Source organism: Gigantopelta aegis, chromosome 4, assembly GCF_016097555.1.
Source record: "Gigantopelta aegis isolate Gae_Host chromosome 4, Gae_host_genome, whole genome shotgun sequence".
In the NCBI taxonomy this organism is placed as follows: domain Eukaryota; kingdom Metazoa; phylum Mollusca; class Gastropoda; order Neomphalida; family Peltospiridae; genus Gigantopelta; species Gigantopelta aegis.
This window is the reverse complement of record NC_054702.1, coordinates 115,870,080-116,014,258: the sequence shown is the minus strand read 5'-3', so window position 1 is coordinate 116,014,258 and position 144,179 is coordinate 115,870,080. Positions and strand designations below refer to the sequence as shown.

At 37.0% G+C, this 144,179-nt stretch overlaps 5 protein-coding genes across 6 annotated transcripts; 3 read left to right on the top strand and 2 right to left on the bottom strand.

The window, feature by feature from the left end:
• The first annotated feature begins 8,127 nt into the window (after positions 1–8,127).
• Positions 8,128–9,219, top strand: LOC121370208 (G-protein coupled receptor 15-like). Its single transcript, XM_041495322.1, has one exon. It carries the CDS (start codon positions 8,128–8,130, stop codon positions 9,217–9,219), a length of 1,092 nt encoding a protein of 363 aa, XP_041351256.1.
• A 30,920-nt stretch (positions 9,220–40,139) lies between these two features.
• On the top strand, positions 40,140–46,339 carry LOC121371865 (placenta-specific gene 8 protein-like). The gene is made up of 3 exons (XM_041498075.1): positions 40,140–40,268; positions 44,777–44,916; positions 45,776–46,339. The coding sequence occupies exons 1-3, from the start codon at positions 40,163–40,165 to the stop codon at positions 45,866–45,868; spliced, it is 339 nt and encodes a 112-aa protein (XP_041354009.1). The 5' UTR covers positions 40,140–40,162; the 3' UTR covers positions 45,869–46,339.
• Positions 46,340–46,475: 136 nt separating this feature from the next.
• On the bottom strand, positions 46,476–70,650 carry LOC121371864 (trafficking protein particle complex subunit 6b-like). The gene is made up of 6 exons (XM_041498074.1): positions 70,549–70,650; positions 61,405–61,466; positions 59,736–59,853; positions 56,427–56,510; positions 54,351–54,444; positions 46,476–47,951 (listed from the first exon to the last, which is right to left on the bottom strand). The coding sequence occupies exons 1-6, from the start codon at positions 70,633–70,635 to the stop codon at positions 47,920–47,922; spliced, it is 477 nt and encodes a 158-aa protein (XP_041354008.1). The 5' UTR covers positions 70,636–70,650; the 3' UTR covers positions 46,476–47,919.
• Positions 70,651–71,018: 368 nt separating this feature from the next.
• LOC121371863 (pinin-like) lies at positions 71,019–105,127 on the top strand. Of its 2 annotated transcripts, XR_005957838.1 has the most exons (10): positions 71,019–71,152; positions 79,361–79,435; positions 92,230–92,292; positions 93,485–93,560; positions 94,405–94,499; positions 94,834–94,909; positions 95,843–95,998; positions 96,556–96,694; positions 100,902–103,040; positions 103,071–105,127. XR_005957838.1 is itself a non-coding variant. In XM_041498073.1 (9 exons), the coding sequence occupies exons 1-9, from the start codon at positions 71,034–71,036 to the stop codon at positions 102,827–102,829; spliced, it is 2,727 nt and encodes a 908-aa protein (XP_041354007.1). In that variant the 5' UTR covers positions 71,019–71,033; the 3' UTR covers positions 102,830–105,127. The 2 variants fall into 2 exon arrangements, 1 of the variants encoding a protein (XP_041354007.1); XM_041498073.1 differs by having other exon boundaries at positions 100,902–105,127.
• Positions 105,128–125,440: 20,313 nt separating this feature from the next.
• Positions 125,441–130,406, bottom strand: LOC121371862 (gamma-glutamylcyclotransferase-like). Its single transcript, XM_041498071.1, has 3 exons — positions 130,096–130,406; positions 128,357–128,508; positions 125,441–126,418 (listed from the first exon to the last, which is right to left on the bottom strand). Exons 1-3 carry the CDS (start codon positions 130,249–130,251, stop codon positions 126,163–126,165), a joined length of 564 nt encoding a protein of 187 aa, XP_041354005.1. The 5' UTR covers positions 130,252–130,406; the 3' UTR covers positions 125,441–126,162.
• Positions 130,407–144,179: the final 13,773 nt, after the last annotated feature.

Below are 144,179 nucleotides of genomic sequence, written 5' to 3'. Positions count from 1 at the left end.
TTGACTGATGCATAAAATGCTTTTAAAATCTAAAGCTGATCTCATTTTAATCATCTAAATGGAATACCCGCTGTTTGGAACATTAGTATGTATGTAAAGTGTGTTGAACATGTATTTATTGAACAGGCGAAAATTACCATCGGTTAAAGGGAGAGTAAACTCAAACAAGAGCCGTATGTGGTGGAAAGATGCATACCCGGACCGCCAACACATACTGACACTTTAACAAATGAAAAACGCGTAATTTTAAAGTTAATAAAAAAAACAAAAACATGATTATTCCTTTTAACTCAGGGCAGCGATTTTGTGACGTCCAGTGGTATAGCTTGGGGCGAAGTGACGTCAGCTCTGTCAAACTCCTCTATGCACAGTGTAAACAAACGCTCTAATTTACGACAAGGCGCTTCGCTTTCATCAACCTGACTTGTAAAACAACATAAATGACTTGATAGTATAATAAACTATTTAACTAAATATATTTCAATTTGCATTAATAGAACGAAATGGAGTTATAGTAGTTTTCTCTTTTAAAAAATCCAAAGAAAAAAATGCATATTATTAGGCCTATTGGTAGAGTACGTTCAAGCAAAAACGACCACTCACGATATCCAAGTGATAATTTTCTTTTCTTTGGGACTACGTATTTGGTCAGTTTTGTGATTTTAGATGGGAAAGTCTACTTAATCAAGGGTTTTACAGAATTACTTACAGAGTCCATTACGATTTGAGGGGTGTCCGCGCGGTATCACACACTACCCTGTGATCTTAATAAAAGAGACATATCTTTTTAGTGTGTCTAGACACAGTGTCTGGGGACGGTCTAAATATACACCTGCCAATCAGGAAGCACAGGCACAGGCCACGGAAAGAAAAAACAAATTAATGCCCAAAAAACACTCCGATTATTATTTCAGTACGTGGGTTAATTTATGTACAAAACATAATACAGTTATTTCAACACTTTGACATGGTGGTTTATTCTGTTTTGAAAAATAATATATACTTGATGCTGACTTACTTGGATGGATATTATTACAGAACATTGCGATGCATCCGCAAAAATCAGGTATGTTTTGTTTATTCAGTTCGAAGACTAATTCCTGATGTGACACGTTAAGTATTACGTAACCACCAGCTCGCCAGAGGGCGTACTCACTGGGATGGTATTAAATGGCTGCGCCCGTTATATATAATAGCCGTCACATTTAACCGTTTTATTAATTAACTATACGATTATACGTGTTGATATTAAGCAACAATGTGCATTATATATCGCTGAATATGCATACCAGGCCAAACTGCCTTAATTGTCCCTTCCTTTAACAATTTGTACCATAAATTTTGGTATTTAATTCCTATTATCACAGAATTTTACATTTCGTGCGATAGTCTCAGCTATATCACATCCATGCAGATTAAAAAGTAATGTAAAAATACAATAACAATAACTTAACATGATTTGTTGTCGGCTTCCAACTGTATTTCACTAGTGTAACTTGTCCTCGTGGACAAGTTAGGATATGATGAAACTACTTCCATGAGTATAACATGCATATCATGTTGGGGCAATGTGTAGATGAAAAACACCACTTTTCTTCATTTCACAATTTATGATGAAACTGGTCTAATAACTACTTTTATTTATCTTTTGTTTATAATGCTGCAGTCATGTGCATTTTAGCAATTTTGGTACATCAGATACCTTGTTAAATGACTCTCACTTCCGATATGCATATTTAAAGTACATGTATAGTTATTAAATGAAACAAATTACGAACACTTTATCATGTTTATAATTATAGCGTCTAGCGCCCAAAACCGCTCAAAATTATTATACTGCGATTTCCATAAATAAATGGAAATTCTGATGCCTAAATCATGGGCCATAACTCTGGTGATACCGTATCCGGATAATAATCAAACTTGAACGAACTATTGTGGTCTACAATCAGACATGAAAACACTGTGCCCGCTCAGTCGTATTCTGCTTCTGAGCGATTGTGTGAGAAATTCGTTTATACCAAAAAGTGAAAAAAAAATCGGGTGGCATTATCGGTTTGTGATGTTTTCTGCCGAATTCGGCCGAAATGTGTGAGGAATTCGCACGAATTCTTCACACGTGTGAGGAATTTGTTTCTGTGACATATAGGGTTCAACAAGTGTATTCACACAGCTGAGAGAGTACGGCAGGCTGAGAACGGTAATACCACACTCACCTGATCCTCAATGATTTCCGCCAGCTACCAGTGAAGCATTCATTATTCAGAAGAAATCTTCTTTTCTACACATCAGTATAAACCTTAATGATCCGATTTATGTGGAAAGGTGACAGTGTTATTGATACGAGTGACCAAGAGCAGAGAAAGTGTGTGTGTGTTTATGTATGTGTGTGTGTGTGTGTTTGTGTGTGCGCGTGTGCGTGTGTGTATATATGTGTGTGTGTGTGTGTGTGTGTATGTGTATATATGTGTGTGTGTGTGTATGTATGTGTGTGTGTGCGTGTGTGTGTATGTGTGCGTGCGTATGTATGTGTGTGTGTGTGCGCGTGTATGTGTGTGTTTGTGTACTTCCCATCTGTGCGTTGAACGGCTAAACGGCCATTTTGTCATCATCGCCACAAATGTATGTTTGCTTTAGTTGACTAGTGTGTAGCGTATGAGATAGTAGCACTGTATACAATCTAGCAAGACTATTAACAACAGCAGTCAAACTATTTCATACGAGTTGAGTGTATTTTTCTACTAGTTATGGTAGTTAAAGTTACCATATTATAACATCATGTACAAATGTGAAATACAAGCTCAAATGCACTTTTACAAACGTCGTGTGTGTTCGCTATGAACGGATATCGTCAAACGTATACTCTTGATTCGTCACCTGTGCCGCCATAGTCGGCAAAGCACAAACGACAGCCTGTTGTCAGAGTTTCAGTTAACACGTGCGTTTGCCGATTTCAAATTGTAGGGTTCGTCTCAAAAAATAAAAAGAGAAATCTTGCGCTGTACGAAGAACGTTCGGTTGAGGATACGGTACTAGAGTCTTTCGTTAAAATCGGTTTGATCTTGACAACGTATTATCGACAGTCGTACCTTCCTATTTCAGAATTGATATTTTATAAAGTGTTAGTAGAACTTTCAAAGTTTAGTTTGTATACTAGTAACACATTAATCATGTATATATTTTAAAAATAAAATATACTAAAGTAGACAATGAACGTTTTAACTTCTTAATTTTACGTGTTAAAATCGACAAATTCAAATAAATATTATTTCGTTTGGAAAGGGTAAAGTTCGGAGGGGGGGGGGGGTTGTTTAACGACATCAAAGATAAAGCATATTGATTTAATAATCATCCGACCCCATACAACCGTAAATAAAATGTGTTGAGTGCGTCGTTAAATAAAACATATCCTATCGTTCCTTCCATCTGCTGTTGGATGTCTAACATTTGGTAATTTTGACATATAATCTTAAAGAGGAATCAGGTGCATGTGCAGGAGGAGGGTATTGGAGGTCGAAACCCTTACTTGCCCAAGCTTAAAAAAAATTTTAATGTATTTTTTAGGGGGAGCATGGCCCTATATAAACTTCGCTCAACACAGTCTATAACCCCAACCCGCTGAAATCCCTGCACACGCGCCTTGGAACCCCCCCCCCCTTTTTTTTTAGCAAGGGATCGTTTATATGTACCATCCCACAGACAGGATATCACATACCATGGCATTTTTGTATACCCGCCGATAGGAATCGATCCTAGACTGACCGCGCATTTTCAAAAAACACCTTTTTAGGTCTAAGTAATGAATAAAAATAACATATAGTCTTGAAAAATGTTACGTAAATCGAACACAGTACCCTCTTCCTCTACCCCTAGAGCGTTACGTAATTAGTAACACCCCCTTACATGTAACGCGTATGCCAACAGCTGGCCACTGTCAAAATGTCAAGGCAATCCCCCACTCACCGACCCCTGGAGGGCGTTGTACCATACCTCTATGGATATAAATATGTTTTGGAGTTATGAGAGTTAAATTTGTTCAAAAATTGCGAAATCTCACGCGATCTCTTGTTGGGGAATTCTATACTTGTGATAAGCCAATGAAAACCGAGATCGGTAGGAGCCCGTCAAAAGTGTCCCACTTTCAAAATACTGGCTTTGTTTTTGACCAGCGTAGTGAAATCCATGCGGAGAGCGGCGTCATATATGCACCAAACGTAATTGGATTTTCTGTTCTATATGCTTAAATAATAAAAATATTCCAGGGAATGTAGTTTTAAAATAAAAACTAGTCTACTAACCTCGACCCCTGTCAAATTCCTATAACAAGCAATAATGCAGATATTATTTATAAAATACACCATTGGTAATGTCGCACATTATACTAAATCCTTACAATACATGTACAAGCATAATAAATATAACATGTTGCCTTTTATAGTGGACTAGTTTTAATTTGCACACCATGTAACAGACTGTAACACTGATATGGTATCATCACACCTGACAGCTCATGTTACATCTGATAAGTGTAGGAATACATTAAAACAATGCTAGTTACAATCAATTTCAAGAAAATCGATCATTTGGCTTTAACAGACGGATTCATCCAGTAATGCGACTTATAATTTCCACATAACGTTGTGTTTTTAGCCATGGATTCTTTAATTAAACCTTAGTTTTTCCTCAGTGGCAATACATAAACATTTTGGTTTTATTCCTCAATCAAATACAGCGGTTTGGGACCGGTCAGCTGACTAATTCCCAATCTGTTTAAAATTAGCTCTGCTGGTCTACCAGTTGATCTAACAGCATTGCGTGGAGTCCCATGTCCAGGTGATATTTCATCTATAAATAACAATTTAAATATCGACCAATTTATAGCGTTATTTGGGAGCATATAAATTCTAAACATATCGGGCGAGACTATGCAATAGGCGAACTTGTTGGTCTATTTCAACATTAAAAAACAGGGGGAAAAGTGTAGTAATAAACTTTGGATTTTATAATAGTATAAACAAATTTTATGGCTATTCCATCACGTTTTTTTTTTCGTCTTGAAACGAGTTTTATATAAATTTTTATATTGAAATTAGTTTCCGGCATACTTCGTAATTCTCCCGAATAATTTTTATACCCTCGGCATAATCCCGAATGTTTTCAAATTCTTTTCAAATCACTGGCATGATTTTGCAAGTAAGGTTTTGATTAGTCGAAGTGCGAGTGCGAATAATATTTACATGCTCATATACCACTAGAGTTTCGAGCATGTCCGTCCCGGGGCCTGTCTCTGGATAGCCAGTGACTTGCTCCGGGACAGAAAAAATTAAGGGGACAATTTTGAAATTTACATCCAAAAATTAATTAGTGGGCCTTTAAAATTTTGATGCGCATCTCTAATTAATATATTTAATAAAAAACAAAATCTACTCATTAAATTTGGTCGCTAGATTAGATTGGGCGGTCAAAAAGAAATTAGATAGATAACTAGTTTAACGGGGGGGGGGGGGGGGGGGGGGGGGGGGGGAATGGACAGAATTTTGAAAATAGCAATTAGTAAAAGAAATTAGTAGGATTATAAAAAATAATAATAATAAAATTTACAAACCAAAAATAAAATGAATTGACTGCTCGGCCGAATATTTATATAATTTGGAGCATTTTGAAGGACAGTCCAAAAATAAATAAGAGAAAGAAGAGAGGATCGGACTATTTAATAATATTTTTTTAAAAAGAAGTAATTTCGACATAAAATTTTGAACGAAGGTCTAAAAGTCTAAAAGTTTAAAGTCCGATCTATATGGTCCGGGCTGGGGGGGGGGGGGGGTGCAAGTTTGAGGTGGGCGGAATTTGGAATACGAATTTAGTAGTTGGTCAAAGACCGAAAGGAATATGAGCTACACAAATTTAAGTCCAAACAATAAAATTAGAGTGCTCGACCGAAAAGGTTTTAAGGTGATTTGAGCAATTTAGACGGGCTGCCAAAATAAACTGTGTCGGACTGTTTACAAAAAAATAAACATAAAATTTTGAACTGCGGCCGAAATGTCCAACTAAGCCCAAAACAGGAGGTGCCTGTCCTAAAAGAGGTTGGCGCCTACGGAGAGTTGAGGACCGGTCCAGCAGTCAGTGACGGGATCAGGTGCTTCCTGCCGAGCAAGGCCTGGATGACGATGTTGTAACCGGCGCCGCAGATCGTCTTGACGATTAGGTGGATAGTTGGGCTGTCCGTCTGTTGTAGAAGAATCGCTTGTCTGAAGATCTGCTGGCGCCGGTGTGTCACGACAAGTCCCGTCGCGTCGTTGAACCGTAGGGTGTGCAGCTCGTAGTGAGTCCCATCCGGCAGTGACTTCCATTTCTGGTTGCTGTACCGGCCTCTCAACTTCTTCGTGTCTGTTGTATCCCCTTGGAAGTAGTCCCGCAATTGTCTCTTGAGTTTCCTCAAGGCCAACTCCCACGGGTCTACGTCCTCCTCTGCAGGCGGGGAGATTTTTGGAACAGGCGGCTTCGACTTAGCAAGGTGGTCATCTGGTGGTGTGACGGCTTTCCACTTAGCAGCCGTAGCAACAACTGTATCCATTGCCGACTCAACGGGAGCGGTAGGTAAAGTTAACCGCTTCACCGGAGTCAGTTTGGGAGTAGAAGTGGGCCGTCGCGGTGGTGACTGGTACATGGCAGTGTTCAGTGTCCCGCTGGTCGCGTCCGTTGACTTGTCCGCCTGTGGCGAGCTGGTCTCCTTCCGCTGAGTAGATGGAGGGGGCGACGACGCAGATGGAACCGCCGCTTGCGGTTGAGCCGCCAGGTTTGGTTCCCCCTGTGTCGCCCCTGGCGCACGTCTCCTCTTTCCACGTCCTCTTTTCTTCCTCTTCGGGGTGTCGAGATCGCAGTACACTAAGGTCACAGTCGCCCGTGACTCGATACTCACGCAGCACACCGTAACTAGCTAAGAGTCCCCCCGGGTGTGGCAGGGGGGGGGGGGGGGGGGTGAGGGTGGGGGGCTAGGATAGCTCGATAGCACAAACAGCAACGTCTTGCTTCATAGCGAGTTGAAATCGGAGTGTTGGTTAGTCGAATGAAAGGTCAACTGGACATGAGCTCCAACGGGGTGCTGTTAGATCCACAGGTAATAGTAATTAACCAGTGGAGCTAATTTTAATTAGATTGGCTAATTCCTATACATTAATGCTATAAATAGTATGAGTCGGTGCGAATAACTGATAGTTAAATCCATTTAAACAAAACGAAATGTGGAACATGTAGCTATGACAAAGGACGTTTACTTTATTTGTATAAGCGTACGAGACGGGGCACGGGTGAAGCAAATCTTCAAATTCGGGCACAAAAGAGCGATATTCGGTCAAAATGCATTTCCATCATTCTACCCACAATGTTAGTTGTAATCCTTGTAAAAATGCGTAGTGATTCGTTCACAATTCTATATAGCAGTAATGGTAATATGAATAAATGTTGTTATCCAGATTAGGGCACTTGAGTTTAATTCGGGCCAAAATTACCCTCCCTGTCCCTGTTTGTGTACAGGTGAGTATGTGCCTGCCCCCCCCCCCCCCTCTCTCTCTCTCTCTCTCTCTCTCTCTCTCTCTCTCTCTCTCTCTCTCTCTCTCTCTCTCTCTCTCTCTCTCTCTCTGTATTATAGAGTAAGCGAATCACCGATAGTTTCATTACCAGGTAGATGTGTATTGGTCATCTGGAAATCAATATACCACCGCTTGACGATCTACTACTTACGACTAAAAATCATAAACAGAGTTTTACTGGCAGTTACAACTCGTATCCAGTATTGTCCAACAACTTGTATATTCACACCGACTGGAATCGAAGCGGACTATCAAGATGTTACTTTAAGTTTCAGACGAATTATATTTATTTAACAACACATAAAAGAAAGGAAAATCTGGATAACAACATTTATTCATATTACCATTTTATTTTATTGTCTGCATTTGCAAACTATTCTTAGACCTGTGTGTTGGGTTTTTGTTTTATTAAGAATGTTTGTTTGAAACGTATTTTAAAATGAACATCACAACGGAAAGTTCGACATACAACAGTGCAAAGTATACTTCGACAATGAAAAGTTCGAGATACAGCAGTGAAAGATATATTTCGACAATGGAAAGTTCGACATACAGTGGAGGCAATTATACTTGGACACCGGAACTGACCACCAGCGTGGACGTGATAACGTCGTCCATTGTCAACGACAACGACACGACGGGCGAGGTCTGGCTTCCCAACTACTGGTTCGGCTTCATCGAGAAGCCGACGTCGCAGCAGGTGACGCTGTTCGGGTCGTGGCTGCGGCTCATTGGTCTCCCGCCAATCCTTCTCCTCGGCGTCTTCGGCAACGTGCTCGCCATCGCCGTCATGCTGCGGCCCGCCATGCGCAGACATTCGTACAGCTACTACCTGGTGATGTGCGCCATCTGCGACACCGTCTCTCTCGTGGTGAGGCTTCTCTTCTGGATCAACCTGCTGCGAGAGTTCCGGGACCTGCCCGTCTTGGTCCGCTTCCAGGACGTGGTCGCGTGCGTCGTCAGCGAGTACCTCATCACCGCCAACACCGTCATCAGCTCGTGGGCCATCGTCTGCATCACCGTGGAGCGGGTGATCGTGGTGCTGTTCCCCCTCACTGGAACTAACGTCTGCAAGCCCGCGGTGGCGCGAAAAGTCGTCACGTGCGTGGCGCTGGGCACGTTCATCCTGCTGTGCTACATTCCTCCCTTCACCCAGTACCTGCCGGCGGTCGGTTGTGCCATGCGGTTGTCCAACATCATGGTCCACTTTATCATCGCCACTATCTTCGTGTCCATGCTGCCACTCATCCTCATCTTGGTGGGCAATGTGTGCATCATCATCCAGCTGCAGCGACAGAAGACCAGCATCAGCGCCATCGGCAACAGGACTCGCACGTCGAACCGCGTCACGACGATGATGCTGACGGTGTCGCTGACGTTCTTTGTGCTCGTCATGCCCAACGCCCTGCTGGTTCTGGTGAGCGTCCTACAGCCAACGTGGGCCACCCTGGACGTCCTCAAGGATCCCGCAGCCTTCCTGTGGGACATTAACTTCGCCATCAACTTCTACCTCTACATCGTCACGGCCGGTAACGTGAGGAGCGAGCTGGTGATGATGTTCAGTAGGGGGAGAAGGACTGCAGCCCAGTCACGGACTCTCACAACAATCAGCTCCACTGTAGGTTAGCCACGTCCGGCTTGAATCACTACAACGATAAGACTGGAACAAAATAAAAAGTACGATTTTGTATTACCATGGACCTGACAACGACTGGTTTTAATTGGATTTAATTTACCTGTTGAACAGCAAGTCAGAATGTAAGCCATAATATGTTTTATAGAATATTGTATCATTTCGCCAACGAAACCTCAGATCATCTTACACAACGCATTATTGTGTATTCATGTATTTTAAAATGGAGAGCTACAAATGCGTCCTGGATCGACAACAGAATAAAACCACACACACACACACACACACACACACACACACACACACACACACCACAAAGCCTAAAACAATTATATGGTATTTTGCTTACACGTTTCATCGCCATTTTTAGCGCAAATCAGCTAACAATGATTATTTGTGATCGCTGAATACTTTAGACACACTCATTTTAATCGTTGTTAGAAATAGCTTATGTACTATCTAGAAATAAACGGAAAATGTTTTGAATAAAGCACAAAATGTAGTAATACCTCACCAGTCACTTCATTAGCATCATTCGTTTTGTATCACGGAAACAATACACTATTTTCATAGATATGGATAAATAATCACCGTCTATTATGCTACTGGACAGAGACATATATTCTATATATACCAACAAAAGATCAAAATGAAGATTTTTTCCGTGTTCAAATTTGAAATAACGTTTTAATGAATTCTCATCATATTTGAAAACAAAACATAACCTCAAACGTTTTAGGAATAAGTTACCACAGCATCGACAGTCAACGATTCCTTTTACTCATTTTATGATTTTAATGAACTAAACACGGATAAAGTCGATCTGTACGAAAATACATCAGCTATTGCTAATGATTAAACTGTAGTTCACGAATAAAATATAAATCATGGATATTATGTAAAACAGAAGTTAAAATTAACATTAGTAATTATGTTTAGCATGATTGATAACGAACAGTGTAGTGTTGTCAATTGGATTAGTGTTAATGTAGTTATGGCAGTAAAGAAAGAAAGCTATATAAGGCCTAAAAATACTGGCATAAATTACACACACATTTTGAAATAGACAAAAACATTTTTGTATTATTTTTTAAATGCATTTGTGAAAAATTCATTAAATAAGCTGAAATAGCTTAATATATATATTTCTGTAATTGTATTTAACAAACAGTATTTGGAAAATTGTATTTAGTCAATATTTCAAATTGAAGAATCGTTAAGCTTCAATGGTACATTGGTGTATGGTTTGTTTGTACGAACTATTGTATCCACAATGTCCCAATCACTTGATGTATGTATAATATACAAATGTTCTATTGCACCATGAGTAGGAATCGCATTACATTTGTTTATAGTTGCAATGTTTCTTTGTTTGTTGTTTTAATTCTGTCATTTCAGCAACTCTTCTTTTTTTACATGGTGGTACTTTCTTAACAATAGTGGAACATAACAGTGTTAACCCATCACTGTTTTGCTGTTGTTACGGTATGGTGATATTTGTATGACCTTTCTGGTGTTATATACTTTCATTTCTAAAGCATACTTGATTTCGATTCCATTGTCATGCATCGCTGAGCAGTATAGTGCTATATTTTGGTTAACATTCCGAATCTGACGAACTTCAGTGTTTTAAGTCCACTGCAGCAAGTTTGTATAAAAATGTCTAATTCTGCATTTAAAATGCTTTGCGGTATTGTATTTTTGTACGGCATTCATTTAACAGTTTTTAGACTGTTACTAAAGGTCGAACCAGTTTCCTTGACATGACGAACCAGTTTCCTTGATATGATGAACCAGTTTCCTTGACATGATTCTTATACAGTACCTGAACGTTCTTAGTTTGTTCAAGCTCAATTATTCAAATATTCAGATTTGAAGCGACTGCATTTCAGTTTTATTTTAGTAAAGCAAGGTACATCCTGGTTATTATTCATAGTAAGAGGCGAGACGTAGCCCAGTGGTAAAGTGCTCGCTTGATGCGCGGTCGGTTTAGGATCGATCCCCGCCGGTGGGCCCATTGGGCTATTTCTTGTTCTAGCCAGTGGTGGATGGTGCATATAAAAGATCCCTTGCTATGAATGGGAAAATATAGCGGGTTTCCTCTCTAAGACTACATACCAAAATGACCAAATGTTTGACATCCAATAGCCGATGATTAATAAATCAATGTGTTCTAGTGGTGTCGTTAACAAAACAGACTTTTTATTCATAGTAAAGATAGTCTTTATGGACTTGCGTATTTAGTAAATTCATATTGTTAATTATCATATTTAGGGTGTTAACCAAATAAATTAAAGAAACATACTATAATACTATATACAGAATTTACAACAAGTCCATGCAGAGATTTTGAATGTTATTCACAGTTCATTATACCACACGTATTTTCGATCATTTTACAGCGTGCTACAAGTGCGATGAAACAAAACCACTGCCCGAGCAGAACAGAACTAAACTTTATTTACACTCAGATCACCCTATGGCGATACGTAGAGGTGATTTATAAAAAAGAAAGAAAGAGAAAGACATGTTTAATTTAACGACGCACTCAGCACATTTTATTTACGGTTATATGGCGTCAGACATATGCTTATGGACCACAGATATTGAAAGAGAAAACCCGCTGTCGCCACTTCATGGGCTACTCTTTCCGATTAGTAGCAAGGGATCTTTTATATGCACCATCCCACAGACAGGTTAGTACATACCACGGCCTTTGATATACCGGTCGTGGTGCACTGGCTGGAACGAGAAATAGCCCAATGGGCCCACTGACGGGGATCAATCCCACACCGACCGCGCATCGAGCGAATGATTTATAAACAGTAATGCAGTAAAACAACACGACGAATGCAAAATATAGTAGGCTATAATACAAGAAACTGATAACTATAGCACAGTATAACATAGTATATAGCGTGGTACAGATACATGTACAATATGTCGAAATATCTACGTTTCAAAAATATCTTTAAATACAGACTTAATAGTATCTCTAAAAATGCAGGTTTTTTGTTTTAAATAACGACATTTTTGGAGACAAAAATAATTGTTTCCAAATGAGGGTGTTTGGCCTAGTTGTGAAGTATTTACCTATGATGAGTTTCCTGTCGTTACCAAAATATGGACACTTAACTGAAAAATACGAACATCATCACCTATTATTACACAGGAATAGTCGTTTCGTTCTACATTTTACCATCTCCCTTTTTCGATTGGCAGAAAATGACTGCTAGTATTTATTTGAAAGCGACTGAAAATAACACACATTTTATGAGGTAAATGGAGAAGGTACTCTGTAAGAAATACATTTTGTTTGACGTATCAAGTTACCGCGCCAGACTTGCAAGTATTTGGCTTTTAACCTTTGAGATACTATATTTACATGCTATATTTTTCATTACTTTTGTTATGACTTAAGCAATAATTACCAAATCCAAGTTTGTTTACAGTTTTGTTAATGCAAGTTAACCATTTTAATTGACCCGTATTTTTCCCTTGACTTTGTCAGCATGTATTTGTATCATACAGCTGGTATTTTACTTAGCTTACCTGTTATCAATGGAGCCCACAAACTGAACATTCTAGTTTGGATCTTAATTTTGAAAGAGCAAATACCGAATTCGCAATAACTTATGGGTAATGGAGTATTTGTCCTAAGTCTTAAGATATCTATAAAACAATTAACTGTATCTGCTCAATAATTGTGTTGTTACCGAAACTCCAGATACGTGATCCATACAGAACTATAGGAACAATAATTGTGCTTTCAAATAGTTTAAGCTGACAGTACATGGTATATTTAAGTTTATGATTTTAATTTTTAGGAGAGTTAACCCTTTCTTAGCTTGTGCTTCTAATGTTTTGTTGTTGTTGGGGTTTTTTAAATCGATACAACGACCCATTTTTTAAAAATACCTATGGCTGTTAGCTATATCTATTTTTATATTATTTAAATAAAAAATATTTTATCGGTATATCTATTCATTATATTGGAAAACCAACTTGCAAATAACACCTATGTTGGCTGGGTCCTGATTTTTCATAATATTTTTCACTGCGTTAATATCTATGTATGTAACAGTCAACATCGACATACATACACTATATAGATATTCATACATCAATATATACTAGCCAGTGTCAGGTCTTTTCACCGTTTCATGCATGTAAGCGGGATCGACCGAGTAGATTGTAGGTCCCATGCATGTGGTTGAGTTTATGGATACCTCAATAGCTCAGAGCACATCGTGGTTAGTCTTGCAATTTGCGGGCGATTCGGTGCTACAGTTTCGAGTCCCAGCAACGGCATGAGACAATTTGTGAGGCCACAAAGGATTAATTATCCACTGCGCCAGTCTATGTATGTAACAGGTTTACCCACAAACTCATGTATGAGGTGGCCGTGTGGTTTATAGGCCCCACGTATGTGATCGGTTAACTGAACTTTGCTAAGTAGTTATCATGGTAGTCTGGAAAATGTGAGCGATTCGGTGTCATAGGTTCGACTCTCGACAACGGTATGGGAGACAATTTGTGAGACCTAAACGGATGTTTGATCCCTTATGCTTGTCTGTTAATATTAATGTATGTATTAATCTGAACGACAAAACCGTATTTCAATATCAAAACCGTATCTCTTTTAATTGAAATATATTTTAGTGCATATAAGGTACAAATGGATTGGGCTCAAGTTATCCAACTTACGAGGCCCTCTCCTAATAACATAAAATAATGACAATATGACAAAATAACAATAATGGCGACTACAACTATTACAAGAATATAATTTTGTTTTAAATATTCAAAGAGAAGTATATACATGACAGAAAAACAAAACACAGAAAAAATACAAAATAATAAATAAATAAATAAGAAATGAATGAAAAAAAAAGAAGAAGGAAAGCAAACGAATGTGATTCATTTTCCAATCAGACAACCCAATCTATAAAATATTCTTAGCAGACAGGTTCCTGCGCAACTGATTTATAATGGACATTATTATTATTATTATTATTATTATTTAAAAAAAACTGTGTTTGTTTAATATATTTATATACAATATAGAATATTTGTTTGTTAATAGTACCATTTACAACAGTACTGCCATACAATACTAATTGTAGATTAACCGATGCAAACGTGTTCAAAGAATCTAAAAGAAGTTGTCTCTGTTTGGTAAAAAGATTACATTCAAAGAAATAATGATAGCAGTTTTCACAGTGGTGGTATAAGTCCACAACGATATAAGTCGGCATTTAAAGTACTGCAGCCATGTTTTAATCTAGTGTGGGAGATATTTAAAGTACTGCAGCCATGTTTTAATCTAGTGTGGGAGATATTTAAAGTACTGCAGCCATGTTTTAATCTAGTGTGGGAGATATTTAAAGTACTGCAGCCATGTTTTAATCTAGTGTGAGAGATATTTAAAGTACTGCAGCCATGTTTTAATCTAGTGTGAGAGATATTTTCCTTTCGATTTCCATATGAATATAATGAAATTACCCTGCAGCTCTGGGATGCTACTGTTTTTTTGAAAGTAGACATTCCTTCACTGTTTCGAATTTCTAATGGCAAGGCATTCCACGGGTCTACTGTTGAATGTAAAAATGACATTTTAAGTAAATTAGAGAAAGGAATAATTATGTCATTTTGATTCCTTAATCTATAATGCACGCACTCTTCAACCCTGCGTGGTACACAATTTACTAAGAAGTCAGGAGTCATGCCATTAAATATTTTATACATAGTACATAATGGTTTGCCTTTCGGTGTTCTAAAAGCGTGGCTAGTCCTGTTTCTGGGTATAGCGCGTATCTTGATGCGAACAGTGGTTCACTTTTTTAGAACCTGCACACGTATAGACCGGTGCTGGAATCGAATTAAATAGGTTCTCAAAATGCCTTGCCGGGTTCGGCAATGTAGGTGATAAAGGTTCACCTTGCTTAACTCCTAGTGATACGTCAATCAAGTCTGAAACATTAGAAAAGAGTCTGACACAATTTCGTACTTTGACGTTAGAATCAAAAGATATTCTAAGATCAATGAATGCACAAAATAATTTTAGTTTTTCACTTACAATCTTTGTAATTAATGCATATAGCATAAATATACAAGCAATAGTACTACATCCATCCCTGAAACTAAACTGAAACTCGCTGAATTTATTTTGGTCTTAACACTAATTATTTAATATGTTTCTTAATACTAAAGAAAACACATTTGCAAAGGAACTCATAATAGTTATGCCTCTGTAGTTATTAATGTAACAAATCTGTATATTTCCGATATATTTTCATGAATAATCTGATTCGTTGTCTGTCCTTTTTCTACTTATGTTTGGTTTCTTAATTTTATTCTCGGTCTCTGCATTTCTTATACTAACATCTTCTAGCACACCGTTAGCACTTTAATCAGCCATTCTATGAATCAGATTATTGATTTGTAAAGTTACAAGAAAGATCATTCAGATTCTTTTATTTTTAAAAGTGTGGCATGAGACCATACAATATTGTAATGTTTAGACTTGGATTTTACAATTAATATCAAGTTTTGTCATTTTTGGGAGTTAATAATAATTTGTTATATTGTATTAAGGGAGTTGTAAAAAAACAAAAAAACAAAAAACTTGTTATACTGTATTATTATTCCAAATTGTTTTAAGACTTATTATGTGAGTACCGGCAATGGTAAGATATTTATTCATTGTGTAATTCATTAACTAAATGGTAGTGTATTTCCGTTAGTTGAAGAAATGAAGCATTGTATTACTGTAAACATTAGAGTTATTGTTAGGCATATTTGTATTGACTTTTCAGAGAATTCTGAAATATTATCCAAATTTGAATTTCAGAGAGGGGAATTGAGTGACGGAAATATTATTTCTATCTCATATATTTCCCAGTATTCTATGTTTGTGGATCTTGTGGTTTCACGAGTGGGGATGAATGTTTGGGTATGTTTTCGGTGTTTGCGATTCATCTTTGTTCCCGTATGGTAATCCATATTGGGATTATTATTGTTTCGTGGCCGAGCTGGAGGAAGTTTTAATAACTAGCATGTACTATGGACCTCTCAATGTCAATCATGAAACATATTAAAATCCTGGTTACTTTGATGTTTAACTGTAATTAATTTTGATGATTTACCGAAACCCTTAAATAAACACTGTGAAAAAGAACGTCTTATGTGATTATTTCATTAGTTTATGAGGAAGGTTGATTGTGAGTTTTCCATACTGAAGTTTGAATTTTTAAGTCTATGACCGAAAGGGGTAGCCGAACCGGGCAAGGCATTTTGAGAACCTATTTAATTCGATTCCAGCACCGGTCTATACGTGTGCAGGTTCTAAAAAAGTGAACCACTGTTCGCATCAAGATACGCGCTATACCCAGAAACAGGACTAGCCACGCTTTTAGAACACCGAAAGGCAAACCAATTATGTACTATGTATAAAATATTTAATGGCATGACTCCTGACTTCTTAGTAAATTGTGTACCACGCAGGGTTGAAGAGTGCGTGCATTATAGATTAAGGAATCAAAATGACATATCAATTCCTTTCTCTAATTTACTTAAAATGTCATTTTTACATTCAACAGTAGACCTGTGGAATGCCTTGCCATTAGAGATTAAAAATAGTGAAGGAATTTCCACTTTCATAAAAACAGTAGCATCCCAGAGCTGCAGAGTAATTTCATTATATTCATATGGAAATCGAAAGGAAAATCTCTCAGAGGCTGCAGTAGTTTAAATTTCATTATAAACATGGCTGCAGTACTTTAAATCTCCCACACTAGAAAAACAGGGCTGCAAAAAATATCTCTCACACTAGATTAAAACATGGCTGCAGTACTTTAAATATCTCTCACACTAGATTAAAACATGGCTGCAGTACTTTAAATATCTCCCACACTAGATTAAAACATGGCTGCAGTACTTTAAATATCTCCCACACTAGATTAAAACATGGCTGCAGTACTTTAAATGCCGACTTATATCGTTGTGGACTTATACCACCACTGTGAAAACTGCTATCATTATTTCTTTGAATGTAATCTTTTTACCATACAGAGACAACTTCTTTTAGATTCTTTGAAAACGTTTGCATCGGTTAATCTACAATTAGTATTGTATGGCAGTACTGTTGTAAATAGTACTATTAACAAACAAATATTCTATATTGTACATAAATATATTAAACAAACACAGCATTTTGAATAATAATAATAATAATAATAATAATAATAATGTCTAATTAATTATAAATCAGTTGCGCAGGAACCTGTCTGCTAAGAATATTTTATAGATTGGGTTGTCTGATTGGAAAATGAATCGCATTCGTTTGCTTCTCTTCTCTTTTTTTTCATTCATTTCTTATTTATTTATTTCTTATTTTGTATTTTTTCTGTGTTTTGTTTTTCTGTCATGTATATACTTCTCTTTGAATATTAAAAAAAATAAAAAAATCTTGTAATAGTTGTAGTCGCCGATATTATTATTTTGTCATATTGTCATTATTTTATGTTATTAGGAGAGGGCCTCGTAAGTTGGATAACTTGAGCCCAATCCATTTGTACCTTATATGCAATAAATATATATTTCAATTAAAAAAGATACGGTTTTGATATTGAAATACGGTTTTGTCGTTCAGACTAGTACATACATTAATATTAACACACATGCACAAGGGATCAAACATCCGTTTAGGTCTCACAAATTGTCTCCCATACCGTTGTCAAGAGTCGAACCTAAGACACCGAATCGCTCACATTTCCAGTCTACCATGATAACTACTCAGACAAAAATGATTCCTAATAAAACTCGCCATTTTATTAACACTGGTAATCAAACATGTGTTATTCTTAGTAATACACTGTAGGCGAAACGCAAATGGTCAACAGTCAAATTCACAAAATTATATTTCATCGTTAATAATGTAAACATTTTGTAATAAAACATTTATCTGATAAAAACAATGTATCGATTTACTCAGGCAACACATATAACGTGTGGTACCTTGCATTTTATTTTACCAGCAAAACGTAGAGTGTCTCGTGGCATTTGAGATAAAATAAATGTGTTAATTAGAAATTCCCAATTTTGTAGAAACTAAAGTTTGTATTTTTAAATTTTGTCTTAAACAAATTTCAACCTCAGGTGAACTGTAGATGCATTGCAATTGTACATTAAATGGAATTAATTTGCTGGGATAGTTTTAACATGGTATGTGCACAAATATTTCACAAATTGCGTGCAAATTATTAGAATGATTATAAAAGTGTTTTGGTCATGTTGGATTCTGGTTTTATGTTCTACTTGTATTATCAGCACCAGTGTACAGTACACACAGGAGAAGGGCTGGTAGGTGTTTTACTATGGCTAGTGAATTGTTAAAATCACCTATTCCATGTTCAGTGCATTGGGTTTTTTTTTTAAATCATCAAACTCTAGGCGTTTGGTGCTTGTGGATAGTTGTGTATCAAGTTTTACTGTTATTTTTGTTCCCCTAAGAATTCAGTATGGCGGAGGTGGGAAGGTGTGTGTGTCCCGTGATCGTGACTATGTGGATCTACAAAACAAAGCTGGCTATGACACAGCACAACTCGAAACGAATCCTGCAAGTGATGTCTTGAAATCTGAGCTGGATTATTATCACATCTTAAACCAGTGTCTTTCCGCAACGTTAATTTTCAATCCAGACCCCAGCAACCTGATCTGAAAGTTGTTTAAACCATAGTTATCATATGTCCTCTCTGTGAGGTATTTCGACACTTGGTCTGTGTGACGGAACATGCTCTTAATTTTGTTTTCGCCTGTGGCGATATTAATTGTTTTAGAAGGCCGTGTGCAGTTCCAATATGCACTTAAGCCCAGGTGGGCACTTTGTTACGTGATACCTTTGCGCGACGGTCGTCGAGCTTTTCTAATACACACCCAGCCCAGATGCGGAGGCCATGTGGCCAGTAGTTACGTAATACCTCCGCGATTGGCGACAACGAGTCTGGCCATCTAAGAAAAAAAATACCGCTTGGTCACTGTGGAAATATACACATCATAAGATTCGGTTCCGCGTGCTGTCTCCGGACCAGTCTGGGGTTTTATAATAAATAGCTAGGGTTTTAGAGATATCAGGGAGAAACAAAAAGGAAGGCTCCAGGGGATACGTGTCCATCCGGACTGGTAAATATTTTATTTCTGCTCTGTGTATAACCTTGATGTGATTGATGTGACTTTAAATATTTTAATACTGTATTATACCAATATTATTTAGACGGTGCTGCCGGTAATCTGACGCAGTAAACTGTAGGCTCACTGTCTAATATATATAAAGTTTAACCAGTCATCCTAGAGGACCTAGGTAAACTGTAGGTTATTGTCTTTATTGTGATAGGTACCAGTATTAATTCTGTGTTACAAGGTTACTGAATGAGTAGTTAAGGGTTAATTAAAAATTAACCAGTTAGGAATAGAGTTATAATTCCTTTATTAATTAAGTTCCCCTGGCAGCGTTTCTCAATTATCACACGTTACTGAATGAGTAGTAAGGGTTAATTAAAAATTAACCAGTTAGGAATAGAGATGTAATTCCTTTACTAATTAAGTTCCCCTGGAAGCGTTTCTCAATTATCACACGTGTGGGTGTTGTGTCACGGTGAAGTGATTAGCATATTGTGTAAACTAGACACCTAGAGATTAACTAATTAAGTGATCAGTTCTGGGTTGTTATTATTTGTTGTTGTTAATTAACTACTGCGGCAGTACATTTGTCAGCGTAGGTTAATACAGATTCCAAAATGTATTGTGTTTTTGTTGTGTTTTCTAGTGAACTAAACGTGCTACATTACATATACTTTATATAAGATCTTATCTCTGATCATACCTAGACGAGCCACACGCGGGTATAACTGCCCGTTACAGAGAGATCTAATAGATATACAGTTAGGAGAGATATTTGGATAATCGTGTTTCATTCAGTTACGGGTATTATAGGATCACCGTGACAGGAGTGAAAATTGGGGCGCTCGTCCGGGATCTGAAACGGGACATGCATATTTTATAAAGTATTGTTTGTAAATGGGGGCTTTATAAATTATTTTTACAAATAACTAGAAGTAGCAACGTCGTTCACTAGAAAATTAATTAATAATAAGTGCGTCATATCTAAACATGGCTAAGAATTTGCTGGATAGGCCTACGCTCAGTGTAGTGGAGATTAAGCGAGCACGTAAGGCCGAGTTAGTTGAAATCGCAAGTGAGCGGGAAATTGATTTAACATCAGCTAAAACCTTAGGTGATATAAAGACAATTATTATCCAGGAAGTTTTTGGTGATAGGCCTGTTATGGAAGAAAGTGAGATTGTTCCAGAGATAGAGATAAGTGACTTGAGTATGGAACAACAGTTAGCTTTTAAAAAGCTTGAGTACGAAAGAGAAGAACGTGTATTAGATAGAGAGAGAGAGAGAGAGAGAGAGAGAGAGAGAGAGAGAGAGAGAGAGAGAGAGAGAGAGAGAGAGAGAGAGAGAGAGAGAGAGAGAGAGAGAGAGAGAGGGAGAGAGGGATAGAGAAGAGAGAAAGAAGAAGAGGGATAGAGAGAGAGAGAGAGAGAGAGAGAGAGAGAGAGAGAGAGAGAGAGAGAGATAGAGAGAAGAGAGGGATAGAGAGAAAGAGAAGAGAGGGATAGAGAAGAGAGAGAGAGAGAGAGAGAGAGAGAGAGAGAGAGAGAGATAGAGAGAGAGAGAAGAGAGGGATAGAGAGAGAGAAAAAAAAGAAGAGAGGGATAGAGAATTCCAGTTAGAAAAATTAAAAGTGGAACATGAGTTAAAGTTGAATACTGAAGAAGTTAGACGGGAGGCAGGAAATGGTTTTAACATGTCGGAAGCTTATAGATCAGTGCCTGTATTTGATGACCAGGAGGTAGATATGTTCTTCCAACTTTTTGAACGGGCCGCTAAGCAGCTACATTGGCCACAGTCTAAGTGGACATTGTTAGCCGTGTCTAAGTTTAAGGGGAAGGCTAGCATAGCTTATAATTCAATGAGTGATGAGCGAGCAAGTCAGTACGACCTAGTTAAGTCTGCAGTGTTGAGGGCGTATGAATTACGACCTGAGGATTGTCGTTTACGGTATAGCGAGTTGAGAAAAACGCAGGGTCAGTCTTATAGTGAGTCTGTGGCTAAGAAGGCAGGGATGTTTGATAAATGGGTGGTTTCTCATCAGGTAGAGTCATATACCGAGTTACGGGAGTTGTTGATCTTACAGGACATTAAAAATGGATTACCAGTTAGCTTACGTATTCATTTAGAGGATTGTGATGTCAAAAAGATAGAGGAGGCAGGCATAGTGGCCGATGACTACGTGTTAATACACAAATCTCAGGCAGTACAGGGTAGCTCTATACAACGGGGTGATAAGACGAAATTTCAGCCAGGTTTTTCCCGGGAAAGTAACTATCGGGGAGAGTCATCTAGTTGGTCAGCTAGTCAGGCAAGGAATACACCTGGTGGGCAAAGTAAGGATAGGCCTGCATTATCAGCCAATGCACGAACTTTTCGTCCACATTGCAGTTACTGTAAAAAGGATAACCATCTTGTCGGGGACTGTTTTAAGAGGAAACGCGATAATGGGCAAGTGGTCGGTTTAGTGAGGTCAGCTCCGTTAGCGAGAGAGTTAATGGTTAGTCCCATGGCAGAGGAAGTAAACCCGTATGTGTCCACTGGTATGGTTTGTGATGTGAAACAAGAATTGAGTCCTAAGGCAATATCAATCTATCGAGATACTGGGTGTAACCTGTCGCTTATAACGTCAAAGTGTTTAGCTGGTATTGAAAATTCACATACAGGACGTAGTTTGGCTTTAACCTCAGTTACTGGAGAAAATATGGTTGTCCGGTTACATAACGTTTTCTTGTGTTCGAAGTTTGTGACGGGACCAGTCGTTATGGGTGTTGTGAAGGACTTGCCTGTTGAAAACATAGGAGTTTTGTTGGGTAACGATTTGACTAGTCAGTGTTGCTAGCCGCAAGGTGACAAATTGTTAATTGAAGACAGCCCTTTACCAATAGAAGAGAGTGAGGTTGATGACATTAGATATCCTGCGTGTGTAATGATTAGGGCTATGGCCAGAAGGGTAGCACGAGACCCAGAGGAAAATTGTGATTTGTCTGACATGTGTGTGAGCCATGAAATTGGAGTGGATGAAGTTATCAGTAAAATGGTAGATAAGTCAACTGACGAACTAAATGTGGTGGAACCTGTTGACCTCCCGCAGAGGGTAAATGAACCAGTTGTGTTTGATAGAGGGGCCTTACCTTGAGTTAATACTAGAGCAGGGGGCTGATCCAAATTTGTTGGCAGCTTGCACTACATTGTTAACTGAGGACAAGGGAGTATTAATGAATAAGAGAGTTAGAGATAGGAAGGCTAGGAAGCAACTGAGCTATGCTCAGAGCAAAATAAATCAGTGTTTGATAGGAAGGCTAAGAGTCGGGAATTTAAACCAGGGGATAAAGTGCTGCTGTACCTTCCCATTAAACGGGGTTCATTGCAGAACAGGTATTTCGGGCCCTATGTTGTGCACAAACGGGTTAATGAGACAGGGTATGTGATAAACACTCCTGATAGGGTTAGGAAAAGTAGGTATTGTCACATCAATTTGCTAAAAGGTTATTTTGACAGACTGCCGATAGTTCCAGAGTTACCGGTCCAAATTAAGAGTCACTCAATTTCCTGTGATGACGTCAAGACTGCAGAGAGAAAATTAACCAACAGCCAGATTCTAGCAGACTTGAGCCCCCAGCGAGAAAAGTTGACTACGTTGAAACAAGACAATGTTTCCATTTGTCAGGACCTTCCAACTGTTACCAATACCTTAAGCCAGGATGTGCGCTTGGAACCCAACACTACACTGATTCGACAGCATGCCTATCGGAGAAAACCTGGAAAACGTGCGACACTGAAAAAGAAGGAAACGAAGTTCCAGTGGTCAGATGAATGCGAAAAGTCATTCAACCGTCTCAAGCAGATGCGCTCCTCGTCTCCCGTGATGGCAGCGCCAGACTACCGAATGCCTTTCAAGCTGGCTGTGGATGCCAGTGACGTGGGAGCTGGAGCTGTGCTGTTCCAGGAAGACGAAAATGGACTGGACCATCCTGTAAGTTTATTCTCCAAAAAGTTTGACAAACACCATGGGGAATTATTCCACTATAGATAAGGAAGCTTTGGCCATGGTACAAGCTCTGAAGCATTTTCAGATCTTCGTGAAATCGGCAGTGCATCAAGTGGTGGTCTTTACTGATCATAATCCGCTTACCTTCATGCACAGAATGAAAGCCACCAACCAGAGAGTTTTGAGATGGAGTCTGCTTCTGCAGGAATTCCCAATTACCATTGAACATATCAAGGGCACATCCAATGTAATCGCTGATGCTCTGTCCCGAAGTTGAACGTTATGATAATGTGTTGACATTCTTGATTTCTGTTTTGTTTTTATATATTTTATTTGTATACCAGGGACTCAGAGACTCAGTGTGATTACTGGTAGTCACCTTATTACATGTGTTATAAATGCCCGGATGCGTCGGTTAACGCACTTTTTGTTTTAATGTAGTATATTTCCCTATTCCTAGAGTAGAGGAAATATCCTTTTTGAGGTGGGGGTGTGTGACGGAACATGCTCTTAATTTTGTTTTCGCCTGTGGCAATATTAATTGTTTTAGAAGGCCGTGTGCAGTTCCAATATGCACTTAAGCCCAAGTGGGCACTTTGTTACGTGATACCTCTGCGCGACGGTCGTCGAGCTTTTCTAATACACACCCAGCCCAGATGCGGAGGCCATGTGGCCAGTAGTTACGTAATACCTCCGCGATTGGCGACAGTGAGTCTGGCCATCTAAGAAAAAAATACCACTTGGTCACTGTGGAAATATACACATCATAAGATTTGGTTCCGCGTGCTGTCTCCGGACCAGTCTGGGATTTTATCATAAATAGCTAGGGTTTTAGAGATATCAGGGAGAAACAAAAAGGAAGGCTCCAGGGGATACGTGTCCGTCCGGACTGGTAAATATTTTATTTCTGCTCTGTGTATAACCTTGATGTGATTGATGTGACTTTAAATATTTTAATACTGTATTATACCAATATTATTTAGACGGTGCTGCCGGTAATCTGACGCAGTAAACTGTAGGCTCACTGTCTAATATATATAAAGTTTAACCAGTCATCCTAGAGGACCTAGGTAAACTGTAGGTACCAGTATTAATTCTGTGTTACAAGGTTACTGAATGAGTAGTTAAGGGTTAATTAAAAATTAACCAGTTAGGAATAGAGTTATAATTCCTTTATTAATTAAGTTCCCCTGGCAGCGTTTCTCAATTATCACACGTTACTGAATGAGTAGTAAGGGTTAATTAAAAATTAACCAGTTAGGAATAGAGTTGTAATTCCTTTACTAATTAAGTTCCCCTGGAAGCGTTTCTCAATTATCACACGTGTGGGTGTTGTGTCACGGTGAAGTGATTAGCATATTGTGTAAACTAGACACCTAGAGATTAACTAATTAAGTGATCAGTTCTGGGTTGTTATTATTTGTTGTTGTTAATTAACTACTGCGGCAGTACATTTGTCAGCGTAGGTTAATACAGATTCCAAAGTTTATTGTGTTTTTGTTGTGTTTTCTAGTGAACTAAACGTGCTATATTAAATATACTTTATATAAGATCTTATCTCTGATCATACCTAGACGAGCCACACGCGGGTATAACTGCCCGTTACAGAGAGATCTAATAGATATACAGTTAGGAGAGATATTTGGATAATCGTGTTTCATTCAGTTACGGGTATTATAGGATCCCCGTGACAGTCTGTAAAATGCAAAAGGAAAATTGTTACCGTCATGGTGGCTGCTCCAACAAAACAGCGACAAGGTATCATTTATATGCACTTCCCCATTGATACCGGCCTCGGTGGCGTCGTGGCAGGCCATCGGTCTACAGGCTGGTAGGTACTGGGTTCGGATCCCAGTCGAGGCATGGGATTTTTAATCCAGATACCGACTCCAAACCCTGAGTGAGTGCTCCGCAAGGCTCAATGGGTAGGTGTAAACCACTTGCACCGACCAGTGATCCATAACTGGTTCAACAAAGGCCATGGTTTGTGCTATCCTGCCTGTGGGAAGCGCAAATAAAAGATCCCTTGCTGCCAATCGGAAGAGTAGCCCATGTAGTGGCGACAGCGGGTTTCCTCTCAAAATCTGTGTGGTCCTTAACCATATGTCTGACGCCATATAACCGTAAATAAAATGTGTTGAGTGCGTCGTTAAATAAAACACTTCTTTCTTTCCCCATTGACAAAAAAGTACATACGACAATCTTTAATGTACCAGTCCTGGGCACTGGTTGAAGTAAGATAAAAGGCGATGGGTCCACTAAGGTCAATCAATCATATATCCCATCGCATCTATCTGTGCCACTGAACTATGCTGACATGGGTGATATACTGCATGCGTGTACAGGAATGAACTTCTCTACTAGTCTTATCGTATATAATTGCAAATGCATTGCGGTAACTGTAGATTAAAAATAAGACATTTTCAGGTATAATTTCATGTTTTGATTGTCAATGTTTTGAAAACATTTTAATTTGTTAATTGAATAAAGATTGTTGATTAAAATATTTAATAAATTGATGTTATAATAATGATAACAGTGAATGCCATTAAGTACAATAAGACCAGGTGTAAAAAAATATCTAAATACAGTTTAATGCATTCGTCATCAGCATTGATCTGGTGCGTGATTAAATATAATGTTTGTCTAATGCGCTCGTAGAATGATATACATGTACACACACATATATTTTATTTAAACACAATATAGCAGTAACCACTTTGTTATAATGACCCGAGATCCCTCATCATTGGAACATCTGAAATGTTACAATTATTCCAGTTAATGTAGTAATATCTAAATATTTCAGCCCAGAAAATATGAATGTGCATACATTTCAACTACTACAATGAACAATATTTATTATTAGTATGCATATTTATTTTATGACATTTATATAAAGGGGTCGCTTCTTCTAACCAATTAGTTATAATATGAACTACCATGAACGGACTCCGATTTAAAGAAAAATACTTGACCTTTATCTACTAATTCATGTTCAACTATATGTCAAATATTATATAATGTCTATAAAATATACAATGACTACAAAAGTTACAATCCTGTGATGATGCCTTTGAAATAATATAAACTAATTTCCCTCTATGCTAAGTAAATTAAAATATTTTATTGCGTATGGTCATAAAATATTTATCATCTTTGGGCCGGCATCCTTTTTACAATAAACAATTCCCAGGCATTTTCATTTTAAATTGCAACTTAAATTTACTTTTTTTGTTTTAATTCTAAGAATCTCTGTTACAGAAAAAAACCCTGTTCCAGTTAGTATTAATTAAAAAAAAGATAGTCAACATAACCTTCAAGGTTTACAAATATTAACAAACTTGTTAATTAACAAAGTTCTAAAGTGAATACTTAAAAGAACAATTTAAAATACGTTGAGGGATACCACTAAGTTAGCAGTAAATTATGTATATTATAGAACACATGCTTTTATTTTGAACATTTTAAAAATATTACTGTATTATCCGACACTGGCAAAATTAGTTCTCACGTGATTTTTGTCTCGGGACTGGAGCAGGGTCACTAGCGAACCAATGTATGTGACATAACTACTACTACTACTAGGGCCTACCCGAGTACTAGATGATAATAAGACTAAGGGATAAAGTAAAAGAACATGGTGCTGAACATGGATGCCAAATCATGTCATGGTATTACATTCCACACATTCGACTTTTGTTTTCCCTCCATGTCTCATAGCCGTATAATGTAATTAGAGGCAAACATATGGCACAATGACGTAAGGAATATAATTAAATGAGAGTGCTCTTCCTTGTACGGATACTCAAGTCCTATATAATTACTTTATTCGCCAATATACTGACTATATCCCTTCGTCAAATGAAACGGCTCGAGTCGTGTAGTTTCGTGAACGAATACGGCTCAGTTTTCCATTATGACAGACCATCTGTCTTCACAAGTTGTGATTTTAATTTATATGCCACAGAGAAATCGAATTGCTCTTTTTAATCAACTGTACACGGGTTTCTGTCAGAAGGAAATCCAAACAATACAAGGTTATACAAAAACGTAAGAAACAGGGGGAGGAGAAAGTAACTGCCCCCTACTAGTGAATTCTCAAATTCGGGCAAAAACGACAGAGATATTTGGCCAAAATGTGCTAACCTACGCATTTTTATAATGTATTTCCATCATTTTACCCACAAACTTACTTGTTATCCATGGAAATATATGTAGTGATTCGTTTGCAGCACTATATAGTTTGGACAGAATACATGTTGTTATCCAGATTCGGACATTTTCATTTAATTCGGGCAAACATCGACCTGCACCCCCACCCCTTACAAAAATAGGAGCCCGTGCGCCTACGAGGTTATTAGTAGGCCATTGGACGCGGCACGTTCGTGCGGTCCGACTGTTGCGTCTGCGGATTTCCTTTTGGGCATATAAACCATATACGATTATTTCATAGCGGTTAGTCACACGCGTTTTCAGATGCACGCATCGCACGCATCCAGTCTGCTGTATCCTAACCGGACGCGCGATACGGGCGACGACAGCGATGCGATAATATTTATATCCTAACCAGACGCGACCAATTTCTCCAATCAGGATACAGCTTAAACACTCCCAGTGAAATTAATGTCATTTCGATTTGTTTAGCCGAACCTCACGCATGCGCCGCATCCACTCTATATGAGCCTTAACTCTGCAAACAAACACATTTAATAAAAACCGCTACATGAGCCAACGAACATACTTTGACTGAGGTGAAACCCCTACTGAAACAACAGCTAAAACATCACATGACAGGGCCGTGCCTAAAATAATGCCTTTTTTTTTTTCGAAGGGGGGGGGGGGGGGGGGGGGGGGGGGAAGTGGGAAGGGTCGTCAAAGAAAGGATCAAGACACAATAATATGGTCTTCTCCACTGGACAAAAATAACTTTTATAAAAACTAATGCCCCGGGTTGGGTCACTGGCCTCCAGAAGCCGAACCCGGGGTGGTCATGCTCGAAACCTTAGTGGAAAAGGAGCATGTTAAAAACATTATGTCCTATAAAAACTAAAAGGGCCACATTTGCGAGTTTTCACCCCCACCTCCTCCCCGCTAAATAGGGTCCTACAAACGTACGTCTTAGTAGACTCTTACGGTAAACCGATCATTAAAATAATTAACCCAAACCGTTTCATGTGTAGGGGCGAGATGTAGCCCAGTGGTAAAGCGTTGGTCTGATGCGCGGTCGGTTGTGGGTCGATTCCCGTCGGTAGGTAATTTGGGCTATTTCTCGTTCCAGCCAATGCACCTCGAAGGCCATGGTATGTGCTATTCTGTCTATGAGATGGTGCATATAAAAGATCCCTTTTTAATAATAATATTTTTTAGCGGGTTTCCTTTCTACCGATAAGACTATATGTCAAAATTACCAAATGTTTGACATCCAATAGCCGATGATTAATAAATCAATGTACTCCAGTGGTGTCGTTAAACAAAACAAACTTTAACACTCAACACATTTCAATTATGGTCGGACGTATGGTTAAGAACCACACAGATACTGAAAGAAGAAACCCGCTACCGCCACACAATGGGCCGCTATTTACAATTAGCAGTAAGGGATATTGTTACACCAGTTGTAGAGTGAAGCTCTAGCTGGAACGCTATAAAACGTATGGGGTGGGCCACAGAAAACGACAAAATAATGAATAGTTGTGCGTTGTCTTTCGAAGGCCACTGTTACTGGTATATTTTACACACAGCAGTGTCAGGGCGGCCCAGCTATCGTGTTACTTACACTGTCTCTATCTCTCTATCTATCTCTCTGCCTCTCTTTCACCACATGGTTAATAGTTAAAGTGACTCACGTCTCCGCTTATACATGCTTTTACAATTATATTTTGGTCGCGACTATGACAATCATCCAACGCGTGTACAGAATGGCGTGAGGGTTGAACACCCCCACCCCCATCACCCGTTCCAAAAGAATCTTCTTTTAAACATGTATTTTTCAGCGAATCACGACCTGACCCCCGTGAAAACGTCCCCGTCAGTCTATACACCCCCACACACCTGCTCGCACGCACGCACATACGTAGCCTACATCATGCCTACAACCATTCACTAGTGAAAAGCGACTTAAATACAATATATAGATATTCATGCATCAATACATACATACGGGGGCGGGATTTAACTCAGTCGGTTGAGTGCTTGCCTGAGGTGCTTGCGTCGCAGGATCGAACCATCTCGGTGGATCCATTCAATTTATTGGGGTTTTCTCGTTCCAACCAGTGCATCACAACTGGACAAAGGCCGTGGTATGTGTTTTCGTGTTTGTGCCCCTGCGTGTGCTGTAACCTCACCGTGGTGCAGGGGTGTAACATTCTCTTTGAGAATGGCCAATACAGCACAAAATTGAAGTTTTGAGTAAAATTCAGTATCCGTAAAATTCTGTGATATTTGTGTTTTTGCACAGTTCTTTACACTGTTTTTGTTTGTCTTGAATTTTTATATTGATGTTGATCATCACTTTATTTATTTGCATTACCATAGTTTGACACCCAATAGCCGATGTATTTTTCGTGCTGGGGTGTCGTTAAACATTCATTCATTCATTCATTCATTCGTGTTTGTGGGAAATTACCGGCCTCGGTGGCATAGTGGTTAGGCCATCGGTCTACAGGCTGGTAGGTGCTGGGTTCGTATCCCAGTCGAGGCATGGGATTTTTAATCCAGATACTGACTCCAAACCCTGAGTGAGTGTTCCGCAAGGCTCAATGGGTAGGTGTAAACCACTTGCACCGACCAGTGATCCATAACTGGTTCAACAAAGGCCATGGTTTGTGCTATCCTGCCTGTGGGAAGCGCAAATAAAAGATCCCTTGCTGCTAATCGGAAAGAGTAGCCCATGTAGTGGCGACAGCTGGTTTCCTCTCTATATATCTGTGTGGTCCTTAACCATATGTCTGACGCCATATAACCGTAAATAAAATGTGTTGAGTGCGTCGTTAAATAAAACATTTCTTTCTTTCTTTCTTTGTGGGAAATTGCATATAAAAATTGACATCCAATAGCCAATAATTATTTAATCAGTGTGCTTTAGTGATGTCGTTTAACATAAAAAACTTTAACCACTCATATACACACACTCTATCTCTCTCTCTCAATACTACTATTTCAATACTTTTAATAGCTGCAATGTTGAACTCGGCCACCTAATTACGGTCGTGGTGTTATTGTATTAATGCGCGATTAGCAACAGTTTTTGTATTTATTTTTTACTACATACATAACTGATAAAAAAAAAATAAAAAAATTATTAATATCTGTTTCAGACAATTTCGTATTACAAACATTTGAAGTTAAAAACTCGTTTATCGATGGAACTATTTTTCGTCACTGGCAAGTGGTTTCGTTCGCGTCCGCGTGGTACGGCTCCGTTAATAAATTGTTAACAATTATAGATGGGTTTATTGGCCAGTGACGTCAAAGTACTGTGCGCGGCCATGTTTAGAATCACGTGATCGGTCCACCATTAAGGGAGTTAAACTCTCACAATAATAACATGTGAAGGCATTGCATCTGGGCGCATTTTCATTATTTATTACCTTTTTAGTACATTTTGTTAAAGCAAAATCAGTATGTCGAATAATACAACCTCATTTAAAGATTGCAGATTCATATCAAAGTTGGTGGAAGTGTATTAATCATAAACAACCGAATAATTTAAACTTATGCAAACAAATATAATTTTCCTGGACACTTGTATAGCCTAGTATCAGATGACCCCCCCCCCCCCCCCCCCCCCCCCCCCAAGCTCCTGTTTTGTTTTGTCAAAGTGGTTCGTTTTGTAATTAACTAGCATATAAAAAATATTATGACTAATAAGAGGCGCATTTTCGGGGTAATTTAGTGTTGTATATTGTGGATGATTAATTTTTTTTTTTTAAATCTAAAAAACAAAAGATAATAATTTTAAAAATATATATTATAATTATAAAATAAGAACAAATAAATAAATAAATAAATACAATTATTTTACGTATTCGGTGGGGGTGCGATTTTTGGTGTGGCATGCATGCGTGTTACGTCAGTAAATTATTTATTTATCATTTTATCGCACATTTAACATCAAAATAAAAATATAAATATTTGGCAGTGTTAACTGCGCCCCACTTCAACACCATGTAACCATATCTGGAATATCCCAGAGCTAATCATAGTAACAGCTAAACGTTGACATCTACTCTAGATCTAAGGTGTCTTTCTTTTTTTTAAATGGTACACCACGTTTTCTACAAATGTACATAATTGAAATACTTTTCTATATTTTAGGATGCATTCAGTAAAGTTTCACTTAATAACCATTATAATTATTTACACTTGCGTGTGTTTAATTTATTCGCTATGCTTTTCTATTGGCGTATATAGGTGCTTTATTATTTATGTTTTTAATCATTCACAGATTTCCACCGATATTGATATGAATATACAATCTTTAAATAAGGTTGAATTATCCGAGAGACTGGTTTTGCTGCTTTTGCAAAACGTTCCAAAAAAAGTCATACAGACTGAAATTACACCTAGCTGCAATGCCGTCACATGTTATTGTTGCGTGAATTTCACTCCCTTAATGGCGGCAGTACGGTTACGCCATCTATCGGCAACGTCATAAACTGCTGGGTATATCTCCGGGTATATGGCTTTTTATGTACCCTCTGTGTGCTCTTTTACCCCCTCGCCTTCGGCTCGGGGTAAAAGAACACATAGAGGATACATAAAAAGCCATATACCCCTCGTGATGCTTCTACAACTTATAATATAACTAAAAAGGAAGATGACAATCACGGGCGTAGGAAGATGCCAAAAAGTGTGTGTGTGTGTGTGTGTGTGTCTCTGTGTGCGTGTGTGTGTGTGTGTGTGTGTGTGTGTGTGTGTGTATGTGTGTTGTGTGTGTCTGTGTGTGTGTATATGTATGTGTGTGTGTTGTGTCTGTGTGTGTGTGTGTCTGTGTGTGTGTATGTATGTGTGTGTGTGTGTGTGTGTGTCTGTGTGTGTGTGTGTGTGTTGTGTCTGTGTGTGTGTGTGTGTGTGTGTGTATATGTATGTGTGTGTGTGTCTGTGTGTGTGTCTGTGTGTCTGTGTGCGTGTGTGTATATGTATGTGTGTGTGTTGTGTCTCTGTGTGTGTGTCTGTGTGTGTGTGTGTGTGTGTGTGTGTGTACGGACAACACTTATTTAGTTTAATGCCACCACATGAGCATATTGATTAATTAATCATCGAGTATTGAATGTCAAACATTTGGTATCTCTGACATAGAGTCTTAGAAAGGAAACCCGCTACATTTTTCCATTAGTAGCAAGGATCTTTTATATGCACTTTCCCACAGACAGGAAAGCACATACCACGGCCTTCGGCTAGTTGTGGTGCACTGATAGAAACGAGAAAACACCCAAATCAGCAGAATGGATCCACCGAGGTGGTTGAAAAGAGCACGAGGTCCATGAAATGAGTTTCTACAATATTTACAAATAACAAGTATATTGTGTATATTTGAATTGGAATATAATTCAGCAACCGGGAAGTGTTAACACGAACCTAAGTATAAAATGAGAAATGCTTTACAAATGGAGGAAACAGTATACGTATTCATTACAGCCCATGTCATTGCGGTCTATGCATTGGGATATTCGTTTTGTACACGCGTGAAGTGATCGTGATCCATGTCAAATGTAACCGGATGTCATAACAAAAGTAGAAATATGTTTTCCTTTTGATAGAATCTGATTGGTCTGAAACACATATAAATAACTGAAGTATTAGTGCATACATGGTATTCAATAGATTTTATTGTGTAACTTGATCATGTTGTCTTTGTTCACATAACAACGTCCGCAGTTGGGACACATTTCTATTTTGTTTTCGTCATGCTTCCTCATATGCCATAATAGTGCACTCTTGACAAGTAGCCTGTTGCACTGAATGCATCTGTAAGGACCTTTCTTTTCGTGAAAAAAAATTTGTGTGCTGCCTCAGTCCATCGTTAGATTGGAATCATTTTACCACACACAAATAAGTCACTCCATGTTTTCTTATGCCCTTCTTATTAAACACTGTTGCATAAATATGACATTTGAATTTGAGCGAACCATCGCGCGTTCTGAGATGGCGATTGCGATTACAGGTATACTTTGATATACAGTCACAAAATATGCCTTGTTTTAGCGATCCAGAATTGACATCTCCACTTCACTGCCAATGCTAATGAAGCTTAATCCCAGCTTATCAACTTCCATCTTTAGAAAATGTCTACAATATGTCTGAGCTTGAATTAAAATGATCATATAATTGTATGTAAATATTACAGAATCGCGATTACTTCAGCATAGAAATCATATTCACTTCATATGAGTACAGTATTTAAACTGCGATGACTGAAGGAAATTTCATATAAGTCCGACATTTCTGTTCATGTTCAAAGGAACTCATTCATTCATATTACAGTATATATTATATTGAGTTTACTATTCTAATACCATAAACCGGTATTGTCTGAATGCACAATACAATTTTATTAATTGTCTGCTTATCACAGCACCTGTCATCCTGTTAATCTACTATATGGTGCATGATTTTAACGGTAATGCAAAGAATGTTTACCAAACATGTTTTAAATCCAAATATCGTAATGTTGTGTAATATTTCTACACCGATTCGTATTAGAAACGAAAATTTGAATCGTGGTGAACGCACTGTTTGCAGAACAGAATCGCGCTGACTTGTCTCTAGCCTAAAAGGGTTCTTGGAGTTTCTTGTTACAAAGGCAAAACATTGTTTTCGTCCGTTTTGCTTTGCTTTGAGTAGCATTGGCAAAGTTCTTTATGTGTCATGCATTGTTGTTTACTTATTTTGTTAGACTTGCTGAATAGCAATTTTAACGTAGTATCTGTCGTTCGATATCTAGACGGACGTTTAGACAGAGTACTCATAGTATCTGTCATTCGATACCATAAACGGACGTTTGAACAGAGTACTCATAGTATCTGTCATTCGATATCTAGACGGACGTTTAGACAGAGTACTCATAGTATCTGTCATTCGATACCATAAACGGACGTTTGGACAGAGTACTCATAGTATCTGTCATTCGATATCTAGACGGACGTTTAGACAGAGTACTCATAGTATCTGTCATTCGATACCATAAACGGACGTTTGGACAGAGTACTTATAGTATCTGTCATTCGATACCATAAACGGACGTTTGGACAGAGTACTCATAGTATCTGTCATTCGATACCATAAATGGACGTTTGGACAGTTACATTTTTGCTCTCTGTCAGATACAACTCTCTAACGAAAACAGGGGACGGGATTTAGCTCAGTCGGTTGAGTTTTCGCTTGAGGTGCTTGAGTCGCAGGATCGAACCACCTCGGTGGATCCATCCAGCTGACTGTTTTTTTCTCGTTCCATCAAATGCACCACAACTGGTCAAAAGCCGTGGTATGTGCTTTCCTGTCTGGGAAAGTGCATATTAAAGATCCCTTGGCCTTGCTGCATTAGACAAAAATGTAGCGAGTTCCTCGATGACTACGTGTCAGAATTATCAAACGTTTCACATCTAATAGCCCATTTTGCTTTAGTGGTGTCGTTAAACAAAACAAACTAACGAAAACACGGAATTTCTGCCTACAAGCGAGTTGTCTCAGAAGATTTCAGCTCTAATACAACAATAATCCTATGTTTGACGTTAAATACCATTACAGTAATCAGTTTCCAATTCGCACAAATCAAATATTTCACACATTAACCACTAATACACAAACTACAGAAAGAAACCCCGACAGCACCCCATGTCAACAATGTTTCGGTTAAATTACGTAGGCTAGGTGCTGTCGGGTTCCTTCCTGTAGTGTGTGTATTACTGATTAATATGCGAAATATTTATTATCAGCGAACTGGAAAATAATCGTAAACATAAACATGGAATTAGTGTTGTATTAGAGGAAATATCTGCCTACCCGGTGGTAGGCAGAAATTACGCGTTTCCGTTATATCTGGCTGAGAGTGCGATCATAACCGTCCAAATGATCAGCTGCTCGGAGGCCATGATCTCTCACAATCCATACCCACAGTGTGGGCGAGGGACAATATATTGAGGGTACCTCCGCCACCATGGTGTAACAAATAAACATAACAACAGTTGATGCCAATACAGATGAAACGGCGACTGACACTTCTTCTTTGAGAGCTGGAGTTGGAAGGTTGTCCACCAAATTACACCCACGTGTCTTACTCCATTTGTTTTAGATGTTAAATGTGTAATATTTTGAAAGTGTTATCGAGAGATTGCCATTATCGTGCTCCATATAGAACGCTGCGTTGATCTATCAGACATTGTGAAAGGCCCATTCTCTGACAACGACGTACTCGTTATTATATACTTGGGCAGGGTAAAAACAGGAATTTCAAAACGTGCATGTCGTGTTCGTGATGAAGGTATGTGTGAAATATCATTAAGTGTCAGAGAGCCATATTCACTGTACAGAGCAGAGCGCATGACGTCAACGATTCTTTGGGCCAAATGCAGCAAAAGATGTATACAAGGAGTCAAAACGGGGATTGAGGCTAACCCCCTCTCTGTGGATATTGACTTAGCCTGAATTCAATCTTATTTTAAAGTATTTATTTGATCAAGTTGTTAGCTTGATACTGTTAACATTTCACCGTTGGCTTGTCACTGTTGTCAGTATGGTTATTATCATCACCCGCCAGGACGAACTAAACACAGGCGATGGTTGCTTAGCATCGTGATATACACATCAAACAGGGAACCAAAATCTATCACAGAATTCTTCAGTATTGTAACACGGATAAGCATGGGCGTATGGGGACTCTTTGATTTAGGGGGGCTGGAGGGGTTGATTTGCCCGAAATTTTACCCAGATAAAATTTGCCCGCATTTTCCCCACTGTTTTCCCACTGTTTTGACCGAATTTGTGGGGGCAATTGCCCCCCCCCTTACCACCCCCCCCCCCGGGTCGTACTCCCATGCCCCCCCCCCCCCCCAGGATGTAATTTATTGTTGGTAATTCAACTCATCATTTTAATGGGTCGTACTCCTAATAACATGCGGATACGAAGGTAATAATAATAATAATAATCACACACACACACACACACACACACACACACACACTATATATTAAAAAAAACCCAAAACAAAACCCAACAACAAACCCCCCAAAAAACCCAAGAACAGCCGTACGTTTGAAATGATTGTAACAAAATTCTAAGAGTTCTTTGTTTGAAATAGTATTCTAAGCACACCTGTGTGTGCAATCCGACGTCACTTTGATATAGTACGACAAATAATGTTTGGCCAGTATTATATCGATCTCCAGGATGTAATTTATTGTTGGTAATTCAAATATCTCATCATTTTAATGAAAAAACGGAGTATGTATACAAGATTTCAATTTAAAAAAAACTAAAGACGGAGTACTCGTGAATCTAATAACACATGTAAATATATGGCAGGACGGAGTTATCGAGGTCAATATCACCTCCTCACTGTAGATAAAGGATTGTTTGGCACATGTACTGATGTATAATAGTGGCAGTCCTACTAAAGACGGAGTTGGAACCATATATCGAGGTCAATATCACCTCCTCGCTGTAGATAAAGGATGTTTGGCAAATGTACTAATGTATAATAGTGGCAGTCCTACTACACCACGAGGTCAATATCACCTCACACACACATAATAGTGGCAGTCCTACTAAAGACGGAGTTGGACACACAATATCACCTCCTCGCTGTAGATAAAGGATTTTTTGGCACATGTACTGATGTATAATAGTGGCAGTACTATATATATATATATATATATATATGTATAATAGTGGCAGTCCTACTAAAGACGGAGTTGGAACCCAAATATCAAAACCCAACAACAAACCCCCCAAAGATAAAGGATTGTTTGGCCCAAGAACAGACCGTACGTTTGGAACATGTACTGATGTATAATAGTAGTCCTACTAAAACGGAGTTCTAATCGAGGTTCTTTGTTTGAAATAGTATAAAGGATAAGCACACCTGTGTGTGCACATCCTGATAATAGTGGCAGTCCTACTAAAGACGGAGTTGGAACCATATATCGAGGTCAAGTTCACCTCCTCGCTGTAGATAAGGATTTTTGGCACATGTACTGATGTATAATAGTGGCAGTCCTACTAAAGACGGAGTTGGAACCATATATCGAGGTCAATATCACCTCCTCGCTGTAGATAAAGGATTGTTTGGCACATGTACTGATGTATAATAGTGGCAGTCCTACTAAAGACGGAGTTGGAACCATATATCGAGGTCAATATCACCTCCTCACTGTAGATAAAGGATTGTTTGGCACATGTACTGATGTATAATAGTGGCAGTCCTACTAAAGACGGAGTTGGAACCATATATCGAGGTCAATATCACCTCCTCACTGTAGATAAAGGATTGTTTGGCACATGTACTGATGTATAATAGTGGCAGTCCTACTAAAGACGGAGTTGGAACCATATATCGAGGTCAATATCACCTCCTCACTGTAGATAAAGGATTGTTTGGCACATGTACTGATGTATAATAGTGGCAGTCCTACTAAAGACGGAGTTGGAACCATATATCGAGGTCAATATCACCTCCTCACTGTAGATAAAGGATTGTTTGGCACATGTACTGATGTATAATAGTGGCAGTCCTACTAAAGACGGAGTTGGAACCATATATCGAGGTCAATATCACCTCCTCACTGTAGATAAAGGATTGTTTGGCACATGTACTGATGTATAATAGTGGCAGTCCTACTAAAGACGGAGTTGGAACCATATATCGAGGTCAATATCACCTCCTCTCTGTAGATAAAGGATTGTTTGGCACATGTACTGATGTATAATAGTGGCAGTCCTACTAAAGACGGAGTTGGAACCATATATCGAGGTCAATATCACCTCCTCGCTGTAGATAAAGGATTGTTTGGCACATGTACTGATGTATAATAGTGGCAGTCCTACTAAAGACGGAGTTGGAACCATATATCGAGGTCAATATCACCTCCTCGCTGTAGATAAAGGATTGTTTGGCACATGTACTGATGTATAATAGTGGCAGTCCTACTAAAGACGGAGTTGGAACCATATATCGAGGTCAATATCACCTCCTCGCTGTAGATAAAGGATTGTTTGGCACATGTACTGATGTATAATAGTGGCAGTCCTACTAAAGACGGAGTTGGAACCATATATCGAGGTCAATATCACCTCCTCGCTGTAGATAAAGGATTTTTTGGCACATGTACTGATGTATAATAGTGGCAGTCCTACTAAAGACGGAGTTGGAACCATATATCGAGGTCAATATCACCTCCTCGCTGTAGATAAAGGATTTTTTGGCACATGTACTGATGTATAATAGTGGCAGTCCTACTAAAGACGGAGTTGGAACCATATATCGAGGTCAATATCACCTCCTCGCTGTAGATAAAGGATTTTTTGGCACATGTACTGATGTATAATAGTGGCAGTCCTACTAAAGACGGAGTTGGAACCATATATCGAGGTCAATATCACCTCCTCACTGTAGATAAAGGATTTTTTGGCACATGTACTGATGTATAATAGTGGCAGTCCTACTAAAGACGGAGTTGGAACCATATATCGAGGTCAATATCACCTCCTCACTGTAGATAAAGGATTGTTTGGCACATGTACTGATGTATAATAGTGGCAGTCCTACTAAAGACGGAGTTGGAACCATATATCGAGGTCAATATCACCTCCTCACTGTAGATAAAGGATTGTTTGGCACATGTACTGATGTATAATAGTGGCAGTCCTACTAAAGACGGAGTTGGAACCATATATCGAGGTCAATATCACCTCCTCACTGTAGATAAAGGATTGTTTGGCACATGTACTGATGTATAATAGTGGCAGTCCTACTAAAGACGGAGTTGGAACCATATATCGAGGACAATATCACCTCCTCACTGTAGATAAAGGATTGTTTGGCACATGTACTGATGTATAATAGTGGCAGTCCTACTAAAGACGGAGTTGGAACCATATATCGAGGACAATATCACCTCCTCACTGTAGATAAAGGATTTTTTGGCACATGTACTGATGTATAATAGTGGCAGTCCTACTAAAGACGGAGTTGGAACCATATATCGAGGTCAATATCACCTCCTCACTGTAGATAAAGGATTTTTTGGCACATGTACTGATGTATAATAGTGGCAGTCCTACTAAAGACGGAGTTGGAACCATATATCGAGGTCAATATCACCTCCTCGCTGTAGATAAAGGATTTTTTGGCACATGTACTGATGTATAATAGTGGCAGTCCTACTAAAGACGGAGTTGGAACCATATATCGAGGTCAATATCACCTCCTCACTGTAGATAAAGCACCTGGCATCGTATCAATACTGTGTCTCAAAATTATTTTAAATCAATCTTGTGCCGAGATACGGTATTGAGTAAGATACTGACAGATTCCCAATCGTCGTTTATATTGTGTTGGTTTATTACGGGCCACTATATTAACACAGATTATAGACGATATTTAAAAATAATAATAATAAATGGGGGGGGGGGGGGGGGGGGGGGGGGGGGGGGGGGAGCATATGTGTGTCCTTTTGAGGGTTAAGTATCGCGTTAATAAATCCACCACAGAAATTATATTTATTTGTGAACTGTTTTAAGAAACCCTCAGACGCGAACAAACTTCCAAGATGGCAACCATCACAGTACAGCCTGGCGCCCAGTTACTAGTGCCACCTGGCGGTACCCGGGACTGGAACGCGGGTCTGTGCGGCTGTATGTCCGACTGCAAGTCACGTGAGTAACTTTCGCTTTAACAGCTACATGTAGCTAGTGGCGGTCGATTATATAGTCCAGGCAGTAATATAAATTTGTATTTTTGTTGCTCAAGTCAGTAAAATGTATTTCATTTTATTCTTAAGACTATCCAGAATTAGAAATCCATTGGTAGCGGTTTTTTTCAGTCATTTGATCATGGCGGCCATCTTGAAATTCAAAATGGCCATAATTTTAGAATATTTTACATATATTTTGACTCCCAGTTAACACAGAAACACAATGAGGGCAATGAACTTGCTGATAACATTTTATTTAGTCATTTGGGCATGACAGCCATCTTGAAATTCAAAATGGCCGTCAATTAAATATTCTTATATATATATTTACTCACAGTTGACCCACAACAACAATTTAGGTATCTGTTTACATTTATGAGCTTAGTGAATGAAGTTGTGAAAACAAAAATTGTTGTCTGACCTAAGCATCCATCCTGAAATTCAAAATGGCCACCATTTTAATATATTTTTCCTTATTTTTCAACTCTCGGTTAACATAGAGACACAGTATTTTTTGTCTATATGTACATTTATATAACCACGAATTTATTGATGACATTTTTATAGTCATCCAGTCGTGGCAGCCATCTTGAAATTCAAAATGGTCACCATTTTAATGTATTTTTCATATATCATAACTTCCGGTTAAGGCAGAAGCACAATTATTTTTGTCTGTACATTTTTAGGATCAATGAATTAAAGGGTGACATTTTTATAACCATCCTCCAGTCATGGAACCACGTTAAAATTCAAAAATGGCAGCCACATGGAGATTTAAAAATGGCCACCAATTTTATCATTTGGCAAATACTTTTCCTCCTTGTCCACATACATTTTATGTGAAATAATTAAAATATTGCATTACTAATGACTTTCATGTTCTAAATTTTAAACTAATGAAATAGAGGAACAGACCAATTGTAAACTGTAATTCACAATGACACATTAGCAGGGCTCACCCATTTAGTATCTGGCTAATTGAATGTTGTTTAAATTAGCCACTTTTTAATAATTTCTAAAGAAATATCCTACATACATGTATCTGAAAATTTAATAAAATTTATTATTTTCCATTGTGACCCCTGATTAGGCATCTACTTCGTCTGTAATGACATGTGTATTGCATCAAACATCACCACTTGTAGAGTTCTGTACATTGCAGGTTGTATTCCTTAGAGGTTCATCTACCTGAACACTTACTGATACCACAGTTGCATCTGATCAGTTCTTGCACCTTCCACCACATTTACACATATATCCTCCTTGATCCAACCATGGGTCTAGATCACTGGATGTAGCATGGAATTCTAAACTATGATATTTGCTTGGAGATATGCTCTCTGGGTATGCTGTTATTAGATATTTGGCAGTGTTTCCACACTTTGGATTGGTGATGGTGTCTTAACTTCTATCCTCTTAGAATAGCTGCATCAATTATACACATGACCCTTGAGCTTAATACAATGGGGTACTGACCTTTGTATGATTCATCAGTAATTCCAAGTTGGCTAAGATTTTAAGATATAGCCAGTGGAGCTTTCCCGAATACATTCAGTAACATTTGTTTGCATATACCATCAATTAGTCCTGTTGTGTCACATCCAGTTACTACATGCAACCCTGGTAAGGTTGATTTTCTTTCTGAACCCAGTTCATGATCAGTTAGTTGCATGTTGATTTGGTTGCGACTTACGTCTGTACCGATACTTAGTGGGATCAGTGTGTGTGATCTTCTCAGGATAAGAACTAAGTCTGTGTCTGGTGCAGAAATTCACTTCTAATCTGCCATATATCTTGTCAATGAACAGAAGCATTTCCTGCATGCTTTGATTCACTATTAGATGGTTACATGGGTGTAAGATTTATTTTTTAACACAATACTATTGATGAAAGATGACATCAGATATTTCCACTAGCCAGGCTACAGATTTTCGAAGCTATCTGAGCGCTACGATGTCAAAAACTATTGCAGGCCATGGTGTGACAATGACACATGCTTCCTCATACTCGTGAAGTAATCGGGCCAGGCAATGAGGTGGATTTCTACATCAAAGACACAGACGGTTTTTATCACCATTAGGATACACAAATAATTATACGTAAATCACAACCAGATCAACCTTCATACATTGTATAATGAACTGTTTCCAGAGATAGACTCGGATTACCAGATGTTCATGCTTTAACTGAATATGACACAACAGGACAATTGGCGATGGTGGACAATAAAGAGAAATCAATGTATTCATGAAAGCTCCATATATTAGTAACACCAAAGTCAGGTTGGAATCGGTGATTAACCATACAAAGAGGTCAGTGAAAAATGTGAAGATTTTACTGCATGGAACACAAGGGTCATTTCTACAACTCATGCAGTTACTCTAAGATGAAAAAAGTTCAAGAAACCATCACCAAACCAAAGTGTGAAAACACTGCTACCTACCTCTGGGGCATGAAAACAGCATACCCAAAGAGCACATCTCCAAGCACATTTCTGAGCTCAAGATGCCATGCTACATCTGGATATTCTTGATCCATACAAACTTGGTTGGGTCAAGGGGGTTGGTATATTTGTGACTGCTGTTGGAGGTGCAAGTTACACCAGAATCTGTGGTAGAACTGATCAGATGCAATTGTGGTGTTAGTAAGTGTTCAGATAAATGTACTGTAATTTAGTGTAAGCGACACAACCTTCAATGTACAGAGCGTTGCAAACGTGAAACTGATGAGGACTGCTGCAATGTGCATACTATTACAGATGCCTAATATGCCATTATACATTACAATTTACAGTTGGTATGTTCCTTTATTTCATTAGTTTGTCATTAGTATTGCAATATTATAATAATTTGACCTAAAAATGTACTAATGAACACAAAAGTTGCATTTGTATGTAGACTAGGAGAAAACCTATTTGCCAAATGATTACCTTGATGACCATTTTGAATTTCCATATGGCTGCCATTTTGAAGTTTAAGATGTTTGCCATAATTGGATGACTATAAATCTAAAGAATTAGATTCATTGACCACTGAAATATACATCTAGACAACAAAATTGTGCTTCTCCGTTAACCATGAGTTGAGATATAAGACAAATGTATTAAAATGGTGGCCATATTGAATTTCAAGATTGTTTCATGATTCAACGACTATATACATGAAAACCATCCAATGCATAGAATACAGAAATGTACATAGACAAAAAATTATGCTTCCAAGTTAACCGGGAGTTGAGATATTTGATTTTTTTTTTATTAAAGTGGTAGCCATTTTGAATTTCAAGATGGCTGTCAAGATGAAACGACGATTTTCCTTTTGTCAAAATAATCATCTGAGCTCATAGATGTAAACTGACACCAAAATAATTTTTCTGTGTTTAATGGGAGTAAAGATAGAGCAAAAAATATAATGGAATGACATCCATTTTGAATTTCAAGATGGTTGCCATGTGAGATGAATAATAAAAAATATTTTTTAATTCACTAACATAATATGTTTAAATAGACCCCAAAAATATGTTTCTATGTTAAATGGGAGTGGAGATATATACAGAAATTATATGAAAATGACGGCCATTTTGAATTTCAAGATGGCTGTCATGATAGTGGTCAGAAAAAATGCTACCAATGGATTTCTAGTTCAGGTAGGTCATGGGAACATATGACCAAAATTGTATTAACTTGAGCAACAAAAAAATGCAACCTTCAAAAAATGAACATAACTCCCTGGACTAATAATCGGATCTAGTGATGTGATCATCGATATTGAATTACATAATGTAGATAATGTTAACTAATATTTCATGTCTCAATGTCGAAATACTTTGTTCATCAAATCCAATATTCACGAGCTATTATTGTACAAAGGTTAATTCTGCATTTAATTTTATTCTATTTAGGAAATTGTCAAACGTTATAGAACTTCCATCTTCGGGTACTTTACATTTACAGATGTGTGTTCGGAGGCGGGAGGGAGGGTTCGGGGTTTAGCCCCGGTCAAATTATTTTCGCTTATATTTTTCTGGGAAGCATGACTTGACCCCCTCCTAAGAAACTTCGCTCGCCATAGACTGGACCCCCACCACCTGATATTGGACATAAGTATTCATTCGTTAACATTTCTAAGATTTGAAAATTTAAGGTTGAAAAAAAAAAGATAGATGAATCTGTAGTCACTAAACATTCAGAAATAAATTCACTTGGCCAGATTACCATATAATGTAATGAAACTATGTGGCAGTAATGCTGCTACATTTGATGCTTTCTGTCTACTTGCACTGTGCTCATATTTCGTTTTTGTATCGTGTTGTACTTGCATTGTGGTGTTGATTCTTATTTGTATATATTATGCTATTTTGTACATGCATAGGGTTGGTGATGCTTATTTTGTACTTGCGTCGTGTTAATCGTACTATATTTTGTGGATGCATTGATATAGTAACGACTCACGAGATGGACTTTACTTGCAGTGTTATGCACGTACTTCGGTCTCCCGTGCATGCTGTGTGACCTGTCTAGACGGACGGAGGAGTGCGTGTGCATGACGTGCTGCGTACCCGGCGGCCTCATCGCCCTACGAGCAAGAATCCGAACCATGGGCGGAATCCAGGTGGGTGCGCGAGTGTCCACCCCCTTGTATAGGCCACTAGTGTACACTGTGTCCGGTCTTGGGACCGGAGTAGGGTCTGTTATATATATAATCAAATACAAAATTATGTTATTGATCTTTCTTGAATGCGTTTTAACAACCGACTCTTCTATTAACCAGTACCATGCATTATTAGGTGGGTAAATGTTTTGAAACAGTGTACAGGTAACGTGGTCTATGCCCTGTGATACGTTACTGGGTTAGCCGTTAACTTGAAATTGCAAAATTTAATATCAATATTCATTAATACCCGATAGGCCTTGGTAGCAATGATCTAAGTAGTAGTGTTGGTATAAAGTGCTCCTACTGGCAGTAGCTAGACGAAATGTTACTATTAGCTCAATTCGTAGAGCGCTGGATTTTCAAGTCCTTGGTTCGAATCCCGTCAATAAAGGTTGATTTTTCTGTTACATCTGTAGCCCACGTAGGGACATCTATAACATCCTCTAATCCAGTCATCTGCGTCCTGACTCACAAGCGACCAGTAAAAACGGCCGTGTAGAAGTGATAAGATCCTCGGCTTTCCTGGATGTCCAATATTAGTATGAAGACCTTTCAACGTATCACCCACGTTGGCAGCTGGAAGCACCAGTTGACACCTCACTTGAGCTCACCATAATTTAAAATTAACCTCCACTGAGGGGATTCGAACCACGGATGCTCAGTATGAAAGTCCAGGGATTTTCCCTATTAGCTCAATTGGCAGAACACTGGACTCTCATACTAAGGGTCATTGGTTCGAATACCCTCAGTGGAGGTTGATTTTTGGTTTACATTAGCACTATTCACGTGTTTATACAAACATCCCTTCGTGTTGCAGGGTTCAGTCTGCAAGGACTGTATGGTGGTATCGTGCTGTGGACCGTGCTCTGTGTGTCAGATGTCTCGAGAGCTCGACAACATGGGGCTGTAGATGGTGTGCACCCACAGAGGAGAAACCAGAGTGTGTCAGCTATTGCTACCAATCACACTTTCAACACACCAAGCTCTTCAAACTAACTATTGATTACTATGATCTGTTACGCATCTTAATCCACACAACCCTTCAACGAATGACAACATCATGCATCATCCAACATCCAATGACAGATTATTTCATTACACAAGCCTGTTGTGGCCATCTCTCTCAAATGTTTTTTCAATTCAATTCTTTACTAACTTTGAGCTTTACAGCTAATCAGTATACATGTACACACAGAAATATAAATAAATATGAACATGCATTTCACTCCGGTTACTCGTAGTAAAGTCCTACATTACCAAATGACATTTGCATTCCAGATGACCACTGACCTGGAAACACAGGCTGTTGTCAGATCTGAGAACGTAGAAAGTGAAATTCAACATCCAGCTCAGTGCTTATTAAATGTATAAAGTCTAGACTTGTGGCTTCACTAAAGCCTGGACAGTTAACATCAGGGCAAACTGCATGCTGCAATTGTCACTCTACTCAGGTCTGCACTTTAAAACGTTTTATAAGCAAGAACCCAGATCTGCCATGTCAAAATAAAAACAAAACATTAGTCTGGTAATATTTAATTCTCTGATTCAGGTCTGGTTAGAGGAAAAATGAATAAACAATGTCTACTGTCTAAAAATGCATTAACAATGATTTGATTAAAAACACAAAAAACAAATCAATGTCTTTGTTGATAAAAACAGACAGCAAATTAATTGGCTTTTGGCTAAAAATGAAAAGGCAGATGAAAACGTATTAATTTAAGTACAAAAATGTATTTATAAACAGATAAACATACTTTTTATGTCATAAATTAAGAGTTTAATAAGGACAGACAGCAAATTAGTTGGCTTTTGGCTAAAAATGAAAAGGCTGAGCTGAAAATGTATTAATTTAAGTACAAAAATGTATTTATAAACAGATAAACATAATTTTTTTGTCATAAAAGAGTTTAACAAAGACCTACATGTACTCCATTAGTCCACACACACGCATTCAAATGACTGATATAGCATTTACAAATTCACACGATAGTTAATGAAATGTTATTTTAATTCTTGTTGATGATTCTTCTCTGATAACGGTTTACCAGGAGTTAATTTGTGTAAGATACATGTGTATTTTGTAAACTGTATAAAAATATACAGCTAAATTCAACCAGTCTTAACTTGTCTTACTCAAAACAAAATGGGGTTAGAAGATATAAATATATATACCTCTTCAGTGAATTTATTATGAAATGTAATCACCAGATTTCATTTGAATGATCTGACAACGAGCAGATTACCCTCTACACTACAAGGAGTCTCTTGGAAGTGTAACACTTCAAACCTATTTCTCACATATACTCATATTTGATTTATAGTGTTCTAGGTTACAATAGTGATGGCTGGTGGATGGGTGCCACGTCAGCAGTGGAAGCTGTACCATCAGGGAAATCATCAATGTTTAATAATATATTTTTTAGTAAACCATTAGCCTGAACTAGCTTGTAGGCCCTGGGTTGGGACCTAGTAGGTTCGAAAACGAGAGTGAGTCTTAATGACATAATGGAAAGCTGTGGGGCCACTATACCGACCTATCTCTGTCCAGGATGCTGGGCTTGAAGCTTAATTTGAAGTAAACTTGGAAATCAAGTTAAAATAAATAACTATACTGACATGACATAAAATAAACTGTTCACATGTGGTAGAGATAGCAAACACAGACAAACTGCTCCTATACGGGGCAACACTTTAAAACTGTAAACTGCTCACATGTGGTAGAGATAGCAAACACAGACAAACTGTTCACATGTGGTAGAGATAGCAAACACAGACAAACTGCTCCCATGTTGTAGAGATAGCAAACACAGACAAACTGCTCCTATACGGGGCAACACTTTTGCTTGGTTTAAGGTAACACCTCTGCCTTGACTTTTTATTTTGTCTGCCATTGAGAACTGAACTTTTCATGAGAATTCAGTTTGCATCACAATCTTGTTTTAACAAAATGAACCGGAACATTCACACTCTCTGAATCTGTATCTGGAACTTACCTGAAATTAAACAAAACAAACAACTTTTGTTTATTTAATATGCAGCACAATAATTAAAAAATCTCACAAGAAATGTACTTTACTAAAACAAAGAAAAAGTAAAAGTAGTAGTCTTTTTTAAGTTACCATGCCTGACTTTTCTTTAGTTCTGAGCTATGAGAGCAGAGCCAACAACAACCTACTAGTATTTTAGTAATCTTTATAAAGATGAATAACATTACATAAAAACTGGTCAAACAAACTTTCAGTTCTAAAGGTTTTCTTACACACTACTGAAAATGTTTTCGTGAAATCACAAGGCATGAGTTATCTATAGTTGGGTCTTACTTTATAACAAAGGGATCTTGTTTGAAAAGCCTAAGAAAGGTGACCATGATGGTACAGCATGAAGTCAACACAAGGTAAATAAGCTGTATTATGTATATATTTTATCAATTAGATCCAGTACAGGTGTCTGAGTATTGAAAATCTTTTACTTTGAGTTACCTCTTAATGAACATATAAATGATGTCCTTTTAATGAATCAATGAAAATTAGGTTATGCAAAACAAGATTTGAAAAATGAAAGTCATTCGCACATTCAGAGGCCTGCTATATTGGTAATTCGTAATTTTAGGTCAGTTGCTTACAGTGTGCACTAGGGATGGGACAATTATTTGATGTTACCAAAAACCGTGGTTCCCAATTTACGAACCACAGTTCATTTCAATTTTTTTTATATTATTTTTTTTTTTTAAATGGTACATGTATAAACGTTTCTGCACCTTGCTGGAAATCCCAAGGACCCGCAAAAATATTTTGGCCAATCACAGCATTTGATTCACTTAAACCGGACATGTTTGCATGGGCAATAGGTGCCGTTTAGATCCTGTACAGAACCCACAAATTTCTTGCCGGAACCGTAAACATTGTAACATTCCAAAAATACACTGTAATAGTCATTTTAGGGCAGTTGGTTTCAGTGTGCACCAACAGACAATCAAGCCTGAATGCTGAGGACAATAATAAAACATACTCTGTTAGTGTTAACATGACCAAAGTTAAAAAGGCAATTTAAACAAGAAAAAAATATGTTGGTTACAGAACATCATATTTATTGAAGGATAGAAAATAAAAAAGCTAATTTAATTAGAAAATAGCACACTTGAATGTAAATACTGTAGTAATACTATCCACAATATTGATTTTCACTGCTTGGATGCTAGGTATACATTTCATAAGGAAGGTGATTACAGATGGAGATGGGATAAAAAGAAATCCTATAATTAATTTTCTAACTTGCACTTATCTCATTACAATGCATCGCAGGCCAAAATATATACCAATTAAGACTACTACCACTTTAACATTTATCTTCAGTTACAGGCTTGTGTGGTCAGTTTGATCATGTGCAGATTGTTTATTAGGTGGCAGCAATTTCTGGGGGCTATTGCTGCCTACATTTCATGTTACCTATTAAACACCTCTCTTTATTTGGTAGGTACAGATGCATGCAGTTTTCAAGCAACCTCCTTTCAATGAAAATGAAGACCAAACACAACATTTCTCACTAATATAATACAACTCAATTATGACCAGTGTTCAATTTTAAGGATTTTGGTTGCTTGCCCGGAGGGCAAGTATGGGTTCACATTGAGGTTGCCCCTCCAAAAATGTGGTTGCCCTGATTTCATCCGTGTTTTGAATATTCCAATAAAACAGTAACCAACAGATTTGGAATTAATATGTTGTCAATGTAAAATGTAATATGTACTGTCTGACAATAAAATACATTACTGTTTAATAATGTTTTCAAATGTTTGTAGTTATACACATGTACACATAGGGCCTAATTGCTTAAGATTTTTGTGATTTGGCGACACATCAGCTATTTTCTAATCGAATGCACTGGAATGTTCAGCTGATTACAATTTTTCCTGATGTCTCACAGAATCGGCCGAGGAGTTCCGAGTGGCAAACAAACCCACGTGATTTCGACTGATGCTTTAGTAGAGGGGATGATTTTCCGTTTCAGATTTTGCCACATTCCGTTTCAGATTTTTGCAAATTCCGTGTGGATTTTTTTCCTTTTTGTGTGTTAATTAGTGTCATGTTTTATTATTATAAACTATATCCATTTGTGTTTTATTGTTCCAGCTCTGAGCTTGTTGGCTATTGCTATTTTTTAAATACCTGTACACATTTTTGTTGACACAAACTTAAAAAAAAGAAGAAGTTAAGTAATGTTTACTTGCCACTAATAAAGACTAAAAAAGTGATGTACCATATTTTCTGGCCTATTACACGCATTGGTGTATAAACAGCACCACTTGGTTTTAGACAAAGTTTTGACCTTCGTCCGTACATAAGCCGCAGTTAAAACAAAGTTACAAACTTAATTACTGTTAATTATTGTTTGTATTTAATAATAATAAAGAGATCCATTCTCCCTTAAATTCAAACAATACATAATTGTTGATTGTGTGGCTTTCAGTTTCATTTCATTTAATGGATTATGATTAAGATTCATAAACAAAACACACATTTTGACAAACCCCGCTATTTTTATGAAAATATTAACAAGAACTTGGTAACCATAATGCATTGTTTGTAATCTTACATTAGTTGCCAAAAATATATAAATAAATAAATACATGATAATATTTTATTTGGTCCAGTATGATTACAAAACGTGAACCAAAAAAAAAAAGTGCACAAGTAAGAATTACTAGTACCCACTCGATTACACATGTATGTTTCTCTGTAACCTAACTAGCGTGCCGTTAGTTCATAAAAATAAACTCGAATGTAAATGCACATGCTTGCACTTGTAGCCAAAGTTAATCTTGATGAACTAGCGTGCCGTGTGCACAAATTACATATTCAAACGTGGTCGGGTCAAGCTGGATATAGGCCAGCGGTAGTAAACCGACACTAAGCACTGTTCTGTCGATCGTTTACAGTTTCGACATTGTTTTATAACTTTTAAATGAAGGCCTTTAACAAACAAACAAAATTGTTTAGAATTATGTATTCAGAACCAGTTTAAGAATTCACGGGGCCAATAGCACACATAACAGCGGGGCCCAATTCCCAAGATATATATTTTTCAACCCCTTCGGGGAGAGGGGAAAAATTACCTGGGGAAAATAAATGTACACAATTACTCACCGCGGGACCCCCTGAAGCGCGGGGTCGTAGCACGTGCTACTAGAATAAACCAGTAAGAAGAAGAGTAAAATGCTATTTTTGTGTGCAATTTAGAAAACAATCGGCTCAGAAATAAATATGTGTAGTAAATTCCATAGCATGAAAAAAGGTGTTCCCTGTGGGAGCGACTATAAATGTGAATTGCTTCCGTACAGACAGATTAACGAATATGCCCAAAGGTATACGAAATTATGTTTTCCAACGAAAGCGTTGTGTAAATCGGTTATACTTACGAATCGTAACAAGTATTATTTAAAAATATTGAAATTGAACATACTAGAAATCAACATTCTAAAATTGTATTAGTTCATGTTTATTTTTATATTTCAAATTAAATTTTACTGTGTAAAGTGACACGGGTAAACAGTAAACATGCTTTCTTACAAGCTTACAGCGTAACTTCCGAGAATGAACGGTTCTGGTAGTGTTTGAAAGTTGGCATACAAAAACACTATATGCGTATATTATTAATATTGAATCTTAAAACTACCAAAAAGATTTATAATGGTGCTTGAACCAGAAATACAACTTTTGAAGGGTTTTTTTTTTTTAATCGCGAATTCCGTTTCAGTTACTAAATTCCGCGATTCCGTCCGTGTTTTTCGTGATCGAGGAAAATCATCCCCATTACTTTAGATAACGACAGTTTAAAAGCCATTGTGGGCAAGGAAACTGCACATTATTATGTGACACAACTCCTTTTGGGGTTTAAACAAGTCAGTCGTCCGACGGGCAACTAGTAGGGGAGGAACGGGTTAGTTCAGCCAATTTTTAATCTAATAAGTCCTTAGCCCGAGTACTCTGACTGTAAGAGAGCTAGACGGACATTTGGACATAAACACGCTCTCATTACAGTCGGAGACCAACCTATGTCTTTTTTTGGCAATTCCTGACTACCAAACGGTAGGCAACGAGTCCCGCTCTAATACCACAACAATCCTATGTTTGACGTCAAATACCTTTACATCAATCATTTTCGAGTTAAGTGATACAAAAAAATCCACATATTAATCACTAATACACTAACTACAGAAAGAAACCCGACGTTTATGTCCAAATGTCCGTCTAGCTCTCTTACAGTCAGAGTACTCGGGCTAATAAGTCCTGTGCTCGAATTAAGATATGCTAGGTGATGGTTTATAGTCTAATGTTTGCAGCATACAGGTGTGCACACATTCTAGTCAAGTTATCATATGTTAGTCGTGTCCCTGCATAATAGTGGATTATCAAACATTTTATAAAAAATGGCTCAAATAACCCACCTTTTGGGGTAAGATGTGCCAGGTCAAGGGGCAAGTTGATCAATATACTGTACTTTACTTGAAGATTGTTTTATTCGAATGCAAACAAACTCAAACATAATAAACATCGTAATTTGAAACTCCAAACATAGTAAGCATATAGAAATGTCTGATAAACATATTGTGAGTCAGATTGAAAACGTTCATTTTTAATATGGACAAAACATACTAGAAAAAAAGAGAATATGGGTAAGTTAATCATATTTAGAAAACAAAATGGAATAATTTGTTCATGGATAACATACCCCAATCACACTGGCACAACTTGCCCAACACTGGCCATTTTAATATTTTAATCCATGCTGTTAAAATGATGGCACAAACTTGACCCAAACTGTTCATGGAAAATACACAGTAAAACAATGTTTTAATCACAAGTCAGGGAACATGCAAACTATTTATGATTCTCCCGATATAAATCAATATACCTTGAGTGATGAATCTTACTTTCTCCTGTGTTAAAATGTCTTTTTCAAGGTGAAATTAATACACAAGTGTGCCTGCTGCCTGACCATTACATCATTGAGGCACAGGGTCGTGGCCTCTCCAAATGTGGTGCCAAATGTCACATGTCTCTATTCAGAAACCAATGGGAAGAGGTGGATCAACTAACCCAGTGGCTCAACTAACCCGTCCCTCCCCTATCAGAGAATTAAGTTGCCCGACTGAATATTAGGTCGTCACAGACGACCGGACGACCGTAAAAATTGAGCGCTGATGACTGTTACGAACATAGAGAATACTGCATGAGTAACTGCTGGAGATGATTTAACTTACAAGTGCTTGCCGAAATGTATCTAACAAGTTGTAAGATAAATCGCATCCAATGGACACAAAGTTTGTTTTGTTTAACAACACCTCTAGAGCACATTGATTTATTAATCATCGGCTATTGGATGTCAAACATATGGTAATTTTTTAGTCACAGAGAGAAAACATGCTAATTTTTTTCATTAGTAGCATTCTGGAGCATTTTCTGAGACATTTTAGGTACATTCTTGAAATGATTTTGACCAGTTTTCATCGTAAGTACTTTATATAAAACATATTTACAGTGAGTGTGTAACACAATCAAAGTAGATAAACATGTACAATGTGCATATAATCCTTGAGTGTCTTTTCAAATTGTTAGGCTGGCACTAAGGTGCAAAAGGTGAAAATACACTAATTCTTAAAAAACAACTAAAATATGTTTTTAAATAATTTCAAAATAGTAGCCAAATGGCAATTTTGGATACCTATATAGCGGTAACCTAGACATTTTAGTCACTTTTATACACTCAGCTAGTATGTAACTGCTGTCACACTGCATTATAAGTTGCAGACTTGCACTTCTGTAGAAGTTCACGGGAATGACACTTGTTATAACATGGAGTGTGCATGGCTTCACCCATCAGTTTGGTGGTCAGTGGGCCGTTGAGCATCTTTGTGGACAGTGACGACCAGAATTCTGTTTTAGGGTATTCTGATTTGAATTTCTGATCAGCTTTTGCGTATTTCTTGCGATAAAATTTTGGAGAATCGGATTCGTCAGCCATTTTTTTTGCTGGCTTGAATGATTGAACCCTCGATGAAACACGAGCGACGATTGGTCGAAATTTATTATATGTGTGACGTAGCGTGCAATTGGACCAATGGATATGTGTGTAATTCACTAATAGGACCAGTGTAATGTAATGGGACTGGTGTAATACCTGCGTACTACAAGTGGGTCACACTTAAAAGGACCGATTTGAATGATTTTTTCAATTTTTTTTTTTTAAAAGCGGAATACTATCTTTATAATTTGTAGGGCGGAATGGGAATAAAAAAATTGTAATTATTCCGCCGAGTTACATCCATCCCCCAAGTTCCTACAGAAGCCACGTGCTGCATTTAAACTGGTACACAGTAACCAAGGACTACTTACATGCAGGCATTGCACTGACGTCAGCTGTGACAATAGAGTTAATACCGAAGTTAGATAACGCTCCTCGGATTAGACCACATGGAAACGCTAAATACTGAAAAACAGAAATATGTTTCATTAATTATTTCTTCACTCGTAATTTGTATTACACAAACATTTATTCCGTTTTTCACTAGGATTATAAAAACTTCATCTGGCAACAACAGATAGCGAAAAATCAAACTATCAGGAAAGTAACAAAAATTTAATGTGAAAATGATGACATCCAAACAGAATCAATAACTAATTTTCGTTAATATTAAAAAATTATACGATCTCGGAAGAAAACAAAGTAGGAATGGAAAGGCGCTACATCCCAGTACTGTTTGAACTGCCTGTTAATTTACTTTCTTTTATTCATCAAAACATATTAACGTTTCATCACCAAAGTCAATGATGAAATCTCTCTCATAATATACATGTTGATAGAACTTTTAAAGGAAATAACAAAACAGGCAAGAAAACATATTTTTCAATTTAACTGTAATCAGCTAATCATAAAGAAAATGAAGACAAAATCTTAGAAATAAAAGATTTAATTTGTAATAAAAAAAAAAAAGGACTATAATGAAAAATGTAAAGGAAAGAAGCGCAAGATAATGCCAAACTGACTGTTTTTAACGATTAATATTTATACCTTTTTATAAATATCTACATTAGGATTTCTAAAGTTATTTTGTAATTATTATAATTATTATGTATACAATAAGCAGACAGAATCCTGGTGTACTGTCCATCAAAACGTGGAGTAAGAAAAGTCCAGAATGATCACAAGAACCAACAATATTTCTGACTTAAATTGTTTAAAGATTAACTTCATAATAAAAACTTTAACTATTAGCTAGTATATGGTTTAAATCTCTTTTATCCATATACTTTGTATTCCCAATAATTAGTAAGAAGTGATATTCCTACTTTTGCTTCTATGTTAGCAACCACAAAGAGTGTCACAAAATACATCCCAAACTTTATTTAAAAACAAGGATAACATCATTATTCAAATATGACGTCATGTTTTTGGTTTTTTTTCATTTTCAGTATGTATACTACACAACTGTAGATGGGGGAAATCACACACATTAGGTCACTATTCAAGGGAGTTAACTTGTGCTTAGTTTTCCTTTTAGCCAATGCAGGATTTTCAACAATTTTTATAAAAGTGAAATATCCTTTACTGGAAATGAAAACATATGTCATCTCCTGATATTTAATTACAACTTGGCCAAACATTTTTTTTCTTCTGGTTTTATCTTTCTTTATGATAAAGAAAACCTTCAAGAATATACCCACCGATAGCACGAGCATTATCTTAGATGGAGTTTGCTGTGTAATTTAACTTGGAAGGGAGAAATGAATATGTTTATGGAGCTATTGGTTACCAGACACTCATCCTAGTTATTAGGCAGTGTAAAATATTGTCAGCTGTTACAGATTTTACTGTTAAATTACACATTACCCACAATTTCTTGGTTACAATCTTTACAATCTTAACACTCCTCACAGAACCAAGTTTCCAAAGTATCAAGAGAGATAACTCATGTGAATATTAACAGCTATCTTTATAAAGACTGGTTGCATCTCGATCAAAGTTGAGAATGATTCTGAATGGTCACTAATACTGCATGTTTTGACTACAATCAGGAATGGATGAGAAGAGTTACAGACACCTCCCTTCAACCCGACATCCCCCCAAAAAAAGAAAGAAAAAAACACAAAAATATTCATCATGTTGCTCATTCAATAATTATTTCTGCTGCTACTACACTTTACATGTAACACTGGAACTGGCCACCCAATAAACAGTGAGAGTTTTAAAACACAGGAATGCAGTTTGTTTTGTAAATTAAACAAGATTTTCAAGGTGAATATAATGTTTTTGATACAGAACAAGAGTAAAGAGACGGCTAAAAGCAATTTTAATGCTGTATTTTCAAACTAATGCCAATATATGTTTATCTGAGGCTGTTTAGCACATTCACCAATGTAAGACTGACATCACCCGTCATTACAATGCTAACAATTCTATACACTCAGTACCTTGGGAGCCGACTCCATATACTGCTTGCCATTGGAAATCTGGGTTAGGAATTTAAACCGGTTGTCTAATAGCACATACACACCCTGCAATAAAACAACAAATACATTTAATCTTCTACATATAATAATGTAATTTAATCAGGATCTGAACTAGTTCTGGAACACAATGAAAAACAAGAACATCATTTAGTATACCTGATAATTATAAAATATACTGCTTACCACTGTAAAGCGTTATTGTTAGCTTAACCACCTGCTCTTCATTGCATGCCTAATTTGGTAACTGTGCACCACTGTTAAAAGTCACATAATACTAGTACATAAAACAGAATGCTTCAACATAAGACACAGTGACAATGAGACAAACATTACTCAGAACAGCTGCAAGCAACAAGAATGCACAAGATGACCAGTCGATAAACAGAAGAAATGATACTTTGAAAAGAATATCTGACTTTTAGTTCTGAGGTTGTTTGAACTGAATATCTGAGGTTGTTTGTACTGAATATCTCATGGCTAAACATGATATTGTCTACACCAGGGATTGGATCAGATGATGGCACTACAGCACTTCCAGTCATGCCCCCTATGTTTGCTATAAAGCCCTCCCACTTTCACCCCTACCAACGGTAATGTTTTGCTGTGCCCTTTATTCCCTCTTGCCGTCAATGCCTCTCAATAAATCAGATCACAAATGGTCTTTAATGTTATTGGAAAACTACCTTTATTTATGTTGTCTTAGAAAAGTACTGGAATTTTGACTTGAAAAGAATTAAATGCAATGAAACTTATAGTTTCGATTGTCTAAATTTATAGAAATGCTGACATTTTACAAGTAATGCCGATTGAACATATTACAAAAATATGCTAGTCAGAAATGCTCGATGCAGAACTAAAATGTTCCGATTTAGGTTCCGCAGGCCAAATTTACCACAAATAACTGCCAATGGCATTCATGACAATGAACATGTGTTGTTTTATTTACAAAAATTAAACTGAAAAAGTTAACTTTGTCCCTTGTTTGAGACATGGACAAAACAGTTGTGAATAAGTCCAGATGGGGACATATGTCAAATTTTTTTTGAAACCGACTTTGTGATAATGTAGCTAGGCTTACGACTGTTAAACCGCATTTCAATTTGTGCAGGGCTGAAAGACCATTTAGAAAAATAATGAGGCAGTGATTTTAGTTTTTGATTATGACATACTTTTTTTCTTTTATTGTTTTACAAACAATTCTATTTAGTGTTTTGTTATGTAACTGAAATAACAAAAAGTTGTAAAACATTGAAAAGTCTGATAACAAGCAAATTGTTTCAACACAATTTAATAACCAACAATGAGTCCATGTGTATTATTAATAAATTTGTATCACTGTGCATATAGGCATAAAAAACACCCCCAAAACACACAATAAATATCAGTATACAGACCCATTCAGCTCAAGGGAAATAATTTCCGGTTCCAGCATATTTGTTTTAGTCAATTTTATTTTATTATTATATACTCTTCAAAAGAAGAAACGCAAAACCACATTGTCGTAACATTTGGAGAATTGATTTAATTATTGAATGGTGAGTCCGATAATTACCAAATGTTGCAGGATTGTTCACAATTCACTCTAGTCCATTGTGAGTAAGTGATAGGACACACCACCAAGGTCAAGGTCATCTGGAGTCAATACCGGGTGTGGCCTCCGCGTGTGTTGACAACTGCCTGGCACCGCCTGCCCATTGAAGCAACCAGAGTACGGATGACGTCCCGGGGGATGGTGGCCCACTCGGCCTGCAAGGCTGCTGCCAGCTCGGGCAGGGTCTGGGGCTGTGGTTGTCGCTGTCGGAGGCGTCGGTCCAACTCGTCCCATAGATGCTCAATTGGGTTCAAATCCGGTGATATCGATGGCCAAGGAAGGACATTAATGTTGTTGTTCTGTAGGAAAGCCGTTGTGAGACGTGCTGTGTGAGGCCTGGCGTTGTCATGTTGGAACACTGCGTTGGCGTTGGCCATAACTGGAACGATGTGTGGCCGGAGGATCTGGTCAATGTAGCCCTGTGCATTCAGGTTGCCCTGCACGTGGACCAGGTCAGTTCTGCCAGTGTGTGAGATGGCTGCCCACACCATGACACTACCTCCGCCGAATCTGTCCACTTCCTGCACGCAGTTTGCCGCATAACGTTCACCACGACGCCTATACACGCGACATCTTCCATCATGACGTCGGAGCAGAAATCGGGACTCGTCACTGAACCACACCTGTCTCCATCGCAGTTGAGGCCATTGTCGATGAATCTGGCACCACTGCAGTCGGAGTCGACGGTGTTGTGGTGTTAAGATGACACCTCGAACTGGACGTCTGGCACGAATTCCTACCTCACGTAGGCGGTTCCGTACGGTCTGGTCGGATATCCTGCGCAAACCTGGTATTTCTGCAGCTGTGGAGGTGGCAGTAGTCAATCGTTCCCGAAGGTGGCGTACCCGGATGTAGCAGTCCTGCCCGGGGGTAGTGACCCGTGGTCGACCGGATCTAGGGAGGTCACGTGTTGATCCATGTTGCTGGTAACGGTCCCACAGTCTGGAGATGGTGCTTGGGGACACATGGAATGCCCTGGCAACGGCCATTCTGGATTCGCCTGCGTCTAGTCGGCCGATGGCATTGTTTCTCTGCGGTTCACTGAGACGTGGCATGTCCTGGATTGTCAACTGTCGGCCAGATACAGAGGCCAGGCAAGCGAACACCCTGCACTTTTATACTGTCGGTGTTCATGTTGCATGTGCAGACAACGCACGTGCAGTGGTGACATGGTTTGCACGTGGCTGCGTTTTTGCGAATATTCACATTTTGGAACTTTATTGTACAGTAGCTGCGTTTTATCGAATGTAACCGCGGGAATGTGTTTGGGACATGCAATGACCTTATATTCACAAAGCATGAACCGGTAGGAAACATAAAATCGGAGTTATAACCCATTTGTACCCTTTTGCGTTTCTTTTTTTGAAGAGTATATTATTTATATTGCTAATTTTGTTTTCTGCCTTCATGCCCAATAAAGATCTTAATTTGCTGTTGTGCTCCTAGTGTGTCCTCAAAATTGCTGTGCTGCCCTCCCGATCTCATGCTCATCTAAGGCAGTAATTGCTGTGCTGCCCTCCCGATCTCATGCTCATCTAAGGCAGTAATTGCTGTACTGCCCTCCCAATCTCATGCTCATCTAAGGCAGTAATTGCTGTGCTGCCCTCCCGATCTCATGCTCATCTAAGGCAGTCAGTGCCCCCCTAACAGTGGAATTCAAACCCTGCTACACTGAATACCTGATGGTTAGTTCTGAGGTTGTCCACTTGCTTCTTATAGATTGCATTCCAGAAATCTTTACACATGAACTTCATTATGTCAAGTTCATCCTTGAATCTTGGATAGTCCTTAGTAAATCTGCAAATGTAGCAAACACAAAGTGAATTTCTGTAATAAACAACAAATGCTCCATGTAAAAAAACACCAACAAAAGACTATGGGCCGAATTTACAAGGCATGTTTTTGTATTACATGCATTAACTACATACATTTACAATGCTTAATCACTTGCAGGTACGACAAATAGGCTTTCTAAATTCAGACCGATAAGTTTATGGATTACCATTTTTCATGAATTTAAGTATTATACCTTCACCAAAAGATTACCAAAATATAGTAAACATAGTATATCTCATGTTATTTGTTTGATACATGTGTATTTCGGGCCTCTCCATTACAAAAACATAGAGACTCGTATGACTTTCAAAAAAAGAAAAGAAAAAAAGTCAAGTGTTTTTAAGTGTACTATCTCACAAAATGTAAAAATTGGCCCGATATTACTGTAAAATGTATAAAACCTTCATGGTAATATCATAGAACAGAGTGGTCAACTACACATTGTTTACACGACTTCATTCAATTTAAAACTAACCTGGTGTGTAAACGAAGGGTAGCTCCTTTTTCAACATGAAAGTCATGTTCCCTGTTCATTGAAGTCCCAGGTTTCAACAACACATATGTACACAATGTTTTGTTTTATAACACCACTAGAGCACAATGATTAATTAATCACTGGCTACTGGATGTCAAACAAGTGGTAGTTCTGACATGTTTTATAACACCACTAGAGCACAATGATTAATTAATCACTGGCTACTGGATGTCAAACAAGTGGTAGTTCTGACATGTTTTATAACACCACTAGAGCACAATGATTAATTAATCACTGGCTACTGGAAGTCAAACAAGTGGTAATTCTGACATGTTTTAATAACACCACTAGAGCACAATTATTAATTAATCACTGGCTACTGGATGTCAAACAAGTGGTAGTTCTGACATGTTTTATAACACCACTAGAGCACAATGATTAATTAATCACTGGCTAATGGATGTCAAACAAGTGGTAGTTCTGACATGTAGTCGTCAGAAGAAATCACCTACATTTGTCCTTTAGCAGCAAGGTTTGCTTTTTAATATGAACTTTCTCAAAGACAGGACAACACATACCATTGTCTTTGATATACCAGTTGTGGGGCACTGGTTGGGATGGGGGAACCCAAGGGGTCCACCAAGAAGCTTACCTCCAATGACCCATGAACCTCAGGTGAGCAATTTGCCAATTGAACTAAATACCTCCCCATACAGACACACAAATAACTATACAACACCTTTATATTTCAATAAGTGGGTTATAATTTAACGATTACAAAATTAACTATATAATATAGGTATTTAACCTGGGTAATTTTTCAACAGAGACAAACTGAATTGAACACAGAAGGAAGTGAAGTTATAGCTGAAAGGGGTAGAGTATTAGTTGATCACATTGCCAAAATTAAAAAAAAATTAAATTTATGGACCTGCTCTTATTTAAAATTTCTTGTTTGAACGTCTTACTGATGCTGTTTCCAAGTGGATAGACCTACATTTACAAACGTAATCATCAGATTCTAATAGGTTAATTACCTTTCTACTAAACTCTGTCCCACTCTGTAGCCCAATGATTCCAATTTGGCAATGCTGTTTTCCTAGAAATTAGAAGATGAAATTATAGTATAAAATTCAACACAAACAAATACTATTACAATTTTCCTCATTGATTATGGCCATGATCAATCAGCACCCAGAAGAAAGGAAAGACAAGTGGCCCAACAATGAATTCCAGCTCACTGTAGGATCCCAGAAAATGAGGAAGCAGACAGGCTAGCCAAGCTAGGAGCAAAACAAATGCAACCCAAAAACAGATATTTGCCTTGATAGTCTAAAGTCCGAACCAAATTGTTAACAACTACAATAAATTACTCTATCTTTAATTACTGTTACATTTCTCCCAAATTTTGTACAGACACAAGTTGTGAAAAAAACCATCTAGTGGTATCATTTAAAAAAAAAAAAAAAAAAAAATGAATATGACGTCATCACATTTGCTTTTATATCATAACATGTTATGACGTTGTTAGATTAAGTCATATCCTTTCACCCCTCTTGGAAAATATTCCATAAAAAGTCAAAATGGCAACCGACACAAAATTAAGTTTTTTGCCCTATACAATCTCAGCAAAATCAATATATATGTGACATGGTTATCATCTAGTATGTGGAATCTGTGTCACTCTAATGTTTTTTTCAAGATTTCTGTCTGGACAAAATGTGGGTAACATCTAACGAAAAATAAAGGTAGGAGAGCAATTTTTTGTAGTTGTTAACATTTTGGTTCGGACTTTAGCACCATCTTGCCATATCAGCACTATGCTGTCTTGAGATTAAACAAGCCTTTTTTTAGTAATTAATTCTAAAATTGCCTTTATAAAACACCCAAAAAAGGTATTATTAATTAATAAAATATGCCTTTTATATCTTTTACCATTCAGTTATTAAAGCAAGCACAGATAATTACATTAATGTTTATTTTAATTAATTTTTGTGTATTTTTAATGAAAAACAAATACCCCGAAAATGGTGAAAATGACCCAAAAGTGTTTGGTCTACCATGCCTTGCTTAATTTCTAGGGAAAGAAAGAAAGAAATGTTTTATTTAACGACGCACTCAACACATTTTATTTACGGTTATATATATGGCATCAGACTTTGAGGAAACCCGCTGTCACCACTACATGGGCTATTCTTTCCGATTAGCAGCAAGGGATCTTTTATTTGCGCTTCCCACAGGCAGGATAGCACAAACCATGGCCTTTTTTGAACCAGTTATGGATCACTGGTCGGTGCAAGTGGTTTACACCTACCCATTGGGCCTAGCTTGTGGAACACTCAATTTCTAGGGAAATCACTAACAGAGTTAGCTTCTCTGAAAAGAACACAACTCTATGATGACAGAGGAGAACTGGAAAAGACAGCTCATTTCATTTTACAGACTGGACTACTGGTGTAACTTGTGAATGAAAAAAAAATGTATACCATCTAAAACTGACAAGTCTTCTGTCAGCAAGATGCATTCAACAGCGACACTTGTGTGTATATATATATATAGCTGCAAGCATTATATATCAAAATGTATATACAGTCAGACCGTGTTACAACGACCATGCTTGTCCCTAGGTCACTTTGTCATTGTATCAAAATTGCTGTTGTATCGAATTAATTTGTCATGGGTTATATTCTTTGCCAAAATGACACAAGAAAAAATACTAATTAATATTAACTGAAGACTGAATGGCATTTAAATAATTAATGTATTGCTGTTATTATTAAAAACAATAACACATACATGTACATATAAATATGCGTTTGAAAATATTATTAATTATATTAATCAAGCCCACTGATTTTATATTGGGGGTAGGCAACCCACATTATATATGTATGTATGATGATGTTATAGAATTTAAAAATAGTTTTAAAAAAAAGGTTTGATTGTGGGGTATGGTCCCCCTCTCCCCCCCCCCCCCCACCCCCCCCCCCACCCCCCCCCCCCCCCCCCCCCCCCCCCCCCCCCCCCCCCCCCCCCCCCCACCCCCCCCCCCCCCCCCCCCCCCCCCACCCCCCCCCCCCCCCCCCCCCCCCCCCCCCCCCCCCCCCCCCCCCCCCTCCCCCCCCCCCCCCCCCCCCCCCCCCCCCCCCCCCCCCCCCCCCCCCCCCCCCCCCCCCCCCCCCCCCCCCCCCCCCCCCCCCCCCCCCCCCCCCCCCCCCCCCCCCCCCCCCCCCCCCCCCCCCCCCCCCCCCCCCCCCCCCCACCCCCCCCCCCCCCCCCCCCCCCCCCCCCCCCCCCCCCCCCCCCCCCCCCCCCCCCCCCCCCCCCCCCCCCCCCCCCCCCCCCCCCCCCCCCCCCCCCCCCCCCCCCCCCCCCCCCCCCCCCCCCCCCCCCCCCCCCCCCCCCCCCCGTCCCCCCCCCCCCCCCCCCCAATGCCATTGATCAATGCGCATTCACTGTCAGTCTAATCATTCCTTAGTTAAAGACATCTGACACTGTCGGCTCACAATGTGATCAAGGATGCCAACGTGCTATGGCATCTGTGATTATGTAATGTTGATGTAAAGAGGTGTTTTCAGACGTTGGATGCACGTTTGTTCCTAATTTGCTCTGTCCGTGTCGGAAGGTGTGAATTCTGGCGTAATGAACAGAATAACATTGATGGACGTTTGTTCCTGACAATTTGTGGTCGGATGGTGTAAATGTCATAGTAACGACGGTTGTTGTAAAGAGGACTGACTGTATATATAGTAAAGTAAAACACCTGTAACCGAAAAACAATAAAATAAATATTATTTACTTCAACGTTCATCATTGCTGTATATATGTAACACACTATGTGTTATTAATATCAACCGTCCAATTCATTTGCCAAAGTATGGTTTTTAATAGAACCCACTTTTGGCATACTACGTAAAACATAATGAATAGTCACATGTTTGTCATTTTTCGCTTCTGGACCTTTGTATTGGATATATTAAAGAAAACAGCCTTTTATTGATGAACATATTTGTTCAAAATATATGATGTAACTGCAGGGTTGAAAATTAGCAGTCTTCCGATCGTCCGTGGGGACCTTTATTTCCTAAGGGCTACTAAGAATTTTACAAAGATAGTCCGTTGGGTGACCATCAATTTTAGGGTCTGGCAAGTTAACATGAAGAAATAACCGTCCAAAGATTACTATAATAAACAATAAGTACGCTTTTATGCTTTGTAATATGATGAAAAAGAGTACATTGTATATTTTGGTAAAATGTTTTGTTTTGATTTGTTCACATATTTATTTTTCTTTCTATATTTATTTTATTAGTAGCCTACTACTGTAGCATTTACCATATCCAAAGTAAACGTACACATGTGCATGCACCAACACACACACACTATTACATTTAAATATTCATTCTGAGACTACTGTCTGTTTGTGTCAAAAGGGAACCGATGAATTGGCATGTAACTTCATAATAAATAAAGATAAAATTCATATAAAAACATATTAATTTATACCCATACCACCTCAAATAACTCTGGGGTGGGGGAGTTCAGTGTAAAATAAAAGTAAATTTCAAGGCAAATCCCCCCAATCACCGACCCCTGGAAAGGCGTTGTACCATACCTCTATGGATATAAATATGTTTTGGAGATATGAGACGACCCCTCAATCAAGACAGTTAAATTTGTTCAAAAATTGCGAAATCTCACGTGATCTTTTGTTGGGGAATTCTATACTTGTGATAAGCCAATCAAAACCGAGATCGGTACGAGCCTGTCAAAAGTGTTCCACTTTCAAAATCATGGCTTTGTTTTTGACCTAGATAAGCCAGCGTAGTGAAACCAATGTGGAGTGCGGCGTCATATATGCACCAAACGTAATTGGATTTTCTGTTCTATATGCTTAAATAATAAAAATATTCCAGGGAATGTAGTTTTAACTAATATGTTTTTAATCTTGGATATAAAAGATTTTCGTTATATCCCATTACCGATGATGTAATCAGTCTCAAAAATCAAAGGATAACTGACTTTCACATTTGTGGACCTGAGGCCTTACCATAAGTTTTTTCAGTGGTAGCCCACCGGGCTACCAGGTTATAAAATCTAGTAGCCCTCAGTAAAAATCGGCAGCCCCACAACGTTAAAAGAGAAGAAAAAAAAAAGAAAAAAATAATTTATTTTCATTTAAATGTTTTAGGGTGGGTTTTTGTAAATCATGAACAATATACTATGAAATATACACTTATTAAAACTGCATGATAACCCTTAATGGACAATGCAGTTTTTAGTTTAAATCACTGAACAGAATCTGGGGGAAATACTCAAAACTACGACATTAATATGTGACAGAATGAAGTGTCTGATATGTGGCATTATAATATTGTGTAAGCCTTCATTACGAGATTAGGCCTAAAATAATAATAATAATACCTACCTACCCACATTTGAAACTACTTGTCGGAAAAGGAAAAAACAAAATATGTTTAAGGATGGCCTCAAAAGAGGAGTAAATATGGTAAGAAAAACAAATCTAACCATCACCACGAAACAACCGACCTATATTCTATCTGCATTAACTTGTTTGGTACGATTCCAGAAATACACTATAGTATTTATTATTATTATTATTTATAGTTTTTAGTCCTACTCTCGTAATGAAGGCTTACAAAATATTATTGAAGTACTTCATACGGTTTTTACGAGTAGAACTGTCTCCTTATCGTACGATCTTCAGATCGATACTGCATATTTTAATACATAAAATGGCTGCAACTATTTTCAATAGGTGTAATTTTGAAGAATCTTATCAAAACTTGCCTTTATTCCAAATCAATAGCGTTTTTTATTGATGACAATAAATTTGTAAATGCTGAAAGCCAATTATCCCAGACAGGGGATCGCTGTGTGTTTGTGTTATCATGTGACAAGGTCAGATGTCATTTTGAGCAAGGTTATCGAACAAAGCCATAGCAAACAATAAGAGAGATGTCATTCAAATTAATTTGTAAGATTAATATTTTTAACATTGAAAATATTCGTCAATTTATACACTGATTTAACATAGTAATAGATATTAATTTTGCAAACAATAATTTGACAATTTGCATAGGTAGCCTAGAAGGAAATAAACCGCTATTGAATTATCGTTTAGTTTAGACTTCAGCTGGCAGCAAATAGTCTTGATCATACAAAGCGTTTGTTATAAGTAGACGTAAAAAGAACAGGCATAGTTGTTGATTGTCATAAATGACTACGAATAGTTAACCCATGACCCAAATGAAAATTCCATGACCCGTACGAACCAGTTATATCTGGCAACTGGATTACATCACATTATTTGTTTTGGTCCGCTATGTTAAAAAGAAATAATCCTACCACTGGCAAATATACTCCTTAATTTCATAAATCGTATTGCGGAACCACCACCTGTGGGTCACACTAGGGGAGCAATTAACAGTTACAGTGACTCCTGGCAGCAGAGAGCGCGCACATGAAAGGTATAATTTCAGACACTGATGAATTAAACGTCTTGTTGATTGTTGAGTGACTGGACATGCCAAAACATTTGGTAGCCTAGCGGACTATTAGGGTTAGACAACTGGTAGACCGAGTGAGAAATTAGTAGCCAAAACATCCTGGGCTACCGCTAATGTCGAGCCCTGGTGGTAAACAGGCAACTACTTCGTTTTAAACTTAAACAACAAAACAATAAACTTTTTTTTTAATACGCATGATATCGAATATAATTTGTCAATCAAATAAATGATTCATGTTAGCCGAGACATTCCGAGTGAGGAATTCGGAACTCAATTGCAACTCCAAGGTCTTCCAAATATTCACGAGCTAAGACAATTACATATACATACTTATTATTTAACTCTCAAACCACGATATTTGTATAACACTGTTATTAATGGTTTGTGATGAGAGACTGCTAATTTTGTTTTGTTTTGTTTTTTGGGTGGGTAAATATTCTGATACTGATTTGTAAAAAAACATTTTACTTGTCCACCAGATAACCACTATGGCAAATTACGCTTGTCCCGAGTAAATTTTCACTTGTCGGGACAAACGGACAAGTGCTTATTTGGAACGCCGAACTACGTTTTTGTGCTACATTGGTGGTTCAAATGTATTTAACAAATAAACTGATTTTCAAATTGACTACTGGTATATGGTACTTATAATTTTAGGACATAAGTTGTTCACCACGTAACAGTGTTCGAGATTAAAATTTTTGGCCAGTATTCCAGTTGGATACTAACATTTCAAAATCTGGTATCCCACCTGAGAATTTAGTATTATATGGTATCCCGGTGGGATACTGGGTTCTTGAAGTCTGTTATCCAAAATTAAATTCTGGTATTCCCGGGATATCGGAATACCGTTAATCTCGAACACTGCGTAACCGATTGGCAGTTCATGTGATTTTAAAGTTGCATAACCGACACGTGAACAGAACAACGGTTCTCGTGAAATATTGTGTCGTGGAACATTCTAGTTTTGAATTTGGCTGCATTAATTATCAATGTGATATCTAATTGAATTTGAGAAGGGCCAGTAAGATTTTTCTTCAAATGACCCTGCTGGCGACCAAAGTTTTCATGTTAATTTTCAACTCTGGTCCCTGTAACTGATACGCACATGCTCGCAAGCTTTAGAAAAAATGTGACGTGTGCGACTATTGATTTCTCCACGATATGATAATGTCCATTTCGTGGCTAGTTGACCTGCTCCCTGTGGATAACCAAATAAGTTAAATTCTATAACACATTGCAAACTGCATGTCAGATGAGAATTATACCATAGTGCAACCTCTGCAATTGTTCACAGCAATCGGCAATGCCGTGAAGTTTTTAATTCTCCATGGCACATTTTTTTGCCTTGGACTATAGTCTATATAGTACACTCATGTCACCTTAGTCTGCGCGGCACAAAAGTCTGCGCACGTTAATGACGTTAATTTAATTCACAAAACCGTTGTTAAAACAACACATCTTGATTGTGAATATATGTATAAAACTGGTCGATAACACTTTTATTGAAAAAACCTCTGAATTAATGCACTAAAAGTATACTTTTGCCAGCCTCGATCAACGTGTTTTGTCTATCGTGAACCTGTTGTCAACACGTGTCTGTCAACGTTGTAATGATCAACCTTGCATATCAACTAACATAAATTTACATAGAAGCTTCAATGCATACCGTATTGTAATTTATGAATCCATAAATGAAATGAATGTCTTATTTAATCTATTAACGTAAACATCCAAGCATACTTTGAATTTCCCTCCTAGTGACACAATGCAAAATGGCTGCACACAGACGTTGTAGATTGCACTTACAGCATGGCCTATTTGAGCTATAGTCTGTTTCAAAATTATCATTGATTGTCCCATATGTCTAACGAACGCTATTTGTGCTCATTTACACAGTTAATAACAGACAATTTTTGTTGAATAATGATCAAATATTTTTACATTGTTTATTTTTTATATTGTCTTTTTGTGTTGTCCAAACTAAGGAGCATGGAACACCATTTATATTTATCTCATTTGCATAATCTAAATGTTTCTGAAACAGACTATAAAAGGAAGTGTTTGTTATTTAGAACTTATAAAAAGTCGGATCCATTGTTTGTTGCTGTTTTATGTAAACATTAGCGACAGAAGTGGTTGTTTTAATGTTTGCTGTGCAGACTTATGTGCCGTCACGCAGGCCAGTAAATGCAGGGGGGTCCCACTAAAAATGCACTCATTACTGGAGTTTAAAAAAACATTAAAATTAAAATAACTTTAGTTGTAACACGTTTATTGTTCCATTGTACTGTGGCGGTGAAACAAATATTTTGACAGAAATATTTTAACTTTAAAATATATAACACAAATGCTTAGGTGCGCAGACTTAGGTGCCACCATAGCCCGAGTACTCTGACTGTAAGAGAGCTAGACGGACATTTGGACATAAACACGCTCTCATTACAGTCAGAGACCAACCTATGTCTTTTTTTGGCAATTCCTGACTATCAAATGGTAGGCAACGAGTCCCGCTCTAATACCACAACAATCCTATGTTTGACGTCAAATACCTTTACATCAATCATTTTCGAGTTAAGTGATACCAAAAAATACACATATTAATCACTAATACACTTACTACAGAAAGAAACCCGACAGCACCCACATTCAGCTACGCTTCGTGACACTCCGTCGCAACAATTGCAAAGCTCGGCGATCTATTTCGAGACGTAGACCACGTGATCGCGCACTGGGCGATTCCGCCTTGTGCAGCAGTTACAGGGGCCGTCTCATATCAAGCGAAGTTACAACATGGAAGAGTTGGCTAATGCCGTTTTGGATGAATTTGGATTTCATTACGTCATTAAACCAAAACAATTACACATTATTGATTCCATTTTGAATTTGAAGGATACATTTGGGGTGTTATCGACAGGATACGGCAAAAGTATGTGCTACGTACTGCCTCCTCTTATGAGACGACCCCTGTAACTGCTGCACAAGGCGGAATCGCCCAGTCTCGAAATAGATCGCCGAGCTTTGTAATTGTTGCGACGGAGTGTCACGAAGCGTAGCTGAATGTGGGTGCTGTCGGGTTTCTTTCTGTAGTATGTGTATTAGTGATTAATATGTGTATTTTTTGGTATCACTTAACTCGAAAATGATTGATGTAAAGGTATCTGACGTCAAACATAGGATTGTTGTGGTATTAGAGCGGGACTCGTTGCCTACCGTTTGGTAGTCAGGAATTGCCAAAAAAAGACATAGGTTGGTCTCTGACTGTAATGAGAGCGTGTTTATGTCCAAATGTCCGTCTAGCTCTCTTACAGTCAGAGTACTCGGGCTAGTGCCACCAGTGTATATTCATGGCATCTTTTTTTTTTGCTGTGGACATTTTCTTAATTGCAGAGCTTGTAGTGCACATTAAGTCAATACTTCTACGTCCTTTTGGACTAAATATGCCATTGCCGTATAGGCCTATCACACTCCATAACCAACTAAATGTAGTGAAAAAACCCGTGTTATCCCCGACTTGAAAGTTGGTCTGGAAGTGGGAGGCAAGGCTGTCAAGGGTCTTGAACCAACTTGGAGAGAAATGTGACATTTGTGATAACTATCTAAAGTTAGCAGACTAATTTAAACCTGAAATGACAACAACTGTGGTTTAACCTTTTCGTATTTATGGGATGATCTGTGTATATATGATACAAGTTCCATGTGAAGAAATTCAAACAAAACTTCGTCTGCCATTGCCATTTTAACTGGTACACATATGTATGTGTCCTTAGTTATGTTAAAATACAGATAAAAAATATATGCGAACACGGCATGTATGAAGTTTTAGAGTTATGTCAATTGTGATTAAACTGTACTATTGTAGTCTTGTTAACAGACTATATAAGTACTATCTTGTTATGTGTATGTATTGTTTCGTGCCCAAGTTTAGACAATGTTACTTATGACTTACTAAAATATTAATCCTATTTCAATGACAATTTTCTTTTTGAATATTTCCAATGCTTCTTTGTCGCATATCGTAATAAAAACCAGTCTTGCCAACTAATTTTCTAGTTATGTTCCGCAGTTCACATTCCACATGTACACTAATTTTGGCATACATGTATGTACCAGTCGATTTGCTCACATTGTAGAAAATGGCGGAGGTGAAGGGGTTGGAGGTTTTACAAGAAGAATTAGAACGAGCAAAATATAAATTAAGAGATGTCAACGAAAACATTAAAAAGCTAACAGGACGAGATCCAGAAGAGCAAAGGTGAAATGTGGTTTATTCACCAAATTCGGTTAAATGTCCCATTTTCTACCAATGCGAATGGTGTGGTAATGCAAATGCCAAATCATGGCAAATGTCTTGTTTTTATAATTTTAGCATAGAGCAAGCTATTTTTTTAAACACTCACACAAACAAAAATATTTTGTGTAAACAGAAGTATTTAGGTTTAGAAAAGAAAAGAAAGAAAAAAAATGTATATGGACATGAGTAAAATAAGATAATGCAAACTAAAAATATCGGGACAGTTATAAGGACATCATTGTGACGATTGTCATCAATCGCCAGGATTTTGGGGAGGTGAATCTTGCCCAAGTAAGCTGATGTTTGAGAGGTAGAAGGACATTTGGCATGATTTGTACCTATAGTTATAATTGCAGGGCCTCTACATTAACTTTTTACGGCACCTGTCCTGTAGGACGGGATGCGATGAACTCGTATGGAAACTAACTCGTATGAATGGAAACTTGTATGGAAAACGAACTCGTATGGAAAAAATAACGGTGAACTCGTATGGGGATGTATGGATATATGCAGATATACTTTGATATTTCTCTTAAATGTGTATTTTGACACTTGTTTTGTATATACATGCTTCTTATTTATGTCCCCATCAGTCAACTATTTGCATGTCAACCGCAGTTTGTGCGTCAACGGCAATCACCTATGATTAAAACACGCATGTCATTAGACTTATTTCCTGCGACAGAAACCGTAAACAATGCATGTAGTCTAAAGGTTAAGTTTGGGTTTCTCACTAGCCCAAACTTAACCTTTTGACTACTGGATTAATTTTTAACAAAAACCACGCTGAGTGGGTACAAGTTTATAATTTTTACTCATATATTCACTTAAATGTTTTATAAAAACATGAAATAAAGTTCATATATTAATCGTTAAGTATTATTTTCGTGTCTTGTTTTGTAATTTTAGATCGGCTAATGGTGATTAAAATTAGGAAAAAGTTGCGGTTACTTACGGGCATTTGTGGCCAGCTGTCCAGTATTTATGTCCATTATTCCAGATAACAGTGGTTTTCTGACCAGATTTTTTTTTTAAACCCGAACTAAGATTCATATTGCAATATTTGGTAATTTTCGTTGTTGGTAAAATGATCAAATTTATTATCAAATTAGCTGTCACAATCAGCTATCGATCCCTGAAAATGACCGCGACGTGCCGCCATTGCTGTCAAGCGAAAATACTTGCTGGAAACCACTTTTTGAACTCAAAATTTCAAGGTATTTTCAATTGAAAAAATCAAAACAAAAGCCACCATTTAAAAAAAAAAATCTTTTTTCTTTAATTATGTTTCCGGTGAGTGTCGTGTGCAAAACGGCGGGAAATATGAATTGGGGAATGCACTGTATACAGTGTACAGTATATCGACTGACGTGACGTCGGGCGAGATATCTCACCTGCAGTAGTCAGAAGGTTAAAAACCACTAGCCACGGACTTTGGGCTAGCGGATTTGTCGAACTCTGCATAAAAACTACACACAAGTTGCTATACAGTATTGGATATATCAGTTTGTAATTTCCATACGAGTTCACTGCCTTTTCCCATACGAGTTTGTCTTCCATACGAGTTCACTTGTGGATTTTCATATGAGTTCACTGCATTTTCCCCCATACGAGTACGTTTTCCATACGAGTTCACCGCAAGCCCTGTAGGACATGCAAAAAATAAAACTACCTCTCCCATCAGATATACCACATGTCCTTGTATATTTATTTTGTTTTGTTTTTTGCATTCATCACATGACATGAGTTAGAAATCAGTATCCAGGAGTTGACTAGAAGAATGCATCACAAAATAAGATTGTGAACTTAACAATAGAATCTTCAATGTAGTCAGTGAGTCACAAATGTCAGTAAAAAACCCACAAACAAAACACCCACGATCAAATGACAACAATCAACTGATGAATATTATGTTCAATGAGATGAACATTAGCACTTGAGTTTCAAATGACTAAACACAGAGTTCGACAAATCCGCTAGCCCGACGCCCGTGGCTAGTGGTTTTTAAGTTCGGGCTAGTGAGAACCGCAAAACCACTAGCCCTGCGGGCTAGTGGTTTCCACCCCCCTCCTTATCGCTCGATGGTGGGTTTTTTTGTGGGTTTTTGTTTTTCTCTCGGTTGAAATTTCGTTTAATAAATTTGATTGTGACGTTTGTCATCAAATAATACCAACAACGCAATCAGTATATAATGATAATCCACTTGAACTAGGTCTGCAAACTGCAGTAACATGCTATCTCTACATCGCCACAGTTACAGAATGCATTCTTTACTTTTCCCTTTCAAGTTAATGACATGCGTGTTTTGATTGGTTGGACACGTCACATGGTAGTTAATCTCGCACTTAAGAACTTGGAAATCACCAATTGCGACGACAGGTTAATCTCAATCAAGTAAACCCCGGTCATGCTTTGAATTTCAGTGTTTGTTTTATTTACCTGTTGTTTTCTAATTTTACACTTCGCTGACATGTGGTTATCGGCAATCAGGAAAACAATTTACTTTAATGGTAACGCACATGCAATGACTCTGCTTGACCTATTTGTGTATCGGTCTGGATAATGCGTCACAGCTGCCGATACAAGATGATACCTTTTTTGTTCATCAATTAACAACGGATTAGATGTCGCCGTTATATTCTTTTGATATCGGTCTGACACGGGATAATGCCCTGTATTTGAGCAATTGGCATCACCGTTCCTGGCAACATAAATAGTAGGGTCCTAAATGTATAACCCACTACCGAATACACTGAACCATCTATTACTGTGTGTCACACTGTCGTACCCTCATTTAAATCTAATTATTTGATAGTTTGCTCAATTATTTTTACCCTGGGGGAGGGAAAACGCGAATGACGATGGATCACACTTGACAAAAAAACAAACGTACAACACGACAAAAAAATGAAAGTTACTACATGATTTAAGTGTTTGTTTTATTTTACTGTTATACTCGTAACTGTGTAATGTTACAAAAAATTGTATAAAAATCCAGTTATAATTGATCAGGAATTTGGGCTAGTGCTTTATCTTGGTGGGCTAGTGGTTTTCACAAACCCACTAGCCCTGTGGCTAGTGACTTTTCAAAATATTTGTCATACTCTGCTAAACATCAATTATAGTCGCATCCATATCACAATAAACAAAACAAAGAATATAAAACAAATCAACTGATTGATATGCTCAATAAGATAAACCTCAGCACCAATGTTTCAAACAATCGTTCACCAATCTAGTCACATATCACAGGAACAAAAAAAAAAAAACATACTGACATATGTTCGCTATGTTATCAATGGATACACCCAAAATCAGTATCTGCGCTGCCAGTCGGTAGAACATTCACATGCTGATGGTGTGTATCATGCTATCGACCAAGCATTCCGAGATCTCGGCATTGATGAATGGAGGTCAAAAGTTGTCGGTGTAGGTTGTGATGGCGCGAATATATTATATCTGATGTGTTAATGCATATTAAATTGCATGCACCACTGAAGCAGTTTAAACACACACAATGGCATACATTGATTGCCGCAACTGACCAAATATGAATTATACATGCAAAATATTGACCATGAAATATGTAAATAAACACATGATTGTATGCCTTTATACTAAAAATAAGCCTAAAAGCAGAAAAATATAGGTTGTCAAATACGAGAAATAACTACATACAATTCATCAGACAGAACATTAATATTGTACCAACAATATTATTATTGCTCCATATTATTCCAAAGATCATAACAAGTTCACACCATAGACTTCTAAACATGTTTTCATGATGAGATTATATTAATTATTATGCAAAACACAAGTTTATGCTTCGTCAGAAAGTGATAAAAATTAAATTATTTGGCAGATAATTGATGGTTTTTTTTTTACTGGATGTTACATGTTATTGTTTTCAATAGGTGCCAGCATTGACAACTTATAATCTATGGTGCGAAATTGTCCGTCTATGTTACCATAATTAAATTATTTTGCCGTCTACTTTCAATCTTGCTGATTCAATTATTTATACAGATGGAAGTATGATGTATGTAGGTCTTTTGCCGTTTACATTTGCTACTCTGCCAATTACTTCCGAATACTACTGAACTCACTGCATGTTTTTTTATTGATTAAGAATGGTTGTTTTGTGAGAAAATACTTACGTAAATATACACCGCCCCTGGCACTTTTCCAGTCCAGCAGATAACAGCAATTGACCAAAGCCATGGCTTGCCATAAGAAGTATCGCGATTGATCTGTTGCGTTATGGCATTTTAACGCATGCATATTGGAAGTTACCGAAATATCAACTTCCGACATTGGGACAGAATCAACAAGATCATATTCACGCTGAATAAATGCGAAACATTAGCGATATCATCGGATTTTGAAGCACCTGTCCGGTCGGACAGGTGAAATGGTGTATTCACATGTCCCCAGTAAATTCTACCTGTCCCGGATAGACGGACAATCCTTACTGTCGAGCCCTGAATTAATCTCTACCACTAGAGATAACTGTAATGAAAACATGGGATTTATGTCTGCCACCTAGTAGGATAAAATATCCAGTGTATCAACAATAATCCTAAGTGTGATGTTAAATACCTTTACACTGATCATTTTCAAGTTCACTTATAACAAACATCACACACATTAATCACATTGTTCACAAATACATATATAACACTAAAGGACAAAGTCCCAACAGCACCCCCTTTCATCAATGTTTCGGTTTTAAAAATACATCTATAGGTGCTGTCCGGGTTTTTTCCTGTAGCACATGCATGTATTAGTGATAACTATATTTTACGGAATATAACCCTCTACTGTCTCCCCCACCAAAAAAATTCAGAAGAGGCAGTTTATATATAACTGGTTTATATACATGTGTTTTACTTTCAGTTTCACATGTTTAAATTTAATGCATTTCTGTTCACTCTAGAGTGAGTGATTTGTTTTACATATCAAATACAGATAAGCTGCACTGGTTAGAGTTATTTTCAAAATTCTATCAATGTATACATTAGATTGGAAGTCCAACAATTAGTGATGTGCAGCTAACCGTGGAATTGTTTTGGTTGTAGAAGAAAAACTTAAAACCGTAACCATGGAGATGGAAAAAACCAAACATATTTTCGCAGGGCTAGTTCTGGCACTCGCCAAATTTGCCAATTGCGAATTTTAAAAACAATAGGTGAATTTTATTTTAATTTGGCAAATAAATTTTATGTAATAATTGTTTTTTTATTCGAAAATAACAGAGTTTTTGCTAATTTTGAAGTTTAATTAGATGATTTGGCAAATTTTTCTGCTCACCCAGAGCTTGCCCTGCTTTCGGTTTTTCAAATTTGCCATTTTTTGCCCACTTGTCCGAAATGGGAAAAAAAATTCCTAAGCAAATTAGTACAAAAATCAACTTCTGGGAATAACCTGCTGAATGACTCATATTTTTGTGTTTTGTGATGTTGATCTGCGAGTTCGGTCCACTTTTTTAACATTGCGCGATGTCGTTTGCAAAGCAAACCCATCGCCATTTTAAGAATACTTTTTAATTGCAATTTCCATTGCCAAATTATTGTCAGGTATTTTAATTAACTATTCTAATACAACTTGTATATAAGGCCTTTTTTGTTTTATCAGACAATTTATGTACATTGTCAAGGGCAACCAGTATTTACCACAGTGACAAAATGTTGAATACTCATTTGATGTGTTGTCATGAAGCCTCATGAATGGTGATTTTGTTAGTGTCTTAATTCCATGTTTTCCATTACATAAACCTTGATAAACATAATTTTCGCAAAAAAGAAAAATGCCAACCTTAGATGAAAAAAATATGTAAATATGTAATTTTTTTCATCTGAGGTTGGCATTTTTAACATTTTGGTAGCAACACTGAATATACCACCCACCCCAAGTAAGGTGTGGTCACAGATTGATCGCAGCTGTAAATGCAATCATGTGATTTGTTGCCCAGGTAGCTGCTCTTCCAGTCTGGGTTCCCAAGATGACACAGACGGGTTCATTGAAAATTATTGTATCGCAATCTGAAGTACAAAATCAATTTTTGTACTTCTTCATTTCAATATGCATGTTGATGATATCTTTGTTATTTAGAAGTGGTTCTTCAAATCAATGTTATTTTACTGAAGCACATTTCATATGCTTACTTAAACATTTCGCTTAAAACCTGAAATATGAATATTTCGTGTTTGGGCTACCTAAAGCCAGTTTGGACCACTGAAAATGAAATTTTAGTGGTCTAGATATTTTTTGGCGAGTTTCGAGCCCTGACTGTTAACACTGCGATAGGAAAGTATTTTCTTTGTATCAAAATGAGAATTAAGATAAATTGTTTGTTAAAGTTAATCCAGATTACACACAGACACAATTACCATGATGTCATATTGTATGATATTACCCGATGTCTTCTGATATTGACCCATTTGAAACAACTTGTCCATTTGATACATTCTTATGTTATTTTCACCAAGTACTTTTTTGTTTTAGTTTTAAAATAAAACCATGCTGACAAATAGTTTATTTTATATATATGGATAAAAAATTTGAGGAAAAGAATCTCGGGCTAGTGATAATATCTGTACACTGGTGTATTTTTATATTTACTAAACCATCTGACTAGTATTTTTGATTTTTTTTTAATAGACCCACAAGCCTGGAACATGATTGTTCTACAAAATTACAAAATGTTCTTTTTTAGCTTTGCAGAGTTTTCTTATTTCCAAACCATATTTTATTAAAATGTCAATAAAAACCAAAAGTGAAACCGAAACTACTCTTTTGTCAAAACCGGAAACCGTAACCGAAGCCAGATTTCATAACCACACCTCACTAATGACAGTGTGATAACAAAGGCAATGTCACAAGTATGTCATTGATATTTGTTACTCAGGTACTATTAGTGTCTGGGGTGGGATGTAGCTCAGTTGTAAATGTTTGTCTAGGATTGATCCCCGTGGATAGACCCATTGCACTATTTCTTGTGCCAGTGAACCACAACTGGTATATATCAAAAGCCGTTGTATGTGCTATCTTATTAGTGGAATGGTGCATATAAAAATGCCTTGAGCACTACTAAAATGAAAAAATATAGTTTTTTTCTGTAAGACTATGTCAAAATTACAAAATATTTGACATCCAGTAGCTGATTATTAATAAATTGATGTTCTCTACTGGTGTCATTGAAGGAAAAAACCCTGAACTATTAGCGTTTGGACACATTATAGGCTACTGACTACATGGCGACTATCACAGTAATTATTCAGAGTCATTGTGATTTTGATGAGCTGAGTGTGGCCCAGTATTCATTAATAATATTAAATCAACATTGCAGTAGCAAAACAATATTGTGAAATTGCTGAATTTATTGGTATTTTTACAGTGATGGTCACAAAACGTTACATGAACATGATTACAAAAATATATTAAACTTGGTGCGAAAACTCACATTTTTTATATGATGACTTTATATATAAGATAACAAAAATGTACCATGCAGTACTCTTTACTGGAAGCTGCATATCAATACTCAAGGGGTTCCATTAAGCATTACACAAAACAGCAGAACTTGCATACATGTGCTGAATCGGTGAAGTGCCTTAGGTGCCTAAAGTAGCGACTAACATTTTCCTACGATTAACAGCCCGTTTTACTATGATTAACAGCCCGTTTTACTGAACGACTGTAGCTTACAATCACATTAAGTTATTATCAATATTGTAAGCTCTAATTAGACTAATATTACGGTTTTAAATTAATGGTGAAAAGAAAGAAACGCGCCTGGAGCACGTTTTTCCCAACAGAATCATGCAATTAGACCCACTCAGCGACAAGGGATTTTTTCCAGTGTTATTAAAACGGAAATGTCATGCACCCGGTTTATTGTTAAATTGTAAGAAGATGGAATGTGATGTCAATTAAATTCAAAATTAGCTATATCATTACAATGCTACGCCAAATTAAAATAAAAGCTAATCTTAGACCTTACTAACCTTGACCCCTGTCAAAATAAGAGCAGACAACAGAGTTTACTTTTGGTATGTTTTTAACACTTTTATTTGGATTTGTTTATGTATACATACAGTATATATTATATGTAAATGCAAATTGCAGAAATACTAATGTATTATATTCATTTTTGTTTTTAATTAGAAATTTCGGAAGACGTGACTTTGCGAGTCCAGATGCCAGGGGTCGTGGCTGGGGGCGTGGTGCACAACTTGGTCGGTAGGTATTACTTCACATTACAGGGTCGGCAGTTTTGAAAAGGAGTTTTATAATAGATGTGAAAAACAACGTTTAATGTTATCAATTAATGAAATGGATTTAATTTTTTAGAATTACATTGTATTTATATACATTTAAAAAAAAATGGAACATTGAAAATAAACTTGATCGTGTTTAAGTTAAAAATGAACTTAAATATTGTGTATATCTTTATCATGTACTGTTACAGATCAAGTTTGAATTTTATGGCGATTTACCCATTTTTGACAGTTATGGCCCTGGAACTTAGGAGATAAGAACATTTTAATTCCAGATGTTTTATTTTAATTTAATTTCTGTTTACAATGCCTCATTATATTGAGCTGAAAGTGTGTGTGTATATGTCAGTGTGTGTTAGTGTGTATATGTCAGTGTGTGTTAGTGTGTATATGTCAGTGTGTGTTAGTGTGTACATGTCAGTGTGTGTTAGTGTGTATATGTCAGTGTGTGTTAGTGTGTACATGTCAGTGTGTGTTAGTGTGTATATGTCAGTGTGTGTTAGTGTGTATATGTCAGTGTGTGTTAGTGTGTATATGTCAGTGTGTGTTAGTGTGTATATGTCAGTGTGTGTTAGTGTGTATATGTCAGTGTGTGTATGTATATGTTAGTGTGTATGTATATGTTAGTGTGTATGTATATGTTAGTGTGTGTATGTGTGTATGTATATGTTAGTGTGTGTGTATATGTCAGTGTGTGTTAGTGTGTATATGTCAGTGTGTCTTAGTGTGTATATGTTAGTGTATGTTAGTGTGTATGTATATGTTAGTGTGTGTATGTATATGTTAGTGTGTGTATGTGTGTATGTATATGTTAGTGTGTGTGTGTATGTATATGTTAGTGTGTGTATGTATATGTTAGTGTGTGTATGTATATGTTAGTGTGTGTATGTGTGTATGTATATGTTAGTGTGTGTGTGTATGTATATGTTAGTGTGTATGTGTGTGTGTATATGTTAGTGTGTGTATGTGTGTATGTATATGTTAGTGTGTGTATGTATATGTTAGTGTGTATGTGTGTGTATGTATATGTTAGTGTGTGTATGTGTGTATGTATATGTTAGTGTGTGTATGTGTGTATGTATATGTTAGTGTGTGTATGTATATGTTAGTGTGTGTGTGTATGTGTGTGTGTATATGTTAGTGTGTGTATGTGTGTATGTATATGTTAGTGTGTGTATGTGTGTATGTATATGTTAGTGTGTATGTATATGTTAGTGTGTGTGTGTGTGTGTGTATGTATATGTTAGTGTTTGTGTGTATGTATATGTTAGTGTGTGTGTGTGTATGTATATGTTAGTGTGTATGTGTGTATGTATATGTTAGTGTGTGTATGTATATGTTAGTGTGTGTATGTATATGTTAGTGTGTGTGTGTGTGTGTATATGTTAGTGTGTGTATGTATATGTTAGTGTGTGTATGTGTGTATGTATATGTTAGTGTGTGTATGTGTGTATGTATATGTTAGTGTGTGTGTGTGTGTGTATGTATATGTTAGTGTGTATATGTTAGTGTGTGTATGTGTGTATGTATATGTTAGTGTGTGTATGTATATGTTAGTGTGTGTATGCATATGTTAGTGTGTGTATGTATATGTTAGTGTGTGTGTGTGTATGTATGTGTGTGTGTATATGTTAGTGTGTGTATGTGTGTATGTATGTGTTAGTGTGTGTATGTGTGTATGTATATGTTAGTGTGTGTATGTATATGTTAGTGTGTGTATGTGTGTATGTATATGTTAGTGTGTATGTATATGTTAGTGTGTATGTATATGTTAGTGTGTGTTAGTGTGTATGTATATGTTAGTGTGTGTATGTATATGTTAGTGTGTGTATGTGTGTATGTATATGTTAATGTGTGTATGTATATGTTAGTGTGTATGTATATGTTAGTGTGTGTATGTGCGTATGTATATGTTAGTGTGTGTATGTGTGTATGTATATGTTAGTGTGTGTGTATATGTTAGTGTGTGTGTGTGTGTTAGTGTGTGTGTGTTAGTGTGTGTGTGTGTTAGTGTGTGTGTGTGTTAGTGTGTGTGTGTGTTAGTGTGTATGTATATGTTAGTGTGTATGTTAGTGTGTGTGTGTGTGTGTATGTATATGTTAGTGTGTGTGTGTGTGTGTGTATATGTTAGAGTGTATGTATATGTTAGTGTGTGTGTGTGTATGTATATGTTAGTGTGTGTGTGTGTGTATGTATATGTTAGTGTGTGTGTGTATGTATATGTTAGTGTGTATGTATATGTTAGTGTGTGTGTATATGTTAGTGTGTGTTTGTGTGTGTGTATGTATGTATATGTTAGTGTATATGTTAGTGTGTATGTATATGTTAGTGTGTATGTATATGTTAGTGTGTATGTATATGTTAGTGTGTGTTTGTGTGTGTGTATGTATATGTTAGTGTGTATGTATATGTTAGTGTGTATGTATATGTTAGTGTGTATGTATATGTTAGTGTGTGTTTGTGTGTGTGTGTATGTATATGTTAGTGTGTATGTATATGTTAGTGTGTGTTTGTGTGTGTGTGTATATGTTAGTGTGTATGAATATGTTAGTGTGTATGTATATGTTTGTGTGTGTGTGTGTATATGTTAGTGTGTATGTATATGTTAGTGTGTATGTATATGTTAGTGTGTATGTATATGTTAGTGTGTGTATGTGTGTGTGTATATATGTTAGTGTGTGTGTATATGTTAGTGTTAGTGTGTGTGTATATGTTAGTGTTAGTGTGTGTGTGTGTTAGTGTGTGTGTGTGTTAGTGTGTGTGTGTATGTTAGTGTGTTAGTGTGTGTGTGTGTTAGTGTGTGTATATGTTAGTGTGTGTGTGTGTTAGTGTGTGTGTTAGTGTGTGTATATGTTAGTGTGTGTGTATATGTTAGTGTGTGTGTGTTAGAGTGTGTGTGTTAGTGTGTGTGTTAGTGTGTATGTATATGTTAGTGTGTATGTATATGTTAGTGTGTGTATGTATATGTTAGTGTGTTTGTGTGTGTGTGTATATGTTAGTGTGTGTGTGTGTTAGTGTGTATGTATATGTTAGTGTGTATGTATATGTATATGTTAGTGTGTGTGTGTGTGTATGTATATGTTAGTGTGTGTGTGTATGTATATGTTAGTTTGTATGTATATGTTAATGTGTATGTATATGTTAGTGTGTATGTATATGTTAGTGTGTGTATGTATATGTTAGTGTGTGTGTGTGTGTGTATGTATATGTTAGTGTGTATGTATATGTTAGTGTGTGTGTATATGTTAGTGTGTGTGTATATGTTAGTGTGTGTGTATATGTTAGTGTGTGTTTGTGTGTGTGTATGTATATGTTAGTGTGTATGTATATGTTAGTGTGTATGTATATGTTAGTGTGTATGTATATGTTAGTGTGTGTGTGTGTGTTAGTGTGTATGTATATGTTAGTGTGTGTTTGTGTGTGTGTGTTAGTGTGTATGTATGTATGTGTTAGTGTGTGTATGTATATGTTAGTGTGTGTTTGTGTGTGTGTGTTTGTGTGTGTGTGTTAGTGTTTATGTATGTGTTAGTGTGTGTGTTAGTGTGTATGTATATGTTAGTGTGTGTTTGTGTGTGTGTGTTTGTGTGTGTGTGTTTGTGTGTGTGTGTTAGTGTGTATGTATATGTTAGTGTGAGTTTGTGTTAGTGTGTTAGTGTGTATGTGTTAGTGTTTATGTATATGTTAGTTTGTGTGTGTGTGTTAGTGTGTGTGTTAGTGTGTATGTATATGTTAGTGTGTGTTTGTGTGTGTGTGTGTGTGTGTGTTTGTGTGTGTGTGTTAGTGTGTATGTATATGTTAGTGTGTATGTATATGTTAGTGTGTATGTATATGTTAGTGTGTATGTATATGTTAGTGTGTGTGTGTGTGTTTGTGTGTTAGTGTGTATGTATGTATATGTTAGTGTGTGTATGTATATGTTAGTGTGTGTTTGTTTGTGTGTGTGTGTGTGTGTGTTAGTGTGTATGTATGTGTTAGTGTGTGTTTGTGTGTGTGTGTTTGTGTGTGTGTGTTTGTGTGTGTTAGTGTGTATGTATATGTTAGTGTGTTTGTGTGTGTTAGTGTGTATGTATATGTTAGTGTGTGTGTGTGTGTGTTTGTGTGTGTTAGTGTGTATGTATATGTTAGTGTGTGTGTGTGTGTGTGTTAGTGTGTATGTATATGTTAGTGTGTGTTTGTGTGTGTGTGTTAGTGTGTATGTATGTATATGTTAGTGTGTGTATGTATATGTTAGTGTGTGTTTGTGTGTTTGTGTTAGTGTGTATGTATGTATATGTTAGTGTGTGTATGTATATGTTAGTGTGTGTTTGTGTGTGTGTGTTAGTGTGTGTGTGTTAGTGTGTATGTATATGTTAGTGTGTGTTTGTGTGTGTGTGTTAGTGTGTATGTATATGTTAGTGTGTGTGTGTTTGTGTGTATGTATATGTTAGTGTGTGTTTGTGTGTGTGTGTTAGTGTGTATGTATATGTTAGTGTGTGTTTGTGTGTGTGTGTTTGTGTGTGTGTGTTTGTGTGTATGTATATGTTAGTGTGTGTTTGTGTGTGTGTGTTAGTGTGTATGTATGTGTTAGTGTGTGTATGTATATGTTAGTGTGTGTTTGTGTGTGTGTTAGTGTGTATGTATGTATATGTTAGTGTGTGTATGTATATGTTAGTGTGTGTGTGTATATGTTAGTGTATGTGTGTATGTATATGTTAGTGTGTGTATGTATGTATGTATATGTTAGTGTGTATGTGTGTATGTATATGTTAGTGTGTGTATGTATATGTTAGTGTGTGTGTATGTATATGATAGTGTGTGTGTATATGTTAGTGTGTATGTATATGTGTGTGTGTGTGTGTGTGTAGCTTTGTCGTCAACTGTTACAGGTCAAGTTTAACTTTCATGACAATGAGGCTACGAGGTGAAGCCAACGCCAGGTGACGCCACATGAAAATAGGGTCCTATGTGAAAAAGGAAACCAGTCTAGCAAGTAGTTTTTGTACACAATTAAAAATAAACAAATAACATCAAAATACAGCATATTCAATTTGCATTAGTTATGAAACGAAATAAAAATAAGTAGAAACTGATGTGCAGATCGAAATTTTGTTTTATTTCTTGTTTGCTGTACCGTAGGCTTAATATAAGTAGGTAAGGTGTGTACGGTTTTTCGTGACTAACATTAATTCGGACCAACTGCAAAATAGGAGTAAAATTATTTTGTATTAATATTTTTTTCAGAAGTGATAATCATTGTGGAGTACAATGTCTGTGAATTTACATAAAACTTTATTATGACTTTTTTAAACAAATTATCGTCAATGGCTTGGGTACCAGACGTTTCCTCTCCAAGCCAGTTCGCCCCACCCCCAATATTAATGTTAGGCAGTAAAGATGACATTGATTAATATACATGGGTGTTGGTGATCATGGTATGGCAAACTGAGTTGTCTTGTTAAGAAAACAATAACCAGGGCTTTAGATTGCAACTAAGCCAAGGTATTAAATACTGTGCCCAAAATAAACATACCAAATTAGCGGCAGTATCCGGAATATTTTTATTATTTAAGCATATAGAACAGAAAATCCAATTACATTTGGTGCATATATGACACCGCACTCCGCATTGGGTTCATTTCGCTGACTTATCCAGGTCAAAAACAAAGCCAGTATTTTGAAAATGGGACACTTTTGACAGGCTCCTACCGATCTCGGTTTTCATTGGCTTATCACAAGTGTGGAATTCCCCAGCAGGAGATCACGTGAGTTTTCGCAATTTTTGAACAAATTTAACTGTCTTGATTGAGGGGTCATCTCATATCTCCAAAACATATTTATATCCATAGATGTATGGTACAACGCCTTTCCAGGGGTCTGTGATTGGGGGATTTGCCTTGAAATTTTGACAGTGGCCAGCTATTGGCATACGCGATACATGTAAGGGGGTGTTACTAATTATGTAGCGCTCTAGGGGTAGAGGAAGAGGGTACTGTGTTCGATTTACGTAACATTTTTCAAGACTATATGTTATTTTTATTCATTACTTAGACCTAAAAAGGTGTTTTTGGGAAATGCGCGGTCAGTCTAGGATCGATCCCCATCAGCGGGTTTACAAAAAGACCATGGTATGTGATATCCTGTCTGTGGGATGGTACATATAAACAATCCCTTGCTAAAAAAAAAATGTAGCGGGTTTCCAAGACACGTGTGCAGGGACTTCAGCAGGATTGGGGTTATAGACTGTTGAGCGAAGTTTATATGGGGCCATGCTCCCCCAGAAAATACATTTCAGTTTTGTTTTAAGCTTGGGCAAGTAAGGGTTTCAACCTCCAATACCCTCCCCCTGCACATGCACCCGATTCCTCTCTAAGATTATATGTCAAAATTACCAAATGTTAGACCTCCAACAGCAGATGGAAGGAAGGGTAGGATATGTTTTATTTAACGACGCACTCAAAACATTTTATTTTCGGTTGTTTGGCGTCGGATGATTATTAAATCAATATGCTCTAACTTTGATGTCGTTAAACACCCCCCCCCCCCCCCCCCTAACTTTACCCTTTCCAAACGAAAGCATATTTATTTGAATTTGTTGATTTTAACACGTAAAATTAAGAAGTGAAAACGTTCATTGTCTACTTTAGTATATTTTATTTTAAAAATATATACCCGGTACATGATTAATGTGTTAGTAGAACTTTCAAAGTTTAGTTTGTATACTAGTAACACTTTATAAAATATTAATTCTGAAATAGGAAGGTATGATTGTCGATAATACGTTGTCAAGATCAAACCGGTTTTAACGAGATTCGAGTACCGTATCCTCAACCAAACGTTCTTCGTACAGTGCAAGATTTCTTTTTTAATTTTTTGAGACGAACCCTACAATTTGAAATCTGCAAGTGTACGTGTTAAATGAAACTGACAACAGGCTGTCGTTTGTGCTTTGCCGAGCTATGGCAGCACAGGCGACGAATCAAGCATGTACTTTTGACGATCTCCATTCATAGTGAACACACACAAGTTTTTTAAAAGTGTATTTGAGCTTGTATTTAATATTTGTACATGATGTTATAATATGGTAACCAGAGACTGTAACTTTAAATACAAACATTTTAACCTCATAACTTTAATGCAATATAACCCTTCAGCAGCAGAAAACAATATATACAGTTGAATCTCGTTGGCTCGAACCCCGTCGGTGCTCGAGAAAGTGTTCGACCCATTGGCTAGTTCGACCGAACCATTCAGTCAACATTGAATATTTCCGTAACATAAGTTAGAAAGTTGAATTAGATAGGTGTCAGGACGTTTCAGCCCCAAATGCAATATACGGCGATCTAGTGTTCGTATATGCTGTAATTGGTACACCAGTAATAATATAAATAAAATACAAATTTGTAACATTAATTTGTCGAATAACATTCATTTCGCGCGCGCGCGCATACATATTATACACCGTGACACGCACACGCATACACACATAAACATGTACGTCATCTCATTCATATAGAATATCACTGATAAATGATATGGTGATAAAATAAGGAAGAGAAACTTACGTTTAGTATGTTTAGACTTTCATGTTTGTATATTACGTTTTATCATTGTTTCACTAACGATTCAAGTGGTAGAGAGTGATACAAGACAGAACTTACCTAACTCACGATGCTATCACAAACAACTCAGACTAGGTTCAGGAACTGTGCATCCATATGTGTTTTTGCCGTTTCTTTTAAATGCTAGAACACTGAGATGTGTGTCCAGGACAGCTTGGTTGAACTTTAATGGGATATAAGCATGAAAATAAAGTTGAACTGAACTGAACTAGAACATGTCTTAATGATGCTACTTTCAATTTACTTACCGGCCTCAGTGGCGCAGTGGTTAAGCCATCGGTCTTCAGGCTGGTGGGTACTGGGTTTGGATCCTAGTCGAGGAATGGGATTTTTAATTCAGATACCGACTCCAAACCCTGAGTGAGTGCTCCGCATGGAAAACATTCTTTGTGATTGTACTTAATTTCTTTACACATGTAACCCCTACTGACGTCAAACATCAGTGGTTCCAATTCTAGCCACGTAAAGCGCCCCTATTATGGGAAGGGTCTACTTGGAAATATAATTAAGTAGAACAAATGCAAAACAATTTATTGCAATTTCTTAAATTGTATTTACACAAACAAGAAAATCAGTTCATTTTTATTTTTGGATTATCAAAGCTAAATACAGTTTTGGTTGGTTGGCTCTTATTTATTCTTTAACACTCGGATATTATGTTCAATTAAAAATAATAATAATAATCACAAAAAGAGAAAAAAAGAAAGAAAGAACAAGAGAAAGAAATTACAATATTTACGATAAAATTTAATAACAAAACACAAGTGACTGAATAATTTGATTTATAAAACAACAATAACCGGGGCCGAAACGACTAGGGTTACGGGGCCGAATGTCTCGAAAGCATTAGATACATATTATTCGAATCCGGGTCGTTTCGCCCTAAAACCATTTCGAACTCTGCGTTGTTTCGCCTAAATATCATTCGTACTGAATCGTTTAACCTCAGCTGGGTATATAGTATATTTAATAAGAAACCACAGCACATCAGTAGTATACAGTGTGACTGTTCATAAATTAATTATTAATGTGAGTACATTGTCTGCATATTATCTAAGGCCTGTATGTATTTCATGTTTATTACCTACGAGGTACAGCATAACGAGGGTCATATTTATCGTACGATTTCCCTCGTATGTCATAACTAAATCGTATGTCCTCCTGACATTGTCGTTTAACGATTGGCTGTTGTAAGAGTATATTTCTTTCTGATTGGCTGACACGACATTCCACAGATACTACTTTCTTCATTAATACATTTTTATTTCGAGTGTAAGCTGATCACATGCCGTAATGACAAATACGTGTTTTTAATTAATTTAATAAAACATTAATTGATTATTTATGATAACTTGTAATATATTACGATGTAGTTGTGACACATCAAACACTTAATTATGAATATAACGTTCACAACTGTTAGAAATCTATACTAAGGTCGACGAGTCACTTTTCGCACCCTTGTTTTGGCTTCGTACATATTAAATGTAGCATATCTTACCGTAATTTCACTTGAAAGCCATATTTAGTAAAAGGTACAATGTTTTAATCACAAGATTTTCTTCAAACACATTCAGGTGCATTAATAATATATATATAAAAAAAAAATCAATAGCAATTTTGCACTGGAATTTTTCCAGCATTCTTAAAACGGAAACGTCATGTACCCAATTTATAGTTATTGTACGGAGATGCAAAGTGATGTCATTGGAATACTGACGTCATTCAAATTCAAAACTAATTATTTCAATTACTGTGTATTTGTTTGCTTTTTAGTATACACATGCTTTACAATTTACAGCTGTTGATACATGTGTACTCTTTACTTATGGGCGTATAAATATCACGTAACTTTAGAACAGGTTGTGATTTGGTTTTCAAGACATCAATGAACAAACATTACTCTGCCGTTAAGGAAATGTTAGTTTGTAAACAATGACTGGAATGTTCATTTAGCAAGACAGTTCTATGGTAATAAACAGAATATTACATTTGCGTCCATGACAGTCGATGTTTACGACACTTGTGCCTAAATTATCGCATTTCCTGAGCGAGAGTGAAGGAAATATGATAATTTAGGCACTCATGTCGTAAACATCATCTGTCGTGGACACTCATATAATATCCTCTATATATGGCTTGGGTAAATGATACTGGAAATAAACAAAATTATAATATTATTTTTATCTGTAAATATAAACACGCAATGTGTGACATCTAAAAATGAATGGATATAGGACAAATCAATGAATAAATGTACTTTATTAACAAAATAAAAATGATTGCGAAACGACTCGGTTAGAGGTACGAATCAACCCTGTTCAAAACGACTCGAGTGAACTAGTAATAACGGCGAAACGACGACCTGTTACCATATTATTTTGCTAACTACAAACTTAAACATTTCATCAGTGTGTTATATAACAAAATATCAAAGTGAAAGGATTTATTAGAAATTACTCCTGTGATGCAGGAGCCCTTGCCGAAGTGATGATAGCTGAGTACCTCGCCCCTGGTTTCATTGAAAACTGGTCTGGTAGACGTGTTCAGAGTAACGCTTCCCGCCGAGGGCAATTGTTTGATTGTTATCACGGTTCATCAAAAAGGCACCGTGACACTAGCTGTACTTGAAAGACTTTTACCGATAGCTGCTGGCTGAATACACAACATGACAGGTATGGCAAAAAAAGTATTGCTTGGCTAGTGTCGCGATTCTCCAATCCATCTATAACTCGTTCTGCCTAAATTATTATAATCTAAAGGTTGTAATAACCAACTGTGCAAGCGCGGCAATTGTTGGTCCTTTTCGGTGGTTTTACATTTGATATTTGATGTATCACCAGTTCGAGGGAAATATAGCTAATAACACAGACGGGACCAATAATTTAGTTCGAGCAAAGCCTTATAGTCGACTCTGGACGTATTCGACCAACCATCAGTTAATATAAGGGTTTACTGGACAAAAAACTCGGGACTTCGTTTTTGGTTTGAGCGTTGCGGTGTGATCGACCCTTCCGGGTCGAGCCGTCGAGATTCTACTGTATATATATTGTGCCCAAATTAGTGAAATCTAAAGCCCCAAGTACCAGTGCCACTAATGCAACAGCTGTGAAGGGTGAACTATTTTTACATGAATTCTATTTAGTCATCAACATGTATGTAAACGGAAAGCATTTATAAATGTCTAAAAATATAAAACCAACAACATGCAAAGCATCATAATTTAGAAATATAAATCACAATTATGTAAAACAAACCCCCAAAAACACTTTCAAGTTCCAAGTACAGTCTGATATTCACTTGTATCTCACAACTTCAACATCTGACACATTGACACTTATTACTTTTTTTTTTACTAAGGAACAATCATCATGAAACATAAAAAAACTGTTTCCTCGTCTGAATACGAATCTGGCACTTTTCTTATTGTTTCCATTTCGTAGTCTGCTTGTCCTGTCCCAACAAGACAGTAAATCAGGTTCTATCCATAAAAACAAGCATGGAATGGCTTCTAGCTTCAGTCTTTAAGGAACCGTACTAGTTCTGTACCTGAAATCCAAAATTCAATTTATAATACAAATGTATTCATGTAGCTAAGCTTAATATGTTTTGCACTTATTTTTAAATCAACAAATAGGAAACAACAAGAATGTATGTTTAAAGAGCTTCCGCAGATCCTATAGTATAGGTACTTTAGTACTTAGTATTTGACATACATGTATGGTATTTTTGGCACTTGGACTAGTGAGAAAAGAAACTTGCAGCTTTTACACAGCCAAACATCTATCAAATGTACACAAAATAATATTAAAATAATATTTGGGTGGAGGGGGTGTTACTGGGTTATTGTTCCTTTTGTATTCTTATTTATAAATCTTTAAAAAAAATGTGAAATGACTCGGGCAAACTGGTAACAAAGGCAAAACAACATCATAAAAGATGTTATAAAAATATAACATTATAATTTATATAGTATAATACTATTACTGGAATCAGTATAAAGATGCCGGGAGGAGGTGGGGGGATGATTATGTGCAAACAAATATAATACATTTATATCCTACCAGTAATTTGAAGAAAAAGTAACACCCCCACTATCCAAATATTATTTTAAATTTTTTATTATTATATGCATGGTATATATGTATGTAAGGTTATATGGTTAAGGACAACACAGATAATGAGAGGAAACCTGCTTCCACCACACAATGGGCTATTCTTTCTGATGGGCAGCAAGCAATCTTTTATATATGCAGTATCCCACAGACAGGATGGTACATACCACAGCCTTTGTTACACCAGTTGTGGAGCATTGGATAGAATGAAAAATAGCCCAATGGACCCATTGCGGAAATCAATATTAAACCTACCACACATTAGGTGATTGCCTTACCACTGGTCTATGTCCTGGCTCTACGAGGCTTCGTATTACAATTTGATTGGCTGCACATTACAATTTGATATCCTTGCATTAATTATGCAAAGATTAATTGTAGGATTGATTAATTAAATATTTACTTATAATTGACAAGTAGGCTAGACCTAAATAATGTAAAAGTAGTGAAAAAATAGCACATGCAAACTGATAATATCAGTGATAGAGATAGTGTGCCTTTAAGCAAAAAGAAAACATTAATATCATCGTGTTATTAATATTTTATATTTGAGCATTACCTAAACTATATTCTAACATAATCTACAGGAGAAAATAGTAAAATAAAAATTCATTAGTACTTACATGTTTTATAATCTTCTGTCACAGAATATATGCAGTCTGTAAAAACAAACACTACTGACGGTCGACTTTCAAGTGTCATATGTCTTATCGCATAGCAACAATCCGTCTTTTGTTTTACAACATCTTGTCACTTGGAAAGTTTCCTTCTTCCGTGGTATTGAGGAACACAAAAACATGAAGAAGGCATTATTTATAGAACTTTTTACAAAATGTTATAGACGCAAAGTCGTTTACTTCCTTGTTTTTCATAGTGTCACGTGGGACCCTGTTGTTGCGTAACGCCACCTTTGAGGAGTTGGCGCACCTTGAACGCCCATTTACTCATTTTTCATAGAGTTATGGCCCTTGAACTTAGGAGATATGAAATTTTTTTGGGCTTTAGCAGTACTCTCAGAATGCTTGTTTTTATTTGTTTTTTAGGAGGCGGTTGTCGGATGACGGTCCAGCAGCTAAGAGACGCTTATTGACTGGAGCTTTTGCTAGGTACGTAAACCTACAGTTGTAACTAACATATATACATTAGTGATTTCCCTAGAAATTAGGCAAGGCATGGTAGACCAAACACTTTTGGGGCATTTGGGGCATTTTCGCCATTTATGTGGCACTTGTTTTTCATTTAAAAAAATAATAATTTAATTAAAATAAACATGTAATTTATGTGCTTGCTTTAATAACTGAATGGTAAAAGATATAAAAGGCATATTTTATTAATTAATAATACCTTTTTGGGTGTTTTATAAAGGCAATTTTAGAATTAATTACTGAAAAAGGCTTGTTTAATCTCAGGGCAGTATGGCACTGATTAAGGCAAGATGGTGCTAGACTATTGAGGCATGGTGCCGCACCATGCTAAAACCAGCTAGGGAAACACTATACATGTAGTCTAATTTAACACTGGCTTCTTCAGCTTTAATTCTTATTGGTTTGTGACACCCACTACTGAGATAATGATTTAAAGTGTTAATAATTCATTTAAAGTTAAACTATCTTTTTCACATTGCAAAAAGCAAAAAACCCCAAAAAACTCCCTTTGTGAATATACAAAGTGACTGTGATGTTTTAAACTTGATGTTGAATCAATTGTGACTGTGATGTTTTAGACTTGATGTTGAATCAGTTGTGATTGTGATGTTTTAGACTTGATGTTGAATCGGTTGTGACTGATGTTTTAGACTTGATGTTGAATCAGTTGTGACTGTGATGTTTTAGACTTGATGTTGAATCGGTTGTGACTGATGTTTTAGACTTGATATTGAATCAGTTGGGACTGTTTGTGATGTTTTAAACTTGATGTTGAATCAATTGTGACTGTGATGTTTTAGACTTGATGTTGAATCAGTTGTGACTGTGATGTTTTAGACTTGATGTTGAATCGGTTGTGACTGTTTGTGATGTTTTAGACTTGATGTTGAATTAGATGTGACTGTTTGTGATGTTTTAGACTTGATGTTGAATCAGTTGACTATTTGTGATGTTTTAGACTTGATGTTGAATCAGTTGTGACTGATTGTGATGTTTTAGACTTGATGTTGAATCAGTTGTGACTGATGTTTTAAACTTGATATTGAATCAGTTGTGATTGTTTGTGATGTTTTAGACTTGATGTTGAATCAGTTGTGACTGTGATGTTTTAGACTTGATGTTGAATCAGTTGTGACTGTTTGTGATGTTTTAGACTTGGTGCCCGACCAGTGGTGCCTGGACGACAGCAGCGAGAGGATAGCTGGGACGAGGATGAACCAGAAGATGCAGTAAGTGTACAAACTCGGTGTGGGTGTTCAAGGATTTATCCAGGTGTCCTGTTGGTCCGATCATAGACCTCTTCCCAAATGAATGTGGCACTGAAAATTTCCAATTGCTATGCTAATAAATTCACAATATATATATTTAATTATGTCTGTTCCAATACATTAATTCAACAACACTTGGTGTACTGCATCATTTTGTGGCCTGAAAGAAAAATCCCAAGTATGATTTACTCCAGCTACACGAGTGGTATATCAGTGGCTGTAGTATGTGCCACCCTGAGGGATGGTACATATAAAAGATCTCTTACTACTAATGGAAAAATGTAGTGGGTTTTCTCTCTAAAATTATATGTCAAAATTACCAAATGTTTGAAATCCAATAGCCGATGATTAATAAATAAATATGCTCTACTGATGTCATTAAACAAAACAAACTACATGTTTGTACTCACACTCAGACATTGGTGCATTGTCTCGGGTGGGGCACGAAAATGAGTTATGAATTTAGTATAGTACCACAAGTCAAGAAAACATTTACCTAATTTGAAGGTAAAAATATCCAAATTTGAATGTCTGATTTCCCAAATATTTATTTTAACTGCTGGACAAAGGAAGACAGTCTGTTGTGGATTTTAATTGACCAGTAATTTTGATGTTTCAAGATAAAACCATTAATATACCACCTTTTGTTTCTCAATCCATAAAAACATTTTGTAATTATCTTTCTGACCCGTTATTAATAACAGATTCCATTGGTGAGCCAGCTATAATATGAAGATGGTCAGTTTTGTTTACAGTGTCACCTGTCTGTGTCATGCTTCGTTACTCACATTAATTGTTTATTCAGCCGGCTATCCAGTCAACAGTTGTGGCCGCTGGTATGAAACGGACTCGCAAGGACATGATCCGCGAACAGACAGAGGACCGGAAAGGATTGGCCAGGTGGGTGACAGAACATCTGTATTTCCTCTCTGTAAAAATAGTTTTTATGGTCATTCTCATAGTCGAAAATTGAACTTTGCGAGTTGATGAAATATTAGGGCCTTGTTTTTCTTGCTTTCCTCATCTCTCTCTCTCTCTCTCTCTCTCTCTCTCTCTCTCTCTCTCTCTCTCTCTCTCTCTAATATACCATGTTTTACCACACACACACACACACACACAAACTGTCCCTTTTTCTCCATGTCTATTTTAATGCCTGATGCAGATACCAGTATGTTATTCTGATTGAGTCAAATATCCACCTAGACATTGTAACTACTGGTCATGCTTGTTTCAGGAATAAAAGGATGTTTGGCCTTCTTCTTGGAACTCTACAGACTTTCAAACGAGAAGCTAAGGAAAATAAAGATAAGGTATGTTAATTATGTATATTAGTGTATGTATATAGGTTGCTTGTTCCACTATGTATATGTCTGATGAAGTAAGACAGTTGGATCTGGCTGCATATCTTAGTTCCTCCATTTTCCCAGTCAAACTAGCCACAGCCAAGTCTGTCATGGAAACTCAATAGTTATACAATAATTACTCATTAATTTACAAAGGCAAGTGTTTATACTAGAGGTGAAAAAGGTTGTGTCCAAAATAAGTAAGCTCAAATTAATAAATCAATTTGTACTAGTCTTTTTCTGAATATGTACGTCTCTTTACCGGCTGCTATTAACATTACTGCACTAAAACGACCATAGTGTGCTCAGAACACATAAAAGCCTGTTGTGTTCAAAGTAGTCTTGATCTGCAGCAATCAAGTTTGCTTGTTAGATGCAATTTGAAAAACTCATAATTGTTGTACAATGGCCAGTCATATAGTATTCTGTTTAACCAATTTCCTGATACATTTAACCTGGCTTAGCATAAATCAAAACGATCTTCGAACCCACCTAAACAGATCTACTTGTCATCTACAGGGCGGGGTGTAGTCCAGTGGTAAAGTGCTTGCTTGATGCACTGTCAGTCTTGGATCAATCCTCATCGTTGGGCCTCTTGGGCTATTGCTCGTTCCAATCATTGCATCACAATTGGTATATCAAAGGCCACCGTGTGTGCTGTCCTGTCATTGGGATGGTGTATATAAAAGATCTGTTGGCGCTAACGGAAAAATATAGTGGGTTTCCTCTCTAAGACTGTATGTCAAAATTACCAAATGTTTGACATCCAATAGCCGATGATTAATACATCAATATGCTCTAGTGATGTAGTTAAAGAAAACAAACTTTTTGTCATCTACTTTCACGATTCATTTCTCTTTTAAGAGCTAACTTATATGTGTGATGGTGTGTGTTTTACAGGAAGACCTGAGGAAGCAGATTGAGAGCAAGTTGGAGGAGAAGGCTCGCACTGAGCGTGCTCAGATCCAGCAGGAGAGGAAGCAGCTCGTCCTCGAGATGCAGCATGAGCAGGCCAAGATCAGCCGCCTCGAGCAGAAGATGGAGCTAGTCCAGCAGGTAGGGCTGTAGTCCTGTAGGTAGAGTAGTTAGTCCAGCAGGTAGGGCTGTAGTCCTGTAGGTAGTGGTAGTTAGTCCAGAAGGTAGGGCTGTAGTCCTGTAGGTAGAGTGGTAGTTTTCTCTGACATCATGTTTGCCCTGTTTCAGCATCATATTTGACATCACGTTTGCCCTGTTTCAGCATCATATTTGACATCATGTTTGCTCTGCTTCAGCATCATGTTTGCCCTGTTTCAGCATCATGTTCGCCCTGTTTCAGCATCATATTTGACATGTTCGCTCTGCTTCAGCATCATATTTGACATCATGTTTGCCCTTTTTCAGCATCATATTTGACATCGTTTGCCCTGTTTCGGCATCATATTTGACATGTTTGCCCTGTTTCAACATCATATTTGACATAGTTTGCCCTGTTTCAGCAATCATATTTGACCTCATGTTTGCCCTGTTTCAGCAATCATATTTGACATGTTTGGCCTGTTTCAGCAATCATATTTGACATCATGTTTGCCCTGTTTCAGCAATCATATTTGACATCATTGTTTACCCTGTTTCAGCATGACATTTGGGAGCAGGAGACGAGGAAGCTGGAGAACTTTATCTGTACTCAGACTCTGCCGCGCATCTTCTTCCTGCCGAAATCTCACACAACATCGACACTGGCCAAACTGAAGGATTCCAGCAAGGTGGTGGAGGGTAAGTTGTTCTCCCGTTTGTTTGTGTTAGCCGTTTACTGAGTGCATCATGGTTTCTGTCATCACAGACGATTACGGCAGTGGCAGGCATGTCTTCTCGACATTCTAGAAACAGCTTCATATCATTTTGTTCTCTACCACAGATACCATCTGTTTAATATTGTTCCAGTGTCTTATCTTATTTTCTATTTTAATTTTGTTTTAAAAAATGCTCCTGTATTGTCAACTAGTTTTAACTAATTCATGTGTCCTGTTTTAACTTCGTCTTCTACTTTTTCTCTTTCAAAAGTTGATCATTCTACCGGCCTCGGTGGCGTCGTGGTTAGGCCATCGGTCTACAAGCTGGTAGGTACTGGGTTCGGATCCCAATCAAGGCATGGGATTTTTAATCCAGATACCGACTCCAAACCCTGAGTGAGTGCTCCGCAAGGCTCAATGGGTAGGTGTAAACCACTTGCACCGACCAGTGATCCATAACTGGTTCAACAAAGGCCATGATTTGTGCTATCCTGCCTATGGGAAGTGCAAATAAAAGATGTGGTGACAGCAGGTTTCCTCTAAAAAATGACCATATGTTTGACGTCCAATAGCCGATAATAAGATAAAAAATAATGTGCTCTAGTGGTGTCGTTAAATAAAACAAATTTTACTTTTTTTGAAGGCACTGATTTTAAAAATGATTCTATTTACAATGTTGGGTTTTTTTTTCGACAATTATATTTTTTTGGAGTTTAACGAATTCCCTAAATTAGAATGTGTATAACTTTAGCTAAAAAAAATGTCTTTTGCTCTGACATATTTAATTCTTGCTGCAAGAATTACATTTGGGGAATTTTCTTTTGGGAATTCCACATGAATCATCAGTGTTTCTGCCAGAAAGAAATTTTTGGATATGGCGCTATGGAATTGAATGCAACCAGTCAGCAGAGGGTACAGGGGGAAATGGTAGTTACGTTTAGGGTTAGGGTTACGGAAATTATAGAGTAATTCATTTTGTTCAAACAAAAATTAAAATCTACCAAATATTTGGGTATGGCACAATACACATTTTACCCTCTGGCAGAAACCCTGATCATAAAAGTGATATAAAGTAGATATTTGGGGGTTTCATCTCATAATGCTAGCTTCTGATCTAAAATCTGGCATTCGCGGCAGTACAGAATCCTGCTAAATGCACAGCCTGGTTACAAACATCTTGTGTCAGTTGTCAGTTGGAGAAACTGATAATATGTGTACATCTAATGTTCTGGACTTGGTATCTACACAAGAAGTGTTATAAACAGAGGAAATAAAGGAGTTATCAGTTCCAAAATCAACGTTATTTAGTTAGATTTTTAAAAAAGGAATCAATAAAGATTTGTTTTGAAATTTTATCAATAATTGAAAATATCAACTGTATACAATGTATGAATTCAATGGGTTGAACATCAACAAATAGGCTATTGTATTTCTCTAAATATAGGTCATAACAAAATTATAATAAAAATTTGTTTTCAAACTTAAACTTATTGTTCACTGTTTACACTCCAACACAAATGGACAAACACTTGGCTGGTATCAGAAATATACAAGTAAATTAGAAGGCATACAACAATATTACCGTGACTTTTTAAACTCCATCACATTTTATCATCTTGGTGTATGTGATAATCATTTCCTAGTCCCTGTATCGAACATTGTGACATCTCGTCAGCTTGTTTAGTTACCAACTCTACAATAGCCTACAAAATGCTTGATAGCCTACATTATGTGGTAGGCCTACATTCCGTGGCCTAGTTTATTTGGGCACAAATAATTGAGAATGGATATTTTGTACTTACGATAACACAACAACACTTGGTGAATGATGATGCAGTGATTGGGTTACCTGGCATCACTGATCATCACAAACATTAACGACCACACTTAGTGAACGATGGTGCAGTGATTGGGTTACCTGGCATCACTGATCATCACAAACATTAACGACCACACTTAGTGAACGATGGTGCAGTGATTGGGTTACCTGGCATCACTGATCATCACAAACATTAACGACCACACTTAGTGAACGATGGTGCAGTGATTGGGTTACCTGGCATCACTGATCATCACAAACATTAACGACCACACTTAGTGAACGATGGTGCAGTGATTGGGTTACCTGGCATCACTGATCATCACAAACATTAACGACCACACTTAGTGAACGATGGTGCAGTGATTGGGTTACCTGGCATCACTGATCATCACAAACATTCTCTACTGAAGGAAATTACTCTTACATGTCATTAAGTTCATGATCAAATAATTTTGCAATATTCTATGAAAATATTTTCCATTACGATATATAAGAAACTTAAAGAATAAATTAATGTTATAAAAAGGTATCCTACTTAACAATATTATAATCTGTGAATCAGTTCTATATATTTTGCTGATAATAGTTTTAATATATCAACACTTATTCGTAAATAAACACCTTACATTTCTATAATTAGTTTTGTCCAAATATTAAACTTTTCTTCAAATTAAATTGCTTTATGTATTGTAGAATATACTTAACTGTATAATAATATATGTTCAGACTATTTTAGAATCCTGTTAATATTGTTGATTTTTGCATTTTTATTTATGTATGTATTGTTTGACAGTTGCGTGCATGTAACAGTATTAAATGGATAATAGTATCTCTGTTTTTTTAAAGATAGGATTTCCTAAAATAATTGCATTTACTTGGGAGTCAGATTTTAGTTTTCAAGAATATCGAGTTAAGTTTAATCTGTATCTGTAGTTAACAAGAAATGGAGAAGATATACATCTCTAAGCACTGTACCAAAATATCAATGCCATTACTTCTGATTTTTTGTACACATGTATGCATTTTCATTTACACAATCTAAAGTCATAATTATTTCAGAATTAATCATATGTAAGCCAACATCTTTTATTTGCCCATATCTTGTAATAAATATTTATTATTGATTTTAATATAAGGGTTATACCAAATTGGTAGATTTATTATTTTAGTTTTGTCACTTAGAGATTTGCAGTTTTCAAAAAAAAAAAAGAAGTGATATATAAAACAATTTTCCAAAGAGATTTGTGTATATTAGCAATTTCACTTTACTTTGCATTCTTGTACTCTGTCAGTAATTCAGTATTAAACATGTAGTGTGTTTATAAAAAGCCCAACTATATATAAGAATTAAACAGATTAATTTATGATATGATTGTGATATTTATGTTGCTGTAAATATGTAGTGGGTAACATGTTAGGAGTACTACCTTTAGCTGATTATGATCACTCCTGTTATTTGTTTATCAATGTTTTCCCAGATACTCGCTGACTTGGGTAAGTATTGCAGTCTTGTTGTCGTGTTTTACAACTTCTAAAATGCTTTGTTAATATGTTGGTCAGTAGTTTTAATCTTGTCTGGAATGTTTGAAGGAAATGTAAGTTCTGAATATTGTATTTCATCTTGATATGCTTAATATTGGTAATCCAGGGGGTTTGTGCAACTTTTTTGTTATGGAAAATGGTGCTTTGTTGGATTATCAAATGCCATATTTGTTATGATTTATTGGATATTTCAATATTTACTGCTGATATCCACTTGGAGGAAGTGAACCCTGAGGCCAACTCCCCTCATCTACAGCCACTCCACTGTGGCACATTCTTTAAAGCAGGTCAACTCCCCTCATCTACAGCCACTCCACTGTGCCCCATTCTTTAAAGCAGGTCAACTCTCCTCATCAACAACCACTCCACTGTGCCCCATTCTTGAAAACATTCATGCTGCCAACTGGACTTTGTTTTATTTGACTGGCCAATTTATCACAGGGCTTCTTGTAAATTCTGAATTCAATAATGCGCTATGTCGGAAAACCATTTTAAAATTTGCCTGGACAATTTTGAGTACTGGACAAAATGACATTGTATTAATTTTTGGAAAGCATGGTTGTTTACTGTCGGTACATTGATGCCAGTTAAAAAGCCTTAATTTGCTGAAGTTGGAGTGATGTGTAGCCATGCCCAGTATTGGCTGGTGTGGACACATCCCTGCTCTACTAGATTTCAGGCACATGTATTGACAGGAGCCCAACATTTATCTTTGATCTTTCCATTTCTTTGACAGTTCACATCCCCTGTTTATTGGTGAATGAGTTTCTATGGTCTAAACTAGTGCTTAACAAACACCAACATGTGATATGTTTGTGTTTTGTAGAGATGATCTCAGACAGACGCGTCTTGATGGAGAAAGAAATTGAAGAACTGATGCGTTTGGAACAGGAGAGAGAGGAGAGGATTCGAATGAGGAAGTGCGAGAGATTGTTGTCTGGGCCTGAGGGCCGCGGCGACGAGGAAGAACACATGCAGGAGGAAGGTGAAGAGAAAGAAAATCAAAACGATGATGACGACGACGTTGGTGAGGATGAGGATGATGAGAGCATGGAAAACGAAGATTTTAGTAAAACTAGACGTGAGGAGGAGGGGGAGGAAGGTGTAAGCTTCAACAAAGAGAAAGGAGACTCAGCATGGAAGGGTGATGAGGAGAAAGGTATTTCCGGTGGGGAGCGGGAAGGAGGCGACTCGAGGGAGGGTCAGGGTAGAGAGTCGTGTGATGACGAGAAGGGTAAGTCTTCTGATGGCTTGAGAGAACGCGAGCTGCTTGAGGATGTGCAGCAGGCTGGTGACCACAGGCAGTTCATTAGTGCTGACTCGGAGGAAACCCCTTTGGTGGAGAATGGGGATGAATCCGGGGAGGGTTTGTTGGTCAAAGAAGATGGAAAGGGAAAGGATAGTTCCAAGGGTGAGAGGAATGGCCTTGAGGAGGGTGCAAAGAAAGAGAGGTCCAGAGAGAAAGATGAGAGTGAGGCTGTGGTTAGAAAGCATGGAAGAGAGAGGTTGGGAGATAGGGACAAGAGTGCAAGTAAAGGGAAAAAGACTGATACGGAAAAATCCAAAGAAAGAAATAGAAGTAGATCAGGGGATAAAACCAGGAGCAGGTCAAGGGATAGATATAGAAGTAGGTCAAGGGATGGAGATACAGAGAGAAGTAGGTCCAGAGGGATAGAGAATGAGAAGAGTGGTGATAAATTGAAAAAGACTCATAAAGAAAAATCCAAAGATAGGGAAAGGAATGTATCAGGAGATAGAAGCAAGTCGAGGGAGAGAGATACGGGTAGGTCGTCTAGAGGGAAGGAGAGGAGCAGGTCAAAAGAAAGAAGTGGAGAGAAAATGAAAAAGAACAGAGAAAAGTCAAAGGATAGAGAGAGGAGCAGGTCACGGGATAAGAGTAGGGAGAGAAAAAGAGATAGGAGTAGGTCACCTGATAGGAGTAGGGATTTAATTAAAGATAGGAGCATGTCATGTGATAGGAGTAGGGATAGAATTAAAGATAGGAGCAGGTCACGTGATAGGAGTAGGGATAGAATTAAAGATAGGAGCAGGTCACGGGATAGGAGTAGGGATAGAAAAAGAGTGGGGAGCAGGTCACGGGATAGAAGTAGGGATAGAAAACAAGACAGAAGTAGGGATAGAGTTAGAAAGAGGGAAAGTTCACGAGAAAGACACCATGCTGACAGAAAGAAGCGACATGATAGCGAGAAGGACAAGGATGCTCGGAAAAAGAGTAAAGATGAGCGTCACAGGAGTCGGGACAAGGAGAGTCGCAGGAGGAGGACCAGTGAACGACAGGGCAGTGTTGACTTGGACCTCAAACAGAGACGTGACTCGGAGGTGAAGGACAGAGAGGCTAAACAGCTACAGGTGAAGTCTGCTAACAGTGAGACTGACAGAGACACAGGTGAAGCAGAGTTACACGGGGAGCAGTACATGCTGCCACAAGTAGACATCAGCAGCATCAGACTACCAGACGAAGATCCGAGGACAGTCAGCACACCAAGTCAGAAACCCACTACTGACATGGATGCAAACCAGTCTCAGAATGCAAGTGAAAAAAAACATCGCAGGGTTAACCGTTGGGACAGGACTACTAAAGAGGCAGGTGATGATGCCAAGAAAAGTGGCTTTGAGGAGGAAAATGTTGAACTGTGGGATTCTGCTCAGGCTGCAAAACTCTCCGACAGCCAGAGAAGAATTCAGATGGCCGAGGATGAAGAAGATGATGATAATCAGGGTGTGGACGAGTGAATCATTGTAATCAGGGTGTGGACGAGTGAATCATTGTAAGCAGGGTGTGGACGAGTGAATCAGGGTGTGGACGAGTGAATCATTGTAATCAGGGTGTGGACGAGTGAATCAGGGTGTGGATGAGTGAATAATTGTAATCAGGGTGTGGACGAGTGAATCAGGGTGTGAATGAGTGAATCATTGTAATCAGGATGTGGACGAGTGAATCAGGGTGTGTTAGATGAGTGAATCATTGCATCAGGGTGTGTTAGATGAGTGAATCATTGCATCATGGCGTGTTAGATGAGTGAATCATGGTGTGGATGAATGATTCATTAGTTTCACAGCCTTTGAAATGATTTGGCTATTAATTGTTGCAACTTGGGTTCGGATGAGTCGATTGTTTCACGGCCTTTCAAAGTAGTTGGTTGATCATTGTACTTGGATTATGCAGAGGTCTTGCTACATGTCATAAGCAATGGCGGGCCAGCCATCTCTTAAGACTAATTTCCAATACGCCCACCATCCATTGGCAGCGATAGTAATATCCGCCATCCGTTTATTTAGGCCACCATCCAAAATCACAAGTAATGCCATCATCTTGAACTACCAGAGTAATCAGATTCATCGTCTTTACAAGACATTTTTGAAGTACATGTACCCTGCAAATCTTAGGTACCATCCCTTCCTATAAGTGGAACCAGCTCTACCGATTTCCTCCATCCCTTTCCTGAATACTGGAGAGACCACTGGTATGGATGTGTGAATTAATCATTTCAGTCTTTTAGAGCAGATGGCTGATGAACACTGTAAAGGGATGTAGATGTATTAATTATTTGGCTATTTCCTAACATTTCTAAACATGGTTGTAATCAGGAAGTAGATGTTTGAATAATTTGTCTGTTTTCTAACTTTTTTAAATCAGGTGGCTAACGATCCTTGTAATAAGAGTGCAGATGAGAGAATGACTTCCCATCCTTTCAAATAGATTATCGCAATCAATTTATGGATAATTTGCCTGTTTCTCCAAATTTTCACGCTATGGATGGGTGAATGATGTCTTAAATTTTCAATTATTTGTCAGTTCAGTGTTAAGTGATCAGTTTTCAAAGCATTGTTACTGTCTGCTGTCACCTGTGTATTTTTCTTACATTATGGCTTTTGGAACATCTAGAAATATAACATGTTGAATAACACAATTACTGGTTTGAGAATTTGTGTGTGTGTGTGTGTGTGTTTAAGTGAGAGACTACTACAGATTGCTACAGAACCCATATCTCCCATCAACCAATACATATTGTGTATAAATAATGATTTCAACTTGTTGTTTGGATTTGTTCCCCATGGAGATGACAGCAAACCGTCTGATGATCTCAGTTTCTAGCTGCCTATGTTGGCAGGTCGGTTCCTATTGAGTGTTGGTTCATAGATGGCAGGGCCAACACTGTTGTTGGTAGTCTAAGACATAATAATCAGTGTGGCAGCATGCTATGGATGTGAGAGGTTTATGTGGTGTGTGTGCTGCTGTCCCCTTCACATGACAGTTTTATCTTGTATTTAGATCAGCTGTTAATGTTAGACAAACATATAAACATTGTATCATGACTTCATTTCATCAAGTCGTTATGTCAGCTTTCATATGTACTCGCTTTTATGTGCATTGCTTGTCAGTGTTTGACATGCATAATTATGTTTAATTTTTATAACAGTGTCAATAGTTAATAAGTAGTTTTGATCATAGTGAAAAAAGACATGTATTTTATTACTTGTTTTCCGTAATACATCTGCTGCCTTCTGTCTTATCTACATTATGCATTGTATAAACATTATATTGACTGGCTATGATAGTCCCTGTAAGATAATGTAGGTCACTCTGCCATGTACTACTTTTAGTGTTATACAGTTGGTATAGGACATGTACTTGCTCACTGTCCAGGTTTATTCTGTGTATCAGTATATCTTTGTTAATGTGGACATGCATCGAGGAGACTCGTGCATTTTTAGATTGTAATGGTAAACAAATGCATCTGTTGTATCATGAACTAGCCAATTGTTAGGGTGGGTGTGTTTTTCACCAGACAAAGAATTTCCTATTTGCAGACCCAGTTGTTGTTTATTGGCCTAATTAAAAGGATTTGTTCTCTTTGTTGTGTGTCAAACAGCTGGCTCATTTCAATTGTAGATAATAGCTCTTCACATCTGTTTTCTGTCTTTTTGTTTTATTGTTTGAAACATTTTACATCCACAGTGAAACATCTGTCAGTCTTTAAAATAAGTTTAACTTAACAATATCGTGATTAAATTGTATTATTTATGAAAGTGTTTTTGTTTTGTTTTTTGTTTGTTGTTGATATTTCTGGATTACTTACTTATACTAGCTTATACTAGAAAGATCATATTTTTTTTTTTCTGCATTACTTACTAGAATGATCATTAACAATAACTTAATATCTTTTTCAGCCTATTCAGGCAGTGTGTTATAATGATTACTGCATTAATTGGTGATTTATTGTTTATTGAAGTTTGTAAGCATGCAAACCCTCTCCTAATTGGTGAAATGGTCACATATATAGTACTGGTACAGTCACATTTATAGTACTGGTACAGTCACATTTATAGTACTGGTACAGCAGTACAATGAATTAATAGACATAATAAAAAGTTAAAAGTTTGTTTTCTTTAACAACACCACTAGAACATATTGATTTAGGAATCATCGGCTATTGGATGTTAGTAGCAAAGGATCTATTATATGCACCATCCCACAGACAGGGTAGCACATACCACAGCCATTGTGCACTGGCTGGAATGAGAAATAGCCCAGTGTGCCACTGACAGTGATCAGTGTTAGACCAACCACGTATCGGGAGAATGTTTTACCACTGGGTGACATTCTGCTCTTTGAGTAGAGTGACATAATGAATTAACTTTTTAACACAGATCTGAAAGTTATACACAACCACACATTACAATGCAATATTTGACATATGCCTAGAGGTCCGGTCATAGGGTTTTACGTGCACATTCAGAACAAGCTGTTGTAGAGCACGCCTAGAGGGCTACATGACTGCTATTTATAGGTATAGAAAGTACAGTCACTTGGTAACTAGGCCTACTATGCAGACAGAATCAATATTTTGAGTGATCTGCTGTTAAGTGGGAGCACCACCTCATCTTGCTGTTGTGTAAGTGATAGTAGGCCTATACCACTTGCACAGTTCTTGTCAGTAATAAGAACCACTTGAAATGAATAGGTTTAAAAATAACAGAGGTCAGCTTACTTCTGTAAACCGTGAAAACATTGTGTGTGTACTAAGTTAGTGCCCAACCTTAAATTACAAAATGTATACACAAATTATTTTCCAGGTTAGAATCTGCTTATGTGGTGTCTGATTTTCTATAAACTAGTAAACTATGAAAGAAAACAAACAAAACAGTCCTAATAATTATTCAATTTATTGGTCTTTTTTTTTCTTTTTCTTTTTACAGATGCCAACGGTTTTTCGCGGAATTTAAACATTGCGAACATGCGCTAAGATGCGTATTCGTGAAAATAACTCATTGCAATATTAATCCGGTTTACAGTACATTAAGCTGCTACCAAAGTAACACCAATTGAAATGATGTTGAGGTGCCTGAATGCTACGATGAATGATATACACGCAGTGTACATTTTTGGGGTGAAGTTCCAAAATTACAGTGTGTAAATATAGAAAGTCGGACACCAGTTGACTTAGCTCTACCATGTGCCACTGATAAAACACCGTAATAAGAAAACTTGATATTGCAAACTGTATAAAATAAAATAGGTTTTCAATAAAACTTGTACTACGAATCTTGCATTCTGGTTTGCTATAGTGTCTTATTTCAATTGATTTGTACAAAGACCAACTGAAATTACAAATCTCGAAACATGATTTTCACTTGAAACCTATTCTGTACTATGAATTGAACGTCAAAATCACATAACTTTAAAAAAAAAAAAAAAATTGTGTTTTTTCTGTCTGATTATGGATTGTAATTTCAAAAAGTGTAAGACTTAAAAATAAAAACATTTTCCCACTTCCCCCTTTCTTATCTCCTCTTTGAATTCCATCTCATTTCTTCCCAATCTGGCAGCTCCTATCTTTCAACTTCTTTTGCTGTCCACCTCCACTTCCCAGTTATTGTCTCTCCAGCCGCAACACATGGTTGTCTCTTGTGGCTATCTGTGCCACACACCTGTCATTCGCATCAGCTTTTGGCTATAGGTTTAGTCTGACCACTTTGGTAGTTACTTCTGGCATTGTTAAGAGGCATTTGTAACCACCTACTAGTACTGGTGGTTAGTAGTGCCATGGGCCAGACCAACTTTATTAGCAGTAGAGGACGAGGATGCCAGGTGGGTGCAGAGACTGCACCCGTGGAGGAAGTTGAGACAGGTAGGTAATGGTGTGGACAGCTCAGAAGACGGAGTCTAAGAAAACTCACAGAAAGGGTCGAAAGAAATTGAAATCGTGGGAGAAATTGGAAAGTTTTGTTTTGTATTAAGATAATTAGAATGATATGCAGAGGTGATAAATGAGAAACATGAATGAAAGTGCGAGCCAGCTTTGATGGGATTTGAACCACTGTTGTGAGCTTGATTGTCCAGCAGTTTATTCACTAGACCGCGGAGCTCACTATTAAAAAAAAATAACAAGTGTTAGCATCAGACATTATAAAAGACCATAAGACTCGAATTCCAGGGGTCGAATTTAATTTTGGGGAGTATGGCAAGTGTTGCTTTCAGTTTAATAACCAAAATAAAGGCAACAAGGCACACTTTCTTCAAAAGAAGGCATGGAGCGAACTTGATTTCTATCAAGTTTTTGCTAACATTATTTCACCCTGATGCCTTGGGCACTGGCTTATGCATTTTGTTGGATACAGATGTGTGTTATCATATTACCAGTGATCAATAATTTTACTGTTTCTTGCACATACAACATGAAATATATTGGAAGGGCCTAATACTGTAGTATGTTGTTTATTCCATAACATTTTATACAATACTTATAGCAATACAAATAAAAGAAAGATATAAACATTGAGAAGTTGATTGAAGATATGACAGTTTACAATAATGTACTTTAAAGCATTTCGAATATATATAGTGATCAACTGTACATGTTATTTACATATACTTGTCATAAATCTATTCACATTGCATCAGTTACTTACTCTTGTATGTTGTAAAAGTTGTCAGTTTTGCATAACAGACGGCATAGTCACGGTCTAACAAAATATTTTTCCTGATAATGAGAAAAATGTTGAACACTGTTCACACTCCAAAGTCTGGCAAACATTGGTCTATATTATTTGTTAACCGGTGGTAAACAAGGCAAGCTATTGTTCAATATATCATAACTGAATCTCGCTAGGATGATACGTGTATATAGTTAATAATCAAGTGACGTCACCAGCATGCTATATAGTTAATAATTATGTGATATCACCAGAGTGCTATATAGTTAATAATCATGTGATGTCATCAGTATGCTATAGAGTTGATAATCATGTGATGTCACCAGCATGCTATATAGTTAATAATTATGTGATGTCACCAGAGTGCTATATAGTTAATAATCATGTGATGTCACCAGTATGCTATAGAGTTGATGATCATGTGATGTCACCAGGATGTTATATAGTTAATAATTATGTGATGTCACCAGAGTGCTATATAGTTAATAATCATGTGATGTCACCAGTATGCTATAGAGTTGATAATCATGTGATGTCACCAGGATGTTATATAGTTAATAATCATGTGACGTCACCAGAGTGCTATATAGTTAATAATCATGTGATGTCACCAGGATGTTATATAATTAATAATCATGTGATGTAACCAGGATGTTATATAGTTAATAATCATGTGATGTCACCAGAATGTTATATATAGTTAATAATCATGTGATGTCACCAGGATGTTATATGGTTAATAATCATGTGATGTCACCAGGATGTTATATATAGTTAATAATCATGTGATGTCACCAGGATGTTATATATAGTTAATAATCATGTGATGTCACCAGGATGTTGTATAGTTAATAATCATGTGATGTCACCTGGATGTTGTTATATGGTAATAGTTAATAATATATTAATGATGTGTCACCAGGATGTTATATATAGTTAATAATCATGTGATGTCACCAGGATGTTATATATAGTTAATAATCATGTGATGTCACCAGGATGTTATATATAGTTAATAATCATGTGATGTCACCAGGATGTTATATAGTTAATAATCATGTGATGTCACCAGGATGTTATATATAGTTAATAATCACGTGATGTCACCTGGATGTTGTATAGTTAATAATCACGTGATGTCACCTGGATGTTGTATAGTTAATAATCACATGATGTCACCAGGATGTTATATAGTTAATAATCATGTGACGTCACCAGGAAGTTATATAGTTAATAATCATGTGATGTCACCAGAGTGCTATATAGTTAATAATCATGTGATGTCACCAGAATGTTATATAGTTAATAATCATGTGATGTCACCAGGATGTTATATATAGTTAATAATCATGTGATGTCACCAGGATGTTATATATAGTTAATAATCATGTTCGTCACCAGGATGTTATATATCATCCAAATAGATTAAACAAATGTTCAAGTGAAGTCCCTCAAAACACTCATTCATTAGTCTGGTAGGTAGCAGGACTATTGCACAAACCAAATGGCATACGGTTGTATTCATAGAACCCAAGTGGTCCAACTGTAAAAGTAATACGTTCTTTGTGTTTTTCAAATATTTCGACTTGATGGTACCCACTCTTCATGTCTAATGTGCTGAAAAACCTAGCTCCTCCGAGGGCATCCAACATTTCGTCTATTCTGGGAAGTGAATAACAATCTTTTATTGTACGAGCATTCAATTGTCTATAGTCAACACATAATCGGAGTTTTCCATCCTTCTTTTTAACAAGAACCACATTCGAAGACCAGGGAGAACACGACTTTCTAATAACACCAGTTACTAAAAGTTGTTGCAAATGATCACGTACTTCATTGTACATGGACGGTGGAATCCGACGGTGGCGTTGCTTAAAAGGAATTTCATCAGTTAATTCTATTCTATGAGTTATTCTGTCTGTATGTCCAACATTAGTGTCTCCGGTAGAAAATACATCAATAAACTTATTAATGACACATTTACCTTTCTCCAACTCATCTGAAGTAACTGCCGCTTCCTTGAAATCCATCTTCTCCATGGCGGATTGTTCAAGTTCAGATAACTCTGGCATCTCCTCCACAGTTACTGGTTGTATTTCGCACAAAACAGTCCTAGTTGTAACATTACTCACGTGTACATCTATAAACATGCCTTGTTTACTCTCAAACACTACCAAACCAGGAGCAATCTCTAAATCATCTGATATCACAGATTCCTTTGTTGCTTGAAGTATTGCACAAGTAGGTTGATACGCGAAAGGTTTATGAATGTATCCTCTAATTCTTACCTCACTGTTGGGTGGAATAATAATTCTGCTCGTTTCTGCACTTTTAACTATTGCCAGTACATTATGTTGTCTTTTTCAAACCTTTATCCTTCAAATGTATGCATCTAAAAGCATAATACCATGGTGTATGGAGATTAGCAGATTGAAGAAACTTACTTCCATGTTGAATTTTACACCGCTCCATCATCGCATTCAGGATATTAGTACCAATGAGAACAGGAGTTGACAAATTATACTGGTTGTTTGGCACAACAAGAAACAAACAATCACATTCAGTTGTCGACACACCTTCTACTGTAACTTTAACTTCAATGTATCCCAAATAAGGCAACTGCTTACCATCAGCACATTCAACGTGGAGAATTGTATTAAGTGGTTGTATGACTAAATAAGACAAATGCGTATCATAGAAAGGCTCACTAATGGTAGATACTGTAGCACCGGTGTCAAGTAATGCTTTGGCGGTCACACCGTTAACAAATACATCTACTTCGTTTACACTGCCAACCAGATCAACTATGTCTTCCGCAGCTGGGCTTTGTATAACACCATCTATGGAATGCCCTCTTCCATAAATAGTCTCTAGTTTAAAGGATTATGTCTATGATCAAACCTTACCCTGCACATGTAACTAAGGTGTCCGGGCTGACCACACCTATAGCAAATGGGAGTAGGGTTACCATAACTATCAGTTGTCCATCTGATCTCCTTTTAGATGCACCTCGCCCTCTTGAAGTGTATTCAGTGTCTTCCTCAACCATCCACCTGAAAGTAAGACTCTGGTTTCCGACTATGAGGTTGATCCTGCAATAAAGTAGGTGTACTTTGGTTTTTCCTCATCTCGGCTACATCTACTGAAAGCTTTTTAATCATACCCTTTAACGTCTGAAGTTCACTGTAATCTGTAGCAACAGCAGTCATTCCAGGGTTAACAGGTTTCTTGTCTACAAAAGGAGCACGTTTATTTATATCTATCTCAATCCTCCTAAGACTTACCAACAACTCTTTAAAAGTGGTGCACTGATCAAATGTATGTCCAGACACAACCCAGTCCACAACATGGAACATAGCATCATATCTTTCCTGTGTGGCGATACTTCCCCAGCATCTATAGCTTGGCCAAGAAGATCTTCCAAACGACAAGCCCAAGTTGCTACATACTAACCTTCAATTTGTTTTGCAGAGTAGAACTTAGCTAACAATGCCTCTTTTGTATCCACATCACCAAAGAAACTATCCATCTTTGCTAGGACATCTTCAACATCAACATTGGACCAAAGTCGTAACAACACTCTGGCAGCTGATCCTCTCAACGATTGTCGTATTGCTTGCATAATGGTTTCCTCTGAATGAACATCTTCCTTAAACAAACAATTAACATCATACCTCCAAATATCATAAGTAGAATCATTCTTTCCATCCCCAGAAAAGAAAGGAAGTCTAGGAGTATTAGCTACTTTAAATACAGTATTTTTCTTACCGCTAAAAGTTTCAGGAAAGCTATGAGTTTCTGGCAGTCCTACCCTTCGCAGGAGTTTCCGTCTTTGGCTTAACATTAAGCTTCTGAAATGCATCCACCAGCTGGTCAATCTCCCTTTGTGATAAATGTTCACCCATTGCAATTGTATTCCCCAGCCAAGCACACAATACCACAAACGCATATAAATATCTTACCATTGACGCTTGTAACCCCCAATTAAATATGTACCAAAAATATACACGTTTACTCGGTACACAAATCATTACACAGAATGAGATAATAACTAATGTGAATGCAATTTAAAAAAAAATTCCAAGTTCCAAGTAAATTAAAACAATAACACGTTTGTATACACAAGACACTATGACTGTAGTTAAACTAAACAAAACAAAATAACACGTTTGTATACCAAAGACACTATGACTGTAGTTAAACTAAACAATTTTTTTTTACAAAAATAAAACCTTTAACAATTATCTTTTCAGATCAACTAATCAAAATAATCGGTCTACAATATACTAATGCGTTGTAATATTTACTAATGCGTTATAATTATTTTAATAAGGTTTATAATAGTTGTGTTTCTCAACGACGGTGGTTTATGATTTTGATATCTTATTACATCTTTACTAATACAAGTTTATCAATATAATAGATATTATACCTTTAAAAAAATTAAATCTTCCAACTGTAACTAATAAAACAAATCACAGTACTGTCCCAAACCATATTATACAATGCAGATCACATTTCACATTCAATCACAACACAATAACAATGTGATCTTGTAACACAAAAAAAATTCACATTGCAAAAAAATGCTCAGCAAAATGTTCAGCGAAAAATGTATACAAGATAAATATATTTAACCTTGAGAAAAACAAAACAAATCTCTATTCAAGGTATTACGGTAAATATGAATTAAGAAATAAAATAAAAACAATTCACATTTAATATATGTAGTTCATATCACCAAGTGTTCACGGAATGTATAAGCCAACTGAAACCAATATAGCCTCAGTTTCAGAAATATATATCTTATAATCCAAGTTGAATCACGAACGATTCAGTCATCCATGCTGGAGGTCATTTCCACCGATTACTTGTTCCAAGGTCAAGGTCGGGTCGGTCATCATCTGTAACCTCAGTCGTCCCTCGGTTGAGTAGTCGAGTCGTCCCTCGGTTGAGTAGTCGAATCGTCCCTCGGTTGAGTAGTCGAATCGTCCCTCGTTTGAGTAGTCGAATCGTCCGTATGTCTGCTCCAAAATGTAACAGCACCAACAAACACGGTAGTCGTTCTTGATGGTTTGTTCATAGGGTTCGAAGTTCAACATCATAAAAATAAAAGCCCTATAAATATAAAATATATAAATATTAGTTACAGAAATATTAACATAATTACAGTTTCAAAAGTTCAACATTTCATGGTACATAATCTTTCGTCCCTTGTGATAAACCTTATTTCACATATATAATATGTCATACATATTACATTAACACATACCAATATACATTATATATATTAATATATACCAACACATGTATACATATATAATGGCATACACAATATAACATCCATGACAGAACATACATATATCCTTTATAGTAATCTTTGTTATAATACGTGTTCTACCTACCAGGTATATGGACCTGGGCTTCCAACAAGTAAAACTGTCCATTCCATTCCGTCTATCAATATCCTTTCACCTGCATATAAAAATTACATATCTTAAAATAAAATATCAAAACCATGCTACAATACAATTAGTTACAAAACCATGGTAATTCAAACCACCGTAATTTAATGTCGTCTAAATGAAAACACATTTCCTAACAATACAAAGCCCCAAAAATGGTTATTAAAATACATACAGGTAAACAATGAAAATAGCGCATACCATAAATAGTAATTATAACCCCGTTTTATTTGATCGGTAAAGATAATCTACAGTAAACGTTAATACGTTCATACCAATACTAAATCTAAATATATTATACAAGAACTATCATAAAATATAAAATTACTATTAAATCAAAACTCACTAACCTGACGACAACCCGATCCGACAACACCCAGTGATAAGTGACAACATTTCCTCAACACACCCGTCTATTTATGTAACAAATCGTGCGCGTTGCAATAAGCTGCAGTGCTACGTGTTCGTGCAGTTAGTGTTATCTATGCTGTAGCTGTGTATCGATTTTGTACCCGATAGTGCAATCAACAAATCGTATTTTCTAAATTTACATGATACTTTAGTTGCGGCCAACATTACTAAAACATTAAACATAAAACTATGTACATACATAACACACCCCCATAATAAACCATCTACCACATCTGCATCTCTACAGATAAAGGCTATGAAATGTGAGGAAATCCATAAAGTGAAGTTGCAGAAAACTAAAGTTCACCGTGGTGAAAAGTACAAACCATCTACCCTACATCATACTAGCAGGTCTACTACTGTAAATGAAACAAGAGGTACTAGTTCAGCACAGAACAAGCGATGTCTATTCTGTTCCAAGTTTCATGTAATGAAAAAGGAAACCTGTCCTGCATATGGTCACACATGCAATGCCTGTGGTGAAAGAAATCATTTCAGGAACTCAAGGAAATGTTTTCGCACTCGTAGAGTACATGCTGTAAATGATGGTTACACTTCTGACTCATCAGTCAATTTTTTCGAACATATTAGTTCTGTTACTACTGCTGATGTAAATGCTGTCCAGTCTGACAACAATCCTATTTTCTGTGAAATGGAAATCAACAAAAAATGTGTGAAACTACAAATAGACATTCCTGTCATGGACGGAAGAGCCGGCCAAGGCCGGCTCTTGCACCCACGACAGGTGTGCGCTACAACAGCTTGCTCTGAATGTGCACATAAAACCCTATGACATGACATGACATGACAAATAGACTGTAGTCCAACTGTGTGTATCCTGCCAAAACAGTACATTGGTAATCTAAAGATACGCCCTAAAACTGTAAATCTCAAAATGTGGAACAACTCTAGCTTTCAGACACTTGGAAGATGTAAAGTAAAAACCATAAATCCTGTCACAAAACGAAAGTACATGGTCAATTTTGTGAGTCGTAGAGCTGCTAACTATCACAACTTTGAACAAGTAACCACTGTTCTGCCTACTAATGTATTTGTGCAAGAATTCCCTGAAGTGTTCTCTGGTAAATTTGGGAATCTTCCTGGCAAGAAAGTTCATCTAACTGTAAATCCTGATGCGGATCCTGTAATCCGACCTGCTCGTACTATACCTGAATTTCTTAAAGCTGATCTCAAAACTAAGCTTGATGAACTTGTCTGTACTGAAGTTATTACTTCTGTTGACAAACCTACTGGTTGGGTTAGTCAAATGTCTATTGCAAAGCGCAACTCTGGAGACATAAGAATCTGTATAGATCCAAGACCTCTGAATGAAGCTCTGAAACGAGAACATTATATGCTCCCAGTACTCGATGATATTTTACCTGAAATATCACAAGCTACTAAGTTCTCTACATGTGATCTGAAGAATGGATACCTTCATTGTGAACTTGACGAAGAATTAAGTCTTCTTACTACCTTTGCTACTCCTTTTGGAAGATATCGTTGGCGTCGTCTACCATTTGGGTTAAATGTGAGCAGTGAAATCTTCCAGAAAAGACTCCATCAAGCCTTGGAAGGTTTGGAAGGTGTTCGATGTGTCATAGATGACATAATCGTCTGGGGTCACACTGATGATGAACACGATTCTCGTGTAAGAACACTTTTGGAACACTGTCGTAACATTGCTAGATCTCTCAATGCCGAAAAGTGTAATTTTGGAGTAGAAGAAATATCTTTCATGGGACACATTGTGAGTAATCGTGGTCTCAAACCTGATCCTGCTAAAATTGAAGCTCTTGTAAAGATGGAACCACCCACTGATAAGGAAGGCGTTGAAAGGCTTAGAGGTATGGTGAACTACCTGTCTAAGTTTCTTCCTAACTTGTCGGATGTGATGCAACCTATTAGCATGCTCTCACCAAGATGTTGAATGGTCATGGACTAGCATGCAAGACAAAGCTTTCAGCAAACTGAAAACACTTTTAACAGAAGCTCCTGTACTTAATTATTATTTCGATGACAAGAAACATTTGGTAATCCAGTGTGATGCTAGCAGTAAAGGTTTAGGTGCTGTACTTCTCCAAGACTCGAAACCATTAGCTTATGCTAGTAGAGCCCTTACTGATACTGAAACAAGATATGCCACAATTAAAAAGGAAATGTTGGCAATCATCTTTGCACTTGAAAAGTGGCATCAATTCACATATGGCCGTCCAATCACTGTGTTCACTGACCATAAACCACTTGAAAGTATCTCTAAAAAGCCAATCGATAGAGCACCGAAACGTCTACAAAGTATGCTTTTACGTGCACTTGCGTATGATATTGAAGTAAAGTACCTTGAAGGAAAACAGATGTACATAGCTGACACTCTGAGCAGAGCACATCTACCTGAAAAAGTAGGCCAAGAAGAGTTTGAAACAGTAAACGCTGTTACTTACCTCACTATGCTAGAAGAAAGAATTGATGAAATTCGAAAGAAGACAAATGAAGATTCAACACTACAGCTCTTATCAGATACCATTCAAAATGGTTGGCCTGACAATAAATCCACTTTGTCACCTTTGATCACTCCTTTCTTCAGTGTTCGCGATGAACTTGCAGTAACTGATGGACTAATATTTAGGGGTGAAAGACTGGTAATTCCTAAAATTATGAGATCTGAAATCAAGAAAGACATTCATGTTGGACACTATGGCATAGAAGGTTGTCTCAGAAGAGCACGAGAATATGTATATTGGCCAGGCATGAGCCAAGAGATTAAAGAGTGGATTGGCACTTGTGAAACCTGTCACGAATTCGAACAGTCTCAACGGAATGAAACTCTTATGGGTTATGATATTCCTGAAAGAGCATGGGAAAAAATTGGAACTGATTTACTTTCCTATCATGGTAAAGACTACTTGATAACTGTCTGCTACAAGTCGAACTCTTGGGAAATTGATCGTTTGTATGACACAAAAGCTAAAACTATCATTACAAAATTGAAAGCTCATTTTGTAAGATATGTCATTCCAGATTATATACCGGCCTCGGTGGCGTCGTGGCAGGCCATCGGTCTACAGGCTGGTAGGTACTGGGTTCGGATCCCAGTCGAGGCATGGGATTTTTAATCCAGATACCGACTCCAAACCCTGAGTGAGTGCTCCGCAAGGCTCAATGGGTAGGTGTAAACCACTTGCACCGATCAGTGATCCATAACTGGTTCAACAAAGGCCATGGTTTGTGCTATCCTGCCTGTGGGAAGCGCAAATAAAAGATCCCTTGCTGCTAATCGGAAGAGTAGCCCATGTAGTGGTGACAGCGGGTTTCCTCTCAAAACTGTGTGGTCCTTAACCATATGTCTGACGCCATATAACCGTAAATAAAATGTGTTGAGTGCGTCGTTAAATAAAACACTTCTTTCTTTTCCAGATTATATAGTAAGTGACAATGGTCCACAATTCTCATCGGACGAATTTCACAAATTCACGAAGAAATGGGGAATCTCTCTCACACACACACCTCGCCATATAACAGCAAAGCAAATGGTAAAGTTGAATCAGCTGTTAAATCTGCCAAGAGAATGCTGCGGAAAACATCAAAGTGACATGAAGACCAATATCTCGCACTACTGAACATTAGAAACACCCCTACCCAAGGTGTTGACAGCAGTCCTGCTCAAAGACTTTTAGGAAGAAGAACAAAAACAATACTGCCAACTTCAAGAAATCTTCTCAAACCAGGAAACATACAGAATGAACGTCAAACTGAACAACTGAGGTCAAACCAAAAGTGACAAGCTAACTACTATAACAAATCAGCACATGATTTGCCTGTACTTAAAAAAGGCGATACTGTAAGAATGAAACCTTTCAGAACAGGTGAAAAGTTATGGAAAAAAGCTGAAGTTACTCGTAGATTGGATGAAAGATCATATGAACTTCGATCTGGTGAAACTTTTTATCGACGTAACAGAGTACATTTGAAAAAGACGCATGAACCTGCACTAGACAATGTGTTGACTAACTTTCCGTTTGAAACATTTGAACCAAAGTACCGTGTCGAGTAACCATGTCACCATGAATCAACTCGTGAAATTCCTGCAAGAGAAACACTGAGTATGTCTGGACCCAGAACATCCAGATTTGGTCGTACCATCAAACAGCTTACTAGATGGAAGGACTATGTTAAATAACTTGTTCATTTATATTAAGGAAATTCTTCAAAGCTATTTCATCATTGCTGCATTCTGTTGGAAAAGTTAACCTGTTTAAATATTTAAAAAAACAAACAATTATTGATCTCTTTTGATAACTGAAAACTTTACTGTTTTTCGTGTTTATGCTGTTTTCTCATGAATGGTTTACCTAGTATATTCATGAACGGTCAAGCAGAACATTTGTGAAGAATTTCACAGTATGAACAGTCACCTATATGAGTTGATATTCATGAACTGAAATTTCATAACTGACAGTTTGTGGTAGTATTAATTTTAACTTGTATTTTAGAGTTTCTGATTTAATCTTTCTTAAAGTTATTAACAAGTTGTCACATTATTATTCTGAACAACTTTAAGAACTGAACCTTTAGCTTCTCATAGAGGGAAGGATGTAACACTATCGGTTTATCATGCACTTCACGGTAATGCATAACCTTTTGTAAAAAGTCTCGCGAGATCTCGTTTACATAAAACATGGCTCTTTGAGATCAGTTTGTTTCTATTTGTATTTTCAACAACATCTCTAAATGTTGTTACAGTTATCATGGGAGGAAAATCCAGCCCAAAAGCGATCACATCTTCGTAGAACATGATGACCTATCTTGAACATAAAGTATACTCCAAGTTTGTCTTTTTCCAGATCTAGCATCTTGTGAATAAGACAGAACTGACAGCCGTCTTCTTCAAAATAGTTCTTCTTTGGTATCCTTTTCCTCATCTACCCTCACATCTTCTACCTGGGCGTGTATTTCGATATTTACGTTTGAAATGTTAACTGTGGAATCAGCTATGGTTTCATCTTCAATACTTTGAGGGCTGCACTCGTCACCCAATTCAGTATAGGGAAATATAATTTTAAACGTTCGAGAGACAAGCAAATCGTGTAGGGCAGTATCAAGAACAAATTGTAGTTTTACTGTCTTTCCTCTTAGTATATGATTGGCAGTAACAAATCCATACACTTTCTGTATAGTCTGCTGGAGACCCAAATCACTCATTATATGGCCAATACAGTCAATAAAACTTATATTTGTATGTAACCGTCCCAATCACAAGCCAATAGAGCAGAGGGGACTTGTTGGAGGTTCATTATTGATGCTAGTGTTTGCTTCCCAGTATAATGGATAATCAAAGGTTAATACTGATATTGATACCTATCACCAGGAATGATTAGATACAAAGACCATCTTTGAGTATATATAGGAAGAATCGCTAGCATTCATGTCGATCGTCGGTACGAAAATCACAGATGATTGTTCTGGGTATAAACTATTCTGGCACATCTGCATATGTCCCGACCATCATGGCATGTGTATAACCTGAGTGGCCAACTCACCGAAGACAAGATATGATCTGCTGTTGTAAGATGCTTCAGTTTATCAAATTTCATAGTTGACATGCTATTTGACGTTGGCTTGTACGAAGGCATTTCAGTTTTTTCCAAATGTTATTAATTCGTTTTTAGACACAAGTCTTCGTCTTTTGAATCCGGGTGTAACACCTGATACTATTCCAACTCTGTCGAAGGTGTTCTTTCCATCAAGTGTACATGAATTGTGGTCTGCAACACACTGTACAAAGCTGCCAGGCATACAACTAAGTATATCAGTTCCTTGGGAGGCAGGAGCACTAGTTTCAAGGCTATTAAGTATATCGATAAAACATTTGGACCCAAACTGATGGTGAAGTTGAATGACAAATCAAATCACTAAAGGTGCTAAATGTAATCGAGGACTAGATACCTGTAGTATTACCTGACCAACAGTTGAGAATTCTTTTCACGGAATATTCTTTTCAGAAGCACTCGTAAATTTTGTGCAAAGGAGATATTTACTATAATAAATAATAAATACCCGGTACTATATCCAGTGTATAAGTAAGTAACATAAACTTTGAAGAATGTGAAGGCAAGGTTTAATATTATAATTAAATTAAATTAAACGGTGAAAAGTGCAAGTTGTAGAATAAAATAAAAATGAAAATGGAAAACGCCGAGGTCAGAATTATACGCAAAAAAAAGAGTCAATGACCCAAAATTAACACTAACAAAAAAAATATGTAACAAAATATACACAAATATAAATATAAATAATCTATTTTCACAACTTTGCAATATTATATTATTGATAGTATATATTTTTTAAATCCATTTCACATATCCATGGAGAAAAATCATTCGTAATTTTGTCTCTAACGAATAAATTGTAAACAAATACACTCTATTTGCAATGGAACCATGTGAACGAGCAACTGTACAATTTCTTTTTTAAACAGCATAACAAAATTGCGTTTTTCGTAATATTTGTATTAAATATTTGCTATCAGTACACAATTGTTGATGTCAGAGTTGAATAATTGGATCGATTATTCAGAATGATCATAAATCGAAAGTTTTTAGAATGTAAACAAACCGCAGTGATGACGCAAATGAGTTTGAAAGCATGCGCCATGAAACTTTATTTTCTGATGTAAAATAAACACATTTGGATTTAATTTATCACATTAAAGTTTTAAAGTATCAACAAAAGCTTTCAGAAGATGCAACATAGTAAAATGATCTTTTATAGTACTAAAAATGTCAACAATTTAATGTGAAGGACAAAACGTTATTATCTCCCTTGATAGTAACCGCAAACCAAAAACAAATTTAAATTTTGTTTTTCTTTATGGTCATAGTTTCATTAAATCTGTTGCTCTTATTGAAAAAAACATCACTATATTATCCAAATGAAGCAAAATAAGGTCGTAGTAGCCTTGTACTTCTGTGACCAAACATGGCCGACATGACGATTTTAATTGTCGTTTACGTCCACTTTTGTAAACCAAAAAATAACAGAGAAATTTCTGATGTAAGCTTATAGATGTTACAAGCAGTTATTAATGTTGCATCTCTGAAAATTTCAAGTGAAAATATAAAGGGTTACTATTATTTCTGATAACATATGTATTCTTGGGGTAGGTTCGAAACCACTCCAAAATGACAAAAACACACAGAAATCTTGGAATACGTAATTTAATGACATAATAATTTATGCAAATGTTACATCAGAATAACATTTTCAGTTCACATTTATTCACGTTTATACAATGATGTACATCCAGACCAATAATAAAAAGGAAAACATAAAGGTTTAGATCGCAGATGGAAAGTGGATACACGTTACATAAAAAATAACCTTCTTGTTTCATATATATATATATATATATATATATATATATATATATATATATACCTAGACTCATAATAATATTGAATACTTGAAGATTTCAATAAAAGATGCAATAAAACTTATCATATGTACCAGTCTTTTAATTCAAACCAGTAAAAACGTATCACACGACGAATGCCAATGATTGGCCAATATGTTTAATCAATTTCTTACGTAAATATTTACATACTTTACACCTTCAATATCATTATTAGAAACAAAGCAATGTAAGTAGCCATATTTCACCTTTGAAAGGAATGTCCAAACACTCATACAATATCAGAAAGGTAAATGTCTATCCAGAAAAAATATCCCCAAAACATATTTTAGCAGCTGAAACACTTAAGGCATGAGACAGCAGTCACACATGTGTGCTAAATAATTTACTAAATGCAGATATGATTATTTTGGTTCAATAAAGTGCTTTATAAAAACAAATTCAAACAATGAATTATTATAAATATAACTATATACCACTGAATTATAATTTAAAAAATTATGGCTAGATCTACTAAATTTAGCATCCATGAAAGACTATTAGTCTAAATTTGTCTATGAATTATTGTCACACACTTCATTTCTGTTCCAGGTTCTGTCACAGTTAGAAACAGAAAACATAACAGCATCAAGCTTGAAGTATAATTGAATCTACTGAAAGTTCTCTCATAACCATGTGTACTCTTCCACTCCGTTTCCATTTCAGGTTTCTCCATAGACGCACAGAGACTACAAATTTCCTGGAATAAAGAAAAATACCCATTATGACCATGGCTATTTATCGTTTTGTTTCAAATATTGTAATTAGTTTGACATAATATTTGTAAATAGAAATATTCATTACATCAGATGAAATACACCTTCAAATGTTTTTTCTGTATGTAGTTATTTTCACCTGTACAAAAGGTTACCAATAGTGCCACCTCACATATGCCAATTTTAAGCAGAAACTTAATGTTCAGCAGAGTTCTTCATTTTAAAAAAATATGATTACCAGCATTAATAGAATTAAATCGTGAGACATTATCTTTTTTCTTATTTATAAATAGACTGAGACTTCAATTGAGGATTTTATTGGAATGTGTACAACTATTTTGCACATAAATGTAGAGGAGCATATCTTAGATACGGTAACTGTGAGAGTAACATACACTGTCATAATCTAATATTAAGTGTACTTCTTAGATCAGAACGTGTCATTGTGGGATCATCTGTTAGTCCTTAGCTGATGTGGAAGTATTCTCAACTGTAATATTAATTAGAAGAAAAAAAACTATTATTACAGAAAACATTTTGTTTTTAAAATTTTGATTAGTGACAGTGATATCAATTTAAGAATTGATTAGCAACTGCTATTTAATGTTTCAGCATTGTATAGCTATATATCTGAAACTTGCAGAGTGGATCACGATGCTATACAAATATTCCCTGTATTAAATATGCTAATCGCATCTACTTTACAGTTTAGTATCTTTTACAAATAATTAATTCTTTACCATTTTTTAACAGTAATATTCATTGATGAAGTGATGAAAAAGTATAATTATACTTAGAATTTAATGTTACTTGGTTACCAAAAAATTGAAGTTTGTGTCACAATGTGAGAAGTTATGGTACCTGAAACATTTTCTTTAAAAAAATTATTTACAAATATAACAGACTTAAAAAGTACAAATTCTCTGTATTATACTTAATAATTTATTTCCATTGCATTAATACTATTCTTTTGTATAAAACTGATCCAGTCATATGCTAAACTCATTCAAATGATTTACATGAAAATAGATTTACATGTCTATATTTGAATAGTTATGCATTATCAAAATGTTTTTTAAAATCAACTTCAGCTATCAGAAACTGCTGAGTCATCATGATAAGCAAAACATTATTTTAAGTTATTTTGAATTCAATGTGCATTGTCTTCTAAAAATAACGCTTCAGTATGATATATATTCTACCCAAAAAGTTAATAATGGGTGGATAAATAATGACAAAGCATCAAATACGTTTAATTTTATCAAAATGTGTCCCTGCTGTGAAGTTCTGTATTTTCACTTTTGCGGGTCAGAGTTACCTCCCTTGAAATATTTTCGATGTCAAATTAAACAAAGTTGTTGGGGTTTTAAAATTACAAACAAATATATATTTATGCTGTTTTATTATATTACTATAGATATTTATCAACATCTCAGTGAAATCGCCCTTTTTGGGGCAAAATAAAAAGTATTCAAAGTTTACACTTGCCTCAAAAAAAGTATTTTTGTAGTCGTTCAAGTTCGGAAACAGGATATACATCAATCGGAAGAAACAACCAAAGAAACGTGCAAAATCGTCATCAAAACAAGCGTATTCTGGCCTCGAACATCACCACCAATTGTGAACCAAACTCGTAGCATTTCGGAATATGGGCGCAGCTGCGCATTTAGAGATGTTGTTGAAAATACAAACAGAAACAAACTGATCTCAAAGAGCCATGTTTTTATGTAAATGAGATCTCGCGAGAGTTTTTACAAAAGGTTATGCATTACCGTGAAGTGCATGATAAACCGATAGTGTTACAATAACCAATGTTCAACAATGCATGCTGCCGGTGATGCCGATAAGGTTATTTCCAAAGCAGCTGGTGCATGCATGAAACTGGTCACCTATCAGTGAAGACACAAACCTTCTTATCGTCTTGTACCGCTATGCTGCTATTAACTCAATCAAACTATACTTTTAGACTAACAACATAAACCAAAGTGTGGGATATCTAGAAAATGAAGATGGTGCTTGGGCAAAAATTGTGTCACTCAATTCTTGTAATATCCGAATTTAGAGTTTGTGATAAAACATCAAAGCTGGTTTGTATTGAAAAGGAAGAAGTCCTTAAAAATAATTTTGTCCACTATAATTACAAGACTTTAGTTGCATACTTTCTGAAAGAAGATTTAAGCAAAGACATTGCAGTTAAGTATGATGCAGAAAACAATTTCAGAAGTGATCTGTGTACAAGTTCAAACCGTGCCTCCAAATCAAATGCTGTAGCCTTTCACAGCAAGCGGGTGTTTTTGCAATATCGACACTGGATTACCGTAGATGATCATGATGCTGAGTTAGATCCACAGACATGGAGAAACACACAGTATCCGTCAAAAACAACTATACCACCTAGCGCTCGGAAAGCTGCTTGAGATAATTTGCTCTAGATGTTTTAAGTTGACATGCGACACAAAACGATGCACGGAATGGAATGTTCCGTCGGTTGCGGAGAATGACGTTGTACGAGTGGTTCCAATTCTCCGATTTCAACAGACAGTGAAGTCGACTACGGTGAATGGTACATGAAATAGACTAAAAGTAACCATGAATAAATTAAAAAATAAAGTGACAATGACATAACAAACATACTGAACGTAGCCGCGAATAAACCTAAAAAGTACAGTGACGTATCAAATACACTGGAAGAAGCCATGAACAAACTAAAAAATACAGTGACAGTGACGTATTAAATACACTGAAAGTAGCAATGAATAGACCGAAATTATAGTGATTTAACAAATTTACACACAGACACACATGCACACACACACACACGTATATACCGGTGTATATATATATATTGACAGTGATCCCAAACAAAGCGGGAAAGTTTCGGGGCGTGATGGCCTTGCATTGGGATTTCCACCCTAAATACGATCGCCAGCCCTCATTAGCCGAGGCTATGTGCACGGCCGTCGGTTATATAGCCACCTCTATATTAAGTGACATAGATGACGGCTTCCAGTGTCGTATTTATGGAATTAATATGTGTATGCAATGTTTAGCATGATGTGTGTAAAGTAGTAGATTAGTCCTGAGTGCAAAAAGATCCTTGCGAAGTGCAGCTTCGGTCGAGTACGAAAAAGCGGTTATTAGTATAAATCAAAAGATAAGAAGCTATCAGAAAAGTCAGAACCTGTTAAAACGGACTTGCATATTATATTACAGATTACACAAATGCACAAAGAGGGACACTGCAATAACAGATACACACAGAAAACAGTCGACAATGATTTTAAAAAGTGTATGTTCACAATGTTCAAAGTTAAAAGTTCACAAAACAATATATAAATCACCTGAAGAACAAACAACATACCATCAATAGATCTAAAATAATTTATTCAGGCATATTATTACAACTTAAATCACTTTTGGTTCATACTTTTTCCAAAAAATAGTTTTAGGACAAACATTTTAATGTAAAGATATGAGAAATTGTGGAATTGCCGAAGGGGAGATAATTATGGCGAGATTGTGACGTCATAGATTAACAAATTTTACAAAATTATATTCTACACAAAAGCACAGTCTGTTATCTTTAAGATGATAGATAATTTTTAAAAGTATATCAATTAATAAGAACGTTATGATGGAAAATGTATCCCTACCCTCTCATAAAACACACCCACCAATATTTCTCATATGGGTCATATACATACGATTTTATGCATTTTCCCCCTCGACTACGCCTTGATATTTTTAATATGTTGTAGATGTGGTATTTCAGATTTAAAAAACATTAAAATCAATTCTGTTGCAATTACTTGTGGGTTGATCACTTTTTTTTAGTTAATTTGACTGGACTATAGGAAACGGACTACCGTAGAGTAGTATAATTTTTAAGTGTCTGTCGTTTTGCTTCATTACAATACGTTTCTTGATATAATTTTGAATATTGAACATTAACAATCATTTGTGAACAACACGGGTTAACATGTCATTCTAAGACAATGTTTAATCATAGGAAACAATCACTAGTTGCTAAGTGACACTGAGCATGATCCAAGGTGTGGCTTTACCGACGCCGAGATGAGAAATTGTTCTTCAGTCACCCAGTAGTTTGAGTGCGTCTTCGTACAACTGCATGTGGCCCACAAACCCGTTGTCCTCCATCTGTTCTAGACCTGTGATGTAATCTGCTGGAAGTCCGTTCTGTTTGGCGCCTCTCACTATGACGTCTTTGTACTGGGGTGAAGGTCGCTCGCTGGACCTACCTTCCAGCTGGTAGGTTCTGCAGACATGTTCACGGCCAGTCTCGTCTTGCACTGTGACGTCATGACCTGTGTAGTAATCTTCCTGTCTGCAAATACGATTAATGAATGTCGGCATGTTATTAAACATGGTTAGATCGCATGCAAATTGCAAAGTGCATTGTAGATGACTATGGAATCGGTCAAATTCGATTTAAACAAAGATATGTAATCAGAATACTATTCTATAAGAATGAGATATTCAGAAGACCGCCAAGGGCGAAACAGTGCGTCATATTTACCAGACATAAAATAATGTAAATGGAAAGTCATTTTCAAGACGAACAATGCATGCACGAATCGAGCATCACAGGTTGAGGGATTTATTGGCTTTAGGGCCTATATAATACCATTTAAAAACAAGTGAACGAGACAGGTGGGTAAACCCCACATATTAAAGATCCCTTCCTACTAATGGAAAACAAGTGAACGAGACAGGTGGGTAAACCCCACATATTAAAGATCCCTTCCTACTAATGGAAAACTGTTTCCTCTCTAAGACGACATGCTATGACTGTCAAAATTACCATATGTTTGACATCCAATAGCCAATGTTTAATAAATCAATGTGCTCTAGTGGTGTCGTTAAACACAACAAACTGTTTATCCAGATTCGGGCATTTCTGTTTAATTCAGACAAAACTCCGTTTCCCCTAACAAAAATAGGAGCCCGAACGCTTATGTTTACAAAGTAAGTAATATAGCGGTATATAAACTAGCGATGTGGTAGCCCTCCTGGTTCCGGCAGCCCTGTTTAGTGTTAGCAATGGCGTAGCCAGCATGAGGCAGTCGAGCCGCTTGTGTCGTGTGGAATTTCACCAGATTTATTTTATTATTTCTATGACACTGATATTTATTTTACAGGTCTGGGTTTTCCTCGGCGTTTTTTCCTCTCTGGCTACGCTCCAGGTTAGTGCAAACACTCTAAGGACCATAACAAAGTATTTACCGTACACAGATAAATTAAAGGGCAATAAATAGTGCAAAGGGCAAAAGAAAGTAGGCATATTGGCACCAAAAACGTGTTCTAAACTGTAGGCCTACATGTTTCACGAAAACCAACTAATTGGTAGATGTCATTTCGGTAGGCTTACACACAAGTAGGTTTGAAGTCACGTGCAATTTAATGCATTTAAAATGGCAATATGATACATGTGTGTTGATGGGTATAAAATAATGTTGCAGGGAGATTACGACAAAATTAGTATGGAGGCCTACATGCGAATCCGAGGAAAGACGTTTCCAGGCAACATCAATAAGCAAGGTAGAAATGAGTACGTCAGTTTCAACATTGGAAATGGTTCACAATTCCTGGCGACAAATAATGCAGGCATCGGACAAAACACGTTACAACAAAATACGGTTTTACAACACATCGAGTTTACACTTGCCATTGTTGGTAGGCTGCTACAAAATCCTATCACAGAGATACAGATAATTAGAGGTGTCGGTAAACAAAACAAACGTTTACTTTTACAGATAATTATTACGTTTTTATTCATTCACGTCCCTTTGGAGTTTTTTTGCTCAGGTCTGTGAATTTTATATTTCAATATCCCATACACGATTCTGCCATGACCTGACGTTCCCCAGACGCACAGAACATCTCTGGAATCATGTCGGCAAATTTCACATCGACCAAAACCACCAGGTAATGGGGAAGAGCATTAACGGATTCCAGATGACGTCATTTCTACGGGATTTGTGTCCAAGCATACATTGATGTACGAAATGAGTGAACTGTGAATATTTGTGGGATTAGCATACGAAAATTGTTTAGTGATGCAACTGAAATATGAGTTTGCATCTGTTCCTTAAACCATGCACCAGAAGTCAATAACACGATTCTCGAATTAGGCCCAACAATCGATGTATTTTTTTTTTTTGGGGGGGGGGTTAATTATAGAGTAGTAGTTTTTGCAGTTTTCAATAATTTACACGATAATTATTTATATACATTCTTTTGCCTTCAGATAAGTCATGCTTACTGGTCGAGACTGGTCCGATCTTTAGCGTCGAGCTGCCACACAACGCCCCATACGTCACTTCCTGGGTGTGGCTCAATGGAGGCGAGACCTCCATTCCAACTGTGTACGTGCGGTTGGTAAGGCGGTGGTTTCACCATGGTCAGCCTGTAATCCTGTAATAAAATCGGTCGTCACTCGTGAATATCCTTTTCAAAACAAATAGGTGTTTTTAATCGTACAGGCCCTGAGAATTTTAAATTTGCATAATTCATTTATTTTGAATGTTTGAGACACGATGGAGTTTTACATGTTAACGCAGACACAAACTTTCTCACATGTCAGTTACGAGGCTGTCTTGGAAAGCCTCACACTTCTCTCTAGAGGCATATGGGGTAACACTTTATACCTGGGAGTGGGATGGGGGGATGCTTTAAATTTCATTATTTAAATAAACAATATCCCTATTGTTTAGGCGTTAAGAAAGTGTTTCCGGGAACCCGACCCTACCGAGAATAAAGGGCCAACCCTAAAAACAATTTGACATATGCACTGCTTGAGGTGTGATAGTCATATGATGGAACATGACCCACCCCCTCCTAAACATTTTTATAATTTGGGTCTGTCAACATTTATTATTATTAAAAACAATCTCTCTCTTCTCACCTACATTATTATTAATAATAATACAAATTAATACGTTTTAAAAAATTAGGGTTCGCCTTCTTTCCGGTAGTGTCGGGTTCCCCCAAGACGCATTCTAAACCACTGGGTGTACGTTTCTTTATTTTTCTTTTCAAAAACATTTTGTTTTGTTTAACAAAACTACCAGAGCACATTGATTTATTAATCATTGGCTACTGGATGTCGAACATTTGGCAATTTTGACGAAAACTCTTAGAGAAGAAACCCATTTGATTCTCGTTCCAGCCAGTGCTCCACAACTGGTGTAACAAAGGCCGTAGTATGTACTATCCTCTCTGTGGGAATGTGCATATAAAAGATCCCTTTCTGCTAATCGAAAAGAGTAGCCCATGAAGTGGCGACAGCGGGTTTCCTCTCTCAATATATGTGTGGTCCTTAACCATATGTCTGACGCCATATAACCGTAAATAAAATGTGTTGAGTGCGTCGTTAAATAAAACATTTCCTTCCTTTCTTTCCATTAGTAGCATATCTTTTATATGTACCATCCCTCACACAGGGCAGCACATACCACGGCCTTTGATATACCAGTCGTGGCTGGAACGACGGGATCGATCCTAGACCGACCGCACATCAGACGAGTGTTTTACCACTGGGCTACGTTCCGCCCAATCTAATTAAAACTAGCTCCACTATTACATGTGGATCTAATACCAGCCAGTTGGAGCTCATGTCCACCAATCAAAACCTTACTTGCAGAATCATTTGAATAATTTGAAAACATTCCGAATTATCCACATGTAATAGTGGAGCTAATTTTAATTAGAATGCGTTCCGCCCCACGTATTGACTATTGTTGTGTAATTTATATGTTGACCACTTCTTTCGTTTCTTTCTTCTTCTTTCTTTTTTTTTTTGGCGCGTTCCACCCTTTTCCTAAATTCATATATCCGCAGCTGTAACTATGTTTAGTCTAACAATGTCTGGATCACGTGTGAACTCTTCGGGCCGAATTTACGAAGCCTGATTTCCTTAAACGCAAGTGTTTAACATTGTAAATGTATGTAGTTTAAACTCGCGGGCTTTGTAAATTCGGCCTTCTCGACCTTAGTTCTTACCTTTAGCCGGGCGACGCAATGGAAATCAGCAGACGGGTTTCGTAACAACAGACGCTGCTTGAGCAGATTGCTGCCGTAACCGAAATACAGAAACGTGTCGCTCATACTGGCTTCCAAACAAATATACGAGTGATTTCTTCCACAACAGACGATCATATGCAGCGTGTTGTTAGGAGGGCGGAGCGTTCGCACGGTTTGACTGGTTACTATTCTATCACAAACTAGTATATGTATGTGTTATATTCAGTGAATGTTTGGCGCAAGTAAAACAGTAGGTCCTATTCTCGGAACCGGCGTGACGTCACTCGGCCTAGTTACCGATCATCCGGGTCTTTGGGGGTGAAACAAAGCCTTAGTGATTACTGGTTTACATAGAATAAAGAAAGAAGTGTTTTATTTAACGACGCACTCAACACATTTTATTTACGGTTATATGGCGTCAGACATATGGTTAAGGACCACACAGATTTTTTTAGAGGAAACCCGCTGTCGCCACATATGCTACTCTTTTACGACAGGCAGCAAGGGATCTTTTATTTGCGCTTCCCACAGGCAGGATAGCACAAACCATGGCCTTTGTTGAACCAGTTATGGATCACTGGTCGGTGCAAGTGGTTTACACCTACCCAGTGAGCCTTGCGGAGCACTCACTCAGGGTTTGGAGTCGGTATCTGGATTAAAAATTCCATGCCTCGACTGGGATCCGAACCCAGTACCTACCAGCCTGTAGACCGATGGCCTGCCACGACGCCACCGAGGCCGGTACATACATAGAATAAAGTTATCATGTTAACTTTTTACATGCCTTACATATTGTCATTTATTTTCTGTAGCTAACACATAGTTGCAATACGACTTATGTGTATGGTAACAGCTTGGGTTGCCATATAAGAGAAACGAACAACGGGAATCTGAATTAGTATAATCTATATTTAGTACCGATATGTTTCCGTGTACTTTGAATGTCGAGGGGACAGGGAAGGTTGGGCAGAATATAATTTTTGTTGATGCAATTTTCAGGTAATGTTAATTATAAATTTTAACAATTTTGAAATGATAAGATAATTATTAAGATAATAATTATGATGTGGGCTACAAAATATATAATTTGTATTTATAATAAAATGTTTATGCATGATTAAGTTAATTATTTTTATGATTTAATAATTATTTTATTTCCAAATAATATGTAATAATTAAACAATGGCAAAGTTGTTACTTTACAACTTCAAAATTACAGCAGTATTATTGTCATATCTTATTATATAGATGTATTGGCAACAGTTATAATGTTCCACTGAATACATTCTTTTATTCTTAAAACAAAATACAGTTTCTTGAAATAATGAAATGCTTTTGTTTTTACAGATTGCAAAATTACCACATGATGTTGCCCTTCCTTACCGGTTGAATGCAGGTAAAAAAAAAAAAAAAGTAATAATAAAATATAGCCATCCTCAGACCTTGACATCTAGGGGGAGCAATATCTCTCTCTACTTACCCATCACACCTGAGATTAGTTCAAGGAGAATAATATATAGTTTCCTTTGGCATGTGAATTTATATACATGTAGTATCAATATGGTAATATTTTAAATTGCCCCCCATAAACTACATTAGGGAGCAAATAATCAGTTCCCTCAGTTATTTTCATGTCGAGGTCTACAACCTAATAAAACACAAGTGTTACCTCGTCTAACAAACATGCAAATGTTTTAATAATAGGGTTTCACCTGGTATATTTAGTAATAAAACACAAATATATACCTGAGTAAATAATGGTTAATATATATATAATATTGGTGTTTTATATCTAGTGACAATGGATATTGCAGATATTTTCTTGTTCAGTCTTGTGCTGTATTGGAATTGTTATTGCAGTTCAATTTAAGTAATATCTACAAAATTAATTTTTAATAGTATACAGCTGGAGAAAGGCAAATATGTTTGTTAATAAACTGATCTATATCGGTATGCCTTCTACTAGACTACACATATTTAACCTAAGTTGCTTTTAACCCGGGTTAAATTACCTCATGTAGATGCACTTATGTAGCATATTCAAGAAAAATATATGAATGAGATAGTTAAATGCTATATTCTCCATGTCAAACTGTTTTCAAAATGGAAAACAAATATCAGATATGGCAGTTGACCATTCATTTTATTGCAGGTAATTGCTAAAGCAGATTACACACACAAACACACACACACACACACACACACACACACACACTGAACTGTAGAATACCATGAAACTATATATATATGTAAAAAGGTAAGTCTTCTAACTTGAACAAGCAAAATTTACAAATGTACCACAACCACCAAATTATATTGATCCACAATAGAATAGATTTTTATGTATTTTTAGATTTATGTATATGTATGTATACATATATATACATATAAATATATATATATATATATGTATATGTATACATATCTATATGTATATGTATATGTATACGTATACGTATATGTATACGTATACATATATATAGTATATAATATATTGTATGTATATGTATACATATATATATAGATATATATATAGATATATATATATATATATATATATATATATATATATATATACACACACACATTATATATATATATACTGAAACAAAGGCACACACACATTATTTACCCTCTGCACCAAAGTAAATACTAAACACACGGAGAGAGGGGGGGGGGGGGGGGAACGACCTATATTTTCTTACTGCAGGCTTGCTACAGACACATTTGCAATTTTTTTTTTTAAATAATAATAATTAAAGTTTAAACAAGAATTTAGGCCTATATTATAATTATTATATGTGTGTGATATAGCAGTATAAACTTGTATTTTAAAATTAAAAAATAAGATGTTAGTAGCTGTAGTATGGCAAACTAAATACAAGTATAGATAATATCCAAGCAACTAAGATTAAATGAAAAATAAAGAGCACGAAAATTTAATGATAAAGGAATATACTCTTTATTCAAGAACTGGATGCATCGTTTTGTTGGGGTTTTTTCATGGAAGACGATGGAATTGTGTATTTTATTTACAGTATAATGTGGGATTTTTATCACTGCACATGCTTTAACCATTTTGTTTGCTAAATTAATCTCTGCTGGTGTCAACAAGCAACAACATTAAAGTCAACGTAGTCACATTCTGTGAGGGAAGCCATGGAATTCCATCAGGTTTGTCGTTTTAATGACCCTACCCACAAGCGGCGCCTAGTCTCTTCTTTTGGAAATTTGTAAAACGATATGTTTTTTTAACATCATGTTATGGTTTATGCAGCCAACTGCACAACATGTTTTAGGCATCGTGACCGTTAACTGTTGTAAATGATCGACCAAAGTTGCCTCATTTCACTATCAAACCATACGTAACTAAGGAGAAGCTTCACCGCGTCACGTGATAAACAATGGCGGCCAGGGGTCGAAGTACCCGTATGTTCGGTTCCGAGAATAGCCAATGACGGCGAACTGAACATCAATACAACGATAACACAACTGAAAATAGCAGTACCTTGAGGTCACGTAGCCTACAGCAGGCGCGGCGGAGCACGAGGGAGGGTTGCTGGGGGGGGGGGAGCTTTATTCAGGGGTGTGCGCAGGAAATTTTGCAGGGGTGGGGTGGTCGAGGTGTCTGGCGAAGCCTGACACCGCGAGCGCCACAGGTGCGAAGCCCGTGGCGGGGGGTCTGGGGGGCCCTCCCCTCGAAATTTATAAAAAATTGACCCCTTCTAGGGCTATTCTGAGGTGTTTTCTGCTGGCTAGCCGAGCTGCTTTCTGACCACATTCACATGAATGTAAAAAATCGGGATATGAAAAAAAAATTCGCCTTGAGCGGGGTGTGTGTGTGTGTTTATGTACATGTATAAAGGTAAGGTAAAGGTATTATATTTCATATTATGTATATAAACAGTATGTGATATGTATGGGAATTATATTCATTGCAAATATTGTATATATTAAATGAATTGGGGGTCAAGAAGGATTGGTGAAACGAGCTTACATTGGAGGGGGGGGGGGGGGGGGGAAAATGTACCCGAAGAAAAGCATGTCTATCGACACCCAATTTTTTTTTTTAAATTAACTGTTTTAAGTGGGTGTCTAATAGTATGTAGTATGAACAACACGTTTTTTAAAGAAGAAGAAGAGGAAGAGCATAAAAAAGAGAAGAATTATGACGGGGGGGGGGGGGGGGGGGGGGGACAGAAAAATGGGGAGGAAGGATAAAGATGAAGAAATAATAGTTTCTATCCAAATGATGGGTGTTTCAAAGGTGTAAGATATGTGTACTAGAACGTGTGTTATTTGTAAATACAATGGGTTTGAAAACAAAAACAAGAGAAAGAGAGAAATAACGCCTTTACATGACTGAAGTTGTAAATAGACCTTTCACATTCCACTGCGCATGTCAATGTTGCGGAGCAACTCATGTACGCTAACCGTGAACCCACACGAGATCTCGCAAAAATAGCCCTGTGTACAAGTTGGGGGGCAAAGACAATGGGAGGCCACCCAATAGGAATGTGAATATCTCCATGATTAATTATTCTATCAGTAGGGAACCCGAAAATTCGGTCGACATTCAACAAAGACTTATTGGAGACATTTGTGAAGTATTGCTTATCACGAAATAAAAAATAGTTTGTTGTTAACGCCCGAGAAACCATCGGTTCGGATCCGTACACGATGAATATCGGATATGGGCTGAAATAATATTAGTGTGAGCGCGTGTATATATATACAGATATTTATCGTATTTAACATGATTTAAATATTTATAAAGCATTATACGGATAAATACATTCAGGATTCTTGTCGGGAATTCTTTTTCACCCAGGAATAAATCTGGAGGGGGGGGGGGGGGGGAGGGAGGGACACAATCTGTAGTGGAGGGACAAAAGCCATATTTTAAACCGGGTTTATAAAAGTGGGGCTACCTACCTGAGAATGGTCAGAAATGTAATTGTATTGCATATACAGCTATTTATATTCGAAGCAAGGTTATTTAGCCTAAGAAACGTGTAAGTTTTATTTATAACAGATTAGACTAGCCGACATCTTGATAACATAACTACAAACTCGGGATTGTCTCTTTATTATACATTCATGACCCAGGGTTTGTTATGCGCAGTCAGAAGGTACTTCGTGTAAATGTTGGAAACAAACATTAATTAAGTACCATGCCTCGGACGACGGACAATCAACAAAATTAAACAGGCCAAGCCTGAATTTAAGCCGAAATAATTAAAACGGTAAAAGAAAAAATAGGGCCTAATAAATAAGTAAATAGTTTTAAAAGTTCGTAAATACCAGATATTTTATATGAAGTTGTCTTATATGACTAATATACATGATGGTGAAGTGTAAATAAAGAAAGAATCAAACAAACAAACAAAGAAAATAAATTAAATAATAAATAAATAAATAAATATGTGTAAATAATAAAACAATTTTTTAACCTGTTTAAATACCAGATATTTCAAATGAAGTTGTATGTGACTGATATAAGTGATAGTGAAAAGTAAACAAAAGAAAGAAAGAAAGAAATATAATAAAATAAATAAATAAAATAAAATAATAAATAAGATCACGGCGCTACATATATAAATAAATAAATAAATAAATAAAATAAGATAAATATGTTTTAAAAATTCGTAACATTTCAGATATTATTTCTTGTCAAGTTGTATGTATCTGATATAAATGATAGTGAAAATCAAATAAATAAACAAATAAATAAAATAAGATAAATATATGAATAATAAGTAAGTAAGTAAGTAAGTAAGTAAGTAAATAATAAATAAATAAATAAATAAATAAATAAATAAATAAATAATAATGTAACCGGATGTTTTAAATTGCATTTCACATACAATACAATTTTAAAACAGTTTACATATATTTTATTCTTTCTAACTCTAATAGTGCAAAGCTGTCTCTTATTTTGTTTCTATTGTTTTCCTGTGTCTTTGGTATTGTCAGCTTGGGTTGTGTTCACCCTCACCTCAGTGTTCAGGCCAGGTAATCGTTCAGTGGTAAGCTCATCTATTGTTTCTTTTGTTACCTGGTGTTCTCTGGAGTCAGATACTTTTAAACATTCAAGCAAGACAAAGGTGTTTTTCTGCGTTGCAAGTTTATTATATTATATCTGATCAGGTACTGCACAGCACAATTATTAACAGCACATGTAAATACAAACATATATTTTAAGATATAACCATATGTTTTAAGTAGTAAAATAGATTAGTGTATGTATATTTTATGATAAGCCTTAAATTAGAACTTAGCTTGTGGAGGCAGTTGATTAAACTTATTCTGGTTTAAACAATATTTATTTCACAAAAGAAATGGATTGGCAAACAGGCCATTGGCCTATATTAATGCCTCTCCAAACATATACTTTGTTACATACAATTTATAATATACACATATATCAGATTACATGTTCTTCAGTGCGAGTGCGAATAATTTTAACATGCTCATATACCACTAGAGTTTCGAGCATGTCCGTCCCGGGGCCTGTCTCTGGATAGCCAGTGACTTGCTCCGGGACAGAACAAAATTAAGGGGATAATTTTGAAATTTACATCCAAAAATTAAATAGTGGGCCTTTAAAATTTTGATGCGCATCTCTAATTAATATAATTAATAAAGAAAATTCTACTTATTAAATTTGGTCGCTAGATTAGATCGGGCGGTCAAAAAGAAATTAGATAGATAGATATAACACGCCTGATTTGGGATGGGGTTTGAAAATGGACAGAATTTTTAAAATAGCAATTAGTAAAAGAAATTAGTAGGATTAAAATTAGAAAGAAAAAGGTTACAAGCCAAAAATAATTGAATTGACTGCTCGGCCGAATATTTATATAATTTGGAGCATTTTAGAAGGACAGTCCAAAAATAAAGAAGAGAGGATCGGACTATTTAATAATATTTAATTTTTTTTTAATAATTTCGACATAAAATTTTGAACGAAGGTCTAAAAGTTTTTAAGGTTTTAAGGTGATTTGAGCAATTTAGATGGGCTGCCAAAATAAACTGCGTCGGACTGTTTACAAAAAAAAAATTTAAAAAAAAATTGAACTGCGGTCAAAAATGTTCAAGTGCAACAAAGCCCTGAAAAAGTACATGTCCTAGGAGAGGTTCCGCAGCGGAACTCATGGCGAGTTGATGGGATGATCGGCTCGGAACTTCGGGAAGAAGTGCGGCAGGTCGATGTAGCACTCTCCCCGAAGTATTGCTGAGTAGTCTTCCGGAAGTATCAGCTTGATAATCCGATGAACGATAGGATTATCCATGTCTGATTTCAGCAAGCCTTGCCGGTACATCCCGTTCCGCTCCGACGTCAGGTAGTAGGTGCGACTTCCCTCGACGTACTGGAACTGGTACCGCCCTTGACCAGTTGGTGTTGCTCTCCAGCTCTTGGTGACAAAGGGGCCTGGCAGCTGAGAGGTCGCAGTGAACTCCTTCTTCACACAGTCGCGGTACCGTCCAGGAAGCTTGTTGCGTGCGATCTGCCAAGTCGTGAGCTGTGTGTCTGACAAGTCCTGGACCGACACCTTCCTCTTCTTCGCTTCACGCTCTGCAACCGCTGTCGCAACAACTCGTGAAGACGCCGGTGGATTGGTTGGTGCGGACGATACTTTTCCTGTTTCCATCGGCGTTGGTGCTGCCGGTTTAGCCGACAGCTTTGGCTCCCCGTTTGTCGCTCCTGGCGTCTGCTGTTTCCGAGTAGTGGGGGGCGGCGACGCAGAAGGGGCCGCCACCGGCAGTTAAGCTTCCGGTTTTGGCTCCCCCTGAACCGCCCCTGCCGGTCTCGTCTTCTGTGAAGCAGGAGGGACCGCCCCTGGCGGTTGAGCCGCCCGGTTTGGTCCCCTCTGAGCTGCCGTGGGACGACGTCTCCTCCTACTTCGCGATCTCTTCTGTTTATTGTCACCATAATAAACCGGGAGCCCAGAGAGGTTTAATTAGCATTGCGAGTATAAAATATCTGAGGCCTGGAATATGTAGGTGTGGGCTGTGGGACCCCCAAACGGCCATTCTTAAGTGTCATCTCCTGTACCAATCCGAGGGGCCGCCCCTCAAAATACCCCAAATTTTAAGTTTCATTAGCATGGTTGAGTACACCAATCAAACCTACACCAACATGTTCTCTGTTGATGTACAAATTAAGATCCTCCACCATTCTTAAGTGTCAACTCCTGTACTTAATCCACTAAGACTACCACTAATTAGCACTAATTAGAAGATTAATTAGCATGGCTGAGTACATCAACGAAACTGATGCCAAAATATTCTTTAGGGTACCCTGACTAAGGATCAGTGATTCTTAAGTGTCAAAACCTGTACTGAATCCACTTCAGAACGGGTCAAAGGTCAAAATCCATCCAATTTCAGGTTTAATTAGCACGATCGAGTACATCAACGAAACTAACGTTAAAATTAAAAAATTAAGGTCCTCCACCATTCTTAAGTGTCAACTCCCGTACTTAATCCACTTAAGACTGCCACTAATTAGCGCTAATTAGAAGATTAATTAGCATGACTGAGTACATCAACGAAACTGATGCCAAAATATTCCTTAGGGTACCCCCACTAAGGATCAATGATTCTTAAATATCAACCCCTGTAGTGAATTCACTTAAGGTCAAAGGTAACAATTTGCCCAATATCAGGTTTATTAGCATTCACGAGTACATCAAAACATTAATATGTTCTCTGTTGCTATGGTAAACAAGATCCATCATTCTTAATATCAACTCCTGTAGTTAGTCCACTTTAAATGCAATGACCGTGAAATGAAAATGTATGATTAATATAACTAAATAGTTTTCTATTTGATTGTAATATTATATGAATATGATAATATGACTATTTCCACATTTGAACAATGAAAGATTACATTTACTTAATCTTATCATTGCCTTTAATTCTCAGGGTGAGTGTTATAGCAGTGATACTTTTTGTATGAACTGTTGTAATAGTTATACGTACTTGTTCCATTGTTTTCACCAGTGTCTATTGAAATTCTGAGTATACTATTAGTTGAACAGTGAAAAGCCTTGTATACCAAACTTAAGATACAAGCTAGTTCACAGGGTCCATAGGTGATGGTTCTGGGTGATGTAATGGCCACTCATTCGAATAATCAATTTTGGAGAATTCTGTCCAAGCTGCAAGCCACACGATATACTTTCGATTCTGTGCTAAAACACATGAAATAAAAATGGGATTTCTCCAAAACCACAGCATGAATAAAGAATGTGAGTATATGATTATACTAAATGCAGTCGAACTCCACGACTAGGTCAAAACGAAAAGTGTGTCCCTAAATCTAAACTAAGTTATTGATGTGATCAAAATTCAACTCAAGGTTCATTTTTTCTGATTAGTCACCAGACAGAAAGAAAATTATTGATCAAAACAGAACTTAAGTTCCAGTCTGGTTCCATTTCATTGCCTGCCTAAACAACTTTCACCTTCCTTAATCTTCATCCTCAAAAAGAACTACCTCATCATCAGATGATACTGTCATTTCATCCTCTTCGATGCTCTCATCATCAACGATCCCGTTTTCATCTGGAATGAGGGTTTCTGGCAGTATTAGTGAGATCGGCATTCACCCACATTTGTGAAACAAAGGATGCATGTTTGATATGCATGGTTATCTCTGCTTCACATGGTGGAATGGCCTTTGGCTTCTCCAACGGGTTTTTTGTCGTTGACTTTGGTCCATAACCCTTTTCAAATATCTTGTATTGAAAGGTATTGAGTGTTGCCTTGCTTGTATCCTTTGTTCCATAGATGCTAGCGGTTGATGTTTGCAGGGTACTTTGTATGATATGACTGAGTTCTGCATCAATCGCCATATCTTCAAATGCTTTTTGTACCTCGGTATTCTTTTCCAGCTTAGCAGATGGTCTCAACTTTCCCTTGCGAATAAATGATCCAGTGTAGTCACTACCGGTGAATGCATGGAATCCTGGTAGTGCTGCACATATCTGAGGGCCAAGTATCTGGTAAATAGCGATTATATTGGTATATCTGTGGTTATTTTTGGCAGCTGTACCAACATCAATCCACAGTGGTGACTCAAACTTTCTGCAGTCATACACCATGATGACTGCTATGTCAGTATCTCCTTTTACCCCAGTCTTGTGAGTGTCATCAACTGCTTTTGCATGAAGGCATATCTTGGTATCCGCCTCTTTGTGGTTATGTCTAAGGTCATCGACCACTTCCCACTTGAGAACTCCATCTACAACTTTGCCAGGAACTGTGGTAGTTGGGTTTTGAATGATCTCAATTTCAAGGCATCACTATTGACCTGTGGTCTCCTTTGTTCAGGTCCTGTTATCAAAAATTCCCTGTTATCTGCTCAACATAAGCACAGGGAAGGCTGCCAGTGACAAGATTCGGGAAAGCCTGCTCAGCGTTCCAGAAAATGGACAGTCACACCACCGAGAATTCCTACAGTCCTGCATTAGTGATCTCAACAGATTTGAAGAGAAGATAAACGTCCTTTACAAATGATTGTGTGAAGAATCAAAGAGCTAAAGACCACAGAATAGCTGAACTTAAGAGTACAAGATATCTTATGGTTCACCTGGTGTTACTAGTAACCAAACGGAATCTGGACTTGCCATTCATATTTGAATATTCACTCACACCTGTACCATTGTCAATGTGCAGCACAGATGGAAAAATGGCAAAAACCGAAAAAAGCGCTTCCTTCTATTTATTGGAATCAGAGGTGAAAGACGGAAAAGGCCACCCCGAATTCACACGTGTATGCATTGTAGACGGCCAATTTCTCCTTCATACATTACCTCACTGTCTACCGTCAACTTACGAAGGACTTGCAAGAAACATTCTGATCCAAACAATGGCATTGTCTGTCATTCAAATTCACCTCGTCTTTGACAACCACTCACAGCCATCTTTGAAAGATATGGAGTGAGGCAGAAGAGGAGCAGATAACAGAGAGTTTTTGATCATTCAAAACCCAACTTTCACAGTTCCTGGCAAGGGAGTGGCAGGACCAGCAATATGCACAGATAATTGGAAGCTGCCAGCTCTACCTTGATATTCCAGGGGAATGCCATCATTTCAAAGTTGTAGATGGAGTTCTCAAGTGTGATGTGGTCGATGACCTTAGAACGAGGAGGTGGATACCAAGATATGCCTTCATGCAAAAGCAGTTGATGACACTCATAAGACTGGGTAAAAGGAGACATAGTCATCCGTGTGTCAGGTACTGACAAAGCAGTCATCATGTTGTATCACTGCAGAAAGTTTGAGTTTGATACTTGGCCCTCAGATATGTGCAGCACTACCAGGATTCCATGCATTCACCGGTAGTGACTACACTGGATCATTTGTTCGCAAGGGAAAGTTCAGACCATCTGCTAATCTGAAAAATAATACAAAGATACAAAAAGTATTTGAAAATATAGCGATTGAAGCAGTCATATCACACAAAATACCCTGCAAACATTTACAGCTAGCATCTATGAAGCAAAGGATACAAGCAAGACAACACTCAATACCTTTCGATACAAGATATTTGAAAAGGGTTATGGACCAAAGTCAACGACAAAGAATCCATTGGAGAAGCTGAAGGCCATAAATGCTAGTGCCATTCCACCATGTGAGGCAGAGCTAAACATTCATATGAAACATGCATCCTTTGTTGCACGAATGTGGGTGAATGCCGATTCTTCTGATATCCAACAACATCCAACTGCATCAAATGGTTGGGATTTGTACAATGGATATTATTAACCAATATTCCATGAAGAAACACAACTGCCAGAAACCCTCATCCAGATGAAAACGGGATCGTTGGTGATGAGAGCATTGAAGAGGAAGACATGACAGTATCATCTGAAGATGAGGCAGTCCTTTCTGAGGATGAAGATTAAGGAAGGTGAAAGTTGTTTAGGCAGGCAATGAAATGGAACCAGACTGGAACTCAAGTTCTGTTTTGATCAATAATTTTGTTTCTGTCTGGTGACTAATAAAAAAAAATGAACCTTGAGTTGAATTTTGATCACATTAATAACTTAGTTTAGATTTAGGGACACACTTTTTGTTTTGATCTAGTCATGGAGTTCGACTGCATTTAGTATAATCATATACTCACATTCTTTATTCATGCTGTGGTTTTGGAGAAATCCCATTTTTATGTCATGTGTTATGGCGTGGAATCGAAAGTATATCATGTGGCTCGTAACTTGGACAGAATTCACCAAAATTTATTATTCAAATGAGTGGCCATTACATCGCCCAGAACCATCACCTATGGACCCTGTGAACTAGCTTGTATCTTAAATTTGGTATACCAGGCTTTTCACTGTTCAACTAATAGTACACTCAGAATTTCACTAGACACTGGTGAAAACAATGGAACAAGTACGTATAACTATTACAACAGTTAATACAAAAAGTATCACTGCTATAACACTCACCCTGAGAATTAAAGGCAATGAGAAGATCAAGTAAATGTAATCTTTCATTGTTCAAATGTGGAAATAGTCATATTATCATATTCATATAATATTACAATCAAATAGAAAACTATTTAGTTATATTAATCATACATTTTCATTTCACGGTCATTGCATTTAAAGTGGACTAACTACAGGAGTTGATATTAAGAATAATGGATCTTGTTTACCATACCAACAGAGAACATATTAATGTTTTGATGTACTCGTGAATGCTAATAAACCTGATATTGGGCAAATTGTTACCTTTGATCTTAAGTGAATTCACTACAGGGGTTGATATTTAAGAATCATTGATCCTTAGTGGGGGTACCCTAAGGAATATTTTGGCATCAGTTTCGTTGATGTACTCAGTCATGCTAATTAATCTTCTAATTAGCGCTAATTAGTGGCAGTCTTAAGTGGATTAAGTACGGGAGTTGACACTTAAGAATGGTGGAGGATCTTAATTTTTTAATTTTAACGTTAGTTTCGTTGATGTACTCGATCGTACTAATTAAACCTGAAATAGGATGGATTTTGACCTTTGACCCGTTCTTAAGTGGATTCAGTACAGGTTTTGACTCTTAAGAATCACTGATCCTTAGTCAGGGTACCCTAAAGAATAGTTTGGCATCAGGTTCGTTGATGTACTCAACCATGCTAATTAAACCTCGACGTTTGAAAAACACAACCGCATTCTGCGCTGTCTCGAGTAGTGTGTTCACATGTTCTTCAAAGAATTAGAAACAATTAAATAATTTGCACTCAAACATAAAAGAAGTCTAAATTACCATTAAATTAATATACTTGTCCATGCGTACACGTACCCACGTACATAAATATACCCGATTTCCTAAGATTAACTTACATCAGTGATTCTCGCCCACCGCCCACAGTACAGTAGCCAAACTTGCAAGTGACAATGTGATGTAGGATAAATGGCTTTAAGAAATTAAAACGTGAAGCGTTTTGACAATTCGAAAAAGTTATGAATAGATTCTGCTATACGTAAATTAAGGTCCAGAGGGTAATCATTATTACCATATAGCACTGTATGGAGATCAAAACCACCATTATAAAAATACATTGTTGTACGAATGTTATCATATTGGAAATGTAACGTATTTTCATATGGGTGTCCACAACTACAAATGGAATTATCATAAATATGTCTTGTATATCTATGAGCGTTGAGGTAACTGCATTCTAAACGAAGTCTACAATGAATTATTTGATTTAAGCGTGATCCGAATTCTAAAAATTTAACCCATTTATCTGCGGGGATATACAAATTTTCTAAAAGATTCTATTTGTGTTATATTTTCATCAATACTATTCCACTCACGAACTGCTGAGGGTATAAACGATTTTTTTGTATAATTCTGTTCTTGCGTGAATATATTGCAATTGATAAAATAAAGTCTCTGTCTAAAAACCACAATTAAAAATCTCAAGTTGAAAAGCTCAACGTTTCGTCAGCTAAATGCTGACATCCTCAGAAGCAAACTAAACATAAAACCAGGAGTTCAACATTAAAAACAAGTGAATAAAAACAGTTCAAGAGAAAATGTAAAG

Coding starts and splice junctions, on each gene's coding strand:
- LOC121371862 (XM_041498071.1), bottom strand. CDS start 130,251: ATGATCGTCTGTTGTGGAAGAAATCACTCGTATATTTGTTTGGAAGCC. Junction 128,509..130,095: donor ATTGCGTCGCCCGGCTAAAG/GTAAGAACTAAG, acceptor ATTTTATTACAG/GATTACAGGCTGACCATGGT. Junction 126,419..128,356: donor GATCGGACCAGTCTCGACCA/GTAAGCATGACT, acceptor TCGTATTTGCAG/ACAGGAAGATTACTACACAG.
- LOC121371863 (XM_041498073.1), top strand. CDS start 71,034: ATGGCGGAGGTGAAGGGGTTGGAGGTTTTACAAGAAGAATTAGAACGA. Junction 71,153..79,360: donor CGAGATCCAGAAGAGCAAAG/GTGAAATGTGGT, acceptor GTTTTTAATTAG/AAATTTCGGAAGACGTGACT. Junction 94,500..94,833: donor GACCGGAAAGGATTGGCCAG/GTGGGTGACAGA, acceptor TGCTTGTTTCAG/GAATAAAAGGATGTTTGGCC.
- LOC121371864 (XM_041498074.1), bottom strand. CDS start 70,635: ATGGCAATGGCAGACGAAGTTTTGTTTGAATTTCTTCACATGGAACTT. Junction 59,854..61,404: donor GGACAGAGTTTAGTAGAAAG/GTAATTAACCTA, acceptor CTACATTTGCAG/ATTTACTAAGGACTATCCAA. Junction 54,445..56,426: donor ATATGGAGTCGGCTCCCAAG/GTACTGAGTGTA, acceptor TCTGTTTTTCAG/TATTTAGCGTTTCCATGTGG.
- LOC121370208 (XM_041495322.1), top strand. CDS start 8,128: ATGGAAAGTTCGACATACAGTGGAGGCAATTATACTTGGACACCGGAA.
- LOC121371865 (XM_041498075.1), top strand. CDS start 40,163: ATGGCAACCATCACAGTACAGCCTGGCGCCCAGTTACTAGTGCCACCT. Junction 40,269..44,776: donor TATGTCCGACTGCAAGTCAC/GTGAGTAACTTT, acceptor CTTTACTTGCAG/TGTTATGCACGTACTTCGGT. Junction 44,917..45,775: donor GAACCATGGGCGGAATCCAG/GTGGGTGCGCGA, acceptor TTCGTGTTGCAG/GGTTCAGTCTGCAAGGACTG.